Genomic DNA, 142,546 nt, shown 5'->3' on the forward strand with positions numbered 1-142,546 from the left:
AACCCCAACCCCAACCCCAACCCCAACCCCAACCCCAACCCCAACCCCAACCCCAACCCCAACCCCAACCCCAACCCCAACCCCAACCCCAACCCCAACCCCAACCCCAACCCCAACCCCAACCCCAACCCCAACCCCAACCCCAACCCCAACCCCAACCCCAACCCCAACCCCAACCCCAACCCCAACCCCAACCCCAACCCCAACCCCAACCCCAACCCCAACCCCAACCCCAACCCCAACCCCAACCCCAACCCCAACCCCAACCCCAACCCCAACCCCAACCCCAACCCCAACCCCAACCCCAACCCCTTATTATTTTTATTATTAAATTTTTTAGAGAATTATTTATGAAGAGCTAAGTTTTTTAAAAAATTTGTTTGTTGATCGGTATTTAATAGATAATAAATAAATTTTGACTTAAAATTTTTTTAAATATATAAATAAATAAAATAAGTGATAATAAATAAAATCGTTCAAATTAAAGCGCAAAATGTCAAAAAATTATAGAATTTCAACTAATTAAGTTCAAGTTAGGCATGACTTGCATAAAAAAATTATTAAGTATTTAGCACCTCTTCCAGACTAAAGAGCGTTCATTATATATACTAGTCAAGAGTAAAATGAAGATGATACATACATAATTTGCAATTTGCTTAATGGCCAAATAAAATATGGCCCTTTGTTTTCAAAAGCAGAAAAAATAGAAAACATTAATGATGATTTGATAGTATTTGTAGACTCAAAGAAGCAAAAACTATAAGTCTTTAGCATAAATAAATAGGATTTCATTAAATTTAATGACGTTGCCGTTCCATCCTTAGATGCACTCCCTTAAAATTAAAGAACTTAAGAACAAATTGGGGATGCTATTACTGATCTTACTATTATTCGCTTTTCTGAGTCTAAGTCTATCGTAGTAATAGAAAAGAAATAAGCAACAAATTAAAATTAGGTTGAATTCATAATGTCTGCATATTGCTTTGATGAAGATTTCTTAGAATCTAAAAATGGTATATGTTAAGTAACTAATCCAATTAAATTTAGCTAGTAAAATCTTTAAAAAGTTTATGGTTAGTTAAATAACACTGATACTGTGATAATATCATCTTAATAATTCTAAGAAGGCACTTAATCAAAGTTTTTGATGTGGAATTTCAAAGACAAAGTTTTATCAAATCAATTACAACACATATCACTTAATTCAACCCTAGAAGGTACTATAATAAATATAACTCCTTGGTAAAAACCAAGTGAAATAGCATTTTGGTTAAATGGAAAGCCTGGAAAACCTTAAATAATAGTATACGATTATATTTCAAAAACTGACTATGAATATACTCTTAAAGTGTATACTAATTTATTTTTGTTAGTGAATGTTTACGAAGTTAATTTTGAAAAAGAAAGAATTATATTGAACATAATTCCTGAAACACAAAATTCATGTATTGATATTATAAATCCTATCAAAAATAGAATTACTTACACATAAGACATTGATAATACACAGGATACAATATAGTTTTCATCAGATTGTCGCTATTTTATAACAAATGAAAATAATTATGATGTGATGGGTGAAGATTGCAGTGATTCTAGAGAAAGTCTTTTGACAATCCATTCGGTTATAGGAATAAAAACATCTCTCATGAACTTTTTGCTAATGAAAAATATTGTTAACATTTACGGAGAAGAAGCTTCCAAATCCATCATTGATTTACTTACAGATGAAGATAATGAAACAAGTAATAAATGAATGAGATGAAAACAAAAACAATTATATTTATCACTAAAGAAAGGGAAATTAATTGTCTAAGTGACCATAATAATATTATAATATGTAGATGATTTAATAATATCAGTATTGAATTTAAGTTAAAATTAAAATGATATCATATATATACATATTTTAGGTTAATAATGAATTTTAACATATTTATTACTTACTCTACACTTTTATACTTATTTATTAACAGATTCACAATATTTTTTATTCATTTTTTAAATAAGTTAATTGCTTTATTTTTAATCAATCTGTTTTGTTTTTCTTTTTTAATTCATCTCCATTATCCTAATGTTCTTATTAGATTTCTTCATTTTATCCTTCTTCAACTAGAAGTCTTTTTAATAGAACAATTCATAGTAAAATTAGTTAAAGCTCTTATAAGAAAGATATAAAAATTACTTTTGAGCAGGTCTCTTTCCTGGTCCCCAATTTTTCTCTGGATTAGGAAGCCATCTTGGTAGTTTATTTTCAACATTAATATCTAAATCGAAGTTGGGCTAGCATCTATTTTTTTTAATTATAAATAGTATTTTAATTATATGTAAAATTTAAGCAAATACATGTTTGGTTTAGAGACTATAGCATAATTAGAGCTTTCCTTATCAAATGCCCTGAAGAATTCTTCATCATTTGGCTATAGGGTTCTTTTCTGTTTTATAATATTTAATTAATTTTTTAGCTTTCTAAAACTTATAAATAAAATAAATGAATGAGTAAAAAAATATATTTTTACCCAGTTTCTGATAACATCAAAAACTATTTCAGAAGGAGCATTTGTTTTGTATATAGCAGGATTTAAGTATGTTTATTCAATAGAATAATTTAAACTTTTAATTGCTGAAAAAATTTTCTTTTTGCTTGGAACTGTAGTTTTCATCATCTTGGATAAGTGTTCAAAGTTAAATCCTAAAGGAATATTATCAACACCAGCTTTTTACTCCTATAAAATTATTAATAAAAATTATATAAATTGCAAAATTATTTAGTTTTTACAAGCTAAATTGAGTGCAACATTCCTTCAATTTTCTTTTTAGTAGCCAAAGGTAAATCGAATTTATCTGAATTAAGATAATCAATAGTTTTTTAGATGAATTCCTAATCATTCAATTTGTCTGTCCAAATAGGTCCGTCTTTATAATTAATATAAATAATTTAATTCTTTTTATATTTTAATAAATACAAAGCTAAATATTTACTGATGGTAAAGCTTTCTCCACATTAATTGCAAATATTGCTAGGAAGATTCAATTTTTAAGGAACGTGCTTTTGGGCATCACTTTGCTTAGCCTTAGATTACTTACCAAATGTTTGGAAGTATTAATTCTAACAGTTATCACAATGAAAAACATTACCAGTACGTACTAAAGATCTTCCACATTCAAGTTTACCAGGCTTGATTATAAGAAAGACTCTAACATAAAATTCACTCATGTAACAAAGTAAAGGTGTAATAAACTTTCCATATCTATTGGCGATGTTATTAGCTGTATATAAAATAATTCTAACTGCATTCTATATTAATTAATAATACATTTATTTAACTCAAAATTTCCTTAAAATATCTAAAAGTTACTTCTTCATAGGCAGCGATTTTAGCTCTTGATGATCCATATAAATAGTAGCACTTTTAGGTATCTGGTCCACAGAGGATTCTAGAATCAGTAGAAGTAATGCATAGTAATGTTTCTCCAACAGCGCCTTAAATGGCACAGTCAAGGAATGGAGCACAAGTTCCATATGGATCTAAATCAATTACATCAAAACGAGCATTTCTATCTCCAGATGAGCTCCTGAACTTTTATTCATACATTAACTAAACGGCATCCTTTAAAGTCACTTAAATATAATTTATAAAATAAGAATTTATCTACCTCAATTTTATTTAATATTATGAGTTAAAAAATATGTAAAAGATGTTTTTACTTTCAATTTTGCTAAGATCTAAATTGTTCAATATGAAATTATCCATCATTAACTTATGGGATGCTTCGGAAATATCATTTGCATAGACTTTCTTAATATCTTTAAGTTCTTTGCTAAATCTAATTGCTCTAAGACCACTAGCAGAAAGAGCATCTAAAATAGTTATTCCATCAAATTTTTCCTTTCCTAAATTTAATTTAAAATATTTTTATCTTAATATTTTAAGAATCTTTAATTCAATAATTCCAAAATTTAATTACTAGTTTCCTTTAAGTATTCCTTGAACATATGAATAACCAAAACAGTTAAGTCTCTATTGAAAACCTAATGATCATAATTAAAAATGTCTTTAGTAAGATGATAAAAAATTTATAAACAGCTAATAAAAATAAGCAAATTAGCTCAGCTCATTTTGAATTTAATGCTGCTGTGTTAATGTTATTAACTTAAACTGGGTTGTAGAACACTTCTGATAACAACTTTTTACCATCTTCTGAATTTTCAATGTAAGACTTTTAGATCTTAGCATATCCCTCCTAAATAAAGGTATTATCTACTGGTTAATTGGTAATTTACTACTAAATATTCTATTTAGATTCTTCTTGAATTATCTATTAAGGAACCTCCTCAACTTACATTTGGTTTGTAACTTCGCTATCCATTTTTCTAAAATATTTTGTAAAATCGAAAATAAAAGTTCTCCTTTTTGCTTGAATATTAGTTTGATTATGAAGTACTGTTTATTTATTTTTGTTTAATTAGTTTCCAATTATGCTAAAGATTTTTTTTAACATTCCTATATTCAAATAAAATTAATATCTTATAATTCTTTTTATTTTTCAGATTATAAAAAGTAGCTACTTTAATTGAACTTATTAAATCTATACGATGCTTTGTATATAAAAGTGTGTATGCATGCATATGGAATATATTAATAAATTAAGCACCAGTCATTCAGTCATCAATCAATTACATTTTAATATCTATTTTATCAAATTCTGTCTAAACAGTCTATCTAATTATTATTAATAGATGCTATAATTATTGAGAGAACAATTTCGCTAACAAAATAAAATAAAAAAATAATTTATTTAGATTTTAATCATGTTTTCTCAAAAAAATTTGTAATTGAACTATTCAATAAATAAATGATAAATATTTTACTGAAATGGAATTATTTTATTGATTTGTTAATTTATATATTTTACAAAACATTTACAAATAGTTTAAAATATATTTCCAAATTTATTTTTAAATATAAAATATTTATCTCATTTTCCTTTTTTTCCCTTTTTCTTATCATCTTTTTTAACTATTAAAGGTTCATCAATAGCACCCTCATCTTCTTCAACAGATCTTACACAAAAACCTTCAATTTCAAGAACTTAAACTTGCTCTTCTTCATCTATTGTTTAGTTATAAAGTTATTAAATATATTGCTATTTTTAATGTAATCTAATGTTAAAGTACTTTGTTGAGCAGGTAAGTAATAACCAACGACATAAGTATTTTTATCTGTCAAGAAAGTATTAGCTATTGTATCAGCTTTTGTCTTTACAAATTTTCTTTCTCCTTGCTTATCAAATAGCTCAACAATTAAGTTTTCATTTTTCTCAATATCTATTTATAAACAAACAAACAAACAAAATCAGATTTAAAACCATAACTTATAAAAATTTCAATAAAAAACAATTTAAATATTTATGAAAAATATTAAGCTATTTATTTAATATTTACCTGCTATTTTTTGTTTTGCTGCTTTTAATTTTTCAAGCTTTTCATCATATTTAACAATACTTTCTTTAGATTTTTCAATATCTTTTGTTAATTCAAATTTTTCAGCTTCTAAAGGGTTTGAGGGAACAACTTCTTTTCCCTTTTTACCTGGCTTAGGAGCTTCTTTTTTAGGTTCCTTTTTAATATTAAAGATAAAATAAAGCATAAAAAATGAATCAAGCTTATAAATTAAATATTAAACATACTTGTTTAGCAGCTGCTTTCTTCTTGTCTCCTGTAGTTTATGTTTCTGTAGCTAATTTTTCTTCTTCTTCTTTTAAAAGCTTGTCAAGTTCTATAATTCTTGCCTCATGTCTACTAATTTTTTTAGCTAATGCAACTTTTTCTTTATTATGTTAATCTTCTTTTGCTTTTAGATTGTTATTTATTTCCTTTAAACATGTTAACCATATTGTATCTATTAAGGTAGCAGTAAGGCAGTCTATACAAAATATTTTACTTTGTTTATATCCAAAAAGTACTAATATTAACATTCTCTAAACTCCTACTAAACTATTTACTTATATTATATTTTCAAAAACTATTTATAATTAATTATACAAAAGTAAAAATAATAATAAATTTTTGAATAAAGTTACTTAAATTAAATAAAAAAAGATACATCACAAATAATTAATTCGATTTAATATATTTTTTTATAAAAAAGTAGTTTTAATCAGTTTTAAATAATATTTTAATGTTAAATTTTGAGAAAATATTTCCTTTTTCAAAATTAATCATCAATTACATACAAAATAAAACATTTCTTTAGTCAAATTAAATTAAACATAAGTAATTAAGTAGTAGTTTTAATTATAATATTATTAACTCATGGGCCGAATATGTCACAGAATATAAGTTTAAAGATAGACTTATCACTATCTAAGGGTTCGTAAATATAAGCTTGTTCATGAATAAGCTTCTTAAAGCATGGACAAATGAAATGGAAGAAAACCCAACATCCTCCAGTAGCATAATTTAAAATTTATGAGTCATCATACATTTTCCCTACTTCACCTTTAAGAGAATAATAAATTGAAAATAATTAATTTTTTAAGACATTAAATGTTTTTATCACAAAATGTTGTTTTATTTGATATGAATAAAAAACAAATCTTTTAAAATAAATTCGATGATGAATACATAAATATAGTTCAAATTAATATTCTAATTGAAATTTTTATTTTTTAAAATAAATCATTTATTTTATTTGAAAAATTTTTCATTATTTCAATAAAACAATTTTTATCTTTTTAATGCTGCTTAAATTTGTGTATAAAATTGCATCTGTCAAAAAAAATATGACACTTTTTAAAGATATTAAATGATTATTTATTTACCTTATGGATGATCTAAAGAATAATGCACTGCCTTTGTGCAATCAGATGTACCAAATATAAAAATAAATTGAATTATAATAACTAAAGCTATGACCCAGTGTAAAAAATTTATCAATAGCTTCAAATTTCTAACATAAAGACCGCATGTTCCCAAGCAGCAACCCAATTTTCTAAATCTATCTGGATCCATAGCTTCGAATTTTCTAATGCAGAGCAACCCCATTAAAGTTAGAAAGATTATTATGCAATATAAAATAGTGATTACTATTGGGATTACTGCTAATTAAATGCTACTTGTTTTAGTAGTTGTCGTACTTGTTCCTCCAGACGTAGAAGGATCAGATATTTATTAGATTTAGCATTTATCAGCAGAGTATGTACTATAAAAAATAGCGTTATATATTGCTATGCAAGCAAAAAATAGGCACATAACAAGATAGTAGGTTACTACTGAAGCCATTTAAAATTTTAATGCTAACTACTAAGAAAAATTATAAATTTATTTTAAAAATCTGCTCTGCTCTGTTATAGTTTATAGCTTACTTTAATTGCTTAAAAACTTAAAAATATCTAAAATTTGTTAATTATTTATGTATTTTTTTTATATTTAAAAATTTTTATCAAAAAGGATTTCTAAAAATTAATTTTGAGAAGAATTGTAAAAACGAAAAAAAAAAAAAAGCAAAGGGTTAAAAAGCTTATTTATATTTTATTAAATCATATTTTTTTTGTGTTATAAATAATGAAAGATATTACAAAACTATTTATTACTGATTGAAATAAAAAGTAAATTATTTTTGTGATTGTAAATTTTTTTTAATAATTGATTATAGTATAATCTTACTTAAGATTCGTCTATGCTCATATTAAAATGAAAATTCTTTTCTAAAAATTTTAAGCTGCAATTTAAAGCTTGCAAACAAAATAGAGTAGTAAATTAAATTTAAAAATAACTAAGTATTCATAACACAACAAACATAGATTTAATTTCAAAGTATTTTAAGCCAGTAAAGTTGTAAAGTGAGTTTACTTAATTAACTGTAGCAAAACTACAAGCAAAACTATGAAAAAATAGTGAATTTGATAGACTAAAAAATAGATAATTCAAATATTTATAAAATACTACAAATATAATTTTTGTTTTATTATGAATGAATGTTTGAAAATTAATTATATTTAATATCAATTTTTAGTATTTCAATATAATTTAATTTTTCGAACTAATTAAAAAAGTAAAAAATACGCAAATAAATAGTGCATATAGGTTTCTTATTAAAAATAGCACAGTTTTTTGCAAATGAGAGCTCTAACTAAATAAAAATCAACCAAAAGTTTTGACAAATCAAAAACTAAAAATCTTAAAAATAAAAAGGATGAAAAGAAGCAACTTGAAAGATAATAGCTAAAATAGGAAATAAAAGAAAGGGAACAGCATCTTAAACATGCGTTGGCAAACTTTATGAACTAAGAGCAAGGTATCTATCAATCAATCAATTAATTACACTAATTTTAAAATAGGATATGCTAAATTTCGCAATTTAAATTCTAAATATACCTTTGAAATATATAAAATATTTTAATAAATAAAGCTTTAATAATTTTTATTTAAGATAAAAATGCTAATATTTTTTAAAGTTATTACAAGATAGTAGTTTTTATTTTAAAGATTTACTTCATTCTGCTAATTAATATTAATTAATCATTAGAATAATAAGAATTAATTGGCTATAAGTTGCTAATAAGTAAATTTGATAATATTTGTGTTCGATGCAATTAGATAGAGGAATAGCTTAATTTTAATGATTGATTTTTAATAATTAAAAATTAACGAATAATTCAAAATTTAATTTTACTTCTATATTTTACTAAATTCTACTAAATAAAAATTTAAAATTAAAATATTTTACTCATAATTTTATGGTTATTTTTATCGATCTAATAAAATGAAGGTTGAATTAGCGGCTAAAATATCAAATATGGTATTAAATTTCTATATTCAATTTTTAAAAATATAACATTAGTAGAAATTTGTTTCTCAAATTTTTAATAGAATGAACTTACTTTTGGATTAATTTAAATTAAAATTTGAAATATTTCGCAAAAAAGTATACTAGTATATATATACCCAAAAGAACAGGCAACTTTTTTAACTAAATTACTCTTATCAAAATTAATTTAATGAAAACTATAAGCCTTAATATAGAGACAAATTTTGTACAAAAGATATAGTTTTTGTTAGCTATCAAGTAACTAACCAAAAACCACCACCACTAATTTAAAGCTTTATTGTGGAGAACTGTATTTATGAACTCAAAAAATAACATTTATTTTAATATCCTTATGCTAATTAGAACTACAAATTAAAGAAAATTTTCATATTGATAGATAAATAAATAAATAAACAAACAAACAAATAGAAGTTTAGTAGTTAGTTGGTTTAAGAGCTAATTAATTAATTAGTGAACTAATACTACCTTAAAAATTTTAATAAAAAGCAAATAATTTATTTTTACTTCTTAAAATTCATAGAAGAAGAAAGGTTAAAGCTAGAAAAGTAGTAAGAACGAGAGAAAGAGCACAAAGAAGAAGAAAAATAAACGCGATATATCTTGAAGAACGTTAAATTGGTTTAAACAAAAAACTATACTACTGCTCTTTCTCTTTCTGCAGTAGAGAAGTTTGACCTTACATAAAAGCTTGCGAATTTATGGAATTTTATAAGCTATTGTGAAAGAGAAATTACAAGGCCTAAGATATTAAATATAATTTTTATATGCGTATACTTCTTTTAGCTTTTTAGTATCAGCGTTAGCTCTATTTCCCCAACTGTTAGTGAAATTTCTTTAAATACTATTTACTATATTGCTAGATCATCAAGAGTTATTCCATTATTAGCTACTCTTAACTATGCAGATATTGTTGGCCTTATTGTTATTTTAGTTATTTGTATAATAGATTCTATATTTTTTTATTGCGCTTGGGACCTCTCCAATAGTTCCACCAAGGAAGAAGAAAACAATTTTAAGCTCAAAAAAGGAAAGGCGTAGTTTGTTTTATATTATTTACAGCTTTATAGATGGTTTCTTATTGTTCCAAAAATTGATATCGCTTTAGGTGGATTTTTTTGTGGAGTACTGAACGATAGCAGCAAATCAGCAAATGTAGAACGGTGTAGTGATATGTTATCTTTCTCTAAATACTAAATAGTGATTGCATTTTTTAGTTTTCTTTAGATAATCTCAATTGTTATATCTACCTATTTATTCGTTATTGTATATAATACTGCTAGTTTTATGCCTGCTAATCCAATCAAATCTCGTTATTCAAACAAAAAGTTCATAGAAATATTTTTAGTGTTTATATTCATCCTATTCAGTTATCCCTAAGTAATTTCATAAAAAGTATTATTGCTTATTATGCAACACATTATCGGCGTGTACTATCAGCTTGAATATTTTATATAATTTCCTCTCCTTACTAGAGAATACACTACTATATACGCAAATATTATAAATACTTATGCTTTTGCTTGTGTTTTATAAACCATCCGCTATTCAGTCAGCAGTTTTTTAGATAAAAACTTTCTAATTTATCTCACAATTGTGAGTACATTCTTAATGGCCCTCTAGTAAAGTTATATGACATAGCAGCTCAGTCGCATTAGGGCATTTGATTTAAAAGATTAATTAAAGTATCCAAATTTGGCTTGTTTGTATTTTGAGGAGCTTTTGTTTCTGTCTAAAAATTCATTAAGAGAGAAGCGAATGTATTTAATTGTTCTAGGAATGCTTGAATTTCATCAATAAAAATGCAGGGATCAAAAGTGTCCTTGTTAAGTTGTAGAAAAGTTTGAAGATTATGGGTATGACATACCCCTTAACGAAGCAAAACTTCTAAATACTCCAATAGGCTTGTATTTGTATAATCTTTCCAAAGATCATGGCTGTATAATTATTAAATTGTTATAAATATTATTCTCATTTATTTATCAGAAAAGAGTTAAATTTGAATTTAAATTATACATAAAAATAAACACTTTTTTAAAGTTTTGTATTTATTATTAATATTATTTATTATGAAATAGAATTCGTTATTTGGGTCATGAAATTTGTTGATTATCACATTAGAGATCTAATACATCAGCTTGAAAAAACACACATAGAAAACAACCAAGTATAAATAAAATCATCATTAATTGTTATGAATTTGTTAATTTTGTTTATCAATTTAATTAAAAAAGCCAAATTACACAATTTATTTTATTTTTTGATAGAATAAAATTTAATTAATTACAAATAAATAGATTTATCAAGATGTGTCAATGAGATTTTGGTTTTTTTGCATTAGAACATAAAAAAATGTCATCAAAGCACTTTTTTCACTAAAGGCAAACAGCAAAAAATTTGTAAATAAATCAAGATTTTTCCAAATAATAGAACTGGCTACTGGAAGAATAATAGAAAATTCAATTAAAACAAAAGATAAATCAATGAAATATTCATACAGGTAGTTTATATTTAAAAAAAAAAATAGCTTACCTTTTTGTTTAGATAAAAAGATGCTGAGAAGGCAAGACAATTTGAACTTTTTGAAAACATGGTGGCAAGTGAGGCAATTAAAAAGAATCTTAAAAAATTTTTATAAGAAACACTCAATTAAAAATAAGATATGATGCAGAAACTAATTGATGGATATGAAAGCTTTGATGATTTATTTAAATCTGCCTTAGATTTACTAAAGAATATAGAAAAATTAGAAAATTTATTAAGAAATGAAATTTCATATAGAAAAGATAACATAGAATATCTACGTTTATTATCCATATTAAAAATAAGGCTTTTGAATGATCCTATTTCATGTAAAGAGCTAGATAAGAAAATTATTGAGATTAATGACAGAGATAAGTTTTAGGATGAAAACACTGTTAATTCTTTGAATATTTTAAAGGGTAAATAAATATTAAATATTTTAGAAATTAAGCTAAATTATATTATATTTTATTTTATAAAAGGTAATGTCGTTTCTATGATTAGCGGATTCAGCACAGCTATAGCTTCAATATTAGCTTTTTCAGAAAGTTCTCCAAGTTTTTTTGGATATAAAAAAAGTGAATTTGAAACATTATCTTCATTAAATGATTTGATCCCTGAGTGTATAGCAGTGTGGCATGATAATTATATGATTAGATTAGTAGAAACAGGTGTTTCAAAAATTATCAGAAGATATAGAGTAGCTATAGCCAAAAATAAAGGTAAATTTTAATTATTTTCTAAAACAAATCAAATGAATTCCTTTTCTAAAAAAGATAAAATTTCTAAAAAAAGTTAATTTACTAAAATTATTATAAAAATGATTATTTTTTTAAATAATATGATGTAAAAAGAATATAAATATTTTTTTTATTTAAAATGAATGATAAATATTTTTTTAATTATTCAAATATTTTTTAAAAATTAAATGATAAATTAAAAATAAATTCTTTTAATTTGGTTTCATTAAGAAATTAAATGAAGAAATTAGATTTAGAAATATTGCCTTATATATTTGTTTTTATGAAATATTTTAAAGAACAAAATAAAATAAATTAATCATGAGGTGTTTCTTCATCATTAAAATTTTATCTTTTATTTTATAAATAATATTCATACTGTATTCTAATATTAATATTTTTCTAAAATAGAGGGATTTATGTTTCCAATTAATATTTATGTAAACTATTTCTGGCATATAAATTATGACTTTTGCTTCTCTGCTTTGATGCTTAAACTGAAGACTAACAGCCAGTTTGTATTAGTGGATCCTAAGGGAATTATTAAAGATATGAGTGCAAACTTTTATAAGTTCTTCTCAGAGCTTTATCCTAGATAAATTGATATAAATGTACTTACTGGTTCAAATATAAGTCTAATAATACCAAAATTATAAGAAGTATTTGATTCCTATGAAACTAGTTAATCCTAAAATGCTAAATTCGAAGTTAATTTACCTAGAAGTAATTAATTTATTTCAAAATAAAAAATATTTCTTTTAATATTACTTATAAAAATTAGAATTAAACCAATTTCTGAAAGATTATAAATCTCTTTAAAAGAATAATTAAGCTTTTAATAATCCTACATAAGTATAATCTAATAGTAATAGAGAATCTGAAAATGAGAATTCCAAAGTTTCGATTACTGAATTCATTACTCAGTCGTCTAAAAACTATGGAATGCATTATTTGACTTTTGAAGCAATTTGTTCGATAAAATAAGAAAATATTCCATTTTATAATGGAGGAGCGCTTATACTTTATTTAATTGAAATACAAAGTTACACTCCTATTAATCCTTATGCAAGCACAGCTTCTTAACCAATGTCGAGTAAACCAAATTTAATGAACTAATAAACCTTAGGAGATTCTATGTCTTCAACTTAGTAGATATAGATTAGAGGATAAAAAGATAAAAATGGGAAAAAAATAGACAATGATAAAAAGAATGATATAAAATTTGAACTTGATGGATCAAACTTAAATGATGACTATATATTTTCAAATATCGGTGCTGGAGGATCTGCAACACCTTTTCAGTTTTAAAATGACGGCAGGGTATTAGAAGCTCCGTTTATAGGAGTTAGAAAATACGATTAGGAAATGTAGGTACAAGACATGGATTAGGATTTGAATAATTTAGATATTATGAAAATTAATAAAATACAATAAATAAACCACACTCACTTTTTGACTACTTCTTAAGATGATCTTTAAGATTTTTCTCCAGCTAATTATTCAATTCCTCAGATGAAATCAAACACAATCTAACTAACTGAAAACAACGAAGAATAAGCAAAAAGCAATTAAAATGGTTAGCATTTAACTATTCATTAAACTATTGAAAAAGATACGAAAACAAGTAGCAGTAGTGATCCTATTGCAGGGATTAATACTCCTTACAATTAATTATTATAAACTGGAAGTATGGATTAATTATAAGGAAATTCATTCTTAATTTATACATAAAATAATTTTGATTTGCTTAATGATACTCAACTGCATTTAAACTAAACACTTGAAACAAATTTAATGACTCCCAAAAATAATTAAATACCTCAAGCAAGTGAAATAAATGTGACTCAATCATACAATCAAAATATATCTATTCCTTCAGACTCTAAATAAAACAAAGAAAGTAAAAAAATTAATTCCTAAAATTTGCCTGCTAACTCAACTGACAAATACAAAGGAGCTACAGTTAACTTTAATTATAATGGCATTAAAAAAGAAGGCTAGATAAATTAAATTCCTGAAGAAATTCTACCATTTGAGGGCACTTCTCACCATACTGAGGAGCTTTCTTAAAGATTTAAGGAGCTTTCAAAAAAGAGTGGAACAATTATAACTTTCACAAATTAACTAACAAAATCTGACGGAGAGAAAGAGGATGACTTAAATGTATCATCTTCTGAAGAGGAAAATGTAAATAAAAAAGGATGGTAATAACTTTCAAAATTTATTCAATATATAACAATAATTTATTTTTAATTAAGGGAAGACGACATCCACTAGTAAAACAGTATTTCTTCTAAAGGAAACAGAAGCACATACAATATAGTAAAACAAATTCATGCAATGGCAAATGAAAAGAGAATGCCTGGGTTTTTGATGGCACTGTACTGTTCTTATACTACACAATGGGCGCTATTTATTTTGCTTAGCTTGATAACTTTCATAAATATTTACAATTAATTACAAAATTATAAAGTTGTAATTAATGATCTTTAGTTTAGTTCTTCTTTTATGATTCCACTTTCCTTTATTTCTCTAAGTGGAAACTATATAGGTCTCTCCAATTCTAATATTATAACAACTTCTAACTCCAATAATTAAAATTTCTTTTTCTCTAATCTTAATTAATCATTCAATATTACAAAGCAGCAAATGAACAACTTAACTTTCGATGAACTCATTTATAGTTACCAAAACTTTTTATTGGAATAGCAGATTTAACTAAAATTAATAACATCTAATATATAGTTTTAGAATAATATTATCATGTACGAAACTCTCTCAAGCATTGTTGAAATGTCTTTCGAGTTCATTTAAAATTAAAATGCAATATTTGAAAATTCTACTCTCCTTTACACCATATAATAAAATTATGATAATTTGAACAGCCAGTTTGATAATTTGGACAAACTCTATGCTGAGGAATTAGAAAATGTAAGATCAAACTTAGAAAGTATAAATTTATAAATTTTAATAATTTCTATCCTTATGCTTGTAATATTCTCAGCTTTGATTGTGCCACCATTTAAAAAGTACAGAGATCAAGTACTTAGAATCCTAAAAACTATTTCAAGAATAACAGAAGAAGAGGCTATAAATGAAATCCTACATATCAAACAAGCTAGTAAGCTTTTAGATAGTGAAAACGAAGGTATAAAAAAAAATCTTTTTATCTTAAAACTTATATTTTTATTAATACAAGAAAACACATGAAAGTTAATTTAATCAAAAATTTATTTAAATAAATAAAACAGAATATTTGATTACTAGATTCGGAGAACTTTAGTAGAAAGAAGACGAGTAAGATGAAATGGCTAGGTAGCTAGAAAGTAAGCACATCTCTACTACTAACATAAAGAGCATGAGGAAGAGTTAATAGAAAAAAGAAAAACCTAAAACTTATTCTAGCGTTTACCTTAACGATAGAGTAAAAAGCAACAAACTCAGCTTTTGGCTTGTATTTATCATAATTTTTGTTTTGTTTATGTGCTCTTGCGTATTTTTATCGGTAAATTTAAATTTTAAATTAAGTTATGTAGGAATTAATCATCCTTAATTAAAATTTAGGTATATTTTGTATTGAGAAATTTCCTTGATACTTTTAGTAAGCCTATTTAAGACTAACTCGGTTTCTCAAGATCCATTCGATATTATGGGTCAATGTCTTTCTCGAAGAACATGAATCTAATTTCATAATCTATCTAACAATACAAAACATTGAACTAAAACTATAATAACTTTTATGCTATGGATTAAAATATATTGAATAAGATGCAGGATGATGGCGTTTCAATAGCTAGTTCTTTTTTGCTAGGAGAATTCTTATAAATGGGAATAAACAGCTCATAAACTAATGAATTGAAAAATTTCCTTTAGTCAATTAACAATGGTAATACATGCTAGTTGTTTTCAAGCATTTTAAATCCAGTAGAGATGAATGTCTGTCTAACAGCATCTAATGGATTAATAAATATCGGTTTAAAAAATGCTATCACTTAGTCTATCAATTAAGTTAGCGATTTCACAAACTGGAGCAATAAGATTAGTTACTAATATCTCATGACTCAAACTTATGTGCAAGAAATCTAAGTACAAGAGTTAGTAATGAAGATGTTCATAAACATCATGGAGAGAATAGGCAAAGACAATTGTAAAATAATAGATAATTATGCGTATACTATCTTGCTCATTTATTTACTAGGAGGCATCTTAATTACAATTTTATTTTTAGCAATCTCTGTTTATAGTTTATTAAATACTTTAAAAAATTTCACTTATCTCAGAATGGCCATCTATTTAATACCCTTTAAAAGGCTCTCTGAAGACAGCAATACACGTTTCCTTTTAAAAAAATTCATGGAGTTTCAGTCTAATTGTCTTTGTTGAAAAATATCAAAAAAAATTTACCTTAAACTAAATCCTAAGAAAAATCTTACCTTAAATTTAATATTAAAAAATAAAAAAATCAAAATCTTTCACATATGTATGTATATATATATTAAATAAAGCTTATATAATTTATTAATTGTGATTTTTCCCAGATATAATTTAAATTTTTTTCATTGCTTTTTAAGAGTTTTCAGCATTGTTTTTTACTTAAAATATTTTTGTCATTTTTTATAAATGTTTATGAGCATTGGTTTTATATGCGAAGTTTTTGCTAATTAGTAATATTATTTCCTTTAAATTTATTATTAATTAAAATAGATTATGTTTTTTCGCCTGTTTTGAAAAAAGCAAAATTATATTTTAAACTAAATATTAAGATATATATTAAATTTAAGAATTAAAAAGAAATCAATTATTTAATTACACATTTATATGTTAACTTAAGTAATTTATTCATTTGTATTTTTTCCAGAAATAATTTAAATTTTTTTAATTACTTTTTTAGAGTTTTGAGTACTACTTTTATACTTAAGATATTGATTTATCTTCTTTTAAAAATATTTAAGAATAATTTAAATACTATCTTTATGTTAATATCTTTTTAATTAGCCATAATAATTTATATTTTAGACTTAATATTCATTAAAATTCATAAGAAATGAATGCCTGACCAGATAAAAAAGCTTTACTGATTAAGATTATAAATACAAATCTTTTATAGATTATTTGAATGAGATAATTAAACTTTGATAATACTTGTTTATCGATCTATATTTTTGCCTTTTTATAGTTATCAAATAGTTGTTCAAGAATTAATTTATCAAAGTATTAATTTTTATTAAAAAATATTGGTAATTAAACAAAAGAAATGAGAGTAATCAGAAACTTTTTGAAAATAATTTTGCTCGGCATATTCTGTTTTAATAAATTAACATAAGGTAAATAAACACGCCTCGCTTTTTAGAATAATTCAATTACTTTTTTAAACTTAAAGGTGCTTATTTAATACAAGATTTTATAAATTTTGATGAGAAGAATTGTTAGTAGTTTGAAGGATATTAAGGGAAAACTATAGGCTGTACAATGTAAGGATCAATTGGTAAACCTGCTTAAGGACAAGTTTTTCTATTCGTCTTGTACAATCCTGTATATTATTTAACTTTTAGACTCCAATAACAGTATATTATTATTATTTTAAATAGCTTTAATACTCTGTAGTAGATACTAATCTTGTTATAAATTCTTAATGCACAAGATTGAGTTAATGCCCTTATGCTGTAAATGCTCCAAGCTCAGGCAAAAACTTTTATAATTAAAAAAAATCTATTACTTATTAAGTAGAAGGAGGAGATTATGAATATGTATGTTTGATTTTAAATTCTATTATATATTTTTTAATTTCTTTTTATAATAAGATCGTTTATGACAGTCCTTATATGCAAGGAAAGTACTCTTCAGATATCATTAAACTTTCATCAAATAATGAGTTTATAAATATGAAATTTCTATCACTCAGCAACTTCGGATTAACTTTATATGTAATATAATTGTTTGATAAATAGAGTAATTTAAAATATAAATTATTTAATTGTTTATCTTATAAATAAAGATAGCTGATGGAGTAATTAATCTATCTAGAGGTAACTCAGATAATATATTTGTAGAAGGTTATAATCAATAGAAGCTAATTGTAATTTAAAAGATTAATTTGATAATAATTAGACTAATATTTTATAAATAATAAAAATCTAGAGTCCAAAATTCATGTTTGGAGTAAAGTCTGGCAGTTTTGGACTTATGTTTAACAGAGATTTTAATTTCGAAAGTTCACCATCTATTAAAACATATTCGAATGATTAATGGGTACATTCTTTCTGATTTATAATTAAATATTCACTCATATAATCTAAAAAAAATAGAATCTATAAGTTGCAGGAATTCGTTTTGGAGATGATGATGTGATAGCAGCCACTCACTTTTAAACCATTAGTTTGAATACACTTTAAAATATATATGTCCCATACAGTAATTAAATTAATTAAAAAAGATAAAATTAATTAATTTATATTTAAAAACAACAGGTCTTGCTCAATATATCTAAAGCAAATACCCTTAATATTACTCAAATAATGAATATTGGTCAATTAAAAACTGTTTTGCATGTAGCTGTTTAGTTGATTTCCCTGATATTGTTATATATACTTCTGAATATGCAATAACTTTTAAAATGGCAGACTTAACATATATAAGTGGTTTAGCCTGCAACATGTATATTTCAAGCACTAATTTTATATTTGGAATGTAATAATTAATCGATCTAGGAGTCCTTTTCAATCCATTAGAAGGCTCTGTTTAAATGATATACAAGTAAATTTTTTATTTTATGCAAAAAATTAGCTTTATTTTAAAAATATATCTAGCTCTAATACGATGATACATCCATCTATATCTAACCTTTATGTTATAATGACCTTAGCTTCTATTTCATTATTTTTGCTGATTTTAGTTTTATTATACTTTGAAATTAAGTTAATCACTATTAAGGACGAATTTGATTTTTTTAAAAAAATAATGTGAAAGCATTAATAACAAAAAAAATTTTAAATAAATAATTATTAATGTAACAAAGATTAAAAATAAAATATTTCAGGACTATAAAATAATTACTTAACTTAAAAATTAAAGAATGAAGTATTATTATTTTTAAGTTTTACAAAATAAAACTTCTAATTATTTAATAAATAATATTTAATTATGTTTTAAATATTCTAGTAGACTTTATTTATATTTATAAATGTATATCAATCAGACAGAGCTAATATTAAATAATAAATAAAATTAAAATTTACATAAAATTTGTTGATCTAAATAATAATTATTTTTTCAAATCTCTTTATTTTAAATTAATTTTTTTTTCAAAAATTATTTTTATAATTTTTAAAAATTTTAACACCTTAATTTTAATTGTAGTTAATGATTATTTTTTATTCAATAATCAAAAAGAGAAAATATTGTTTTCTTTAATAAAATTGAAAAATTAATGAAATTATTTGTATTAATTTTTGCTTAAATATAGTTAATCTTGAGTGTAAAATAATTTATTTTTTGCCATAAATTTATTATTTTCATAATTGAAAAAAAATGTTCTGAATTCTATTTGTTTCTTTTTTTCTCAATTTGAAAATCATTTGTAAATTTTTAAATTTAAAGTAAAAATATTTTTTGCATAAAAATTAATAGGCATTTGATTTATATCAGATCACAGTTAGCATAATAGTTCGGTATGATAAACTTAGATATATAAATACAAAAAAACATTAAAACTAATTGACTAATATTAATTTTTTTATATAATCTTATTGAAATTCTGCCATAATAATGTAGCCAATCTATCAGCAGAATATCATTAGGTAAGCTTCATTACAAATATTATGAAAATTTAATAGATTTTATTTTTATTTTGAAGAAATTGAAAAATTGGGAGTTTTTTAATTCATATTTAAGAAACTATACAAATTAAATAGGATTGCTGTCTAAAATATTTAGTTAAAAAATGGTTTTAATTTGTACATTTATTTTTTTGAATTTAATAGAATCCAAAAGATATCATTTAAAAAGCAGTACAAAGAAGATATTAAATTTTTGAGTTTTAAATACAATCACAAACAAAATATAATTCTGATAAATTTTGTTGGGTTACATAATGTAAATAATTAATATATTTTTGTTTAACCATTTATTTAAAACGAAAATCGAATAAATAAATCTGAGGCATCAAATTAGAGTCTAATAATTTATCAAATTTGAGATAATTTTAAATAATTTTAAATGCTATTTAATTAAGTCTACTACTAATTTATATTTATATTGCTTTAGACACATTAAATAAATTGAGTAAATTAATATCTTTAATTTTTGTGGAATCCTCATAGAATTTTAAAAGAACTTTTATTTCGAAATAGCTAGAAAGATTTATGAGGCATTTTTGTTTGTTTAAATACAATTGTATAAAGCATCTTAGTAATATATAATTTATGTAAAAATATATTATCTGACAAAATTAATTTTTGTAAAACAATTACTCTAAAATCTAAATTATTTATAAATGCAACCAAATAGCTTTGAATTACCTATTAGTCATGCTTTACACGGTGGATATAAGCATCCTGCTTGCAGAAATTGGGTAAAATAAACACTTTCTGCTAATAACCTCGTATATCCTGTCTTTGTTTTAGATGAACCTGATGCTGAATAAGAAATTAAAACTATGCCAGGAATTAAACGTTTTGGATATAAAAAAATTGTTGATCACTTAAAACCTTTAGTTAAAAAGGTAAAAATTATTTAAAACAAATTTTTAAGATTAGCATAAGCTATTTAAATACTATATTCAACTATTTTTCTTTCATTATAAAGGGTTTGTAATCAATTATTATTTTTGGTATTTTGAGTGATGATAATAAGAAAGACGAAAGAGGTTCTCATGCTGGTGGAAATGGAATCAAGGGACCTACAAACTTAGCTTTAGAAGAAATAAAAAAGGAAATTCCAGAACTTCTTTTGATAGTTGATGTTTGTCTTTGCGCATTCACTAGTCATGGTCACTGTGGTTTATTAAATTGTGAAGGATATATTGATAATGCTGCATGTAAATTAAATTAATTAAAAAATTAAAATAAAAAACAATTTATTTGAGGATCTTTTTATGATGAAATTTTTAATGCTTATTAAATTTATTTTATTATTTAAAAAAAAAAAAAATTTAATAAACTCTTATAATCAATTAAAAGCTCTTAAAAGATTGGTAGAAGTAAGTATTTCTTATGTATAAAGTGGAGCTTAAGTTATTGCTCCTTCTGATATGATGGATGGTAGAATTGGAGCTATTAAACAAGAATTAATAAGATAGAATCTTGAAATTCCTGTTATGTCATATGCTGCTAAATTTGCTTCTAGTTATTATGGTCCTTTTAGAGATGCATGCAAGTCTGCTCCAGGTAAATCTGATAGACAAGCTTATTAGCTACCTCTTGATTCTACTTAATTGGCTTTAAAAGCAGTTTAAAGAGACTTAGAGGTAAACATTTTATTTAAAGTGATATAAATTTTAAGGAAATATGAAAAAGTAGTTATTATAAGATATCAAAAATAATTCAAGCTATTTGAAAGCTAATCTAAATTAAAGCAATGATTTAAATTATATAATGAATAATTATATTACCTTTCAAGCGAAATTTACTTTAATTAATTATATCTATCTTATTAAAATAAATTAGGAAGGTGCAGATTATATCATGGTAAAGCCTATCACTACTTATTTAGATATAGTTAAAGAAATAAAGCAAAGATTTAATCCTATTATGGCTTGCTATCATGTCAGTGGTGAGTATGCTATGGTCTGTTTTGCCGCTTAGAATGGAGCTTGTGACAAGAAAAAGGTTGTATTAGAGACTATGAGATCATTCAGAAGAGCAGGAATTGATATAATTATTACTTACTTTACTCCAGAGCTTTTAGATTGGGTAAAAGAAGAATTTTGATAAGAATGATTAATTGTTGTTGACTAAATTATAACTTTTTAAAAATATAATCAATAAGTTGAAAGAAAACAAGCAAATTAACAAAAAAAAAGCAAAAAGGCATTTTATTTTTTATAATATACTAAAAAAATTTTTGTTTATTTTTTGTTTATTCATTTTGATTTTGTAAGTAATTTTATTCAAAAAGATAAACAATTTCAACGCTTAGATTTATTTATGTTCCTATTCAAGTACTTGAATTTATATCTAAATATTTTGTATGCTTACTTAGTTATGATGTAAAATTTTAACTTTATCTTACGTTTTCTTATTTATTATATAATTATTTAATGGTAAATCATTAGTGTTTAAATTAAATAATACATTATCATTTTAAATTCAGGATTTTAATAGTTAACTTACAAATTTATCTAAATTTTATGTTTTATTCATATTTGTGTGTTTCAAACAATATTATGCATTCAAAATGTAAAAATAATTCTATTACCTTTTTTAAAAAAATGATAATTTTATATAAATACTACATGTATCGTAATTTTATTAGTTTCAAAGTTTTAACTGAACTAAAATGAAATCAATTTTATTATTTATAATCTTAAAATTTTAAATTATTTGAAAAAATAATAGCTTTCTATGAAAGATTATGAAGTTACAATATATAAATAGAATTTAAATTTGTTAACAATATCACACTCAAAAAAACAAAGCATTTTTTTATACTTTTAATTAACTGTAATGTAATTCGTTGTAGGTAAAAAATGTTATGTTTTTCTTTTCTCTTTTTATATTAAGTATAAAATTTTTAGATTGTAATCAGATTAAACGATTTAAGCTGGATTATTTATTTTGATTTTTTAATTTAGGTCAAAATGAATTAGATTACACTGCACTTGAATTTATAATGAGAAGAAAAACCAATTATTTTAAGCCTGTTTATGGGAAAAAGAAAGAAATAGCATTTTGTAATTTTTTTTCAGATAAAATGATAGTGCTTATTCAAACTTCAAAAAATCAATCAAACAAACAAAGAAATAAATAAATAGATAGATAATAAATAAATAAGGTATTTTGTTATAGATATTGTATTTTATTAATTTTTATTTGAAAAGAAATCAACAATTAATTAATTGATTTTTTTTTATATAAATTTGTTTAGGTTTCCCTTTTTAAAAAATAGTAGTTTGTATTGTTAACTTTACATTATTTTTTCAGATATTTACATTTACTTATATTATAAAGCATAGAATCATTTAATAGATTGGATATTTATTACTAGTTTTTTAGAAGATGTTGCATCATCATTATCAAGATAGATTTTATTATTATGTAATATATGACACTGAATCATCTTATATATTTTCTTAATTACTCTCACTAGAAATATAACAGTATTTCAGAACCTTTTAGGTCATTTCATCTAAAACTATTTTTTTTTCTTTTTGCATGCTGAGACTAGTTTCTGATGCAAAACCTACTCTGAACCAGATTATATGGCTGAAGACAAAATTAAACTTTGAATTTAGTTTTTTCTTTTTATAATATTTATCTAATAGCATATTATAAGGTCTTATAAATTAGAAATATTTTTTTCGTTTGTTTACTCTTAGATATACTTGATATCCTCATCGAAAGTGGAGATTTCCTTAGGTTATAAATTTAAAACCTAAAACAAGCAAGTTCGAAGAATTTGAATTTCATTTTTAAAGCTCGTTATCTATTGAATTAAGGGATCGGCATCCATTGTTTGCTCCTTTTGTTTTTTTCGTAAGTTCTTACCATTTGCACAGCCCATTAGATGAATATTTTAATATATTATAAATAACTTTAATAATGTCTTTAGTAGCAGAAAATGGAAATGTATTTGTTTTGCTTTTTGTTTTTTTGAGCAAAATACTTTTAAATTATATAATTATTAATTATACTTTTCAATTATTTGAAAACAATTCACCTAAATAAATAAATAAAATTATGAATTTTTTTTGTTAATATTCTTACCTTCTTATCTAATTAATTATTTGAAAAACAAATAAAAAATTCTGATCATTTTTTAGGTGATTATTTCAATGATTTTGCTAATAAATTTTTTTATATATTGCTTGAGATGATCAAATATATTACTTTTTTAAAGACTGTTAATTAAATTTATCGCTGACTTCTTTATTTGATACATATTGATAACTTATTTTGATATATTTATTACCCATTTGAAAAATATGCTGTATTATTCTTTTAGTAACAAAAACAGTTTACTAAAAATAATTTAGTTAAGGATCAAATTACATTAATTTTTTTATGTAGTTACTTTTTTTGCCAAGTATTTTTTAATCTACGCATTTTTCAATTTAAAATGCATTTAGTTACAATCAAAATAAAAGGTAAAAGTTAATTTAAAATTAAATGGTTAATTATGATTGCTCAAAATTGAGTGATATTTTAATTGTTTTACATTGATTTTTAAAAAAAGCTGAAAGACAAAAATTAAATTCTTACATTTATTTTTTATATAATTTATTACATTTAATTTAATTAATCTGATGTTACTCTCATACAATTTTACATTCAATATTTTTTTTGGAAATTCATGGCAATATTAAATGCTTGAATCATATTAATTATTTTTAAGAGTATCAAAAAAGGAAATCAAAAAAATTTACTAAAAATCTAAAACTCTTGCATTAAATATATAATTCTAAATACAAATTAATAAGAACCAAAAGGTTAGAATCGCTTAACTTATGATTTCTCAATATTTAAATTTTTCTGATAAAATCATAATCAATTTTTTTTTCATTTTGAGAAGTTTTTGAAAGTTGGTAAAAATAATTTGATCATTTTCTTTGCAAAGGAATGATAGAATAAAAAATATGTTAATCTATAAGTGATGAAAATTAAATAAAAAATTCATGTTATATAGTTTAATGCATGCATGTTGAATTTAGAAATTAGAAACTTAATTAAGAAAGTATAAATTTAAAAATTTTACTAAAGAGGAAAAACAGTAATTAGATACAAAGTAAATTTATATGATTTATTAAATTTAAAAAATTTAATTAATGTAAATAATGATATTTTTGTAAATTTAATACTTTATTCAATGTAAATTTAAAATACTATCTCTATTCAATTTTAGAAATAAAAATTTTATCTTTTTTAATTTTTATTTACCCAATTTCTTTCTGTTTGCTGATTAATTTCATTATTAGAAGATAATTATGTATTTTCCATAAATAATAGTTTATTATAGAAGTTGAGATAAAATTCTGCTTTATGTAACAAATAAATAACTATATTTTAATGTTATTTCACACTTAAATGAAAAAAATTTAAATCTTAAGAGCGAGTATTAAGTTTAAAATGAGTTTTTTAGAAAATATTTTATTTTCAAGTATCTTATTTTTATATTTACATATTATATATCATATTTTTTTATACAAGAATCAATTAAAATTTGTCTTATTTTTAGAGTTAAAAATATTTAAATCATATGAATATAATAAAAAAAAAATAACTTAGCCAAAAAAAGGTGTCACTCATTTAATTTCTATTTTTAGAAACTGCTTTTATATAAATTTTTAGAGTAAAATATTTATATAAAATTGATTATTTATAATTACTTTTTAATTTTATTCTATAAATATTAATTAATTTTTAATATTTTTATTAATATAATTTTTTACAGATAATACTATTTAAGATCTTCATTTTTCAGCTGGTTTATTTATTAATTTTGATTTGATATTAGATTTGAATTAAGAATTATGCTTATATTTTAAATTTTCATTATTATTACCTAAAATTTATTTTCTACATAAAAATTTTGTTAATTTTATATTATTTTCAATGTTGCAATTAATTTTAGTTAATACAAAAGATTTATTTATTAATTAAATTAAAATTTTTTTCATAAATTATTATTAATAAATAGCATAAAATTTTAACTACTTAATGATTTATGTTCTGATAACAAAAATATCTTAATCTCTGTTGAATAATAAATATACTTTGATTATTAATTTCTAAACAATCAATATAATTAAATTTTCATTATGAAATATTTTAAAATTATTCAATAATATAAAATTAGTAAGATTTAAAGTATTATTATTATTTTTAGTTATTTATTTTTAAGATTTTATTGTTATAAACTACTATATAATTTTAGATATAGATTGATATAAATTATATATTAATTGAACAAAAATATTAGAAAAGTTATAAATATTAATATTAAGTATTAATTATTATAACTTAAGATTAAATTTCATAAAACTATTTTTGTAAATAAAATAAAAATTGAATTAGCGACTCTTTATGAATTTTTCTTAAAAATTACAATTTTGATGACTTTAGCTTATAAAAAATTAATAAATTTTATCCATTTTTGTAATTTTAAATCATAAATAGATTAAATAAATTGTTAAACTATTAAAATAATTAAATTTTCATTATCATGCATTTTAAAATTATATAAATTTATAAAATAATTTTTATTTAAATTATTCAAAGATCTTTAGATTGTTTTATTTATAAGCTTTATAGTTAATTAATTAATTATTAATTACTATGAAATTTTTTGGCGCAATTATATGTAAATTAGAAATTAATTGTAGCAAAAAGATTGAAAGAAAATTCAATTTTAATAATATATATCAATAATAATAATAATAAATTAAAAAAAAAAAATAAGTATTTTTTTATATAGAAATGAACGACGATAATAGTGACTATTCATAAGAGCCAGAAGACTTTGGAGATGAACTTATTGAGGATGATTTTGATGATGTAGAATTTAATGAGGAAGAAGATATTGCCTTGCTTTAAGCTAACGAAGATTAAGACTTATCAAATAAAAAATATTGTAGACCTCCAATTGATACTACAAAAATCAATGAATAAAATGACTTTTATTTTATGCAATTGGACGCAGATTATTATTTGGTCAGTAATAATAAGAAAGATGGAGATCAAGGAGATGATAAATAAAAGTAAGCTTAAGAAAGTAATAAAAAAGAAGATGAAAATTCAGAAAGAGAGCCCATTATTAGAATGTATGGTGTTACAAAAGACTAGCATTCGGTATTAGTAAGCATTCGTGGTGTAGTTCCTTATTTATTTGTGAGGTTACCTCCTTAAATATAACCTAACGCCTAAACTTTAAAATCTATTATGGATGACCTTAATAAACAAGGTAAAAAAATATACAAATTTATATAAGCTTATAAAGAATTCATTAAATATGTTTCATTAATTAATACATAGGTAAATTCTAGAGAAATGTAAAAACTACTAATTTTATAAGGAAGATAGAAGTAGTTAAGGGTGAATCAATAAAATATTACAAAGGAAAAGATTATGCTCAAGACACATATTTAAAGATATACACATTTATACCACCTTTCATTCCTGCTTTAAGAGGCATGATTGAAAAAGGTTATACAATAGATGGTATAAGATTCCCAGCTGTAACTTTTGAATCGAATATACCATTTGCATTGCGTTATATGATTGATGCAGATATCGTTGGTATGGGTTGGATCAAATTAGATAAAGAAAAATTTAAAATTCGTAGTCTTGATAAACATAAATCTAGATGCTAAATAGAAATTGATGTTGATTGTTAAAATGTACACGGTATGGATGCTTAAGACCCATAATGGGCTGATATTGCACCCTTAAGAATATTCAGTTTTGATATTGAATGCCTTGCTAAATCAGGAGGTTTCCCAAATGCTTCAAAGTATGTTAGTTCATAATGAAGATATAATTTTAACAAATTTATTAATTATTTTAAAAGGGATGATCCTATCATCTAAATAGCAACTGTGCTTAAAATACATGATTAGCAGGAAGATATAGTAAGAACTGTATTTACGATGGATACTTGTTCCAATATTCCTGGTTGTATAGTCAAATCTTTTAAAACAGAAACAGAATTATTATTAGAATGGGAAAAGTTTTTGCAGAATGTAGATCCTGATATCTTTCTTGGATATAACATTACAAATTTCGATTTTCCTTACATTCTTGAGAGAGGAAAGCAACTTAAAATTAATAATGGAAAGTAATTCGTTTTCAAACTATGAATATTTCTTAAAAATGTTTATATATTAGGTATGGTTTCATGGGCAGAATTAAAAATACTATAACAAGAATTAAAGATGGCAAATACTTATCAAAGGCCATGGGTATGAGAGATGTAAACAATTATTTATTTATTTTAAAACACCTTTATTTATTTGTTTATTTATTTATTTTATCTAATAATTTGCTTTCTAAAGACTAAAGAAATGAACTTTGAAGGAAGAATTCAATTAGATATGATGATGCATATGCATAGAGAAACAAAGTTAAGTAGTTATAGTCTTAATAGTGTTTCTTACCATTTCTTGAATGAGTAAAAAGAAGATGTCCATCATACATAAATATCAGGTTTATAAAAAGGTGATGCTGAAACTCGTAAAAGATTAGCTGTTTACTGCTTAAAAGATGCTCAATTACCCTTAAAGCTAATGCAAAAACTTATGTGTATTTACAATTATACAGAAATGGCTCGTGTCACAGGTATTTGATTTTTTTAAAAACGACTATAGTTATTTATTTTTATTAATAATATTAGGTGTTCCAATCAACTTTTTATTCACAAGAGGTTAATAAATTAAGGTTGCTAGTCAACTCTATAGGAGAACTAAACTTTTGAACTTATATATTCCTACTGAACGCTCTTAAGGTTAAGGAGATAAATTTGAAGGTGCTTTCGTTCTCTAACCTAAAAAGGGATTTTATGATAAGCCTATAGCAACTTTAGATTTTGCTTCTTTGTATCCTTCAATTATGATGGCCCACAACCTTTGTTATTCTACTCTTATTAGCAAAAGTACAATTATAAAATTTAGTTTAAAAAAAATATAAAATTCTTATTTATTAATTAGATGTGGCTATGAGTATGAACAAAGATGACTACACTTTAACTCCTCATGGAGATTACTTTGCTAAACCACATGTAAGATAGGGCATTCTACCTGATATCTTAAAGGATCTTTTAGCAGCAAGAAAAAAAGCCAAAAATGAACTTGCTAAAGAAACAGATCCTCTTAGAAAGGCCGTCTTAGATGGTAGATAGTTAGCTCTTAAAATATCTGCAAACTCTGTCTACGGTTTCACTGGTGCTCAAGTAGGTTAACTACCTTGTCTCGAAATTTCATCTTCAGTTACATCTTTTGGTCGTTAGATGATTGAAGCAACAAGAGATTTTGTTCTCAATCACTATAACAAAGCAAATGGATACAACTATGATTCTGATGTAAAAAAATAAATATATAAAAATAAAATTAAAAAAATAAATAATTATAGGTAATATATGGTGATACTGATTCAGTCATGGTTAAATTTGGTTGTGATTCTATTGAAGAAGCTATGAAGTATGGTAAAGAAGCAGCTGAAATGATTAGCAAAAAACTCTTTATTAATCCTATTAAACTTGAATTCGAAAAGGTCTATTATCCTTATCTCTTGATTTCAAAAAAGCGTTATGCTGGATGTTTTTACACAAAGCCAGATAAATATGATAAAATCGATACTAAGGGTATGGAAAATGTAAGAAGAGATAATTGCTAATTTATTAGAGAAATGATGAATACTTGCTTGAGGTATATTCTTGTCGAACACAAATAAGACGGTGTTCAGAGATCAATTTAATTCATAAAAGGTTGCATATCAGATTTGTATCAAAATAAAGTTGATATTTCTAAACTGGTGATTACTAAATCTTTAACGAAAAAATCAGCAGACGATGATGAAGGCGAAGAAGATGGTAAAAAAGGTAGTAGTCATAATAATAAGGCAAAAGAACCCTCTGCTAATTAGTACAAAGGTAAATAAGCACATGTTGAATTGGCTAAAAAAATGGCTAAAAGAGATCCAGGAAGTGCTCCTTGTGTAATTATTTTTAATTTAAAATAAAATGAAAAATAAATAATATTTTAAAATAAATAAATTAGATTGGAGATAGAATTCCTTATGTTATAGTAGCAGGAGCAAAATCAGCTAAAAATTATGAAAAAGTAGAAGATCCAATTTATGTGTTAGAAAACGATATCCCTTTAGATTACGATTATTACATTGAAAAGCAAATTAAAAATCCTATTACTCGTATTTATTCCCACATCATAGATAATGTTGATTCGTTATTCTATGGAGAGCATACTAAAAATAGATATCAACCTAAAGTTAATAGTGGACATGGTTTAGGAAAATTCATTGTAAAAAAAGAAAGTTGCTTACAATGTAAATGCTAAGTAAATGGTAAATAGCCTGTTTGTGATAATTGTCTTGAAAAAAATCCTCAGAGATTGATTGATATATACACTGAAAAAATTATTTAGCATCAATCTATCGAGTATTAATATAACTAACTTTGGACTTAGTGCCAAAGATGCCAAGGAAGTTTGCACGAATAAGTAATTTGCTCAAATAGAGACTGCCCTATTTATTACAAGAGAACTAAATTATAAACTGATTTATCTAGATCATAATAATTATTATCACGTTTTGATGAATGGTGAAAATAAATTAAAAAAAATATATACTAATAAACGACTAAATTTATTCATATTTACTAAGTAGTAAGCTAGCTACTATTAATTATATATTTATATGTTAAGTTTTAATATTTTATTTATTTATTTATATTTTTAGATATAAAAAATTATTTGTTGAAAAAATAAATCTTTCAAAAATATGATATATAGTTTAATTAATTACATAACTCTTTATTAGCTTATGTAAATCAACATTTTAAATTGTAAATAAAAAAAATTATAATTTTTTATATTAACCAAATATTTTCCATATGAAACTACATTTAAGTAATTAGCATTAATATGGGCATACATACATGCTAATAATTTCTTTTATTTATTTAATGAACTAAATAACTAAGTAAAAATTTATTTAAATATTTTCTACTGACAACACTTTAAATTAAATCTATATTAGAACTTAAAAAATTAATTTTATATTATAAAAACATACAATTTAAAACAAACTTGTGAGGTAGGTTTATTAAGTGAGAAAATATAAATTATTAATTTATTTAGATGATTAAAATTACAAAATAAAATAAATGAGTTGTTTTGAATACAAATATTTAAATTAAATAGGAAAATAATTTAACATAATATGATAAAAATGAATGATTGAAATTAATTAATTAATAAATCAATCATCTTACTTAAATTTATTTTTTCTTATTATTTTTTTTACAGTGAACTCTTCAGCTACTTTTTACTTCTCAATATTTTCACTTTACTAGATTTATTCATTATTTAATTTTTTTTTAATTGCTTTTTTTTCAATTATCTCAGAATGTATTTATTCATTTTAATCTTCTTCATGTTTACTTTCACTATCTTAACCTTTTATTTATTTTTATTTTATTTTCTATCTATTTTACTTAGGAGTATCATCATTAATTACTGATGATTGATTTTCCTAAATTTCTGTAAGATTTTTAATTTATTTGAGATTATTTCCATTTTTTTAAGTATTTAATATTTTATCATCTGCTGCTTAAGATATAACTATTTTAATCGAAGTTGTTAAACTTTAATCTTTTTACTATTCTACCAGATTTTGACTTTTGCTTTCACTTTAATGTTACCTAAATATTTTAATGAAATATATTTAAATAATTATCAGCTTATTTTAAAATTCTTTTTTTTATTACATTTCACTATTGCTTTAGATTTATTTTTGTTTACTCAAGTTTTTCTATTTTGGGGGTTATTCATCTTTGTTTTCACTTTATTTTTTTTCTAAATTACTTTCATCTTCTGAGTCTTTCTTACTACTTGATTGAGAACTATTCCTTTCATGTTCTCCATTTTTTTATAAATTTTTCTTTAATTAAACACTTTTTTCCTTTTATTGGCTTTATTTTTATTTTTTATCAAGTTAACTTTCATTTTTATAAATTTTCTTCATTTCTTCTGCTTTTTATAACTTTTTTATTTTTTTATTTGATTAATTGTTTTACTGTAAATCTATGACTTATCCATTACTATTTTTTTATGTTTTTGACTAATTTTCTCTTTTTTTGCTTGACTAAACTTCTAGATTACTATTTTTATTTGGAGATTTACTGACAGATTTTTCTTTTGTTTTTACAATCCTTTAATTATTAGACTCTATAGACTTTTCATTTTTAATATGTTTTATGTTTTTAAGCTATTCATTTGTTACTTTAACTTCCTTTTACGCTTTTTTTACTTAATTATCTGTTTATTCATTAGAATATTCTTATTTCTTCAAACCTTTAGTAAGCTTTTCTCTATTTAATAAAATATTTGATTCTTTTTTAATTTTATCTTGTGAATTTTCTAGTCTTTTTTCATCAACAATCTGTTTTTTTGAATTTTTAGGAATCTTTTAATCAATTTAGTTTGGATCACTTATTCCTTTTTTCTATTTAATCGTTTTTAGTTGGTTTTTTTAAATAAAACTTTCTTGTTTGCCATTTAAATTCTATTCACTTTAATATCTTTTAAAATTATTAACATTTATTTTTACTTTTTATGGTAAGTTTTGTTTATGATTAGGAGAGAATTAAATAAATTTATCTATATGTTGAGTAGTTTTTATATTTTTATCTTTGCTAAGACTACTTTTGTCTTATCTTTAATTTTCTGAGCTTTTAAATTTTTGCTTGTTTAATGGTTTCTCAGGATAGAAAACAGTTTATAGCTTTTCATTTGAGTTATTTTCTTAAAATTAAAATTTATTTATTTTATTTTCCGAATTATTTTCAAAATGCTTTTTTTACTTCTAAAATGTCTGATTCTTATTGCTTGAATAGCTAGAATCCATCCTTGGGGATGTACATTTTATTTATTCTTTATTTAATATATTTTTATTTTATAATTTAATTTCGGTAACTTTTTAATTGGGAATGTCTCGGTCTAAACTTCTTTATTTTTAAGAGCTGCTCTTTAGATTGTTTCTATCATTTTCAAAGTTATTAAGCTTTATTTATTTATTTGAATGAGAATAGAAGCTATTAGTTGTCTTTGATTTCTCGTTGATTGTGGAAGCACAGCCACTTTTATTGTTAATTATTGTAGTTAAATTTAATGATTTTTATGAGTCTGTTGCTTGTGTTTCAGCTTAAAATTTAGATGCTGAGTGTGGTCTTTGTGCCAACTAATTATCACTAAGATATTTATTATCTTTACTTTCCAAAGTATTTATTTTTAGAGATGACATATTTTTAGTAGAATTCTTTTATTATAAATTTCTTAATGAAGAACTTTAACTTTTAATATAAAATGTATTATTTTTTATGTCATCTTAACTTGATTAAACATATTTCTATTTATGAGTGGATGATGAATTATTATCAATCTAACTTAAAATTTAGTTCTTTATTTCTTACTCGTGGAGCCATTTATCGTGCTCAATTTAATACATGAATTTTATTAGTAGACTTTTTTTTAAACTTTCATCTCTTTTTTATTTATCAATAGGTGAAGTTCTTCTGATTTTAGATCCTTTCAAACCATAATTAATAACTCTTGATACTTCAGGAGTTTAATTTTCTTTAAAAAAAATTAGCTCTTTGTTTTAAGAGACAGAATTCAAAATTAAATTTCTAAAATATTCATTTTTTATGTTCTCTAAATTTTATTCCTTAAAATCATTTGTTTGAGTGTCCAGTTTTTAATTTTCATTAGTTTCATTTAATTTATTTGAAACCTTTTAAATTTATATTTCTCCTCTGTGCCTGCGTGCTGAATTACTACTTTGAATTTTCCTAGCAGGAATGAGTTAGTTTGAGTTATATTTCTCCTTTAAACTATATGATGACTAAGATTTTTCGTCTAGATCTTGGTTGTCATCTTGAATTTAATCAAGCTTTAATTTTACAGTTTTTACTTGCCTTTAATGAGCTATTTCTGTTTATTAGATATTCTGATTATCTTAATTAGAATCTGCAGTAAAATTATTTTTATCAAAGCTTTTTGAAAACTCAATGTCCATTTTCTTGTAAACTGCATGAATTGGTGGAAAATAATTCATCATTTACAGTTTTTCAGATTATTCTCTCTACTTAGCATTATATGATAAAGTACTTTAATCTAATTTCATAGCCTTCTTTACGAATTAATTCTTTCTAAAATTTTGAATAACAAGAGGTATAGGGGAATATGCGTTTTCACCTTTTTACTCATTGATGCTTTGAAAATTTTGTTTTTCTTCTTCACTGCTTTTAAATCTGATTCTTTAGTTAGTCTTACCTGTATTTGGACGTATTTTTTAATCAAATATAATCTAAGATTGATTTTCAAACATACTTTTATTTTTATTTAAATTATTTTAATTCAATGATTCAAGCAGAAATTCATTAACAACTATTTTTTTAACCATACTTTAGCTCTCTTGCTTAACCTCATTTTCGTTTGAGCTATTAAAACAGCTTTAATTAAGTTTTACATTGTTATTAAAATTATTACATTTCTAGCCTTAAAAAGCTACTTTTTTTTAATACTATTTTTCCACTTATTAATTGTATTTTGAAGTAATCGAGTCTTATAAATCATTTTCTTCATCATCATCGCTGTCTATTAATTCCAATTTCTTATTATATTATTATTGAATATATTTCAATATTATTTCTGGGATATGATTTTTATTTGTGAATTTAAATTCCAAGACTTCACTATAAGGTGTCTTTTTACAAACACTGAATTTATATTATTTTTTTGAACTAAAAACAATTTCCTCACCAAAAGTTTCTCCTTTTTATAGAATTGCCACAGTTTTAAATTCAGTAGCCTCCTTTTTGTTTTAAACTGTAATAATTTATTTTTAATTAATTTGATTACCTATAAAATTATATTAGTTTTAAACTTTTATATGCCTATTTTTGCTCTGCTGTACCTACAACTCAAAGAAACCTTCTTTTATTATATAGAATTTTAGCAATTCTTATTGCTAACTTGTATTTATCATTTTATCTCCCTGTTTAATATTTTCTTATAAAACATACAAGTCTTTAATTTTTTCAATATCTTGCTCACTAAAAACTATTTTTTCTTAAGAAAATAGATTTTCTAAAAATGTATCATATGTTTATAAGTATGAAAATCTTTCTAAAAGAAACTGCTGAAGACTTTCAATATCCAATGTTAAAAACGAAATATCTGTTAAAGCGTAATAACTTAAATCATCATAATCAATGTCTCTTATTTTAAAAAGATATTTATTTAATACAAAACCAGATTTACAATCAGTTGAAAAAGTTATAACATTAGGTTGCTCTAAATATGTCTCACCTTAGCCAAATGAGTTAAAAAATTATGGAGGTTAAAAATAAAATTCATCATCTTCATTAATAATTTTTTGTCTTAAAGTTTTAATACTATTCTGGAATGTTAATTAATTAACTCTCTTTCTATTTGAATACATCATATTAACATCTACATATTATAAGTCTTCTGCTGAGTAATGCTAAAATTTATATCCCTTATCATATAACAGCTCGCTTACCTCCTATTTTATTTCTTCTTTTACAGTTTTATAAGCTTTGTTACTTTAAGTGTTTTTCTTATTATTTTTCTATTTTTATCTCTGATCCTTTTCGCTATAATTTAAAGATTCTTCAGGATCATAATACTCTTATGGTTGATTTATTTGTTCATTATCTATCATATAATTTGGGTTTTAAGCTTCGTATTTAATTTCAATACTTCCTTAAACCAAGACTATAACATTTTTTTCTTATTAGCTTTGACTAACCTAAATAGGAGTATCCTGCTCAAATTCTACTAATTTAAATTTTTCAGCCAACAAATCAAGTAACTTGTCACTATTTTTAGTAATCTTTTCCCAAAACTCCCATTCACTATAAGATCTAAAAAACTCTCTGATCAGTTATTTATCTTTTGAGTTTCTGCTCTTCTTTTAAAAAACATCCTTTACTTAATCTAAAAACTTCTACTTATCAAATTCATTCATAATTTCATAAATATGCAATTTAATCTTACTAGAATTTAATTTTAAATAAAAACAAACAAAACATAAACTTTGTTTTATTTCAACCTGACCATAAAATAATAAGTTTTTATATATTTAAAAAATCCCAAAAAAAAAAAAGCTAGTGCATTTAAATGATAAGAATATCTATAACACAAAAATAAAAATTTTTTAGCTTTAATTACTGGATTTACTTGTTTAATTAAAGCTTTAAAAATATTTTTTTGCTATAAATTTAAATTTGTTTTTTGAATTAGGAAACTTAAAATCACACTCAATATAATAAAAAACCACCATTTGATAGGAATTGAAAAATAAAATAAATTTTGTTTAATTTAATAACAACAGGAAATAATTAATATTTTATCTTAATTATACAAAAAAGAGTATTAATAGATTATTTGAAAATTTTGATAGAAGATTAAATAAAAATGTTAATAAACTTAAATGATTCATTCAAAATCTTATTTGATAATTAGAACTATTAATGATGTCCAACCATTAAAAGGATATCCTCTTTGACCCTACCCTGTGTATGGATTGTAAGTTTCATATAAATATCCACTTTACTTCCAATTTTTATATACATTTTAAATTAGATTGTCTCTCAGCTCATGATAAATAATTTTAGCCTTTTCATTTTAAAAATAATAGAGTTTAAGAGATCTTAGAATTAGATAATTAAGGGGCATCCATATGGCTCCTCTCCAGTAGTCATCTCCTGTTCCTTGTAATGGATCTTTCAAAGAAAGAGACCTTATCCCGTAGTCAGTCCAGAGATGCTCTTTAGAGTATAATAAATCAAGTATCTGTTGAAGTTCATATGTGTTGTTTTTTATAGCATTAAAAATTAAAGGATAAGTAGTTATATATCCCAAGTGAGTTACAAACTGTTCATCTGTATTATTGAATACTTTTGCACCAAGATCTTTAAAGAGATATGATTTTCGGTCTAAAAATTCATTCATTAGTTATTATTTAAGCTATTCTTTAAATTTTTTGTAAGATGTTTATTTGGCCTTATAATTTAATCTTGCAGATAAAGTTTCTAAGCTCTCAGTAAAAAATATCATCCAACTTTATAGATCTAAATGCTGCTTTGAAATAACTAAGGGATCTTACCTTGGATAATCATCTAGACCAGATCCCATAAAATTACCGTCCTTGCAATAACCTTTACACTACCATCTGTAATGAGGAGGGAGTTATTCATTTAACATGATACGATTTATTTTATCCTTGTTATGAAAATCTAATCCTGATTGAGTTTTTGAGAACCATTTAAACCACTTTTCAAGCTTTCTGAAAGATTTCTATAAAAAAGAGATGTTCTTTCTGCCTTGTGTAATCTATAAAATAGGAAGTAAGAGAGTAGGAGGATTAGCCTCATAAGAATCTTAAGATCGAAAACCATCGGGAACCATTATAGATATTTCTGTTGTTCTGACTTACTCTCTAGGAATGTAACCAAAGACATCTTAAATTTAGAGCCAAGAATAAATAAATTATTTGCATAGAATCTCATTCCATACGCATATTATACTATCATGAAAGCCTTCATCCCACAAAAATGCTCTTGGGAATATTTTGCGAGAAGGTGATGCTGAAAATACTGTCTTATATTCATTGTTCTTCATTAATGAGTTTCGAACAACAATTTTACCGTGATAGAAAACAATTCCTCCTAACAAATTAGAAATAGTGGATTGAATCAAATCTTCTTTTTCATATCCAAATTTTTGTTTTAAATCAAGTTTAAACTTGTCCTTTTTAAGCTTTGTCAGCTGTTCAAACACATAAATGTTTTCAAAATAACTTGAATCTTAAAAACTTGAAATAATTTTTTATTTCTATTTGATGCTTTAATTGCTTAAAGTATCATTTTACTACGTATAATTCAATTACCTTTGAGTTATTGTAGAATTTTAAAAACGAATAAAGAAATTTAAATTGTTTCTTGAAGGATTTGTAATTTTTAAAATAGCAATGTTATGGTTTTGCTTGCTTCTTTTTAAGCTTTGCTTTCTCTTTTTGCTACACTCTCTAATGCTTTAATCAGAAACTCCAACACAATGATTTTACTCTTCTTCTTTACTTGGATCAGTTTGCATTTTTAAAGAGTTTTCCAAATTTCCATTAAAATCGATATTATTGTACAAGATTTTTTGCATATCCCAGGTTTCTTATAAATTTGCTGATAATAATTTTAACTCAAACAAAGAAGGCTAATCTTGTTTATTGACCTCTACAATTTCAATATAGTCTGAAAGGATAGATTTTTTAGTATGCTCAATTTCTAATTTAATAGGTTAATTGTCTTCAAAAGTATCAATTAAAATTTTTTATTTGATATTGTTATTGCTTTCGTATGTACTAGATGTTAAATATAAATAGACAATAACTCCATTTTATGAATCTCCTTAATTTTTTATTTGCAAATTAATACCCCATTATTATTCTTCATTTTTTACAAATACAGTCTGAATTTCCACATTCATTTTGCTATCAACTATTTTTTATTCTGCGAAATCAAGCCCATTATTAGAAATGTAATCAACAAACATATGATCATTTTTATTACCGAATTTCCATCTTAAATTATTTTTTACGTTTTAATGTATTCCATTAATCTGCTAATTTGCATAAATCAATCCAAAGTTTATAGGATTTAGTGATCGTTAAGTAACGCAAAACAAAAGATGAGGTTTGTATAATCCCCAAGAATTATCTACAACTTAAATATCATCAAAATTCTATTCCTGCTATGAGTTTGAGATAATAAAAAGAAGAGCTAAAACTATTAAAAACTTATACAATAATTTATGTTATTTTAGCATTTTTTCTACTAATATATTAAATTAAATAACTTTGTTTTTAATTAAAAAAAATTTGAGAATTCAAAGATATTTGATTAAATTAAAGATTACTTTAATTAATTAAAAACTGAATGCGAGTATACAAAAAAGCTAAATATCTACTTAAATTAATAAATAATTGACAAGTCAAATCAAATCAAAATAAATTAAATACAATACAATAAAAATAAGTAAATAATTTTAATTTAAATTGTATTAGGAAACTTATTTCAAACTAGATAAATTTTTAATCTTTTACAAATATAAAATAAAAAACTACAATAAAAAAACCAAGTTAATAATGGATGATGGATGGATGGATAGATAGATGAGTGACATTTGTTTTAAATATAAATTAAATCAAGTATTTATCTATTGATATCATTATACAAATTTAGAATTAGTTTTAATATTAGATTATTCATTCATTCATTACTATATTAAAATCTTAATTTTAAGTTAAAAATATATGAAAATAAAGTTTAAATGCTTTTACATAGATAGATTGTCCTTCTGATTAACCCTGAAAAATATTATCACTAACAATTCACTATATCTAAGAGTGCTTCTTTTATAATTTCTTTTTTATATTCTTTACTGCTTTCATCCCACTAATATTAAGTTAAAGCCTTTAGTATTTTACTTTGAGTATTAATATGTTATTTAAGTAATTCATCATATTCAGGGTTTTCATTCAAATAAACTGCTCTATATATTTCCTTTTCCTAACCTTTTTTTTCTTAAATTGTAAGTTATCTTTCCATTGCCTATACCATATTTGAAGTAAATACAATTTAGTTCTATAATAATAATGGAATTTTTTCAAACATTGCAATTATTAACTCATATTTTAATAAAACAATTTATTATCCTACCATACTTTAAACCTTATTCATTTAATTCATTCCATTTTTGTTTATTTCTTAACATTAAATATCAGATAAAGTAACAGAAAGGCTTTTTTATTTTGCTTTCTCTAGTAATTAGTCATATTCTCTCATTTTCACTTGTATTTTTTATTTTAAAACCAGTAATTATGCATAATCTTCTTCAATTTACTTACGAATAATTTCTTTATTTTTTTATTCTTCATCTTGTTGAATAGATTATTACTAATTTTATGATTGAAAATTATGTTAATCATATTATTCTGATGAATTTTGGCACTATTGATTCGATGAGGATTGGTTACTATCTTTATTAGAGGGTTAATAATTTATTCCCAAAATACTTGCAGCCTTTTATTTTCCATCATCATTTCTAAATTATTCTAATATATTTACAGCAGAGCTATCTTTAGTAGTAAATCTTTGTAAGAGTTATAAGCACTCTAACTTTTAAGATTCATCAGATATTGATTTTAAAACATCTTTCACTTTACTTGTTGAAATAGAGTATAAATGGTCATAATCTACAACATTTCTGATAAGTGACATTTTATTGTAACTGTAATTTACAAGTTCAGCAAATTAAGTTTGACTAAATTTAATGCAGCTAGGAAGCCTTCTGCATATTTCACTAGTGTTACAGTTCGAATGAATAGTTGAAGCTGATTCTTTAAATTCAAGGCCACCTGAACACCTTTCTAGAGGAATATAATTTATGAATATATTAATAAAGTTATTGGTATCTACCATATCCAATATCTCGATAAAGTCCCTGAATGAAAGTCGATTAACACATCTATTATCAACAAGAGCTCTCATAATACTATAGCTAGATCTGTGACCCAGCACTTTTTTGAGGTAATAAGAGTCAAAAGACTAATAACCCATAGAACCGATAATTTTTATAATATCACTTTCATTAGATTTCTTTCTAATTTCATCGTAAAACTAGGATCCCATTATAATTATATATATATATATATGTATACAGTATATATTTATTTATTTAATTAATATTAGTTTTATTTATTTCTTTTCAAATTTAAGGATTATAAAAATTATATATTTCTGATTTGAAATAAATAACTTTTTAAACCACAATTATTTGTCAAATTAATTGAGAAAATGTGTTTTATTATCTATCTATGAAAATATCATCATTATGATTTTCTTATTTAATCTCAATACCTACTAATTACTTCTTATCAGAAAAAAATTGTATTTTAAATTGACTCAAAAATAATTATTTAAAGAGATTTCATTTTTTTACGATTGAGATTTCTAGCATGAATAAGGAAAGAAATATCTATCCATATCTTTTTGAATGCTATCTACTTCACATAAATATTTCTATTTTAAAATAAAAAACTCCAAAAAATATTAATTTACTGAAAAAAGTAATTAAGATAATTTAAATTATTTCGTATTTCATAATATTGGTTTACTAATGTTATAATAATTTCAATCAAGATTTCGTCTTATCAGCAAAAAACTAGGTTTTAAATTTATTAAAGAAACAATATTTTGATTATTTCTTATTGAATTTTTTAGTTATTAGTTTTATTTAAATATCAAGATTTTCTGATAACTAATTTATAATGCTCAAATAATGAAATTTGAATAAGAGTACATCTAACAAACAAATTATTTTTTGAATCTTTGAATGTGAAAATCTATTTTTATTTGTTGCAGAGTAATTTAATTATTTTTACAGATTTTTTCGTTATTTTAACTATCAAATGAAAGAGATTTATAAGTTAAGTGAGTAATTAAAAATTTATTTATAAATAAAATTTCTATAAATTCTTATTAAAAGAAAATACATAATTTGAAAAATAAAAAATTATTAATACTCACTCATATTTATTCACTAAAAAAAATTTTTAGTAATATGTAAAAATTGTTCTAGAAACCATTTTGTGTTAATTTAGTTATTTTTTCTTTATTTCTATTTTACTCAAAGCACTATTATACGATTATGATTATAATACTTACCAAGCTAATATTATTCTTTAAATTTTAGAGGCTAAAGTGAGATATTTTAGTGTTATTTGAATCAAACGAAAAATAAGTTACTTTAAAAGATGGAGTTTTGCAACAAAGTTATAAGAAGTTAAGTTTCATTAGGTATTGAAAATTATTCAAATTTATTTTATTTAAAATAATTAATAAATTAATTAATTTATATTTCATTTAAAAAATAAAAAACAAAACTAAATTTTATAATTCTCAATGATTTTTAAATAACTATGGTATGGCTATTTAAAATATTAAAATATTTTAAATATTTTATTATTAAATTTTAATTAAATTATTTTTATTCATTTTAAAACCAAAAAAAAAATAAATTTAAAGATCAGATAAACTTATTTATTTTACAAAACTTTGGTTTGAATTTTCAATTCTATTTTTCTAAATTATTGGCAAATTATTTTATAAAATACACATAAATAATTAATTTTAATTAGAAAAATATTTAAATTTTACATTTTTTATAATTTAATTAAAAGTATTTTGATTTTTTTTGAAAAGGTTTTTGAATTTAAAATAAAACATTTCAAGTTTAGGAGTTTTATGTCAATTAGAGCATTATTTATTTATTTAGTTGGTTGGTTTTGATACTAAATCAATAAAACCAGTTTTTCATTATAACAAAAATAAAAAAAACATATTTGAGTGGCGGCTATTAGTTCTTAAATAGCTTTTATAAAAATTATTATTATTGAATTATTTTAATGAAGATAATGAATTAATTATGTTTGAATAATTTTAATTATTACTTTAGAAAATATTTTATTTATGAAATAGTATTTAACTTCTAAAAAAAATGATCTCTTCTTATTCAAGTTGTTTGAGATCCCCAAGAAATTAAATTAAATTTAAATTTTTAATGAATTCATAATTCTGAGGGGATTTATAAAATATTATAAGTATAAAATAGTTATAATTAGAAATTAAGAAAAATAAAAAATTAAATTAATTTTATTAATTATGTTTGTAAATACAAGCGAATTATTGTTAGGATTAATAAATTAAATTTGATGAAAGACGAGAGTATAAATTTAATATGTAAAAGCACAAGAAGAAGGAAAAAATAAAAGCTAAGAAGGCAAGCAAATAAATACAACATAAAGGCACTCTAAGAAGTAAAGTTGCTATTTAAATCAATTAAAAGTGTCGACAAATAATATTTTTTTTATAACCGATTTGTCTTTTACATTTCTCAATAAATTTTGACATATTGAATCTTAAAAGAATATATTTTACAGAGAAATTCTAATATATTCCTATTTGGTGAAAGGCGAGAATTATTATAAATTTTAATTATTAATTAAAATTCTTATACTTGATTATTTCGGTGGGAGATGAATTGCTTAGGATAATTAATAAATAAATAAAGAAGAGGGGAGAAAAGTGTTAAAAAAACCAAGTGATTAATGTTAGAATCTATATGTACAAACAAGAGAGAGTAAAAATTAATTAAAAAGGATAGTTTTGAGGGGATTGTTTAAAAATATAGAGAGAAGTGAGGGTAATTTAAAAGGATAGATTGTATCTAAAATAAATCAAAAATTAAGAAACAAAGAAAGGATAAAGAAATTTGACCTTAATAAAAATAATAAGAAGTAAGAAAAGAAAAAGTAAAAATGCCTCCTGCTAAAGTTGACAAGAAAGCTAAGAAGGACGCTTTCATCAGAAGATTCTACGAATTACTTTCCAAGTACGACTCCATCGCTCTCTGTACCTTGGAAAACGTTGGTTCTTTACAACTCCAATAAATCAGAAGATCTCTCGGTAGCAACAACATCATGGTTATCGGAAAGAATGTAAGAATTTATTTTTTTTTGTACTTATATTTTTGTATCATAAATCATCATGTTCATCTTCAACCCTTCAACCTTCAACACTTAATTAGCACAGGTTTAATCTAAAAATTCAAAATCTTCAAAGATGCGGACTTTCAAATTAGAAATCATAATCAAATTTATCTACTTAATAACCAGCCAATCTACCTTAAACTCCAATCAATCAATCAACCTACCTACCTATTAATCTATTCAAAATCATTAATTGATTAATAAAATACACTCTCGACATGAAAGCTTCACATAATCTTTCTCGAGCTAAAAAATTAGCATCAAACATAAATTTCTAGTTAATTTTAAAAAGCAATGCAACATCAAATAGATATGCTGAGTGAAAAAGCAGAATAATCGCTCTTCTCCTTCAATATGGATTGCTTACTAAGCAAAAAATATAGCTATTAAATAGTTTTGGTAAATAGCGAAGATTAAATTATTTGTTATTTTTCAGAGATATTATTAGTCAAAATTAAGAAAAATATCTTGTATTAGAAAGGAGGCTAAAAATTAAAAACAAAAGAAAGAAAGCGTGAATTATGTTGAAAAAGGAAAGATTTTTAAGATCATAAGGATCTTCATAGTAAATATTTATCAAAGCATGTGGTGGAAGGAATGGTAGGTAATAAGTTTGAAGATACAAAGGTAGAAACTTCAAAAGCGGAGTATATTTGATTAATCAATCTATTTGAAAGTTTCATAACAATTAAAGGATAGATGAAGCGTTTTGTAAAAAATAAGAACATTTTAAACTAAATTAGCAAGCAAGCAGCGCATAAACCAAATATTAGGTAGAAATAACCTATCATTGTTTGCTTGCAGCTTAATGCAAAAATGTCTGTTAGTCCTTCGAATTTAAATTTCATTTTTCATAGTGAAAATTATACTAAATTAATTTGTCTGACCTCATATTAAAAAACTACTTTTATCACCACATACATACATATAAGTAGAAGAATAAATCTGTCAACAAAATAAATAGTAAATAACGAGATTTTATTCTTTTGGTGAAGCCATCCATAATAATAACAAATCATTAGCTAATTAACTTTCGAAGGTGTTAATTATATCAAAAAATAAATAAATAAAGATAGTATGAAACAAACAAACAATAAATCAACCATTAATAATTAATTAGACTTAACTGTAATATCTATCTATCAATCCAAATCCAAAAATTTCTAAATAATACTTTAGAACCATAGAATCAAATATAAATTTTTAGAAAATGTGCTAATTTAAGCATAAAACGAAGTGGTAAACTTGGTGAAGAAAGAAGATGAGCATTTTAGAGTTTAATTTATGAACAAAATTTTAGCAAACTATTAAAACACTTAATATATTCTTAACCATATTTTATTTTTTTGAAAAAAAAATATTTCTACCAGCAAACAAAAATTTTAAATATTTATTTTAACTCAATTTCTAAATTAATTAAATAGACCGTCGTTAGAAAGGCTGTCTAACTTAAGTCTGCTGATTTACCCACTGACTCCAAGTACGACTGGTACAGACAATTCGGTGCTCCCAAGCCCTAACTTGCTTCCTTGATTCCTCACTTAAAGAACAAGATTGCTTACGTTTTCCACAACGACCCCATCTTCGCCTTAAAGCCCAAGATTGAATCCTTCGTTGTTCCCGCTCCTGCTAGAGTTGGTACTGTTGCCCAAAAGGACGTCATGATTCCTCCTGGCCCCACTGGTATGGATCCCTCATAAATTAACTTCTTCCACGCCTTGTCTATCTCCACCAAGATTCAAAAGGGTCAAATTGAAATTACCAAGGAAGTCTAGGTCTGTACTAAGGGTAAGAAGATCGGTAACTCCGAAGTTTCTCTCTTGGAAAAGATGAACATCCAACCCTTCTCTTATGGTATGAAGTGTTTCTCTGACTACGACAACGGTGAAATCTTAACTGAAGAAGTCTTGTCTATCAGTCCCAGCGTTATTTTGGATGCTTTCGCCCAAAACACCTTAAGAATCGCTGCCGTCTCCCTCGCCACCGGATACGTCACTGCTCCCTCCGTTCCTCACTTCATCCAAAATGCTTTCAAGGATCTTGCTGCCATCGGTATGGAAACTGGTTACAAGTTCAAGGAAATTGAAAATGCTGGTCAAGCTGTTGCTGTCTCTGCTCCCGCTGCTAAGACTGAAACCAAGGCTGCCGCTAAGCCCGTCGGTAAGAAAATTTTATTTATATTACATAAAAAATTGAAATTAATAAATATTTTTAATAAATTTTAGTTGAAGAAAAGCCTGCTGAACCCGAAGAAGATTTGGACATGGGTGATCTTTTCGGTTGATTATATAAATCCTTCAAAAGCTCTCATAAATAAAAAATATAAAATAATATAATTCACTTCTTTTTGTTTATGTATGGACTATACTATTTTTAATCTTATTTAAACTGGTTAAACTAATTTTAAGTATCCCAAAATCTAATATCTTCATCATCAACAAACCCATTATTTAACTAAATAGTAATAAACATACTTATCTATCCCTGTAAATCATTACTGTAATTTTGTAAATAAATCAAATTTATTTTTTTAAATAATAAACCTAAATAAATAAATAAATAAAAATACCAAATCAACAAAAATTAAAAAAAAAGTATTAAATCAATTAATAAAATAGCATATGTATTTAAAATTCATTTAATTAGCTTTTTTTGAATTAAATTTGAAATCATAAGTAACAATATGTAATTAATTCATTTTAAATTAAGTAATATTTTATTTATAAATGAAGTAAATTAATTTACTAAAAGGAAGATAAATTTAACACAACTATTTTTAATTAAAATTTAAAATCTAATTACAGTTTTTCTTTTTTGATTACTACTAATTAAAATTTAAATTTTGAAATGAAAAGATTCTCAATACACACATTTAAATTGCTCAGCTAATAAATAAATAAATAAAATATTAAATTTATTGATTGCTTATTTTAATTAATTCTAATAATTTAAATTAAATTTTTGACTTTAAAAAATCTAGGTATGAATAAAGTTTTTAAAAAAAGTTTTTATTTTTAAACTATTTTTTTATTGTTTTTTGTGAAATTTTTATTTTATTTATTGAATTTGTTGATTGTTCAAATGGAATACCTCCCCTTTTATGTGTTTGAGTAAATAAAATTTATTAGTAATATTTTAGAAAGCGTACCTATTCTTAGAAACATTTTCTATTTCTAAATTTTATCAATAAAGTAGACACGTTAGTAATAAAATTTCATTTTTATTCAATAAAAAAGCTTTTATTTGAAATATAGAGTATGTATGTATTTATTTATATGAGTATGCCTTCTTGTTATCTTTAATATTTTAGGATCTTTTAATAAAAACTTTAGAAAAAATTAGATATTAAATAGAAAAAGTAAAGTAAAAAGATTGAAAATAGTATAGATGACTTGGAGATACAAAAATCCTTGATTTATATAAATAAATAGACAAGCAAATAAACAACTATTGAATGAATGAATGAAAAATTAAATGAATCTTATATGTATGTGTGTGTGTATTTAGAATGGTTTGATAGTTTGCTTTTCTTTTATTAGTAAATTTGTATCTATAGGATATGTATGAATGATTGATTGATTTAAAATTTAGAGTAAAATTTTGAATGAGAGAGAGATAGTAAAATACATGGAAAGCAAAAATAAAAAATTAAAGTATTATCTATATAAATAGGAAAAGAAACATTGTAAATTTAAAAGGAGAAAAAATCAAAAAGAAAGACAAACAGTCAAAAAAAAAAAATCACTAGTTTTTTATCTTTATATATATATAACATCACTTATATATAAATTATAGTAGAGTAAAGTTTATAAAATTAGAACTTTAAGTATATAAAAGCATATCATTTTAATATTATATATATAGAATTACTTATAGATACATATAATAAAGAAAGACACGCAATGGCTCACTAGAATATTTATTCTCAATAACCCCAATCTTTTTAAGCTTCTAATTATGATATTGGTTAGTAGGTTTACATTTCCAATCAAAACAACTCCAACCAAAGCAGCAATAGTCAAACCGCTCGCACTCAAATAATGCATATTAACCCTTCCAATAGCGGTAAGTATAAAACCAGTATTTGCAGACATTTTAGAAACGGTAACTGTCAACTGGGAAATACTTGTCACTTCGCTCACGGTTAAGATGAAATGAGAAATGTCAATGATCCCCTCCCCAACAACATTCCTCAACAACCCAAAGTTGTCTGCAACAATTTTAAAACAGTCAAGTGCCGCTACTTCGAAAAGGGTTTCTGCAAGAACTAGCACGCTTGCTGCTTTGCTCATGGCGATCAGGATTTACAGTATAGCTAATTCGTTAATCCTATGCAATATTTGCCTCAACATAATAAATTTACTGATTCCATTCTCCTAATTTCAATTTTACAAAATTTAGAGCACGTTTTCCCCAACGATCCCTAGATCATTTAAAAGTTGCAATATGCTTAACAAATTGCTCGTAACTGTGATCAAAAGGGAGCCTTTAATATCATCTCTGACATTATGAAGGACCCAAAAAGAACTGAAGAAGAAAAGGGGTTATACAATACCATTTACACTAATGCTCAGATGTTCTACAGTTAATAGTAATAACTTAGTTAAGCTTACATGCCCTCATACTAACAAATGGGTATGTATTCTGGTAACGTACTTGATCCTACTTACTACATGCAACAATAGCTTGCCACCTAATAGCAATAAGCTTAGTTCAAGACTAATTGAGGAGAAAAAAATTTTATCCTCCTCTAATAAAGTATCTAGCTTGCTAGATTAATATCTACCACCTCCCAAAAATAAATGAAAAAGCATAAAAAATTAGGCAAAGCTGGATATCAAAATTCAGAAAATTCGAAAATAAAAAGCAAACAAACAATAATAATATTTAATTAAGCACTCTCTTCTCTACCTATAATTATAGTTATTTGAGCTATTTTCTTGGCAAAAAATGTTTAAAGTATATACCATTTCTCAATTCTAAAGCCCACCATTAATTAAGCAAAGCTTGATCATTCTTCTATGGTTTTAACATTTACTTTTCTCAAGTTCTCTACATCCTAACCCATCATCATTATCATCAATAATCTATCAAACAAACAAATAAATAAACAAACATTCATACATGCATGCATACAAAAAAATCGCCTAGAAAATAGATAAAATCTACTTCATCATCTATTTTTGAAATAATTACTGAATATTTCAATTTTTTTATTTTTTTTCATTAACTCCTCTTGCCTTTTATATAGTAGAAGTGTTCATTACATTTTGATTTTTCGAAGCAGAGGAAATCTATATATAGCAACAAAAGGAGGTATGTGTAAATGTATCAAAGAAAGAAATGAGGGAAGATTAATTTATCTTTTCCCAAAGGCGATCTTATTTGTTTGTGGTTTCTCTCATTTTTAAGATAAGTTAGTTAGTTTGTAATAAGAAAAGTATGATAACTCAACTGTTAAATCATTTTGAAGATGCTCGTATCAATAAATAAATCAATAATTTATAGTAAAAACATAATCGCTAGCTAGGTCATAAAAAAAAATGTTTATCAACTCTTTGTAAACTTCTTAAACAACCAATCACTCATTGATTACTAACCTTAATTCTTGTTTTTCAGGCTGTAAAGATCTTGAACCGCTTTTTAAAAAGTATGTACTTTCAAAAGTATTCTTTGATTTTCTTTAAGTAATATTTATTTATTCGCTCAATTGTTAACTCTTCTCTCTTTAAGAATAATTCAAAGAAGGTGCTAACTAAGCAGCTTAAGGAGCTCTAGTTTCTAACCACAAGCTGTTAACATCTGAGAAATTCTCCATGTTTATGCAACTTGAAGGTATGGAGCATCGAGCAGTAAAAGTGGATGAAGCATCTAGGAAGATTAAAGGTGATAATCAAAAATAGTTAGAAGAATTGGGAAACTATTTATAATTTCAAATTTATGAGGATGATAGCTCAAAAGACAAATAATTATAGAATTTCTTAAATAAGCTTATATAAATACATATATATAATATATACAAATAGAGTTTATATATATATTTTTATTCTCGAATTAGTATGTACTTCAATACTATTAAAATAACGGGAGAAAATCTATTTTTATCAAATTTATTTAACTATTTTTAAAATGTTTCTCTAAAATCTTCTTTTTTATCATTCCAATTTTGAGATAAATCTTATTTTTTTCTCAAACAAAATATATAATTGTGGCATTTGATCCTCTTTAGTGATTAAAAATATTTAATTAAATGCTTAAGTAATTGCTTATTTTAAATAAAAAATTATTTCTTTTTACTTTATTAAATACTATGGTTTAGCTAATAAAATACCAAATCGAGTTTTTTTTTCAAAATATGAACAAAGACATAATTAAATATTTATTTTATATCTTTGAATTTAAATAAATATATAATTAGAACAATAAAAAGATTAATTAATTCAGTTTATCTGATAAGAAATTTTGTTAATTTTCTTTTAAAAATTTAAATTGAATATTTAAAAATTAATTAAAGTTAAAATAAGCTTTATTTAAACCAGATAAACTACATCGCATCTTTTTAATATTGATGGAAAAATATATGTAAAAATCATAAAATAAAATTGTATTAAAAATTAAATTCTTATAAAGGAAAAATAGATTTAAGATGTAAATGCAACAATAATAAAAATAGCTCATATTGATAAAATTTCTAAAAAATGTAGTAATATTTTATGATATATTTATTTTCTTTTCGACAGAAAAGGATTTAATGTAATACTTTTTTTATATCTTTATTAAATTTGTGTTATTATATAATAATTTTGTTGTTGTTGTTGTTGTAATTGTTTGGTTATCATTCAATCAATATCAACTCAGAATTTATTTTTGCATCAAATCGAATCACTTCTCAGTTTCTAGGAACTTGAGTGGAGTATCTAACGATGCTTTAAGAAGAGCTAATTTAGATTTGAGAAATAGATTGATTGAGACGTTCTACTAATTGGTTGTAGCCTTGGATCTTAGAATAAGTAGAACTCCATTCCAAGAATAAGCTGCTTATTTCCTTGATTTTAAGAACTAATGTAGTGTTTTCTTATTCCAATCTATATTTTAAAATATTATTTTAATAAACAAAACAAAAAAAATTTATTAAATTATTACATTTTAACTCTAGCAATAAGTTATTCGTTCTATTGAGCGAGGTTGCTGAATTGGGCATATTGAGCAAGTTAGCTTTCCAATCTATTTTTATTAAAAAAATTCATTAAATATTTATATTATAATTTGCAAAATTAAGTTTTACTGTCTGATTCTAATGTTGAGTTGATCAATCTATTGATTGAGTTGGTTGTTTCTTTCTTATAATAAGTCGAATTATTTCAATTTGGCTTCATTTTCAGCAATAATTCTTTGTTTCTTAAGTCTGTCATCATTAATTTCAGTGACTTAGGTGATAAGTTCTTAGACTCTCTAGTTCAATTCAGCAATTGTTCTTTCGTATTGTTGTACCTTAAGTTCAAATGTCTTGTATGAAGCAAGAGTTTATTCAAGTTGAATAATGGTTTGACGAAGCTTTTCATTGTCCTTAGCAATGAGTTAGAGTTATTCGCTCAAACGAGTGTTTTCAAAAACGAGCTTTTGGTTGTTGTTTTGAGATTCAGCAAGCTTGGCTCTGAGTTCAGCTAATTCTTATTCAGATCTGTTATCTTTAGCAGACTTCTTAACCTTTTCGTCATTGACTTAGCCGAGTAAATCTTCGATTCTTCTACGGAGTTGAGCATTTTCGTTTTCAAGATCATTGATTCTTTATTCTCTCTACTTAAGTTATAAGATAACGATTTCCATTTCACGGATACGAGATCTGAGTTCTTCGTTTTCTCTGCTCAATCTGTTAACAGATTCTTGTAAACGATTAACTTCTTGTTAGAAGACTTGAGATTGACGAGTGCTAAGGGCAAGGTTTTGATTTTCAAGTCTGAGTTGATTGATTTCATTGTCCTTTTAAGCTAAGAGGGCTCTGAGCTTGCTAACTTCTTCAGAGAGAGCAGTGATCTTAATTTCATAAGTACCAGAAGATCTAGTAACATTTTCTAATTCAGAGTTTCTTAAACGTAACTTTTGTAATTCCTAATCTTGCAAGATTTGGTTTTTGCTTAAGTTTTCAATGGTGATTTTCAATTATGAGATTTAGCTTTCAAGGAGAGCCTTTTCACGTTAAGCTTATTCAGCAGAAGCATTAACACGAGATCTCTTAACGTTTTCATCATTGTATTGGTTGATTACCTATTCAATGCGGATACGTAATTCAGCATTATTCTTTTCGCATTCAATAAGCTTTTCTTAGTAAGGACGGAGTTGAATAATTATGGTTTCCTTTTCTTGGAGGAGTCTCTTTAATTCATCGATTTCACGACGGAGACGGAGAACTTCTTCTTGGTTAACACCAGATTGACGGATGTTGATTTGGAGTTGGCTGTTTTCTTAACGGATATTGTTGAGTTGTTAGTCCTTTTCAACAATGATTCTGTTAAGGTTTTCAATGGTTTGGGTGAGTTGACCGATTCTTCCTTCCAATGTAGTGATAGTGATACTGGCAGATTCTAATTAAGAGTTACGTTGACGGAGATTAGCGTTTTCTTATTCTAAGCCTTGGATCTTTCTGTTCATGAAGTCAACTTAAGTAGTCAAGTGTACCAACTTTTCTTCAAGAGACTTTCTATCACGGATGGCATCATCAAGATTGTTTTGTTGTCTTGATTTCTTGACCTTTTCATCATTGACTTAGTTTTGTAAGTCTTAAAGAGCTCTTTAGAGTACTTCAATTTGTTAACGAAGTTAAATGTTTACTTACTCTAATTCAGCATATCTGCTTTCAAAAGTACGTAAATTGATAAGTTGTTGTTCAAGCTCTCTGATTCTCTATTTAAGTTATTCAATTTCACGAATTCTTAAGTTAAGTTCTTCGCTGCTAGCACCGACTTAGGTGATACGGATATTTAATTGATTGACTTCAAGTCTTAATTTTTGGAGTTCAGCTTCCTTTTGATTGACGAGTTGGTTGAGACGTTCGTTAGATTCAATTAATGATTGAATACGAATTTGGAGTTCTTAAATAGTTCTGCTGGAGTTTTCTAATTCGTTAATTCTCAAACGAGCTTAATTTAATTCGTTTTCAAGTTAGCTATTTCTACGTTAGAGGGCTTCGATGGCTTGATTGGCAGCAAGAAGCTTTTCTTATAAGCTTCCACTTTCGCGAAGAGCTTATTCAAGTTCAGTGATTCTTTATGACTTCTTTACTCCTTCTTGGTAAAGGTCTTCAATTCTCTTTCTGAGTTGAGCATTGTTAATTTCACATTCTTAAAGCTTAATTTCATATTGAGAGAATTGAGTGTATTATACTCTAAGCTTGGAAATTTCTTCATCTCTAAGACGAATTTAATCAATTAAACGAGCATTTTCTTGAGTCAATTAGTTAATCTTGTCTTCTAATTATTAATTGTCATTCTTTGCAGATCTCTTTACTCTTTCGTTATTTTCAAGTTGACCTTGTAAATCTTGAATGGTTTTTTATAATTAAAGGATGAGACCTTCTTGTTCACGAATTCTATCTTCAAAAGCAGAAACCTTTTGGTTTAAGAATTGGATTTATTAGTTACGCTCTTAGACGAGGGCATTTAATCTGTTAATTTCTTCTTATTAGTTAACTCCAGATTATCTGATGTTGACAGTCAAGCTGTTGACTTCAAGTCTCAAACGTTGGAGTTCGCTTTCCTTTTGGTTGACTAAGTTATTTAATCTATCGATTTCAAACATGAGTTCTTCAATCTTTTTTCTGAGTTAGTTATTGACGTTTTCACATTCATAAAGCTTGCTTTCGTATTGCTTATAAATGGTCAATGCCTTTTCCATTTCAGCGAACTTGGATCTCCAATCATTGAGTTAGCCATCCTTTTGTTAGATGATAATTTCTAATTCTCTAATTCTGGTTTCCAATTAGTTAATTCTGACGTTGTCGCTTTGATTGTTTCTAAGTCTTTCTAACTCGGCATTAAGGAAGACAAATCTATTTTCGTATTCCGAAAGCTTGCTATTAAGACCGAGAATCTAAGCTTGCTTGGCTTACATATCTTCATCGTATTACTCACGGCTTAATCTATTAATTGATAATAAAAGCAAGTCAGTTAGTTTATTTATTTGTAATATACTTAATAAATTAAATATTCAAGCATTTATTTTTTTATTTGCTTTGTCAAATTTAATTAAACTTATTTTCTATCATCACTTTTTCTACTTTGGCTATTATTATTCTATAAAGAAGGAGAGTAGAAAATAGTGAGTGAGAGAGACAAGAAGTATAAGTTTGTTATAATATAGTTTGCTTAATAATTTACTTCATTTGCTTGGTGAGTCTTTCGATTTCTAAAGTAAGAGTGTTAATCTTTGACATGTAATCGTTAGAACGAGCATCGCTTTGACGAACTTCATTGTTTTGGATTTGGGTGATTCTGATGTTGAGGCTATTAATTTATTCTTACTTTTCGTTCAAGAGAGCGTGTAATTATTCAATTTGAGCTATGAGTTCTCTAATCTTTTCTTCACGGTCATTGTTAGCTTTTAACATTTCACTCTCATTCTATCTGCCAGCCTTCTTTCTTTTTTCGCCTTCTTCTTGTAAACGTTCGATTTCTCTTTCTAATAAAATAATTCTTTCGTTATTTTCTACTTGGATAACTTGAGGTTATTGTGGTGTTTGGTTTTTATAAAGTTCAAGTTCTTAAGCGAGTTACTAGTTAGTTTATTCTAATCTAATTTGCATTAATAAAGAAAATGATCAATTAAAGTTTATTAAAAGAAAATAAAATTATTGATGGATGGACTGACTCCTCTATATGCTATTTGTTATTAAGCAAGTTAAGTCATTAATACATACATACTTGCAGCTTAAAATAAATTTTTGATGGGATAACAATAAAGTGATTAATATTAGATTAATTCACCGTTTTTATTGCAAAAATAAAATTTAATCAATCTTGGATTGATGAACCAGTCACCTCTCATTTGTTAATTGATATAAAAGCAATAGAAAATATAAAAAACTAGAATAAATAAGAAATATTTACAATTGGATTCTTTCACTCAATTATTGGACTTAGAGGGTTTAGTCAGTAGCTATTTCGACTATCTTCTCAATATAGATAGGCTTTTCAACTTCAACAACTCTTTCTTGGATTTGAACTGGCTATCTTTGTTATTCGATGATATAGAGAGGAATCTATTCTTTGACGACGGCAGCAACAGGAATCTATCTATCTTGATAAGTGGTGGTACGACCAGGAGAAATGGATTCAGTGACATATCTAAGAGGGGATTCGCTATGACGAATGATGGTTCTAGAATGTCCAGGAGGAGTTGAGTGTCTGTTGCTAGCACGGACTCTGCTTTAAACTTGGAAGCTAGGACTAACTTGGGTGACTGCACCAGGAGCATTGGATGAAATCAATTTAACAATGGTGGAATCCTTAGGATATTCAGTGGTAGTAACCTAATGAATACCATGGGGAGTTTAACTAATTTAAGATTGAGTTAAAAATCCTTTTTGGTAAAACTCATTCTTGTTAAAGACTTATGAGTTACTGATTATTTGAGGAGTTTGTTGCATCTTTATATTTTTTTATTCTTCTCTGAAACTAAATTCAAGTTTTTTTTACTTTTTTTTCAGTAAAGATTTTTTTCTTATTTATTTTTATTTTATTTTAATGCTTGGGTTTCTAAGCCTTTTCTCCGCTCTTCCATTAAATAAAAAGAATCTAGTTAATTACTTAATAAAAGTGCCATTCATAAACATAAACATACACATACATACACACACACTCACTCACACACACATGAATAAATATTCATATTAGTCCAATTAAGTCAATATCAATGCCATTTTCATGCAAATAATAAGTCAGTCATTATTGTTTTTCCTCATTTTAAGTACAACTAAAGTCATATTTTCAATTTTTTTTCATAATAAAATTATCAATAATTTTTGTTTCAAAAACTACTGATTAAGATATTTTTTCCTCTCATAAGTGTTTGCTTATTAATTTATTAATCTTTCCATTCTCCTTTACGCACTGAAAAAAAAAAACAAATCATTAATCTTATTAAATATATGACAAAATTTCAAATTTGCACATTTTTCTTCTTGTTTTAATTCATCGGTAGCTTTTCCTTAATTTTCCTTAATATTTTTTTATGATAGTTTCAGTTAAACTACATCTGTATGAATTTTTTTTCATTTTTACTATGAAGCAAGCAACGAATATTTATTTTTTAAAGAGATACTGATATCTATCTAAAATATCTGCTTGACTATAAAGATAGAAATAAAATTTATTAATTCACTCTGAAATCTTGATTTATCATCACATAAAAAAGAAAAAGATTTGCAAAAGCTTCAAAATTTAATTAGTGTTTATATTCTTTCTTCAAAGCAATTTGAAATAAGTATTTAATACTAACAATCATAGTGCAATAAAAGTGTTATCATTCCATTTTTTTTGGAGAAATACCAAATATTTGCACAAAATCAACTTTTGAACAATTATCTTTCTGGAATCAAAACTGTTTTATGTAAGTTAATGCTTAATTCTTTTATATATATATAATAGTACAAGAGATATTATTCTATCTACTACGTCACAAAGGAAAACATTAGAAATTCAGCCAAAAACTTGAATTAGTTTTGATAGGATACACATTTATTAGTAATTAGAATAATAAACTAAAAAAATGATTTCAGTATAATAAAATATGGAGAAAAGATGTTTTGGATGTAATACATTTGGGTAAAACTACTATATTAGGTATTAGATCTAAAATTATTTATACTTATTTTTGATCAAGCAAATATCTTTAATTATATTGTGTTATCTACATACCTCATAGTTAAGAAAGATATAATAATCTATGTTTAATAATTTAATTGGCAGTTATCGTTTTTGGAGATTCTAGCTTTGAGAAAAAAAATATGTAAAATTCTACTGCTCAAAGTATTTTCTCTTTAAAGCTATTATAATTTTAAAATAAAATAAAGAATGCTTTGATACATATATAACTTAATTTGAAAGCAATTTCTTTCTTAAATTATAAGTTAATAAATTTTACTCTATAGTACAAATACTAATATAACTCAAATGATTTAAGACACGCTAAATTTATATTTATGCTTTTGTTTCTGAAAAAGATATTTAAAATTCATAAATAAGAAAACTCAAAAGTATTTTTGATTTTTTTCTAGAATTTTTTCTATCCATTTAAAAATGCTTAAGTTGAAATCAGTTTCTGATACTTCTTAGCTTGTATTTGAATTGTTCATTATACATTTGAGTTTTTATAAAAAATATTATATAAAAAATTCAAGCATAAATAAAATCAGCCAGATTATTTTTTGCAACACTATAAAGAACTTATTGATTGGAGCTCGCTGAATTAAATTTATAATTTGATTGATTATTTTATTTCTTTTGAAGCTATCTAAAGTTTTTCCTTACTGGATCAGAAATAGCTACAAATAATTTAGAATAATAAATTTTATTTTGATATTTGCCTGAGATTAATACTGGACTTATTATACATTTATAAACAAGCACCATACATACATTCATTTATTATTTATAGCTTTAGCAAATAAGTTCTTTATCATTAATTCCTACATAAACAATACATTTATAATTTGTAAATTTCTTAACTATTTTTTTATTATTAAAATTTTTTCATATGCAAAATAAATTTTATTGCTAAATACAATCTAAATATATCATTAAACTATAAGATACAAATTGACTAATTCATGTTTGTTAACTATCTACGATTTCTATGAAATATTTTTATATAGAAAAACATTATGTGGGTATTTTTGTAAATTTGAGTAAATTTAAACATTTTATATGAGTTTAACAAATTAAATATTTTAAGTGAATTAAAAGTGGGAAAAAAACAAATAAAACTACTGCAAAATTTAATAAAATTGCTACAATTTTTTGCTTAAATTTTATAAAGTATTTATTAAAATTAATAATTTCAATATATTTTTTCTATATCTCAAATTACAAATTTAAGAAAATTATTGAATGAATTTTAAATTGAAATATTTAAATTGTTTTATAAACTGATTCTATTTATTTTCTGATTCAGAGATAATTATTTAGATAAAAAATATCTATTATTTAAAGTATAAAAATATAAATAATCTTCATCAATTTCAATAAAAGTTTCTAAACATTAAATATAATTTTATTTTATTTCATAAATTTTGAATAAAAAATATTTTTAAAATCTTAAAAAAATAAAAACTAAATTTTTTGAAAATATTATTAAAAATACCTTCATTATATAAAGAAATGTTATTTTTGTATTAATTTTATGCAGAAAACTAAATATATATATATTTTTGTTTGTTTAGACTTAGTATATTTAATCATATTTTTAGTTAGAAAATATTTTTCTATCTAAAATCTCAAAAGAATCAATTACAGCCATACCCACAACCTTTTCTATAAAAGTAAAATGTTTAATAAAGTTAACAAATTTGATATTTTTAAAAACTCTTACACTCCTTTTTGATATCTGATCTCTGTCTATTGGATCCTTTTATTAAAATTTTTAATAAAAAGCATTTAATTTTATAAGAAATTTACTTAATTAATTGTTGCAATTATTGTAAATCGTCATTAAGCCTCTTATTTTCAATTCTGTACTTGTGGATTAGTTAATCTTTATCACTATTAAATAAAATTATTAAAATTTAATAGAAAAATATTTATTTTTTTTACGCTTAAGAACCAATTGATAAATCATCAGGAGCACCTGATAATTTTTTAGTCTTTAAAAATTCTACTTCTCCTTATAATTCTGCATTTTTTAAAGCATAGGCAGCGAGTCTTTTTTTGTGCTCTTCTAATTCTGAATCCCTTTGGCTTTTAATTATAAAATTAATTGAATGCCATTTAATTACATTTATTATTTTACCTCAATTGTAAAATAAGCTAATGATTATTATCAGGAGCTGATATTCTATCTGTTCTCTTTAGCATATTGATTTCTTCTTCTAAATTCCTGCATTTTAATTTAGTAAATTTAACTTATTTTTATTAGAAATAAAAATTATTTACTAAACTTGAATTCTTAGTCTTGAGTTTTCTCCTTCCAAAAAGGTTTATTAGTTAGCCTTGTTCCTAAATTTATTCAAAAAAACATTTTTATAATTGGTATCAAAAATATTTATTTCTACCTCCATTAAATCATTTCTTGATCTTTTTCATTTAAGAAACCTTTTAATCTTTCTACATTTTCAGCTACAATTAAGATATCATTTTTCGATTATTCATACTTGGCTTTCCATTCACTAACTTCTTGCTAGAGAGTGATCAATTAAATTGAGCTATTTAAAACATAAACTTAAATTTATCTATAAGAATAATTAATTATGAATACCTTGTTTAGTTTGTTTTTAAGACTAATATTTCAGAATCTTTTTCTCTGAGTTGGCGTTAAAGATCTGAATTTTAGTCAATTATGATCTTGTTACTCTTTTCAATTTCGTTAAATTTGAATAAAATTTATTAAGTTTCCAAATCTTTTGAATTAATTTAGTTTTGTAGAATCACGCACTTATTTGCAAGGTCAGTGTTATCTTAGCGGAGAATTTTCATTTCCATATCATTATTTTAGAGATAGTTAATGTCAAATGAAGGTTGTTTATTTCCTGACTAAGACTCTAAAGCAGAACATATAAGAACGAATTAAGTAAGTAACTCAAAATAATTTCCTTATAATTGATTATATTATGTTTCATAGAGGTAAATTTAGTTGATTTAAACATTGTATTAAGATAATTATGATTCTAGTTATTATACTTTATTGACCAAGTCATTATTTTGGCCAATAATAACCTTATTGTTATATTCGCTTTCTTAAAATTAAGCTGAGATATTTTAATATTTAGCCTCAGCTTCACTTAATTACCTAGTTAAATTATCACAGCGACTTCTTAAATCATTTGAATCCATATTTTATATCTTTAATTATTGAGAAAGATTATAAATTTAATTGTTCAATTCTTAAATATGGGCTTCCATCATGCCTGTGTTACCCTTTGCAGACTCCATAGCGCTAATTTATTGTTCATAATTTGCACATTTCTACATAAGTTCTTGGATTTTATCATCTCTATTTTTGATTTCGTTCTCCATCCATAGTTACTACTATTATAGCTTACTTTCTTTTTCTTTATTAGATCTCTTTAAACCTTCTACTTCATTTAAATTGGACAATTAGTTTTCAAGATTTCTGCATCTATCAATCAATACATTTATTTCTTATTATTTCTTTTGAAGTTCATCATTCATAATGATGAGCTGTTATTCCATTTCCTCAAGTCTTTACTTATTTCCACCTGACTATTTGATCTAAGTTTACAATACTTAAATTTAGGTTTCATAATCCTTTATTTTTAATTCTAAAGTATTAATTTTAAGCATAGAGCTTTGTAGTTCAATCGAGGACCCTTAAATCTATTGAATTTGAATGTTCAAAGAAGAAATCTAAGCATTTAAAGTTTAAATCTAAGACTGCAAACTCTTATTTTCAATCTCAAGTCTGATTTAATTCTCAGAATTATTTTGAATTTAAGCAAGTTGCTATTTTAGACGCTCGATTTCGTTGTTTCTATCCCTTTAAAATTAAAATTTTTAATTTTTGTTAGCTTTTATAATCAATTTACTTTAACTGCATATTTATAATTTCCACTTAATAGTTAACCTGATTGCTTTATGAAAGCCTCAACTATTACATTTCTGCCTCAAGTTATCCACATTTTTATTTCCATACTTCAGCTTCTGCAGAGAAGTTTGATTACAAAACGACTGTCTAAAATTTGCTTTAAAGCATTTTAAAAATAATTTTATTAACTTCTAAATTTGCTAATTATTATATTAATTAAATTAAAGTAATTTAAGTTACCCTGCTGATGATTAAGCCTCTAATTAAGCAGTCAAAAGGAAAATATTATTCAACAAATCATACTTTTCTTCTTCCTTGTGTCTTTTTATATTAAAATGTTTTCTTTTTCAAAAAAATTAATAAAATTTTATTATACTGAACAATTTAAGCAAGTTATCTATTGTCTTATTCAAACTCTTCACACTTTCTTAGTAAATCCTCAAACTAGGCTTGCAAAGCTAAGTATTGTTGAGAATTTTAACTAACCACGTTAACAGAATATCCGTTTTGTTGACGAATTTAATTAATTTCAATGCTCAATTATCTAATTTTAAAGGTATTTTATATAATTAAAATGATTTAAACTTTTAGTTTTTACTATATTTGTTAGTCTTTCAAGTCAGTTGCCTTGATAAGCTAAGAGATGTGAGCATCTTTAAGAGTTAGCTTGTTATTTAGGTCTTCTATTATCTTCTAAGCAAGCAAAATATAAGATTTTTTCCATACTTTCTGTTTTTTAAGTAAAGATTTGTTAAAAAATATTTGATTTAATAAAGTTAATTACTTTGCTGAATTTTAATTCAGTTACTTCCTTTTATTCATCATCAGAACTATCTGAATCTCCACCGTTTTTGTTGTTTGTTTTTTTAACTTTTTCTTCTTCTAATGGCTATTGAGCTACTTGTTAAACTAAGTTTTTAAATTAATAAAATGATTGAAGGATCATAAAAATTAAAATTAATAAATTTATTCATTAAATTTACCTGCATATTGGTATGGATTGTATTCAGGAATGCTACTCTTACTTTGCCTAATTAATATATTTTTTTATTATTTATCCTCAATAAGTATCAAATAATATAAAAAAGTGTTACTAAATAGAATTTTAGCTTGGTGTTCTTTTATGCTAAGTCACTGTTGTTGTAGTTACAGTTACTTGCTTATTAAGAGATGGATCAAAAGAGCTGTAAATATTTGTTTGAGGTAATATTGAATTTGATTCATTGAATTAAACTACTCCTCCATTACTTGTTCCAGAATATGTGTAAACTGTTGTAGGTTTCACTATATCAGTAGAAAGTTACCCTAAACCTGAATTAGGAGAAGAACTAATAATACCGAATTAAGTTTAAAGTTAAGATAAACTTTGATGTGTTTATGGAATGTAAGAGCTCTAAGATTATTGCATTTTTGGTAAAGCTATTTCTAATATTAATAGATAAGTTAATTTTATTTATTATTAATTATTTTCTACTTATTTATTATAAAATCTTAATTACTAATATCTAAAAATAATGAGGTGATTTGATTGAATATTATGCTTAAGGATATTTTTTATAATTTTTTATTTCCCAAACATTTAGGTAATTTACAAAACCAAAGATTTCTAATGACTAAATGAGTGAATCAATTATCAATTGGAAAATAAATTCCAGAGAGAATAGAAAATAAATACATAAAAATAAAAATAAACGTTTTTAGTTACCTTTAAATTAATTTAAAATAAAAGTCAGTGTATTTATTTAAATTATTATCATTAAGTAATCTAAAAATTTATCATGGAAATATATATTTTATTTTTAATTAGCGCTGTTATTTATATTATTTTCTATTACTTTTGAAAACCAACTTTCTCAAAAAATAACCCATATTACATTAAATAACCAATAAATATTATTAATTATTTAAATGCCAATTTTTAATAAAAAAAGGAATAAATTTCACTTAATTTAATTTGATGGTTTTTAATCTATGTAAATAAAAAAGGTTAACTTACTTTTACTTCAAATAATTTAGAATAACTTAAACTAATTTAATAATTATTTATAAAAATATATTTTTCTTTTCTTAATTTGAATTTATTCAAAGAATTATTTTAATTCTCTTAATAAAAAATTTATGTGATTGATTATTAAATTAATATCTAAATTTGTTTAAAATATTGTAAGCACCAAATATTTATGAAATAAATAAATCAAAAAAATGATTTAAACTTTTTAAAACCTAAATAGTCAAATTAATTTTAATTGATTTTTAATGAAATTCTTTTTTTAACTTTAATGAAATTTTAAAACAAATGAAATAATTAATTGTTTCATTCTTTCAAAAAACTAAACATTTATTAATTTTCTTATTATAATCAAAATATTTATCAAATTTAGTTTATTAAATGTTTTATCTTTGTTATTTCAAATTTTATCAAAAAATTAGTTTAAATATTGCAATCAATTTTAAGAAAAAATAAATTATGTTAGAATTTTATTAATTTTTAATCAAATAAAAATCTATTAAAACAAATTATATTTTAAATATTATTAAAATTATTTAAATTTATTAATGAATAATCCTTATTTTTTAAAAAGCTTAAAGTTCTAAAGATTCATATAAAAAATCTACTTTATTTATTATTCCATTAAAGTAAAATTTAGCTTAAAAATTTGTTGTTAATTTAAATAAAATTAAAATTTCTATTCATTCCTAAAATTTAAAATGTCTTTTTATTTATTTATTTATAAAAAATTGAACATTTATCTAAAAATAAAATCTAAAATGAAAGTAATTATTTAAAACTACATGTTTGTATATAAAATTTAAAATAAGAAATATGCAAGTTGATTGATATATTTATTGTAAGAAAGTATGTACATTATATAAGATTATTATAGATTTATTCAATTAGCTTATAGTTATTTTATAATTTATTTAAAAATAAAATAGAATTAATATATTTTGTATAATATCAAGTAATATCAAATATTATTATTTATTTTTGTTTTATTAAACTTTATTAGTTATAAATTTATCAATTAATTATTAACTATAAAACATTCATTTATTTTTTTATTGCCTTTGAGAATTTTAACAAGCCTTTTACAAATATAACCTCATTTTTTAAAAATTGTATGTTTCATAGCTAGTTGCAAAGTTTATTCAAAAATAGATATTTTTGCTTATGATCAAGAGTTTACAGGATTTAACTTAGAACGTACATAATCAAATTTATGAGCTACCAATTCTTATAAAGAATCAGGTTTATATTTTTTGATATTCTCAAAATATTTTTATTCTACATATTTTGAGTTGACATCAATGAAGTTTTCAAAGAATTCTTCTATCATAAATGAGTCCAGCATTTCATTAACATGAAGAAGTACTTAACGTGTTTCGTTTGTGAGTGCCATATATTAATGAGAAGTAGTAGACATCTACTGTAACTATAAATGGAGTTCTTTGGCTTTTGAAAAGATTTCATCCACATAATTGTAAATCGTTGTCTAAAAGAATGAGTTATCAACTGATTGTATATTATTGATTTCATTTTTTAGCAACTGATTGTCTTAGTAATGAGGTGATGTTTTTATCAGTCTTAGAATTTCAACTTTAAAGAGGTCAACTATGTTAGATATTAAATGGATCTCCCTTGTCAAGATTCCTTTGAATTTTTTAAACTCATTTGAGTTTTCGAAGGTCTCAATTTTTTCCATTCTTTTTGATAAATTTGTAGATTTTAATGTATTAACAGTTAATTTTAACTGATCTGTATAGATATTAATATATTTCATTATTAAGAAGGCTACTACTGGAGTTTTTATAGAGTAATTAAACTCTAAAAGAGTGCCAAGTACATTTGATAAAAAATTTATTTTGTTTCTTTCCCTTACTAGAATACGCATATTCATACTCATTTTAGTCTTCTCTTCCTGAGTAGATCCACTACCCAAAGTGTTACCAATAGTATTAACATTGCTGTTATTGCTAATATTGTTGCTTGGAATTAAGAAATTTTGGTTTAAATTACCATTTTGAACTGTGTTGTTCTATTAATTTTGGTTGTTTTAATACGGAGCATTATTTAAATAATTACCATTGTTATTTCCATTATTATTGCTGTTAGGTGGCAAAGAATTGATTGCGCTGCTGAAGTGGTTTAACATGTTATTTGTATTACTATTGTTAGAAGGGGAGAGAACATTTAATATGTCTTTGTTTGCAGAAAGTGGCGATATTCCGTTAACAAGACCTGTCCCAACACCACTTAGAGAAGAAGAAGGGTTAGTATTAAAATTATTTGAATAATTAAGGTAAGTTGTTCCTTAGCCTTAGTTATTATTGTTTTTAGAAGGTAAAAAGTTTAAGTTATTGCTAGAACCAAGGTTGTTGGTGGAACTAACATTGTTGTTATTATTAGTAACTCCTTAAATGTTATTATTATTATTAAACCCAAGAATATTATTATTATTATTGGTTGATAATCCAAGTCCTTATATTTATGCATTGCTCCCTAAAGAATTTCCTAAACCAAAGTTATTTGTATTATTTGTGCTAACTCCAAGATTATTATTTAAGCTTCCTAACATAATATTGCTACTGTTTTGTCCTATTCCTAATCCATTAAGAGAATTTAAATTTGGAGGTTATTATGAATTTGGTGAAGTGTTGACACCAAGATTAGAAGAGGAATGTTTTTTCATTAAGAGCGGTTGTTATTGTTACTGTTGTTAAAAGTGCTACTATTAGTTTTACTAGTTAGATTGTGTTGCGTTCTAAAGTTGAAGAGGCTAAGGTGATAAATTTGAATTCAAATAAGTGGTAGTCAAGAAAGTAGATCCTATTTAAATATGAAATTTTTCTTCAGTGAGGGCAAAGAGCTATGGCCAATCTACACGTTTACGAAAATCGACTACAAGCATTGCGCGAATTAAGTCTTCAGCCTTCTTGGAAATTTAATTTATATAACGAGGAATTTATAATTCTGTGTTATCAATTTGAGTGATTAGCTTAGCTATACTTTAGTCTTCATAAGGGCAGTACCCAAACAGACACTCAAAAAAAACCACACCCATAGACCAAACATCAGCCTTTGTATTGTATGGCATGCCTTTTAATACTTCTGGAGCCATGTAGATAGGAGAACCAACCATAGTAGAAGTCATATCCTAAGGATTCATCAAAGATTTACAGAATCCAAAATCCGCAATTTTAATTACATTATTGTGGAATAAAATATTAGATGGCTTTAAGTCTCTATGAAGTATATTTTCTTTAATCATAGCCTTAAATGCATTCAATAGTTAAGCGAAAATCTTAATAGTTTCGCCCTCAGAAAGAAATTTTTTGCGATGAATTGCTTGTTCAAGTGTTCCTCCATTGCAATATTCGTATATTAAATACATGTTATTTGAAGTTTTTAACATTTCCTAGAACTTAACACAATTAGGGTTATCAATCTTGGCTAGGGTACGAATTTCGTTCATAGTGAATTCATGCAGCTTTGGAATTTCTCTAAATTTGTCCATTTTTACTACTTTAATAGCTACTACTTAATCATTGTTCATATTCTTAGCCTTATAAACCTTACCATATTACCCACTGCCGATGACTTCATTTAAAACATAATTTTCTATTACTTTACTCATTAACTTAACTATCTAGATGCTTTTTCTTTTTGGTATTATGATCTTTTTTTATTTTCTAAATGTTTCCTTGTATCAATAAAAATGCTAACTAACTAAATTGTCTTAACCTGTTTCATAAATATAAGAATAAGTTAGATTTTCACAAATTGTCATTTTCTATTCATAAAAGCTATTTTTAAAATTTTCTACTATGATTTCAAAACTATGTAAAGATCAAGTAAATGTAAAATATATATAATTATTCTGAGATCTAACTTTTTTTCATTTGAGTGGTAGATAAAAACACTGAAGTGAAGGATTGTGATAAAAATTACCTTGATGATAAATACGCTATATGATATGATTAATTTTTAGTCTTTTGAATTGTTTTAATGAACTATTATCTTCTTACACTATTTTTGAATTAATTTTTAATATTGCAAAATATTAAACTAAATTCTTTTTAATTACTTGAATTATATACAAATATTATTAATTAGATTTTTTATCAAATTCAAAAAAAAAAAAATCAAATGAACTGTTTTGTTCATATAGTTAATTTTTGAAATTTAATAATGTCAAATCTTCTCTCCTAAATTAATCAAATTAATTAATTTAATTAGCTATTTGTTTAATGCATTATTTTATTAATGAATTAAGGAATGAATTGGTGATTGAATATATGAATGAATGATAAAATTGTAATTGTTTCTTGAATATTATTATCTATCTATCTATTTATCTACGATTTATGTTGACTATTTAGTATTTTAAAGTAAATTAAATGAAAATGCCAAACTCGTTTTTTTTACCTCACCTCATTCTAGCAAGATTATTTATTTAGTTAATTGAATTTTGAATGTGTGTCTAAATTAATATCGTTAGACTTAAATTCATTTGGATTACAAAATTTAAAATAACTAGGATTTGATTGGATGCAATTCAGCTTGATTATTTTATAAGGACAGGAACTTGAATGGATTTTAAATTTAGAAACATAAACTAAAAATTAAATTAATTTTTAATAAATTAAACAATTATTTTATGATTAAATTTTTTAATTTAGTGAGCATATTTATACAAATTTTTTTCAAATATAAATATAAATTTACAAATAAGATTAATAAAGAATATGCAAATGTATCCATCCTTTTTTAATTAGCTAATTCCAACATATGAGCCAAAATTTATTTTAAAATATAATTTAGAAATGTTAAGCCAAAAATTAATTTCTCTTACTTATTTGATTATTAGATGAATTATTTGATGATATAGGTTATATTAATTAGTATTATTATTATTATTAAATATATTAGATTTAGGGAGAATTGGAAGAAAAATTTCTTAGTTAACAATCATGTTTAACTCAATTAGTATTTAATGTATGTTTAATTCATGAAATATTAAGGAAAAATAAATGGCGCTGTTTGAAATATTTCATTTAGTTTATCATGCTTCAACAATTTCACTATGGTTTGGAGGTCTGAAGTATCTCCATAATGGGTCCATTTTTTTTGAGCTGTTTTGAGAATTAGATGAAGAAGAATTGCTTTCAGATTCTCCATAAAATTCTTATGATTCTGATTTATTCCTATTTTAAATTAAAAATAATTTTAAAAAAATTATTTATCACTGTTTTTAAAATGAAAAAATTTTTTATTAATGAAATCAAAATAGATTACATTTCTATTCCTACTAGCAAATCATTAAAACAAACTTCAACATAATAATCAAGAGTTTCGTCGTCTGTTTGATTATCATCGTCAAGAGTTAGCTCTTAAATTTTTTTCTAGAATTTTTGATCTATACGTAAATCTTTATCCTTAAAACAGTTAAATTCGTAGTGTCTTATCCTATTGCTGTTTTAACTAGTATATCTTAATTTTTCATAATCTATTGTAAATGCACTATCAACTCCAAAACACTAGTTATTTTGTTAAGAGTTTTTAATCCTTTTTTAGAACATTTAATTTAAATCTATTTATTCAGTTTCATTAACGTGATCCTGATTCCAAATATTTTAATTGTTTAGTTGTTTTATATTGAAAAAATCCAATTTATTATTATTTTGTTTATATTAATTTTTTTCTGAACTGTTATGGTTTAAACATGAGTTTTTATTCCAAATATTTTAATCATCTATGTTTAAGTGAGTTTCATCTTAGGACTTTAAGCTACTTAACTTATTTGAAAATCTCAAATCTTCATCTTCATCAAAAAAGAAAAATGGTGCTTTATCTAAACCCTTTTTTGTTCCATTCTAATGTTTTTCAAAGAGCTTAGATTACTAATTCCTCTCTAACTATTCTTTGCATTAAGTTACACTTGTTTAAGCAGAATCGGCTTTTCTAGTTCCTTAATTAATGTATGAGCTATCTTTTGTCTCATTTTTAAGACATGCTTTATCGTTGAAAATATTATTTGATTTTTTTACTATTTTGAAAGATGGTTTTGAATTTTCATCAAACATCTTTTAATTCTGAAGATTTTTGTAATCCTTTTCATCAGCAAATACAAATCTATTCTCATTAGCTTTTCTATTATCATATGCTTTAGCTGTTTACCTTAGATAATATAATTCATCATCTTCTTCATCATCATCAAGTTCATTTTCTTAAGAATAATTTTTTTCATTTTTACGTTACTTAGGCTGAGTTGTGCTTGCTGCCCCAACTAAAAAGTTAGTTTTAGAAGCTTCAACACTACTTTCTTAGGAATTATTATAGCCTTTCTTCTTATATTTAGTCTTTTCTATTTAGCATATATCGCTATCAGTAATTGTACTACAGTTCAATATACTATTCTAACTTTTATTCAAGTTCTACACTCCGACTGCCTTTGTAATATTTTTTTTTGCCATCCTTGAGGAAGTGTTACTGGAAATATTTTATTGAATCATTTTGTCTTTAATATGTTGCATGCCACTAAAAATATTATTGAAGATAATTTAATTCTAATTTTAAGAAGCAGATCTAGTTAAACGCTTATTAGAGGAATCAATACTATCAACAGATGACTAAAACTTGTTTCTATTAGGTTCAAATTTTATTGAGTTTGAAAAAGATATGGAAGAAATGGAGGCGCTTTTATCCTACTGTTCACTAAGGGGATCAACAATAGACTTAAGAGAAGTACACTTTTTAAGATTATTATTTTTTTTGTTTTCCTATTTACCTTTGTTTTTATTGGGTTTAGGCTAATTATTGGAAGAAGAAACTTTTATGCTTACTGAGGACTAAAAACTATTTTAGTATCCTTTTAATTAAAGATTGTTGTCTAAGCTGTTTTCAACTGAAATTGAAACAGACTATGTAGAGAAATGCTTAGCTTGCTTTTTATTCTAAGATTAGCAAAACGTGTAAATAGAGTCATCATCATATAAGGTCTAAGGTTAACTATAAGAAGACTAAGAGAGGTCCACCACAATTTATTGTTGAATTGAAGATATATCTTTATTCTAGTAAGTGTACACTCTTGGTCCTTACTTCCTACTTTTAGATTTTTCTTCTTTATAATATCGATTGCTGTTCATTTTATGCACGAATGAATATAAAATTTAGCAGATACAATTTAATTATTTATATATAGCTAAACAATTGAAAAAAAAATTTTTATTTTTTTTCTTAGCTTAAATTAATCAATTTTTAGTGGTATACTAACTTTTAGAAATCTTGAAATCTTTCAAATTTAAAAAGAAATATCCGCGAAAACTGATTTTATTTGATTATATATTATTAAAATAAATCAAGCTAACTAAATCTTTGGAAAGAAAGCTAATAAACAAATAAATACAAACATATTTATAAATAAATAATCAAAGAAAAAAATAAACAAGCAAACAAATAAACAAAGAAACACACTTTTTTATTAAATTTTATGAAATCAAAATAAAAAAAACACTACATTTTAGAAAATTCGAATCATTGGCTTACTTCATAATTAAAAAATTAAAATAAAGTTTTTTTAATTTTAAAATATATTTTTATTGTAAAGAAGTGCTTTGAATTTAATCATAAAATTTATCTCAAGGCGAAAATAATTATTTGAGTTGGTGTAAATCTTTTCTCTCAATCAATATTAGATAAAATTCAAATTGGATTAGTTTACAAAATTAAATTTAAAATATAAAAATTAAAAATATCAAAAATTAAGCAGAACAAAGAAAAACTGATTTATTGATATTGATGTGTTTATTAGATTAGTTTATTTTATAAATTTAAAAACTATTTAAATTGGCAATTAGTAATCTTTCTAGTTTATAAGTCTATATAAACTTAGAGTAATAAATTGCCTATATAAAAATGAACTTATTTAGATTGACACCAACTACAAAAATTTGAAATAGATATTTATATATCTAGATTAGATCTTTAACTAAGTTAATAGGGTGTGAATAAAGGCAAGTTCAAACAATTTAATATTTAGAGTTATTTAAAAAACATAAATTAATTATTACTCAGATATATAATCAATTAAAATAATTTATTTTTTCAATTTATATAAATAAGAATTTGCGCATTCAAGTAGATTTAAATGAATATTATTAAAAATCAACTGAAATTTAAAAATAAGAAGATACTCTTTATCATCAAATATTATTTTGATCAACTTGAATATATTTCAAGACAGATAAAAAAAATTAATTTTGGTTATTAAAACCATCATATTATAAAATTAACATTTTTTTCAAATACAATTTATTACAATATTTAATTTTATTTAAATAATTAGAAAATTGATTTTTCTGCTTGCTTTAAATAAATAATTAATAATTTTTTAAAATAAAAAATTCACTTATAAAAATAAAATAATATAATTAATATAGAAAGGTTTAAATATTCCAAAAAATTTATAAAATGTTAAAAATGATGATAGTTAATAATAAAAAATAATAATTTTCTATTTTGAGCTTTTTTTAATTTAATGAAGAAATAAATAGAAAAATAAAATTTAACTTTTAAAAATTACATATATAAATTTTAATTTAGAAATAATTTTTTTTTGTTATCTGCATTAATAAATAAGTGAAATTTAAGTAATGATTTTATAAAAATATCAAATATCATTTTTATTGTTTTACTTAATTCATCTAAAAACCAATTTTATAACTAATCTTGATGAGTATTGCTTTGATAATTTATTATTTAAGCGAATTTTAATAAAAAAATTTTATACTTAACTATAATAAAATAATATTTTATTAATAGTTATATTTATCAAAATTATATTATTAGTTTATGTTCATTTAATAAATCAGACATATTACATAGATAGAAGAGAAGCTATTTAACAAGTATTAGTATATTTTTTTTCAAAACTAGAAAAATAAAAACTTTTTTATATGCTTAGCTAAAAGCCATAAACTAGCTTATCTTATCTTTTTATATATTCAAATTATAAACTTTAAAAATTTCGAAATTTCACTATTTCTAAATAGCCATTTAAAAGGAAATAAAACTATATTTTAACTTTATTTCCTATTTTAAAATAAAAATAAATTTAATTTTTAAATAGATAAGTTTAGTAGTTTAAAAATGTGAAATAAATTTATACAGGAATTCTTAATTATAAAAATATTATTTATTTATTTAAATCAAAATATTATTAAGGTTAAATTAAAAATAATAAGTAGATGTATTTTTTATAAAGAGTAAATAAATAAAAGAAAATAGTTTATCTTCATTATTAATAGAGTTATTTATTTTAATCTTTTATATCTAATAGAACAAATGTTTTTTTGTTAATTATTTTATAAACTATTTTTTTTTTATAAATTACTTAAATAAATCTTTTATACAAATATGAGTATTTAATTTGATGCTTGTGGTTACTTTTCTTCAATGAATTAAAATCTCAAGAAAAAAGTGATAATTCATTGATTATTGCCTTGAATAATATAGGATAGCAAGATTAATTAAGTAATTGATTACTCTGTATATTTAAAAATAGTATTATTCTAAGCTAAATTTCGATAAATCATAAATACTCAAAATAATTATTGGGCAATGAAACTTTAAATCTTGATTGCTACTTTGCTAATCTCAACTCTAACAGGAGTTTTGATAAGCAAAAAACAGTACTTTATTGGAAACCAAGGAGAAAGCAATATCCCAGATGATAGCACTCTCTCTAACATTTTAGATGTGCAGACAAAACATTTTCATTTAGAAATAGAAATTGATTTTGAATCAAAAAGTATATTTGGTAATTAAACACTTTCAATGGTTGCTTAAAAAAGCGGGGTTAAGTAGATAAATTTGGATGTTAGCAACTTATAAATCTATAAAGTAGTTGATCAAGAAGGAAATATCTTAAATTTCAACTACTTCAATCCTATCCCTAATATTTTCGGTGAATAATTACAAATATTTTTGAAAAATCCTACTATTGAAGGCAGAGTCTATAATTACACAATTACTTATAAGTCAGAAAACGCTTCTGCTTCATCATGGTTAACTCCTAAATAAACATCTTCTTAAGTTCTTCCGTAAAATATTACCTAAAGATTAAATATAGACTATCATATAACACAAATTTAACAAAAATAATTAAAATTACTTTACAATTTTGACAATATATAAAAGTTTTATTATTCGATCTAATTAATTTGATATTTTAATATAGATATCTTTATACTTAGTGCTAATCAGTTTACTGTAGAAGTTTGGCACCATTTTAGGATACTCCTTTTATTAAGGCAACTTATACTGCTAATGTAACAGTTGTTGATCCTATTGTTGTTTATTTAAGCGCTAATGTGACATAATCAACATAAGTACAAAAAGATAATCAAAATTATACAATATACTCATTTAGAAGTGATATCCCAATTGCATCTTATGTCTTCACTATTGTTGCAGGAAATGTAGTAGAGAGAAAGATTGGAAGAAGAACTTCAGTTATTAGTGAACCAACTAATATTGATTTTTATGCTTAGGAGCTCTCTGATCTTGAGCTTTATTTAGACACAGTTGAAAATTACACAATTCCTTATATTTGGGGATCTTACAAGATTGTAATATAGCCTCCTAGTTTCCCTATGGGCGGTATGGAAAACCCTCTTCTAACATTTGCTTCTCCTTCTATTATAGTAGGTGATAAAAGTGGAGTCTCTGTAGCAGTTCATGAAATAGCACATTCATGGACAGGTAACTAAGTCACTTGCAAGAATTGGAGAAATTTATGGATCAATGAAGGTTTTACTATGTACTTAGAAAGATAATCTGATTCAATAATGTTTGGTAAAGATTATGCTGTTGTAGATGCTATAGTTGGTAATGACACCATGGTTGATGATATGAATAACTTTGGAATGTAAAGCAATTACACTTCATTAAATCCAATGATATAAGGTTCAAACCCTGATGATGCTTTCTCTAACATTCCTTACGAGAAAGGTTATTAATTCCTCAAATATATTGAGAGTGTTATTGGATAAGACTTACTTTAACAATTTTTAAGATCTTACATCAGTGAATATTCATTAAAAAGCATCGATTATGAAGAATTGCAAGCATTTTTCAATAAATTTATCAAAATTAATCGCCAAAGAGATGCAAAGAAGTTACTTTCTTAAATTGATTGGGATACATGGATAAATTAACCTGGTATGCCTCCTGTCAATTTAAAATTTTAAACTGATACCATTCCTCTCATAAAATCATTAGCATAAAGCTATATTGAGTAAAATCATTTTAGTATAAATCTAAAAATATTAATTTTTTTTAATAAAAAAGCTTATAAGGTAAAGGATCTCCTGCCAATTACAAAGAATTCCTTGATTTTTCATTAAATGAAAAATGCATTTTCTTATAGTATTTGTTTGATCACACTAGTGAATATGATTCATAAGTTTTGATAAAAATTGATTAAGATTATAACTTAACAAATAGCTCAAATCAAGAAATTTCATGGAGATGGTTTAGAACAACTATCATGGTTGGCTATAATTCTGTCTAAGACAAAATAGAATAATTTTTAGGATTAACTGGGAGAATAAAAATGATTAAACCTGTATACTAGGCTTTTGTTTAAACTGGCTAAAAGTAGATAGCTCAAAATTATTTGGTATAGTATTAAGATTTCTATCATCCTTTGGCTGTATAGGCAATAAATAGAGTAATCAATGGAAATTGAACTTTAATAAAGCTTAAATTATAAAATCTATATAAATTTCTAAATACTAACATTTTATATAAAATAGTATGTCAATGTCAATGTAAATGATCAATTTATAAAAATTAAACAAAAATATTATTTTTATTTAAATTAAATATTAAATTACATTTATTAAAGTATAAAAGACAGACAAATGATAAATGATAATTAGTTAAAATTTATTTGAAATATTGATTGAAATGTTTAAAAAGTTAATTTTGGGATAGGGTTAGTAGAGTATTTTTAAATATTTTTGTTTGAAATCAATAAAGATTTTAGAGTTTTTTTTCTGAATCACTTGAATTAGATGTTAAAAAAGAAGAATCAATACTACTTTAGAGGCTTTAAGATTTATTTTCATTAATACTTCCTATTTCACTAAGTTAAATAGAGAAGATTTAATTATTTTGTAATTTTGGTATTTTATTTTTATTAATTGAGAAAATGTTGTGATTGGAATTAGAGTTGTATTCCTCTTTTAGCTCGTTTATTTATATAATTTATTATTTTTACTCACTTTCTTTGTTTTATGTTGGATCAATTAGTAAAATTGAATTTTTTTATTTTGATTAGTCAAAAACTGTAAAATTGGTATTACTGCTTTAGTTATTATTCATATTACTGTTTCCGTTTAAGTTAGTATCATTCAGGGCGTTAAGAATAAATTGGCTGTTTAAAGGCTCAGAACCTCTCGATTTGCTTTACTAGCTTTGCTTATAAGGACTAATTACTGGTGAAGGATTTAGTGATGAAACAGATATTCTAGGTATTCCAGCAATTGAACCTAATGAAAATCTAGAGTTGGCTCTATATTTTTTATAGCTTTACAGGAATTTTAATTCATTTAACTTTTCTTCCCTAATCTTAAACATCGAAGGGTTTTATCTTTCAAATCCGAATGGGCTAATTTGTAGTTATCTCAATGGATCTATTTGTTTAATCAATGGTATATTTGAATCACATATTTTGCGTTTATTTAATATTTTAACTATTGGAGCTAATTATATGTTGAATAATACTAAAAGGCACAGGATTACTAAAGTAATTTCAATACATTTTATTGTTTGTATTATTTATGATGATGAATATGTAATAGAATCGTTTGAAAATTTAATTTGGTCAATTTAAATTAAACAACATAATTTTAAAATATAGATAATCAACCAGATTATACTATTAATTATGTTAATAATATTATCTGAAGATTCCTTAAAAGGTCTTAAATATGCTAATACTATCAAATATATTGATTCTACCAGAAAAATACTGCAGAGCTAAGCAAGATACATACTCTGGAGAGATACAACAAGCAAAGGTATAACAATTACCTCTTTAAAAATAATAGAGAGATTATAATTTTTCTGTATCCATGTAGCGCTGTAACATCCGCTTTAGATCAAATTTTGATTTATATCTTAAATTGAAATAGTTTCTTAATAATCTAAAATTATCTATTAGTTATTATTTTATTTGTATAAAAAGATTAAAATTGAAACAACTATGAGAGAATTCACTATTACTAATACGATTTTCAAAGCAAAAAGACTATCGTTACTTAAACTTTGAGAGCTAATACAAGAATACACAATTTGTAGTATAACTCCTATCAGCATCACCTAAGTAGATATTATTAAAAGCTATATGAACACTCCACAAATATATTTTTTATAAGCTTCCAATATGCTATTTTATTTTTTAACCACCAATTAAATAATTTTGTATGTTAAAAATAAGTAAATAATTGCAAGCATAGCTCCTGAAGATGATAGTATGATATTTCCTTCAGCACTATTTTCATTGAATGAATAATTAATTTGTGATTAGCTTTCACTTGATTTGAAAGGTATGTTTACCCAACTGGTGGATTTTAATATCTTGAATGGATTAATATCTATTAATAAATATAAATTATTTAAAATTTTGGTAATTATGTGTTAATAGATGTAAGAAATAATTAAACAAGTATGTATTATAATCAAATAATAAATTAAAGTTAGTTAGTTGGTTTTACATTTGAATATTTCGAACAATCTTGACGTCTTTATGTTGGAGGAAGTGACTGATATTAAATTTAAAAAAAATATTTTTGATAATCCAAATAAAGTGTTTAGCAGGATTAAGTTCTTAGCTTTTAAGCAAGATAAGGCAATGCTTAGAGTGAATGAAGAAAGTAGTAAAAAATTTGCTAAACAAACAATAGTGGTAACAGCTGATTCACTATAATTTATGAGTTAGATATCAGTTATGCATTTGCCGTCATAATTATAATATTACTGCTTGCATATTTTGCATTAATCTTAAATTTCGCACACTAAGCAATTAGAATTCTAATTTTAACACGCAGTTTGGAATGTTAGAATCCTTTCTTATTTTTTAACATTTTTAATGTCTTCCTAATTATGATTGATTATATTTAATTTATAATTATCATAAGATAAGCTATTTTATTATTTCTATTTTTATTAAGACTGCTTAAATGAAAATTTCTAGAATAAAATATTCTGCATGTCAGATTTTATTTGTGAAATATCTTGTTGATTTATTTTTGATTATATTATGCAGTGCACATAAATAAATTATTAACCATCAAAAATGCAATTAATTTAATATTCTTAATTAATTTCAAAAGATAATTTTGTGGCAGATATTTTTTGCAATAACTAATCTGATCTATTTGTCTTATTATTAAATGCAATAGAATGCATCTATTCCATTAATTTTTATAGCTGAAACATATTTTAGATATCTAATCTGTTTTCTAATTTATTAAAAAAAACTATTAAAATATTTGAAAAGGAAAATATCTCTTACCATCAAATTCATTATTAACTGCGTTTATGCTAAAGATCCTTTGAATATTTTGAAAATTTTCATTTTAATCGGAAACAGTTATTAATTGTTAGAAATTAATTTAATTTATTTTTATGTTAAGATAGTTGAAAAAAGCATTTATTTCCTCTTATTTTTTTTCATCAACTAGCAGCGAGTTTTACTATTTTTTCTCTAACTATTCATATGCTATAATATTACAAATTGCTAACGTCTAGTTATTTAGCCCCTATTTATACCTGCAAGAGTATGCCATTTATTTAAAAGGCGAAAATTAATTTTTTTATAAGCTCTTCATAGAAAGTGAATTAATTTCTTTTTTTAAAATAAGTTGATGAATAAATTTATTTTGATAAGATTTAAATGAAATTATTTATTACTCGAAAATAATAAAAAAAGAGACAGTAGTATGTACATTAAGTATTAATATTGATTGAATTATTATTAAAATATAAGAAATATCATTTAAATTTCTATTTCTTTATTTATTTTTTTTCCTTTATTAATTTTTGAGAAAAAAATTTTTTATTAAAACAAAAGAATTCAATCAATATTAATTAATGTTTTACTTAATTTAAACTTAATTACAAGATAATCATTTATTAATTTTATTAAGATAAGTTATTATTTAATTTAATTTTAATCTTTGGAGTAAATAACTTAGATAATTTCACTAATATTTTACTAATCTTATTAATTAATACCACCAACAAATTAGTAATTTTGTAGATAATTTATTTTTATTTACTACAAAGACAAAAATAATATATTTAAAGGGAGAAAAAATATTCAAGAAAGAACTATCATCAAATATTACTATTGCTAGAATTTAATTTTTAGGAGAATTTATTTCTTCTATTTCAACTAATATTATCTTTGTAAGATTACATCTTTCCTTAATAAATTCCAAAATAATTGTATTTATTTTTGCTATTTTAGCCAATCAATTTATGATTATTATTTTTTTATTGAAATCTTTAGCCACTCTTTTTATTCACAGTTACTTTGTGTCATATTAAAAATTCTTTCTTAGTTTTTCTTAGTTTAGATTATGAGATGCTATCAGCTTTTATTGTTTGTAATTTGATTCATTCATAGTAAGTTTTCGTTTTGAATTTATTTTATAATCTATATTACTCCCCACTTCATTCCTATTTAGTGAGTTTAAATTTTTTTGGATTACATTAAGCAATATGCGATAATATGCTTTCAAATATTTCGAATGATGCTCATTTTTTAAATTTGATTTTCTTAGCAAATAAATTTAGCTAAAAGATTTTTGAAAATATAATTTTATATTTAATCAATCATTCATCCTAAAAATACATTTTCAAAATTTTTAACATTATTTTAATAGTACTAAAAAATGTAATCTAAAAAACATACAGAATTTCACTTTAATCTCTAAAAAAAAAATTTAGTATATTTTATTATTATATTTAAAGATATTTATTAATAGCGATACTCTTTTTGTTTCATTATTATTATCTTACTCTAAATTTTATGTTAAACAAAATTTTTTTTAAATTATCATGAATTTATGAGAAATTAATTAATGTAAATAATATATAAGTAATATTTAATTTAATTAAATATTATTATTAAAATTAAATTAAATATTATTATTAAAATTAAATTAAATATTATTATTAAAATTATAAAATTAAATTAAATACAGATAGATAGTGATGTTCCTGATTTTTTTAACAAGTAATTAAATTGAAACAATCTTTATACTGTTAATTTAAAATCTTACTGCTTTTCACTTTTATAAAATCATATACTAATAAAATTTATTCATTAACTTTAAATAACTTTCAATATTTCTCTTATAGCTAATTTTGAAATATTATATTCTAAAATATCACTAAGAATTCTGAATTAATATTATTACATAAAATGTTAAATTAATTATTTTATTTGATGTATAAAATTTCAAGATTTATTTTGTAAGTTTAATATTTTTAAAACAATTATTACCAAATCAATTTAAGCTTATTTATTTAATTAGCAAATATTAGTTTTTTTTTATTAAATTTAATAATTTTTTTTAAGTTAGATGAAGAAATCTATTAAAAAATAGTATTCACATCAACTGTTTTTCTCATTTTAAATAATAATAAATAAATTATTTCTATTTTAATTTCTTTTATAAAAATAAATGAATAAACAAATATCCACAGAATCATCTATGATATTTAACTATTCAATATTAAAAAATACTAAGTACAGGTACAAAATATTTTTAAACTAACATGTTACTATATAAAAAGAATAACATTGTTATAATTAAAATTAGATGAAGATAAATGTTTTAGGAAAACGACCAATTGTAAAATAAAATATCAGAATTAAATTAATTAATTATTTGTAAAAATATTAAAATGTCATTCAAATCTAACTCTTTACAAATTTATATTAAACTATACATATCATATCATATCCAAAGTACTTCAACATATTAACAGACAATTATTTTTTTTAGTACCCTCTATAATCGTATGAATTCACATCAGTAATTATGTATGTCTATCTATCTAATAGACTTGAATATTTTAATTAACTTTATATTTTTTTAAATTTTAACATTAAATAAGGATAATATGTTAATGAAAATAATTAAATAAATTATTATTAAAAAAAGAAAGAATGAATGAATTTTAAACATAAATTTAAATAAGCTATTTATTTTTAGTGATTTATGAATTAATTACAATTTATTTTAACATAATTTATATTAATTTTATTACATAAAATATCTCAAAATATTGAATTATTTATTCTAATATATTCTATTCAAATTGAAAAACCATGTTTATTTAATGGTATTTTATAAAAGAAATTATTTACTCTATATTTTCCTCTTTAAAAAGAATTATAAAAAAAGATAAATTGATTTATAAATAGAAAGATATAATTTAACAAAATCTGAAAATAATTAAAAAAATTATTTTTAAAAAAAGAAAGAATGAATGAATTTTAAACATAAATTTAAATAAGCTATTTAATTTTAGTGATTTGTGAATTAATTACAATTTATTTTAACATAATTTATATTAATTTTATTACATAAAATATCTCAAAATATTGAATTATTTATTCTAATATATTCTATTCAAATTGAAAAACCATGTTTATTTAATGATATTTTATAAAAGAAATTATTTACTCTATATTTTACTCTTTAAACAGAATTCTAAAAAAAGATAAATTGATTTATAAATAGATAGATATAATTTAACAAAATCATATGAACCTAAAATATAAAGCAATTATTCTTTTATTAGCAGGTTTAGCTGCTAGCTTTGTGCTTATAAATAGCATACATAAAAAAGAGTATGACGATTCACTGGGAGTCAGAGTTCCTTATGTTGATCAGACTAGTTACTCCAACTTACTAGAAATTAAAACCACTCACTTCCATTTAGACATTTAACTTGATTTTTCATTAAATTAAATTAATGGAACATAAACACTATTCATGACAGCAACTAGAAGTGGCGCTAGTCATCTTGATTTAGATATTGATGGAATATAGGTATAATAAGTCAGAGAAGAAAGTTAAGGTGAGCTAAAATTTGTAGTTAACTATCCTAAAGAAGTAGTAACTGGTGAACAGTTGTCCATTTCTCTAAAAGAACCTCTAATTAAAGGAAAATAATATATTTTCTACATAGATTATTCGGTTTAGAATTCTTCAGCATCATCATGGTTGACTCCATAATAAACAGCTTCCAAAATTTTACCGTAATTATTAATCTAATTGAAACCAAATAATATTTTATTTCAATACCAATTGCATATTTTAATTAACTAACAACTTACATTTTGATAGATAATTTCTATTAGAAAGTTTAGTAAGTGGGTTTAATACAAAGTAAAAGTTAAAGATTAATGATAATAAATAACTTTTTAAAAATAATAGTTACTTATTTACTTAGTGTGAATCAACATATTGCAGAAGTTTAGCACCATTCTAGGACTCTCCCTATATCAAATCTACTTATTCTGCTAATGTAACTGTTTAGGATCCAATAAACATATTTTTAAGTGCTAATTTAACCTCAAAAATACCTCACCCAACTTTAAAAGACTACTCTATTTACTCTTTTAGAATGGATATTCCTATACCTTCTTATCTTTTCACTATTGTAGCTGGTAATGTAGTCCTTTAAATGATAGGTGAAAGAACTGGTGTTATTAGTGAACCTACTCACATTTAGGCATATGCAAACGAATTGAGTGATTTAGAACTGTATTTGTAAACTTTAGAAAATTACACTATTCCTTACACATGGGGTAACTATCAAATTGTTATACTACCTCCTAGTTTCCCATTCGGAGGTATGGAAAATCCACTAGTTACATTTGCTTCTCCTTCAATAATTGTAGGTGATAAAAGTGGTGTTTAAGTTGCCATCCACGAAATTGCTCATAGTTGGTTTGGAAATTTAGTTACTTTGCTTAATTGGAGAAATGTGTGGATTAATGAAGGTTTAACTGTTTATCTTGAACGTTAAGCAAATTTAATTTTAGGAGGAGAAGATAATTATCTTATTGATTCTTATGTTGGAAATAATACTTTGATGGATGACATGAATGGATATGGACTTAATAGTAACTATACTTCTTTGCATCCTTTCGTTAAAGGAACAAATCCAGATGATTCCTTTTCTAACGTTCCTTATGAAAAAGGTTTTTAATTTGTAGCCTACCTAGAGACTGTTGTTGGTAAAGAATTCTTGCAAGGCTTTTTGCGCTCTTATTTGCAAAAATTCAAATATCAAAGTATTGATCATGTCACATTCCGTGAATTTTTCACTGAATACTTGATTCTCAATAACCCTAGAAAGGCATCCAAGATCTTAACTCAAATAAATTGGGATGCTTGGATTAATGGAGTTGGCTTACCTCCTGTCATTCTGAACTTCACAACCCCAATAGTCCCTGAAACATAATAATTAGCAAAAGATTATATAAGGTATTCTGATTTTGTTTAAATGTTTTTTTAATAAAATTTAAATAATATATTAAAATAGTTTAAATGGAACTGCATCTCCTAGCAATTACGATTTCTTCAACTAAATCACCTTAAATGCAAAGACTATATTTTTGTAATATCTATTTGATAATTTAAGTTCAGTGAACACAGCTATCATTTAAAGAATCGATTAAGACTACTAACTCTCCAACAGCACTAACATGGAACTCTAATGGAGATGGTATAGAGTAACAATCAAGGTCGGTTATAATGCTAATATTGAATAAATTCATTCCTTCCTTGGAAGTATTGGAAGATTAAAAATGATATCACCAGTTTACTAAGCTTTAGTTGAGACAAATTAAAAAGCTTTAGCATAGCAATATTTCAATGAATACTAAAACTTTTATCATCCTATCGCTGTAATTGCTATCAAAAAGATTGTCTAATGAGTACTCACTTGAACGAAAAATAATAAATAAAGCATTAATAAAAGTATTAAATTTTATTTTAGCTTTATTTAAGTTCTTATAAAAGAATTTTAAATATTTTGTATCAATTTTACACAACAGACTAAAATTATTAATTTAAAAAAACAAAGGTTTATTTATAATTTATGAATAGCTAAAACCATACTTATAATTTTTGTAACAAAAAAAGATTTATTTGCTAATTATCTTTAAATAAAGTTTATGAATATTTTACAGTCTTTTCTAAACTATAAATGTATTTTTGTACTTCTTATCCTTTTAAAAAAATTCTTATTACTGTTGTTTCTTTGTTAATACCTGTTTTAAAATTTAGATTCTAAAATGATTCCTAACACTCTTGTCAAAATAATTTTTTGGAATAAAAAATACAAAAAACTATTACATTAATCTTTGTTGATTAGCATTTTAAATTTAATAAAAATTGAAATAAAATAATATATGTTAAAATTTGAGTTCAAGAGATTTGGACTTAGACTTAATTAATTTGATATTGAGAAGATTTTGATTAAAACTTCTATCTGGAATATTTAGTACTTAAGTGTGTGGTGAATTAGTTTTTAAGTAAAATAGACTATTTAAAAAATTAAATTCAACTGATAACTATTTATTTAATGTGATAAATCTATTTCAACAACAAGGTTTTTTTAGGGTTTTAGGCAAAGCTCAATTTAATTATTTACTTGATTATGGAAAACCTTTTTCTTTTACATTTAGTTTTTTATTTTTACTCATAAAGATAATTCTCAATAATCTGAAATGTGTTAGCTACGAGCAAGCAAGTTTTTCATTCTTACTCATTCATTATACAACTCTAGTTTCTATGGATTCATTTAGTTTTTGAAATAAATATATAAAAAATTTATTTTAAGATAAAACTTTATTGATAGTATTGTAAAACTTTTTCAAAAAATGGAAGAAGTCAATTTTTTTACAACTTTCATCTATTTTTTTACAATCATTCATTCGTTAGATAAGCTTAATTGTAGGTTTAAAGGAAAACAAGAAAGAATTTAGACTAATTTATTTTTTAATAAAAGAAAAATTAAATTAAAAATACAGATTAGATCTACCTTATCAGAATTAATTAACGTTTAAGTAACATTCAAAAATCCCAATTTAAATAGTAGTGTGGTCTACGAGTATTTATTAAAATTATAATAATTAAAAATTTTAGAAAACAAAAGATTTTTAGAATGGTAACAAAAGTTTTTGCAACTACTTTGATTTCCTTGCTTTTGATCACTGGAGCCGTATATTACTTCAGCTAAAGTAAAAGTATGCTCAATGACTTCCATGGAAATTTGACTCCTACTGAACACATGCTTTGCAAGGCTCAACAATTTTAACAGAATGACTACACTTGTATTGATAGTTTTCGTGATATGGAATGCTAACAACATTACTACAGTTTTCTCAGTCAATACAGATAAAATGAAACTAAATTTTACGAAATTTACAAAAGATAGCCTGAAGATGTAAAGTATGTAGTAGACGGATGGAATAAATCTTGCAACACTTTCGAGCACTACAGAAGATGTGGAGATGCAGAATACCTATTTACTCACTGCGTCTTTTCAGGACAAGTCTCTGACTGCTCTATTGAAAACAGAGAATATATCGAAGCTGCTTGGGAATGCTCAAATGTTCCAGATGGTATTCCTTTCTGGAATGTAGATCTCTACTCTGCTAATTGCATGACTGGAATCGTTCATTTGGCTAAAGGTTCTTTGGCTGAAGCTTTAGCTTGTAAATGAGCTAGCTGAATAACAGACATTTTATATATTAAAATAAGATACAGTCAATATTTGATTTATTATTATATAATTATAAAATAATATATATTAATTTTGTGCTTAAAAATAGTATTTTCTTTTATAAATTGTCATTTTTTAATTTTAAACTTATTTTTAAAGCAATGAATTGTAACCTCAAGTTTTTTTTAATAATTACCATAAAATACATACATGATTTTTTATGAAGAAATATTTTTACTCATTAACACGAAAAGTATAATAGTTATATTTTTAAATTCCTATTAACTGAAAAATAAATAATATTAACTAAAACTGAAAAAATTAATAATAAAAAATAATTTATTATCATCAAAGACAAGCTTAATAGAAAATATAATAAAAATGATTTATTTTATATACATGCTTTTATGCTTGACTTCATAACATCAGTCATAAAAATCTCACTAAAAATAGGCCAAAAAAGTGAAAACCTATTTAAAATAACAGAAGAAATATTTAAATAGAGTCTTGAGAAATAAGTAATTGCATAAAATGTTTGTTTTATGAAATTAAACAGTTATAAATTGAAATATAACTACTCCAATCAAATAGAAAATGTTAAACATTAGCATCATGTTGCAATTAACTTTATTTTCTCTTTTAGAGATTAATCTGATTCACTTCCATCACTAGTTATATTTTATAAATTAATTTACTATTGCTGAGCTGACTTCTTTTCATTAGCAAGATACCCTATTCTAATCTACTCACTTTTTATCCAATATTATCATTTACTTCATTTATATTTGGATTTTGGTGATTCTGCATTTTTTGTTTTATTTTTACTTTTTTAGATAATTTTTTGAAATTAATTATTAAAACATTAAAAAAAATAAAATTATTACTTTGATGTAAGAAATATTTCTCTTTTTTATTTTCTTTTTGAAAATCTATTAGAAAATATAAATTATAAATTGAAAAACACGAAAATTAATTAGAAGAAAAAAATGATACTGCTCAGCTTATCTAAGTAAATAACAAAAGAAATAAGTTAGGTATTCATTAAAATCCTTTCTTATTTTGCAAATATTGTTAGTTTTTTCTAAATTATTATAAACTAAAGTTAAAAATCTAAAATAAACTATTAAATATTAATTGCTTGATTAAAATATTTTGAGATAATTTTTAGAAATTCCATAAAATTTTTTATACCAAAAATTTATTTTATTATTAAAATTAATTTAAAAATGATGAGTTCTAAAAATAAAATTTAAAAAAACACTAGAACATTAAAACATATTTTTAGGTTTATAATTAAATCTTAAATTTTATTAGATAAAAAAACTTTTTTGGTCATATTTTAGTGTCATGTCATATTCGCTATAAAATAAATTCCTTTTCCATTAAAATTACCATTTTAGAACTATCCTTCATAATTATGACCTTTTCTTGATTCTAAAATTCCAAAACCATAAAATATATCATTTATCCATTCACATTCATATTTCTTTGAGATATTTATTTAACTTTTATAAAGTATTCACTTACCACTTATTTCATCATTTTTAAAGTTTCCTTCATATTTATCTCCATTCCAGTATTCTAAAGTACCTTTGCCTTCTTTCTTACCTTTAACCCAATAGCCTTCATATTTTTTTCTAATGTCATTTTCACTATAAAAATAAATACCTTTTCCATTAAAACTACCATTTTAGAATTATCCTTCATACATATCACCTTTTCTATACTCTAAAATTCCAAAACCTTCAAATTTATCATTTACCCATTCACCTTCGTATTTCTTTAAGATACTTGTTTCACTGTAATAAAGTATTCCTTTGCCAATTTTTTAACCATTTTTGAAATTTCCTTCATATTTATCTCCATTCAAATATTCTATTCCTTTTCCATTAAAACTACCATTTTAGAACTATCCTTCATACTTATTACCATTTCTAAATTCTAAAATTCCAAAACCTTCAAATTTATCATTTGCCCATTCACCTTCGTATTTCTTTGAGATATTTGCTTCATTATAATAAAGTATTCCTTAACCACTTCTTTAATCATTTTTGAAATTTCCTTTATATTTATCTCCATTCCAGTATTCTAAAGTACCTTGGCCTTCTTTCTTGTCATTAACCCAATAACCTTCATATTTTTTTCTAATGTCATTTTCACTATAAAAATAAATTCCTTTTCCATTAAAAATATAGTTTTAGAACTACCCTTCATACATGTCACCGTTCCTAAATTCTAAAATTCCAAAACCTTCAAATTTATCATTTGCCCATTCACCTTCGTATTTCTTTAAGGTATTTGCTTCACTATAATAAAGTATTCCGTTACCACTTTTTTAACCATTTTTGAAATTTCCTTCATATTTATCTCCATTCAAATATTATTTTCCTTTTCCATTAAAACTACCATTTTAGAACTATCCTTCATACTTATCACCATTTCTAAATTCTAAAATTCCAAAACCTTCAAATTTATCATTTACCCATTCACCTTCATATTTTTTTCTAAAGGCATTATCACTATAAAAATAAATTCCTTTTCCATTAAAAATATAGTTTGAGAACTATCCTTCATATATATCACCGTTTCTAAATTCTAAAATTCCAAAACCTTCAAATTTATCATTTACCCATTCACCTTTGTATTTCTTTAAGATACTTGTTTCACTATAATAAAGTATTCCTTTGCCGCTTCTTTAACCATTTTTGAAATTTCCTTCATATTTATCTCCATTCAAATACTCTATTCCTTCTCCATTAAAACTACCATTTTAGAACTATCCTTTATACATGTTACCATCTCTAAATTCTAAAATTCCAAAACCTTCAAATTTATCATTTACCCATTCACCTTCGTATTTCTTTGAGATATTTACTTCACTAAAATAAAGTATTCCTTTACCACTTCTTTAATCATTTTTAAAATTTCCTTCATATTGATCTCCATTCCAGTATTCTAAAGTACCATTACCTTCTTTCTAATCATTAACCCAATCACCTTCATATTTTTTTATAATCTTTTATTCGCTATAAAAGTAAATTCCTTTTCCATTCATCTTTCCCTCTTTCATTTCACCTTAGTACCTATCACCATTTTAAAACTATTTTACAACAATTTATCCTTTTTGATTGTCTGAGTTACTCTTCTCAAACTATTTCAATTCATCTAAACAAAATTGAAGATGAATTCTATTTTTAGGTTCTACGCTCATCATTTGAAAAGCTAAATTAACTAACTCTTTACACGGGTTTTCTTAAATAGAAGGAAATATCCCTTTCTTTATATTAATCATATTCAAACCAAATATGTTTATATTACAAAGAAAGCAAATAATACATCCTACTGAGTAAATATCAGATTATTTACTAAGTTTACCTTCAATTTATTCTGGGGACATATAATCCAAACTTCCACCTTTTGAAATAGTGTGAGATTTAGATCCTAAGAGTTATTTAGACATTCCTAAATCACATATTTTTATTTTATCATCATCATTGATAAGAATATTTTAAGGCTTTAAGTCGCTGTGTATAATATTTTTATCATGAATAGCTAAAACACCTTCAATAATTTAAGTACAAATTTCAACGATTTCTTCTTTTTTAATATCGTTTTGTTTAAAAAAGTTAAACAGATTACCTTTTTAACAAAACTCTGAAATGATAAAAAAGCATTCATTGTCTTCATCGTAAAGCTGCTAATAACTTTTGATGACGTTGGGATGATTAATTAAAAGGCATTTCTAATATTCTTAAATATTTTCTTTTAAAATATCAGCATTTGTTACAATGATAATCTTTATAGCTACATATCTTTTGCTATTCGAAGAATCAATAGCTTTCATAACAACACCGAAACTTCCAGAATCTATCAATTAAACTACAAGGTAGCCATATTATGATAGAAAGTTTATAGATTGCTAAATTTAGTTAGAAGTTATATAACTTTATTTACTTTGCAAAAAATCTTTGATTTCCTCTTTGCTTAGCTTTTAAACTTCTTTGTTTTACATTTTAAAATCCAATATTTAAATTAATTAATTAATCAATTAATAAATAAATATTCTAATTAATCTATAAATAAATAAGTTAATCAAAAAAAATAATAAATCTTTAATTTTAAATGATAACCACAATCTTTTAATTAGATGATTATAACAAATAATAATTTTTTATATTTAGTAATAAAGCCTTTTTTTATTATTTTTAAAATTATATTTTTATTTTAAATTAAATAAATATTTTTATAACAGTTTTATGAATTATAATATTATACTTTTAATTTTTTTTATTGAAGTTAAATGAAATAAAAATATTAAAACTCACTTAAATTTTTTTAGCTTTTAAAAACCTCTATTTTCACTTTAAGATTGAAATAATTTTTCAATAATTTAAATAAAATTCTAACTAAATTTACTTTAAAATTTTCATTATAATAATTAAGCATATTATTTTTTTAAATAATAATCAATTATAAATTTAAAATTTAATACATCATTTTAGTTAAGTAACTCTTATTACAAATTTATAATATTTTATACAATATTTAATTTATTTTAATATAAAAAATTATTAAATTGATCAATTTATTAAATATTTAAATCATAATTTATAAGATTTAATTATTTAAAACTAGTGTTGAGCAAAATTATTTGATATAATTTGTTACAATTCGTGTATGTAGCATTGAAAAAGACAGTACCTTAGGGTACTATATGTATATATATTTAAAATTATTATTTTTATGTTTTTAAATGCTATTAGTTAAATAAATTCTATAAGGGAAAAATGAAAATTAAAGAAAGCAATTTAAATATTAAAATGAATTAATGAGATAAAAATCAAACCTTTTATTAGTATTACAAATAAATCTGAATTTTTATTAGATAACTCCGTTTTTATAGTCAAAAACAAAAAAAAATAACTATTATATAAAATAGCTCAAAACTATTAATATTTATTTATTTTTATAATATTTTCAATTAGTTTAAAATTTATCATCAATCCACTCACCATTAAGTTTTTAACCATTTTAATCTAATTAGATTCCTTTTCCATTCTTTTTCCCATTCTTGAAGTTTCCTTCATATTTAGTACCATTTTTATACTCTAAAATTCCAAAGCCTTCCTATTTATCATTAACCCATAATCCATCATAGCTCTTTTTAATATCATCTTCTTTATAGTAGAAGATTCCCTTTCCATTAAATTCACCATTTTTAAACTACCCTTCATACCTATTCCCATTTTTATATTCCATAATTCCAAAGCCATCTTTTTAATTACTAGCCCACTATCCTTCATACTTCTTTATATTGTCGCCTTGTTTATAGTAGTAGATTCCCTTTCCATTAAAATCATCATTTTTGAATTATCCTTCATACTTATTCCCACTTTTATATTCCAAAATACCAAAGCCATCTTTTTGATTATTAACCCACTATCCTTCATACTTCATTTTATTATCACCTTCTTTATAATAGTAGTAAATTCCCTTTCCATTAAAACAATCGTTTTTGAAGTATCCTTCATACTTATTCCCACTTTTATATTCCAAAATACCAAAGCCATCCTTTTTATCATTAACCCACTATCCTTCATACTTCTTTCTTATATTATCTTCTTTATAGTAGTAGATCCCTTTTCCATTCATCTTTCCATCTTTCACTTCACCTTCGTATCTATCACCATTTTAAAACTATTTTACAACAATTTCTCCTTTTTGATTGTGTGAGTTAATCTTCTAAAACTATTTCAACTAATCTAAAGAATCTTGAAGCTAAATTCTATTTTTAGGCTCTACACTCATCATTTTAAAAGCTAAATTAACTAACTCTTTAAAGCAATTTTCCTATATAGGAGGAAATATCCCTTTCTTTATATTAACCATATTCAAACCAAATATGTTAACATTACAAAGAAAGCAAATAATACATCCAACTGAATATATGTCAGATTATTTACTAATCTTACCTTCAATTTATTCTGGTGACATATAATCCAAACTTCCACCTTTGGAAATGGTGTGAGATTTTGATCCTAAAAGTTATTTAGACATTCCTAAATCACATATTTTTATTTTATCATCATCATTGATAAGAATATTTTAAGGCTTTAAGTCGCTGTGTATAATATTTTTATCATGAATAGCTAAAACACCTTCAATAATTTAAGCACAAATTTCAACAATTTCTTCTTTTTTAATATTGTTTTGTTTAAAAAAGTTAAACAGATTACCTTTTTAACAAAACTCTGTAATGATAAAAAAGCATTCATTCTCTTCATCATAAAGCTACTAATAATTTTTGATGACGTTGGGATGATTAATTAAAAGGCATTTCTAATATTCTTAAATGTTTTCTTTTAAAATTTCAGTATTTGTTACTATGATAAGCTTTATTGCTACATATCTTTTGCTATTCGAAGAATCAATAGCTTTCATAACAATACCAAAACTTCCAGAATCTATCAATTAAACTACATGGTAGCCATATTATGATAGAAAGTTTATAGATTGCTAAATTTAGTTAGAAGTTATTTAACTTTATTTACTTTGCAAAAAATCTTTGATTTCCTCTTTGCTTAGCTTCTAAACTTCTTTGTTTTACATTATAAAAACCAATATTCTAATAAATCTATTAAAAAATATATTTTTTTAATAAATATTAAACTAAATATAGTTAATCAACAAATATACAATTAATCATTAGTTTTAAATGAGGATCACAATAAAGAAAATATAAATTTTTATTTCAACTAATATGGTCAAATAAATAAAAAATAAAATGTACCATAAGTTCTGTTTATTTAAATGTGACCTTAAGGGAAATTTAATAAAAATATTTTATATTTTTAAAAATCTAAAATTTTAAAAAAGCTGTTAATTAAAATAATTACCTAGAATCAATCATTCGCAATAATCTGCAAATCTTCTTATAAATAATATTCTCAATATAAATTTAATATTTTTATTAAACTAATTAGAAAATTTATTACTAAACTTATCAATAATTCAAATTTAAATATATCAAAATTGACCCAAAAATTATGATTTCTAAAAACAAAAATAGTAATAATTTACAAATTTTTAGGAAAAATTCTTATTTTTAAGTTTTTAAATGCTGGTAATTTAATAAATTCGATAAGGGATAAATGAAAATTAAGGAAAGCAAACAAAATCTTAATATTAGTGAATGAGGTAAAAATAAAATAATTTTTAAGGATTACACTGAAGTTTTATAAGATAACTCAACTTTTATTGTCAAAAAAAAAATAATAACTATTATATCAAATAGTTCAAAACTATTAATATTTACTTATTTTATAATATATTTAATTATTTTAAAATTTATCATCAATCCACTCACCATTAAGTTTTTAACCATTTTAATCTAATTAGATTCCTTTTCCATTCTTTTTCCCATTCTTGAAGTTTCCTTCATATTTAGTACCATTTTTATACTCTAAAATTCCATAGCCTTCCTATTTATCATTAACCCATTATCCTTCATATCTCTTTCTAGTATCATCTTCATTATAGTAGTAGAAGATTCCCTTTCCATTAAAATGATTATTTTTAAACTACCCTTCATACATTGAGCCATTCTTCCATTCAAAAATTCCAAAACCTTCAAACTAATCATTTACCCATTCACCTTCATATTTCTTTGAATCATATCTTTCACTGTAATATATTACTCCTTTGCCATTTCTTGAGCCATATTTGAAATTACCTTCATATCTACTCCCATTTTTATATTCCATAATTCCAAAACCTTCTTATTTATCAGAGACCCACTCTCCTTCATACTTTTTTTCTTAATCTTAATCACTATAATAGTAAATTCCTTTTCCATTAAAATCACCATTTTTAAAATACCCTTCATACCTCTAGCCACTCCTCCATTCCAAAATTCCAAAGCCTTCAAACTAATCATTTAACCATCCACCTTCGTATTTCTTTGAATTATTTGTTTTACTGTAATATAATACTCCTTAGCCATTTCTTGAGCCATTTTTGAAATTACCTTCATACCTATTTCCATTTTTATATTCCATAATCCCAAAACCTTCTTATTTATCCGAGACCCACTCTCCTTCATACTTTTTTTCTGAATCTTAATCTCTATAATAGTAAATTCCTTTTCCATTAAAATCACCATTTTTAAATTACCCTTCATACCTCGAGCCGCTCCTCCATTCAAAAATTCCAAAACCTTCAAACTAATCATTTACCCATTCACCTTCATACTTCTTTGAATCATATGTTTCACTGTAATATATTACTCCTTTGCCATATCTTGAGCCACTTTTGAAATTACCTTCATACATATTCCCATTTTTATACTCCATAATTCCAAAACCTTCTTATTTATCAGAGACTCACTCACCTTCATATTTTTTTTTTGAATCTTGCTCTCTATAATAGTAAATTCCTTTTCCATTCATCTTTCCATTTTTCATTTCACCTTCGTATCTATCACCATTTTAAAATTACTTTACAATAATTTCTTGTTTTCGTTTTTGATTATCTGAGTTACTCTTCTTAATTAATTTCAACTAATCTAAGCAATCTTGAAGCTAAATTCTATTTTTAGGCTCTACACTCATCATTTGAAAAGCTAAATTAACTAATTCTTTATAGGAGGTTTCTTATATAGAAGGAAATATCCCTTTCTTTATATTAACCAAATTCAAACCAAATATGTTAATATTACAAAGGAAGCAAATAATACATCCAACTGAGTAAATGTCAGATTATTTACTAATCTTACCTTCAATTTATTCTGGGGACATATAATCTAAACTTCCACCTTTTGAAATGGTCTGAGATTAGGATCCTAATAGTTATTTAGACATTCCTAAATCGCATATTTTTATTTTATCATCATTATTAATAAGAATATTTTAAGGCTTTAAGTCGCTGTGTACAATATTTTTATCATGAATAGCTATAAGACCTTCAATTATTTAAGAGCAAATTTCAATAATTTCTTCTTTTTTAATATTATTTTGCTTAAAAAAGTTAAACAGATTACCTTTTTAACAAAACTCTGTAATGATAAATTAGCATTCATTCTCTTAGTCATAAAGCTGCTAATAATTTTTGACGACGTTCGGGTGATTAATTAAAAGGCATTTCTAATATTCTTAAATATTATCTTTTAAAATGTCAATATTTGTTACTATGATTAGCTTTATTGCTACAAATTTTTTGTTATTCTAAGAATCAAAAGCTTTCATAATAACACCGAAACTCCCAGAATCTATCAATTAAACTACATGGTAGCCATATTATGATAGAAAGTTTATAGACTGCAAAATTTAGCTAGAAGTTATTTAACTTTTTTTGCTTTGCAAAAAATCTTTGATTTCCTATTCGCTTATCTTCTAATCTTTTTTGCTTTACATTTTAAAATCCAATATTCTAATCTCTTAATAAATATTCTAATTAATCTAAAAATAAATATTTTTACAATAAATATTAAACTAAGTATTTAATGAAAGAAACAATAAATCTTTAGTTTTATATGAGAACCATAAAAAAATAAAAATAAATTTTTATTTCAATAGAATATTGTCAAATATAGCATATGAATAAGCTATAAATTAGATTAATAAAATAAGTAATAATTTTTTTATTTAGACATTAAGATTTTTTTATCAATTTTAAAATAAAATTATTTATTCTAATATTTTATGAATTACAATATTATAATGTTAATTTATTTTTATTGAAGTAAAAATTTATAAAAATAGTAAAATTTTATTATTTTTTTAGTTGGGTTGAAAGAATTTTTAAATAAAATAAAACCTAAATTTATTTTAATTTATTTTACAGTTAATTAATTTAAATAATTTATTTATCTCATAAATTTATTAAAATAAAAATGAAAAATAATTCTTAAATTTTATGAGCTATTAACAAATATAATAACCAAGTTTTAAATATACTTAATTCAAAAATTATATTTTAACAGAAGCATATTTTAATAAAATAAACTGAATAACTCCTACTAAATGTATATTTTATTTTTTATAATATGTTTTTATTGTAAACTCTTTGTAGAATAATATTTCTTTTTCTTATCCTCTTTCATCTTTTTCTCTTCTAATATATAAGTAAGGCTCCTATAAATATTCTATTACTTTAAATGGCTTGATTATAGTTTGTTTTCTATCTAAATTTTGGTGTCATGCAAATATTTTAATGGATTTAAAGCTAAATAATCATCATTTTATATAATAAAATCTTATGTATGAGATTATACTTTAATCTAATTGGTTTTTTCTCCAACATTATCATTTAACTAGTTTGTATTTGGATTTTAATGATTCAGTATGTCCTGTTCATTTTGGTTTTTTAGATAATTTATTTAAATTAATTATTCATACATTAAAAAAAAAATTACTACATCAAAGTAATAATATTTCTCTTTTTTATTTTATTTTTTTGAACAAAATTGACCCAAAAAATTATGGATTGTAAAAACAAAATTAAAAAAAATACTATACTATTTCATTAAAATATATTTATCAGTTAGAGTGCTTGTGCTTAACAACTTGAGCTTGCTAAAATAGCAATAATTTACAATTTTTTAGGGAAAATTATTATTTTTTTTTTATAAATGTTATTAGTTTAATAAATTTGATAAGGGATAAATGAAAATTAAAGAAAGCAATCAAAATCTTAAAATGAGTTAATGAGGTAAAAATTAAACCTTTTATAAGGATTAAAATTAAATCTGAAATTTTATTAAAAAACTCCGCTTTATAGTTAAAAATAAAAAATAACTATAATATCAAATAGTTCAAAACTATTAATATTTATTTATTTCTGTAATATTTTCAATTATTTTTAAATTTATCATCAATCCACTCACCATTAACTTTTTAATCAATATAATCTAATTAGATACTTTTCCAATCTTTTTCCCATTCTTGAAGTATCCTTCATATTTAGTACCATTTTTATACTCTAAAATTCCAAAACCTTCCTATTTATCATTAGCCCATTATCCTTCATACTTCTTTCTTTTGTCACCTTCATTAAAGTAGTAGATTCCCTTTCCATTAAAATTATCATTTTTGAATGATCCTTCATACTTACCCCCATTTTTATATTCCAAAATACCAAAGCCTTCTTTTTTATCTTTAGCCCACTATCCTTCATACTTCTTTCTATTGTCACCTTCATTATAGTAGTAGATTCCCTTTCCATTAAAATCGCCATTTTTGAATGATCCTTCATACTTATCCCCATTTTTAAATTCTAAAATACCAAAGCCATTCCTTTTACCATTAGCCCACTATCCCTCATACTTCTTTCTATAGTCACCTTCATTAAAGTAGTAGATTCCCTTTCCATTAAAAAGATTATTGTCGAATTATCCTTCATACTTATCCCCATTTTTAAATTCCAAAATACCAAAGCCATTCCTTTTACAATTAGCCCACTATCCCTCATACTTCTTTTCACAGTCATCTTTATTAAAGTAGTAGATTCCCTTTCCATTAAAAAGATCATTGTCGAATGATCCTTCATACTTATCCCCATTTTTAAATTCCAAAATACCAAAGCCATTCCTTTTACCATTAACCCACTATCCCTCATACTTCTTTCTATTGTCACCTTCATTATAGTAGTAGATTCCCTTTCCATTACTAAGATCATCTTTGAACTACCCTTCATACTTATCCCCATTTTTATATTCTAAAATACCAAAGCCTTCTTTTTTACTATTAGTCCACTATCCTTCATACTTCTTTCTTATGTTATCTTCTTTATAATAGTAAATTCCCTCTCCATTAAAAAGATCATTGTCGAATGATCCTTCATACTTATTCCCATTTTTCAATTCTAAAATGCCAAAGCCTTCTTTTTTACAATTAACCCACTATCCCTCATACTTCTTTCCACAGTTACCTTCATTAAAGTAGTAGATTCCCTTTCCATTAAAAAGATTATTGTCGAATGATCCTTCATACTTATCCCCATTTTTAAATTCCTAAATACCAAAGCCATTCCTTTTACCATTAACCCACTATCCCTCATATTTCTTTCCACAGCCACCTTCATTATAGTAGTAGATTCCCTTTCCATTAAAAAGATTATTGTCGAATGATCCTTCATACTTATCCCCATTTTTAAATTCTAAAATACCAAAGCCATTCATATTATTATTAGCCCACTATCCCTCATACTTCTTTCTATAGTCACCTTCATTATAGTAGTAGATTCCCTTTCCATTAAAAAGATTATTGTCGAATGATCCTTCATACTTATCCCCATTTTTAAATTCCAAAATACCAAAGCCATTCTTTTTACAATTAGCCCACTATCCCTCATACTTCTTTTCACAGTCATCTTTATTAAAGTAGTAGATTCCCTTTCCATTACTAAGATCATCTTTGAATTATCCTTCATACTTATCTCCATTTTTCAATTCTAAAATGCCAAAGCCTTCTTTTTTACTATTAACCCAATATCCCTCATATTTCTTTCTACAGTCACTTTCATTATAGTAGTAGTAGATTCCCTTTCCATTTAAAAGATTATTGTCGAATGATCCTTCATACTTATTCCCATTTTTAAATTCCAAAATACCAAAGCCATTCCTTTTACCATTAGCCCACTATCCTTCATACTTCATTCCACAGTCACCTTCATTATAGTAGTAGATTCCCTTTCCATTACTAAGATCATCTTTGAACTACCCTTCATACTTATCCCCATTTTTATATTCTAAAATACCAAAGCCTTCTTTTTTACTATTAACCCAATATCCCTCATATTGCTTTCTACAGTCACTTTCATTATAGTAGTAGTAGATTCCCTTTCCATTTAAAAGATTATTGTCGAATGATCCTTCATACTTATTCCCATTTTTAAATTCCAAAATACCAAAGCCATTCCTTTTACCATTAACCCGCTATCCCTCATACTTCTTTCTATTGTCACCTTCATTATAGTAGTAGATTCCCTTTCCATTTAAAAGATTATTGTCGAATGATCCTTCATACTTATCCCCATTTTTAAATTCCAAAATACCAAAGCCATTCCTTTTACCATTAGCCCACTATCCTTCATACTTCATTCCACAGTCACCTTCATTATAGTAGTAGATTCCCTTTCCATTAAAAAGATCATCTTTGAACTATCCTTCATACTTATCCCCATTTTTATATTCTAAAATACCAAAGCTTTCTTTTTTACTATTAGCCCACTATCCTTCATACTTCATTCTTATATTATCTTCTTTATAATAGTAGATTCCCTTTCCATTCATCTTCCCATCTTTCATTTCACCTTCGTATCTATCACCATTTTAAAACTAAATTACAAAAATTTTTCCTTTTTGATTGTGTGAGTTAATCTTCTAAAACTATTTCAACTAATCTAAAGAATCTTGAAGCTAAATTCTATTTTAAGGTTCTACACTCATCATTTTAAAAGCTAAATTAACTAACTCTTTAAAGGAATTTTCCTATATAGGAGGAAATATCCCGTTCTTTATATTAACCATATTCAAACCAAATATGCTAACATTACAAAGAAAGCAAATAATACATCCAACTGAATATATGTCAGATTATTTACTAATATTACCTTCAATTTATTCTGGGGACATATAATCCAAACTTCCACCTTTTGAAATGGTGTGAGATTTAGATCCTAAAAGTTATTTAGACATTCCTAAATCACATATTTTTATCTTATCATCATCATTGATAAGAATATTTTAAGGCTTTAAGTCGCCATGTACAATATTTTTATCATGAATAGCTAAAACACCTTCAAAAATTTAAAGGCAAATTTCAACAATTTCTTCTTTTTTAATATTGTTTTGTTTAAAAAAGTTAAACAGATTACCTTTTTAACAAAACTCTGTAATGATAAAAAAGCATTCATCCTCTTCATCATAAAGCTGCTAATAATTTTTGATGACGTTGGGATGATTAATTAAAAGGCATTTCTAATATTCTTAAATGTTTTCTTTTAAAATTTCATTATTTGTTACTATGATAAGCTTTATTGCTACATATCTTTTGCTATTTGAAGAATCAATAGCTTTCATAACAATACCGAAACTTCCAGAATCTATCAATTAAACTACATGGTAGCCATATTATGATAGAAAGTTTATAGATTGCTAAATTTAGTTAGAAGTTATTTAACTTTATTTACTTTACAAAAACCCTTTGATTTCCTCTTTGCTTAGTTTCTAAATTTCTTTATTTTACATGATAAAAACCAATATTCTAATAAATCTATTAAAAAATATATTTTTTCAATAACTATTAAATTAAATGTAGTTAATCAAGAAAGATACAAATAATTATTAGTTTTAAATGAGGACCACAATAAAGAAAATTTAAATTTTTATTTCAATTAATATTGCCAAATAAATCAAATTAATTTTATCATAAGTCATTTATTTAAATGTGACCTTAAGAATAAAAATATTTTATATTTTTAATAAAAAAATCTTCTTAATGCTTAAATAATTTAATAAAATATATTAATTTTATAACTTTTTGATAGATCTAACCATTTATGTTTAGTTATACATAAAAGGGTGGGAAGTGACAAAATATTTAGTCATATAATTTTTTAATTATGTTTGATAATCCACTATTGCTTTTAATTTACCAATTCTTTGTTGCCAAAAAAACCCCCCATAAAATAAAATTTAATACTATAAAAAAGAATAGTATTCTTTTTTTATAATTTCAGCATCATTTATTTAGATTGTTTAATTTTATTAATGAATATATTATGTGTAAGAACATATCTTTATTGATTGAGATTACAAAAATTTCAGAAGTGCTCTGAATTAAAAAGATTTTTTATAAATTCTCTTAATAATATTAAATTTTCAAAATTGAAATCATTAAATTAATGTTTTAATATGTTTCTTCTTAATTCAAAGTAATAAGATGAGTAGTTTAATTATTTAATTAATAGAAAATATATATTATTCTTATACTCAAAAGAAATTAGTTTTTAATTTTTAGTTATGCAAAGCTAGATGATTTACTAAAGTGGAAAAGAAGGAAAAGCTAACATATTTTGATTAGATTTATGCAGGTATAATTAATGATGGCTTTTAATAAAAATTTTTAAAAATGATATATTTTTGAGAATTTATTTAGTTATTAAAGAAGTTAAAATATCTGATTATAAATTAAAAATTATTCTTAAATTAAGAAATACATCAATTCATTTAAAATTTTTCGTGTTTTTTACTGTACTTATTTTATTTATAAAATGCCAGCTTGAAATTTCATTTATGGCTATTATTTACATAATTAAATTATATCATATTAATATTATCAGACTTGTCAGCTTAATTTTGATTAGAGATATTAAGTTTACTATAAATTAAGATTATTTGTTTACATTTTTCGCATTATAATTAAAGATTTCTAAAATAAAAGAAATTAGGAATATTACATTTGTAAAGGCTAAAGTCGATTTAATAGCAATTTTCGAGTTTCAAATATTTTATATAGATGTCTCGTTTAAATGCCTTTTTTCAGCTCGTAGATGATCCCTAAACCCCTCCTTGGAAGAAGTAGGCTCATAGCTAAATCAAAGAGCTTAGCAAACATTCTAAAAAACAAACTGAATTAGATGCTTAAGAAAAGAAAAGATTAAATCTAATTTAGCAAAAATTCGCAGGATTTTTGTAATTCGATTATGTAAAAGAAACAAATTAAGATAAAGATGGCGATTCATCATATTAATCATCAGAAGATTATCCAGATGATGATGAGTATAATGCTTTTTAAATGTAAGATGAAGAGAATACTTAGTTTAACAAAATAGGCATTGATTCTATTATGAAAGCTTTATCGAAGAAGAAAAAGTCAGCCTTCGAAGTTAAGCTTTTGTCTCATGCTTTAATGCACAACCCTTTTTTTAAAAAGATGAGAAAGTAAATAACTGAGACATTGTATGAAGAGCTATTTAAGGAAATTTATCTGGAAAGCTACAATTCATTAGATACTGTATTTGAGTTTGGAGATACTGGTGACAAGTTTTATATAATTTTATAAGGCGAGGTTTATATACTATCTCCTACTTAGCTTGGTATAGCACTTTAGTAAATAGAAAAATAAAAAGAAGAATAAGCAATAGATAAACTAAAGTAAGAATCTACCCTTCAATCTTAAAAAATGAGCGCTAATTTCAACTAAAGCTAAATGCCAAATGATAAAATCAATGAATTATAAAGAAACTCTTCAAGGCACAAAATGAGTTATAGTAAAAATATAGCTACAGGAGAAGATGACTAAACTCCTAATTCTTTCTCTTCTCAATCTCCTGTATAGCAAATTAAAAGGTAGCAAGAGAGTCTAAGAAAATAAGCTATTAACAGAAATCATAACTAATAAAAATTAAATGACTCCTTTTCAAGTTTTATTTCCTCTGAATAGACACCATTAAATTAAGAGAGCGAAAATTATAGTAAATTTTTGGAAAAAGATTAATAATTAGATTAAGACGGGGCAAGTGAAAGAGTTCGATCTCGAAATTCTTCGTTTAGTTCATCTAAATCCCAAAGCATTAGGCCTAAGCAATTATCTTTAAACGAGCGTTAAAAAGAAGAAAAGAAGTGTGTAATTGAGTAAAAGATTTACCAAAAATATCCGAACTTTTACATAGTAAAAAAACTCTAAACAGGAGATAATTTTGGAGAAATAGCTTTACGTATGGATAAAGAAAGGACAGCAACAATTGTATGCAAGAGCAATTGTAAGTTTGCAGTTATTTCTAAAAAAGGATTTCAACGTATTTTAGGAGGTAATTGAATAATATTTTTAATGATAAACTTAAAATATTTTAAAATTAAATTATCAATAGATTTCTTTAGACTTTAGTTAGAGGAAAAGGAATAATTCTTGTAAAACATTGAATTATTTAAAGGCTATAATTTTGCATTTTTAGCAAATATTTTGATGAACATAAAAAAAAAAATTTATAACTTTGATGATATTATTTATGAAGAGGGTTAGGACTCAAATAAAAAATTATATTTTATAAAATCTGGAGAAGTTGAGCTTAGCAAAAGAGTGGTTATTCCTGATGACCCTGCTGATACACCTCAATCGAAATAATTTAAAAAAAATGATAGAGTAGTAATTGCTTAGAAATAATCAAAGGAGTGGTTCGGCGAAGTTGAAATTATGTAAAATATGAAAAGATTCACAAGAGCTAGATGTGTTTCTGCTAAGTTAGAAGTTTTTTACATTACAGCTTTGAAGTTTTTTGCAAATATAAATATCGAGCAAATGATAACTGATATGAAAAAAAGCTCATAAATGATAGATGAGTGGAGATAGAAACATTATGAATAAATGGTTAGTCGCATTTATAACAGCAAAAGGGATCCTCTTAGAAAAACGTTTTCGAATATGCAGGTAGCTCATGATTTAATAAATTAAAAATTTAAATAAGAATTCATGAAGGTCAAGCCATAATAAATTATACTAAGTAAGCCTGAAGAAACATCATTAGCAGCAAAAATTGTATATTTTAATTCAGTAAAGTCCTATGTGAATAAGATAAGTGATGTGATTGGAACAATCTCAAAATAGAAATACCAAAGCATTATTGAATAAAAAAAAGATGCTAGTCAAAAAGAAAATGATTTAAATAAAAGAAAAGAGCAAGCTTTGCAATTAAGGTCTCTATCTTTACCAAGAAATAGCCAAGTAAATCTAAATTTTTTATTTGAATTTTATATATCTACTAGCTTATTAATTAACTAATGTGTAATTTTTAAATAATTAATTTAGATTCTAAATACTTCTCAAAACTCTATATAATCTCATGCAAGGAATCTTTCTTAAAGTTCACAGCATCAAAACACACCCTGCAAGTTACCTCTAATATTGTCTGCTGAGTAATTTGATGAAATTAGTGCTAAAAAATCCATTTCTACAGCTAAGAATTCAACTAATACTAATTTGGCTAGCAAGTCTGTAATTATTAATGCTGAACATGAGAAACTGCCTCAATTAAATTAGCATTAAATTAACAAGTTTTAAACTGAGAAATCATAAAATTTTTAAACTGAAATTTCATAAACAACAGATAGAGAAAGAAAGGTTTAGTCATCATTTTCTACACCGATGAATAAGAAAATTAAGTTGAACTTGAATAAAAAAATTTTATCACATTTATGCTCTCAGAATGAATTGGAGGATTCATCAGCAAGAAATAATCTTAGTTAAAATTTTCCTTTAACTACCCCTCACACAAGCTGCACATTAAATTATATATAACACCCTTCTAAGCCTCTTATTTCTGATAGATTGAATACAGATAATGAAATTTTAGAAAATCTCTACTAAGAAATTGTAGGTAATAAACAGAAATAAAGTAAACTTATTTTTAATAAAGAAATGAACTAAAAAATGGTTGAAGAGGGAATGAGAAAAAAAAATCTATAGTTGCACTAATCAAAATAACATGGATGTGATTTTACCAACTTATAAAGTAGCATGGCTTCATTAGTAGGTATTCCTAATGAAAGTCTTGGATAAGACCAACTCAAAAAATTGAAGCTGTATAGAAAGTTAAAATTAGATAATATCCTAGATTATAAGTATTAAAACAAATTGAAAATAGAATTAGCATAGAAACAGCTTCAAAAAGAAGCTTATTAGAATTAAATATAAATTAATAAGACCAAAGATGGAATAGAAAGTATTTAAAATAATCTAAAATTCACAAAAAACTAAACTTCTTTGATTCCTAAAACATTTTCTAGCAAAATTATTCAAAGCAAACAAAAATTCCCAAATGCTTTTTCCTAAATTTCTCTGAAGCTTCCTCTTCCATAAACAAATTAACTTGTAAATAAAAGTTTGAATCATCATGATATTTTTAATAAAAATACAATTAAAAAAAAGTAATTTGAATGATTTAAATAAAAAAAATAAGTTATTTGCACTTAATATTTGGAAAAAAATAATTATTTATATAGTCTTAAATTAATTTAGTGATTTAAATATTAATAACATTTTATTAATCAATATTAGTATTTACTTTTATATACTAAATAGTATTGATGTTTTTAAATTTATCTAACAATCTTTCAAATAAAATAAAAATTGTATAAGATAAAGTCGATATTTATATTTAGATGCATTAGATAAGTTATTTTTAATGATTAACTTAAATCCAAAAAATATTTTTTAAAAACTTAATAATTAATTTATTAGAAAAAGTAAAAAAAAATAATTTTATAAATTAAAAAATTATTCAAATTATTTAAACTTTTTTTAATAAATTATTTCTCAAAATTAATTTATTAACTGCAATATCTCAATCAAAATATGGTTTATAAATGTTGTAAGTAAAAACCCACAAATTGAATTTTAGAAAAATTAATAAAATTTAATTAAGGAATTATTTGTTTGATATTTTGAAGAATTATGTTAAAAAAATTTTTTATTAAGATTTTATGAAAGTATTTTTAATAAAAATATTAGGATAAAATAATAATTTCATTTAAAATAATTAGCATGTAGAATTTTATACATATTATTTTAAATTAAAATAGAAAGATCAAACATCATCATAAATATATCTTACTTTGCTTGTTAGATACAATAAGTTGATAAGTTTTATAAGACTCTTTTTACATATGGCATTCGTAGAATTTATTATAAATTTAAAAGCTTGAATGAGAAATGTAGATAAGAAAAGTATATGACAAAAAAAAAAATCAGTGTTAAATATTAATGTTTAATACATAATATTAGCTGTCTTTTTATTTATTAGATTTATCATCCAAAAAACACATAAAAATAATAATAAACTGAACTTATACACTTGATTTATAAAATTTGATAAAAAGTAAATTTAGTAATTAAAAAATTAGCAATGATGCAAAATCTCTAAAATAATAAGAGGACTCATGAGTAGTCAATAAAAGAAGAATATAAGGGCGAAATAATAAGTTAGAACTAGTTTTAGAATATCCCTCAAAATTTATCAGAGGAATTTGAAAATCAAAACCCTGATCATGTTATTGATAAGAATTCCAACATTTGGTGGTGCATGGATTGCGATAAAAAATATAAATCCTATCCCGCCTTCTACACACATAATAAGATAAAGCATAATGGAAATCCTCCATAAAAGTACAGAATTCCTAGAGCTTTAGACGCTATTTCAAAAGATAGAGGTCGTCCTAGAGTAATATCTTTAGTTTATAACCTTTAGAAATATATAAAAAAGTTATTATAATTAGGCAGACAATAACCCAAAAATGAAATTTACTACTGAAGATAAAGCCCAACATAATTTAGAGGATAATTTATTTGACTTTTTAGGAAATTTAGGTTCAAAAGTAATAATTGTATTTTTCAATTCTAAACATATTATTAATGTCTTAATAACTTAATATAGGAAAGTAGCAATACAATTATTAGAGAATACCTTAAAAAGCCTCTTGATGCATCTGATGTGCTTGATAAGATTAAAAATACTTTAATTTAAAGAAAAAATATATTATAAATCTACAATATCATAGAATTTGAATTTAGGTAAATAATTTTTTAATATTGAAATAATCTTTAAGAACAAATACAGCAATAATTTTTGGACTGCATTTAATTTTAAAAAAGTTCGCATTATTTGTTATTTGGTGTTACTTTAAAATTTAAAGTAAATCATACAAAGCAAAAGCAAAAATAATAAAATTTTATCTATAATATCAAAGGAAGTTAAACTAAATTCTAAAAGATCACGAAAATGATGAGTTTATTGATCCTCTTGACATAGATCCTGATGCTCAAGATGATATATCTTTATATAATATCAAAGGACTTTTTAATTATATGAGAGACCAAAAATAATTAACTAGGTTTTCAATTTTAGTCATATTTTTAGCATGGCTTGGTAAAGAATTAACTGAGGCAGCATTAAAGGAAGTTTTAATTATATGCATTGAGTATTTTTCCTATTTTTCTGCATTTTTGGATCAGAAAGGAAGTATTCAATCAAAACAAATAGAAAGCAGAGATGCTGCTACAAATTAAGTTAGGTAGTTATATGAGACTAATTAATCTACTTTTAGTTTATTAAAAAAATTTGATGATGCCAAAAAGTTAGTTGAATTTTTCCATTAATGGTATTGCAATTATGAAAAGATGATTTCTAGCAGTATTCAATAGACAAATATGCAATAAGGACCTCCTCCTCAATTTCCTTAGTAGCAATAATAATAAATAAGAATACCTTAATAAATATCCCAACCTAACCCAATGTAATATCAGCCATTTTAAATGATGTAAATGCAAAATATGCAAAGTAATTAAAATGATTATTAATTTCAACAAAAATTTTGATAAATTTAAATATTTATAAATAGACCCATTAAGAATGGTTATGGATCCAAATTAAATGTTAAACAATTAATGAATAGTTCAAGAAAAATAAATTGAAAATTAAATATAAACATTATGACTAAATTTCTATTAAAAAATTAGAATTAAATCTCTATTTTAATAAAATATTTTACTAACGAAAATAAATTGTTGTAAATATATATGTTTGTTAGCTTTAAGCTGTTATATATTATTAATAGTTTTATCAATTTCATTTATTTCTTTGTATAAATATTATGTGCAAAATTATCTTTAAAATTTATTCTTCGTAAACAAATATTTTAATTTATAAGAATCAAAAATAAAATAACATTTTTAATTTAAATGTGAATAAGTATTGTTACTATAAATAATAATAAATTATATTTGATTTTAAAATTAAAAAGAAAAGAATGAAAAGTATTTTTAGAATTGTTTTTTATCTTTAAAAGATATAAATTAAGCGCTCTATAATTTTTGTTTAGTAATATCAATTTATTTAGCTTGTAATTGGTTATCTGATTTTTTGAAAATTCAAATTCTATCGTATAATATTTATAATTAATTAATCAGCATTTTATTTTGATTTAATTCAAAAAGATTTTTAAAGATCTATTTGACTGAAAAATTAATAATTATTTATTTAATTATTTCATATAAGTGGTTTTAAAAATAAAATTTGATTGATTGATTAATAATCTAGTCTTTATATATTTGAAAACTTAAATACAATTCTAATTAATTATACATAAGAAGAATTAATATCCATTTTATAAAGCTATACTGTAAAAATATGTCTTACAAGCTTAATAACTCTAACACATTCTCTCCTTTAAGAGCAAATAAATCAATACCAAGTTTAGGAGGAGGTATAAATATTAGAGATACAGATGCATATTCCACAATGATAGTTGAAGATTTACTTCAGGTCTACTAAAAAATATATAAAATTTATAAATTAGCATTTCGTACTAAATATATCAAATAGAATCCTAATAAATAGCAAATATTTGTGAAATGAAATATTTATTTCAATTTGAATGAGTTAAATCTTAAATTTTTAAATTATAGGGAGCTAATGAGTGGAGAAATATTTAAGATATTATTAGATTAACTCTAAGAGCATTAACAGATGTAGTAAAAGCATAATCTGATACAATAAGAGAAATAGAAAGGTAACTCCCTACAAAGGTAATGAAATGAATTAAAATAAGTTTAGTGAATAAGCATTTTTTAAAAATGATAGATTTGCATAATAATATCTTTTAATTCTCTTAATTTATTTTAAAATCAATATTATAAAATATATATAATATAGGCTAGTAAAAGTGAAATGAACACCTAATTAGCATAAAAGGCGAATATTACTGAAGTCAGTAGAACAATAGCAGAAATAGCATAAGGAATAGACAACAAAATTTGTTATGATGATCTCTAGCTTATGTTAAAAGATTTTGTTTCAAAGAATGATTTGTAATACTAGCTTTCTAGTAAAGTTAATATTGAAGAAGTTAGATCACTTCTTTAAACTAAAGCATCGAATATGGATTTAAAGCAAGAATTATAATTGTTAAATGTAAAATTCGAAGAACTTTAACGCGAATTTGCAAAGAAAGCTGCTACAAATGTTTAGCATAAAGATATTGAATATGTTATCAGTTAATTAGAATTAAAGGCAAATGTTCAAGATGTAAATGAAGCCCTTGAGACAAAAGCAAACAAAGCAAGTGTCTCTAATGCTCTTCATCGTAAAGCTAACAAAGTTGATATTGAAAATTAGTATGCTAAAAAGTAAGATATTGCAAATATTGGAAATCTTTTAAATAATATGGATGAAAAAGCTGAATACTCTAGCATTGAAAAAATTATGTAGATTTTAAATAATAAAGTTGATAAGTCTGACTTTGCTTAACTTTGTAATACTTTAGATCAATAAGGGGGAGATCCAAAAGAAGTTTAACTTTTAAAAAATGAGTTTTCTTCATTCAAGAGTAACTTTTCTTAGATTGATCGCTAACTTGGTTTAGATAAAATTCGTGCTGATATTAATGGCTTAGACCAGACTATTCAAGCTCTTATTTAGAACAATTTAGGAGGTGTTTAGAGTGATAAAGTTTTGCTTAGCTTAGAAAAAAAATGTGATGTGTCTTAGGCATTTGATTTAGTAAACAAAGCCAAAAACGACTTTTAAGATTCTTTGATAAAAATATAAGATGAACAGTCGAAATCATAACAAATTTTCACAGATAAATATTTTAAAATCTTAGAATCTGTTAAAGATGAGATCATAAATGTAAAACTAATTTAATATTTTCAAAATAAGTTTAATGAATTAAATTTAAAGTTAAAAGATTAATTAAATCATTCAAATGAGGAGAGATATTAAACAGAATAATAACTAACTGATTATATTAAACAATAAAGTGAGTTGGTTTAAAGTGATTTAATGTAGGAAATAGATAAAGTCTATAATGAATTAGACGAAGTTCGTAAGTAAATAGATGATGTTTCTTCTCTCAAAATTGACAAAAAAGAGCATGGCGAATTTAAATCTAAAGTTATGGGTATCTTAGAAGATAAAGTTGATCTTTCAGAAGTTTAATAAGCCTTAAATGTTTGCTAAGCAGATATCTCGGCTAGATTTGTGGAATATAAAGAAGAAATGAAATTAAAGTTAAAGAACGTTGAAGGAGATATCCTCAATGCTGTATCGAAGAAAGCTAACCTGCAAGATATTCAAGACATCTTAAATTCTAAAGTAGATGCTAGTATGGTCCAATAGATCATAAGTAAAAGAGCTAACTCTAAAGAAGTAGAAGCACTTAGAGTAATAGTTGACAAGATATCAGTAGATATAGAGGAAAAGTTAACTGTAAATGACTTTGAAAACCATGTACTATAAACTAAAAATGCTCTCGATGCTATTTAAAAAGATATGATACTAAAGGCAAATATAAAAGATGTCTGTGCTCTCTTAGACACTAAAGCGAGTATATTTTATTTGATTTTAATTATATATTTTTATTTACCTATTTAAATTTAATCAGATATTGACGACATGAATAAAGCTTTGACTGAAATCTATAAGGATTTAGACTCTAAATCTAGCTAAGAAGATTTAAATATTATAATTAATGACCAAGCTATCATAAATGAATCTCTTTGTACTGAAAATATTGTCGGCAGATGGACATGGAAAAGTTAAAATTTGAAATAAGGAAATTTAGTTCCTTGGGAGTCTTAGGTCGTCAATACATTACCTGATAACTTCTAATGGGAGAAAGATAAATCTTATATTATGTGTGTTACTCCTGGTTTATACTAGGTATATTTTTTATTTTATTTTTTTAATTTTATGATTTCAATAATTAAATTTTAGGTCAGTTTTGGATTCTTTTGTTCAAAGAAACCCTCCATTTAATTACTGGTTAATGGAGAGCTTGCTATTTCTACACTTGGTAATGAGGGCCACACGTAAATTAATTTATTTGACAGATTTTATGAATATTTTATTTATTTTTTAAAAAGTGTAAACTAGAAGTTTATTAATTATGGCAATCATCCTAGTGGAAACATAACAGGTAAACAAATATAAATTCACTTGAAATTATTAAAGATTAATAAATTTTACTAAATTAGGTATGACTCTTAATGAATTCTTAGTATTACCTGAAAGAGCTAGAATTAGCATTATATATGAAGGTGATTTTGGTGCTGAAGGTTTCTTAGGATTAAAGAGATTGTGAGAAAAATTTTGAAAATTTATAATTAACTAATGAGTAATAAATAAATAATGAAATAAATATCAAAAAATAACTAAAATAATTAAAAAGGTAATATAAATAAGTAATCAAAATAAATTGATTTAAAGATATTAAATATAAATATATATTAAAAATATCATGTTAAGATAGACACACAGATAATTAATTGTTGAAAGTATGTATATAAAGAAATCAATAAATTAATAATAATCAAGCAAACATACATACAGACAAACAAACAAACATATTACACAGGAATTTTAGATGCAACTTTGTCCAATCAAACTCATCAATTTATATTTATATATATTAGTATTTCATCTCTAATTTTATTATTAAAAGATTAATTTAATATTGTTCCTTTGTGTCTATTTTTTAATTTTGAAGAAATTATATAATTATTAAAAAAATATATCTATAATTTGATCAGTACGTCTACTAAGTTAATCAATCATTTAGGATATGGATTCTTTGAAAAATATTTTAGCAAAAAAAAAGGAAACGGTTTAAAAGCAAGGATAGGTTGTTAAAAAAGCTGACTTAGAAAAGGAAAGAGAAGAGAATTACTGGAAATAATAGGCTGAAATACAAAAATAGGAAGAATTAAGAAAATAATAATATTTGGAAGATTTGCAAAAATATTAAGCTAATCCTTACAAAAAATTAAAGAAAGATGAAAAAAAGGATGAAGGTTAGTAAAATGAAAACAAAGAAGAAGAATAGCCTCCTATACCTAAAGCAGAAGTCATTAAAAAATTGAGATAATTTGGAGTTCCTGTAACTTTTTTTGGTGAAACTGATTAACAAAGATACAAAAGATTAAAAAAACTAGAACTTGATGCTACTGAAAATAAAAATTAGGGTGGTAACGTCTATGATAAAATTTTAAAAATGAATGAGGAAGACTTCAAAAAGAAATAAAGAGAGGAAGCTGATTATATTGATGAAGAAAAAATTTAAAAACTTTTTGCAAGGTTAAACTAACCAGAATAAAATATTAGTACTGAAAAGGTAACTAATAAAAAGCAGTAAGAATTAGAAATAGAAAAACTTAAGCAAGTGTCTAACGATACTAAAAATGAAGATATTTTAATATGGAGTTAAAAAACACTTCGTGATTGGGAGTAGAAATTAGAATAGAGATTCACAACTGATGAATAGAAAAAATCTGTTTTAGCAAGAAAATTAATTGGTAATTTCCGTCAAACATCAGAGTACTTGAAACCTTTGTTTAAGCTTTTAAAAGAAAAGAAATGTAGTTAAGATATTCTAGATGGATTATACATAGTCGTAAATTATGCATTATAAAGGGAGTATGTAAAAGCAAATGACAAATATTTAGCCTTAGCTATTGGTAATGCTGCTTGGCCTATGGGTGTCACAATGGTTGGTATCCACGAAAGAGCTGGTCGTTCCAAAATTTTTAGTTCTTAAGTTGCACGTAAAATTCTATTAAAATAAATTAAAATTTCTTTAAATGAAAATAATTAATAAAAAAGATATATTAAATGATGAAACAACCAGAAAGTATTTGTAATCAATGAAGAGACTTGTTACAGTTTAATAGCTTATGTATCCTTCTGAAGATAAAGCTAAGATGATAAATTATGACAGTAAATATTTTTTTAATTTAAATAAAATAATATTAATCTATATTTTAAATAATTAGCAACAATGGAGGAGTTATTTTGAATTATTTTGAATTTTTGGCTTTATTTTAAAGATTTTATAATAGCAAGGAGTTGATATTTCTTTCAATAAAATATATTAAATTATCTTAAATGTAATATTTGTTGATCTATATTTTTATATTTATTTATTGTATTAACTTAAAAATTTACAACTAAATAAGCAAATAAAAACATCAAATACTTTTACAAAAAATTAACAAATTTTTAAATTGAATACAATTATTTATTCCATGTTAACTAATATGCTAAGGAAGGTTATTTTATTTTCTTAAAAAAATAGCTCTTTAGTGGAAATCTCTGCGTAAGTAAGTAAGATTATATTTCATTGATTTGTTTTTAAATTGTTAACAAATTCATTTAGTTAAATTTCCTCTTATGCTTTATCGATTTTTTCTTCGTTTTTCTTAAATATTCTTTTTGGGGTATTCATATGATCATTAATTTCAAATATGTCTTCATCATCACTTTGATTATTAGCTTCTTCAGCTGGTAAAACTTCTCCTTTTTGCTAATATTCTTTGATTTTATCTTCAATATCTAAAAATTCATAAACTGGATAGTAGAAACCTCTTAAAGTGAATAAAAGAATTATTTTCGATTTTTCTGATTGTGAAAATATTTTGATAAAGCAAAAGCTTATAAGGATGATAATATCAAGAATGTTATCAATAACGAAGGAAGCAAATACAGAGGTAAAGAAAAATTAATTTTGTTAGCTGTTAAAGGAGAGAATAAGGATAATTATTGGTATTCCCATTCCAGCTTGCAACATAAATACCAAACCATAGTTCATTAAATGGAAAATTTTAAGACTTTTAGTGACTTACTCTACTATTTCTGTAGTTATTTTGTCCTGCTTAAAATCTAACCATTTTTACTTGATATACCATTTCATTTTGAAAAGATTTACCATGCAAATAGTCAAATAATATGTTACGATAGAACAAGCAACTGAAGTTGAGCTTATCTAAATGCTAATTATTTATCTTTTACCTACATTTTACTATAGCTCTTATTCACTTGGAAGACTATAAACTAGCACAAAAATAGCATTATATAGAAATAGATTTATAATTAGTTAGGCATAATTAATACTACGCTGTAAACGAGGAAAGAAACTTGAGTAGGGTCCAAAAATCAGAGAATAAATTGGATGTACCAACCAATAAGAGTCTGACTCCTTAATATATGTTTCTTAGTCTTTCCTATCTCTAATGATACTTATTACTATAAAAATAGTAATAAAGATGATATATATTAATAAGGCATATAACAGAGATAAATTTGGATTAAAACTAGATTGACTCACTTAAGGGTTTTCATTTGTTCCATTATTATTATTTGAATTTATTAGTTGATTTATGAAGTTTATAAATTATTAGTCATTAGCATAAATCTATTAAGTAGCATTCCAAATCACAGTTAAAGAAAGATTTGGATCAATATACTCTTAATTAACAATAACTCCATAATTTCCTGATATCTACTCACTTCCACATATTACATGAGTAGAATTTTCTCTTAAATATTACACTCCGTCTTATTTATAAACCTAAGAAACCTTTTAAAAGTTGTAAAATAAATTTAACATTAATTAATTATTTTTAATTTAAATTCAAAATTTTTACTGAATCGAAGTATATGCAAGTGTATGGCTAGTAGAAAGGTCTTATAACTGAAAGAATAGGAGTAGGTAGTATTTTAGGGATAGCTATTTCAACTATCTAACTAACAGTTGAGATTTGTATTTCTGTTTATTATGAATAAATAACTAACTCAGTTATACAACTTATAAATGGTGCTTAATATTAGCTTTATGAAAGAAATGGGTTTGAATTCCATTTGATAACTGCTGTTGACAGTGATGATTTGGGTGAAAATTAAGTAATATCGAAAGTATATGATATTTAATCTCCATAAAACACAATCGGTGTTTGTTATTGACCATCTGAAGCACCATTATTTGACATGAAAGCATCTAATAAATCATTTTAATAAATTAAATTCAAATTTATATTGGAAATATCTGTTTAAAATGATGTTTAAACTTATTCCTAACTTTTCAAATCATCAAATGATTTTGCAAAATTTTATAAATATAAATTAATTTGAGAATCAAAATCGTTCATTGTTTTCATGAGCAAAGATTGCTAGTCATTATAAGATAGTGTTTAGTCTTCATTTATGAGATTTATTAATTAAGAAGTTAATTTAGAAATCTTAAAGAGGATTTTTTCATCAGATATATTTGATTACACTCTCTAAAGCTGATTAAATACTTGGAAGTAAACATTTATCAGTGTGTTAAGTGTAAACTCATCAAAAATGCTGTAAAAATATGTAAGTTCTAAAAGAACTTCTATTGTAAAAAACAAATCGCTTGATTTATTTAATGGAATATTGCTAATTAGATCAGTTAGGGCTATTAAATGCTACCTTGCAATGTCAAGCTGATAGCTATTTTATTTAAAATAAAATTTAATTTAAAGTTTTTTTTGTAAATAAAATTATTACGATTAAAATTCGCAGTATCTACCAGCATAATTAATATTACAAATACATAAAATTTCATTATAGTTATCTTAGCTCCAAAGGCATTTTCCGTTTCCTGAGCAGTTGATATTCGAATCACATGGTATCTGTACACCCTTTAAGGAAGAATAAACCTAATTTAATTTTAATTATTTTTTATTTTATCTAATATTTTATCAATAAATACATACCTGATAAAACAAATGCCTATTAAAGATAGTCTAGCTAGTTGTTTATGATGACATCAAATTTTGCATTTAACTGTAAAATTAATAAGATAAGCTTTGTATTTGTTGCAAAGTTGTGATTTTAGAGTAAACTGAATCTAAAAATTCATCAATAGATATAGTTGTTTGTTGAAGATTTAAATTCAGGGCGATTAATAACTGCTATATTTAAACATCGAAGTCGTTATAAATGACTAAAAAGAATTATGCTTTGTTGTCTTAAAGATCATAACTTAAGTTTGGTATTAAGTAGGTAAATCTGCCATCTTAATAATTTTAACCTTTATCGAAAAAGAAATAATCGTTTCCAGTTAATTTTACATATAAATCAAAGCTAATGTTGTCAGGAACTGAGTTAAATAACCATCCGCTAATGATTAAAGTCAACTATAAATAAGCACTATTTATCTCAATGTTGAAGTTTCCTTTTGTTATAGCATTCATTGTTTAAAATGTTTATTACACCATACAATCATTTTCATTCTAGCAGTTGTTCGCTAAATCAAGAATAGAAGCTTATATAGTGTACTAAGTGTTGCTTTATAAACTTTTTGGAGGAAAAACTATGTAGTCAAAACGATTTTAAATATAACTCTGGATAGGGCCATTGCTTATATCAGTATTTCCAGTAAATAGTCTCCATTTAATAGAAAACAGATTTTTAGAGTAGACAAGTAATTACAAACTAATAGTCTAGCTATTATTATTTACACTATTTCCTAAATTTTATGCAAATTAGATACTAGGTTTAGAATTAAAGCTGCAATTCTCCTTCTAGGCTGTAGTTCCAAAAGGACACTATGTGAAGCAAAGCCCTAATAAAAACTAATATCCAGAACTACATCCATTAATACAATTGTAAAGACAAGGAGAACACTGAGGAATTGAAGGATCTTGCTAATAATAACCATCAAGGCATGTGCTACTACAAGTTGTAATATCTAGATGTAATAAATACCCGCTTGAACATTTTGTGCACTGTGAACTGCTCTTTCCAAAACATTAAATGCAATTCTAGTGGCAAGAATAGCATTATTTATTAACGGAATCATAATAGAAACCTTTAAGATGAAAAATTTTTTATCTTATTTAAAAAAATTTACATTTATAAATATTTTTTACCTATATCGCATTGAGTATCAGTTTAGCTTACTTTTTTCTTACAAACATCAAACAACAAAGTGTAATCTGTTGTTGTTTGACAGCTTATACATGAATCATATGTGGTTCCTGAGCATGTAGAACAATACGGGAAACAAGTTAAACATTGTCCATCATATAAATATTAACCAGGTTTACAAATCGGTTAATTCAAACAATCAGTTATATTTGGTCCTAAGCATTCGTTATTTGAGCTACATTAGCTACATTATTAGCAAGTTCCATCAGTTTTCAAATACGATCCTTTAGGACAAGATATGCATTAATTATTTGCTCCACCATAGCACTCTAAGCATGAAGCATCACATGGAATACAAGCCTATTATGTAGTATCTACATAAAATCCAATTAAAGGGCATTGCTAAACACATGAGTTAGTTTAACTATATAAGAAATACCCCTAATTACAAGATTGACAAGTATTCATATCAGTGCAAGAAGCACATTATTAAGGACAAGGATAGCATACATTGTAATTCTATTAAAGATAATAACCATTTAAGCACGATATGCATGAGTTAAATGTACCGTTAGTGCAACTAGAACATCCAAACCCACAAAGAGAGCATTAATTTGTTGACGAATTCATATAAGTACCATCAGAAGCACAAAAACTTTTGCATTCTGGCTTTAGATACTCTAAGAAATATCCATTCATACAGGAATAGCATGATTTATTATTTCCATTAAAGCAAGAGGAGCATTCTTAAGAGCAAGGCAAACATGCTTAAGTCGTTTTATCTCCATACATCGGATTATCTAAAATTATTAAAGTTAATATATAAATTATAAAATGAAAAGTATATTATATTTGTATTTACTTTAGCTTGATGGACAAGTATAGTAGCACTAATTATTGTATTTAAATAACATATTATTTGAGTCGTATATTTGACATGTTATGCAATCTATGTTATATTTATTTATTTTTAAATATTTTAAACATGAAATATTTATTTTACCAGTTTATGCGGGGCCTTAACATGTTTAGCATTATTAATTACATACCTAACAAGAATTATTTTTGCTATTTTAATAAAAACCTTTAGGACAAGCAGGAACACAGTTTTATTAAAAAACTGTTCCTTGAGGCCCATTGTAAGTAATTTGAGCAAATATGTAAGTTTATCCTTAGACCTATCCATTAGGAGTATAGGTAGCACATGTTAAACAAACTGAAGCACTTAAGCAAGTTTGACAAGGGAATACACAAGGAAGACACGATCTAGTTGCTTCATCTTAATAATAAGTCTAATCAGGGCATGTTTTAACACATGTACCGTTATAAAGATAATATCCTCTTTTGCACAAAATAGGTTTTATCAAATCGAAATTACTTTTATCTTGTTCGCATTACTCCATTTCATTAGGGCAATAGTCACAAATTGGTTGTTTCAAAGGATCTATTTTTTATTTATTTATTTTTACAGAAATTCTAAGGAAAAAATGTTTTCTCAATAATATTTTAATTACCTGCATACTATCTAGCAAATGTGTAAAAGCCAACAGGACAAATAACCAAACATTAAGTTTTATATAAATAATATCCAGTTTTGCATGCTGTACATTATTAATTATCTGCTCCAAAGCATTCTGAGCATGCTGTATTACAAGAAAGACATAAAGAGCTATTTTAATAGTTTCCATTAGGGCAATTATTCTAGCAGGAGGAAGGAGACCCAGATGTTAATGAGTATCCGTTCTGACATTGTAAACATCCTTAATTAGTTTAATCAGAGCAATTTTTGCAAGTAGCATTACATGGAAGACACCTTTAAGTAGCAGCATCTACCACATATCCAGATACACAATTTTTAACACATAATTAGTTTTCAATATCTAAAAAGTAACCTGACACACAACTTAAACAAGATTCGACTGTAGAAGGATTCGATGGATTTGTATTATAACAAGTTTGGCAACCAGTAGGGCAAATTTTACAAATTCCATTTATTTTATATTGAAGCTATGGACAAGTGCTAACACATTAATTTGTTGCTGTATTTAAGTACATATTATCTTTACAAGTTAAACATTATTATGCATTAGTTTAACTACATGTTCTACAATTATTATCACAAGGTATACATAAAAGCTATTAGCTTGCTCCTATATTTACAATTTACTAGGTATATCCATCTTCACACTACTTTAAACAACTTGAATTAATCTAATTATAGTAAAATCCAACACTGCAAGCTAAACACTATGTATTTTTGTTCCCAAAACATTAAGTACATGAACTGTCACATGCTTAGCAAATACAACTACTTCCAGAACAACTTACATATGTTTAAGCCTAAGGACATTAAGTCAAACATTAATTTTAGTATAGATAGAAACCTAAATTATTAAATACAAATTTTAATATTTTTTAAGTAAATATTATTTAAGATTAGCTTAAAGATTTAATTTCATTGAATTAATTTCTTTTTTTAAGTTAAAAGTATTCACAATTTTTAAATTTCTACTATATGTGATTTAAAAGAAAAATGGATAAAACTCTTTTTGTTTATATAAGCATGTTAATTTAATAAATTTTTATGGATGCCCTAGGCCTTTAATAATAAATATCTAAATTTAATAATTACCATTTTAGCATTAAGTACAATAAGTTGGATAATAATTACAAGCACTACAAGCCTAATCACAATTTGCGCATAGGCCTAAATTACTATCATAATATTATCCATTTGGACACTATATTGCAGTACAGCTTCCTTAGGTCATTTAATATCCAGTTGGGCAAATAGATTATGCAAATATATTTTTCTTTAAAACAAATATCAAAGCTAATATGTTAATTAGCTCCTTTTTGAATTTCATTTTTTTGTATTTTATAGTTCCAATTTAAAAAATCTAATAAGATCTGATTTATTTTTTACAAAATATATTTGAAAACGAAAAAAATATTTGACTAAAAGGATAATAACAAGATTTTATTGCTTGATGAAAAAGTATATACCAACTAATTAATTAATTGATTTACAGATTATTACAATTTTTATAACTAGCTTTAAATAAAGGAAATATTTGCATTTTGTAAAATTAATATGATTTTTTTTTTTAAATAGAAATTTTATATTTTAACTAATTATTTAATTTTATTTTATTTATTCTTAAAATTATTTTTAAAATATAATTAATTATTTTTTATTTAGTTAAATAAGTTATTTAAAGAAGTATCATAATATTATTAGTCAGTCTACAAAACATAATATTTACTCATTATATAATGGATATTAAGAATAAAACTTCAAAAAGATACTCAAATTACTCAAAGTCTAATTCAATTATTACTAAATTATATAAATCGAACTATATATAAAAGCATGCAATATTGATGCAAGGATGCAATTATCCATTGTATATCTCAACCTGAAATTAATATATTGAATAATCAAATAAATTATTTCGTAATAAAAAAAAAATTATTTGCAATAGATTTAACATTTTTAGTAAGTAAGATGCTAAATGATTCGTTGGGTAATAATTAACAGATAAATTGATATGATTTATAAATGAATGAATGAAAGAAATTAAGACAGAAATTTAATCTAAGCTGATCAAAATCAAGTAATTAAATTAAGAAAATAATATAATTAAAATTTTTCTTTTTTAACTATCCAATCAAAGAAAAATATTTAGTTACTAAATTAAACTATAAAGTTAGTTTCTAAGTTTGATAATCAACAATAAATATTAATCTTTTTTATAAACTTAAATGATACCTTTGAGGTCAGTAAATGCCCACAGTTTGGAAAATGGAAGCAAATTGAGTTTCACTGGTAAAAAGTAGAAGTTAAAACAATCTAAAAATATAAATATTTCTAATCTCCTTGACTATGATGACGATACAATGATTGAGAGAATATCCTTAAATTCAGCATTATATTCTACTCAACGCAACTCTAAAACTAGTAAAGGGACAAGCAGAAAAAAAGCATTTTCGAAAGGAGATAGATTTAAAATTTTGAATTAGAAACTTTATACTGATTAGGATTTTAGTGTCTCTAATTAAAACAACGAATAAGATGATATAGTCCAGTTGTATTAGTTTGATGTAAATGAAAGATGCAATACTTCAGAAGCTAGGCAATCAAAATATAATAGTCGCCCAATATCTTCAGAAGCTCATCGTTTTAAAATAAAAAATGATAATGATATTAACTTATAAAGATAATTATATAATAAGAATTTAAACAATACAAATTCTATAATATAAAAAGATGCTAATAACAGTTATTACTAGAAATAAAGTACTATGGACTTTTAAGATAAAGAAAATTAGGGATGTGAATAAAAGTTGCAATTATTTATAAGACCTTAATATCTAAAGTAAAGAGATTATTTAAGTATTGATGTTAGATCTAGAAAACAATCTATAGGTGTTGATTAAAGGAAAATGTTAACTAATAAAGGGGATACAAGTTTGACTTTAAATGCATCAAATTAACAACATGATTAAAATTATGATAATTATCCAAATAGAAGGACAAGCAATAGTTGTATGGGTAAATACACTATTGACATACCCTAAACTTAATCAATAGCGAATTCATAAACAATTAATTTTCAGGAAAAAGGAATAAGGTGCAAAACACCATCTATTTTATCTAGTTCTATAAATACCACAACTTTAACTCTAAATAAGTCTTTTACTAAGGGTAAAAAATCATTAACTTCAAGCAATAATGGGTCTCTATTGAGCTAAGTGCCAAATAAAAAAAAATTAAGTATTAAATATTTCGGTCAATAATAGTTATTAATAAATTTTATTTTATAAATAAATTTAAGAAATATTCCAAAAAAAGGAGAGTAAAAGTCCTCAACCTCATGAAGTTGTGCCTTTTAGTGTTTCTAGCCAATATTCTCGTAATGCTCCACTAAGACTATCAAAAACACCTGATTTAAAAATAATATCTATTCTTGGTGCTTATGTAAGTTTGTTTATTCATTAAATTTATGAATTTTAAAGATATTTTATAAAATAATTTTAAAATAGGATTAAATAAATTTAGGAAACTTTGTCTTTAACAAAAAATAATTTAAATAATACCTTAAAACACTAAACTTTAAAACACCTTAGGAAGAATAATAAATGATTAAATATATGTTTATTTATTTCAAGCAATGGTAAAAGAAAATTAACAGAAATTTAGATACAATAAAGCTTTAGCTTTTTTCGATTAAAGTAGAAGATCTAGAGGAAGAGAGTAAAGACATATAAAGATATATAAGAAAGAAAGCAAATTAAGCTAAAAGGATTAAGAAATGCATAAGTGTTTTACTCAATTATACCAAAAGTAAAAGAGATACCAGAAAGCTCAAATAAATAAATTAAAAGTGCAGTGAGTATGATTCTCTTTTAAAGACAATAAATGTTATTCATACTTTAAAAATGAGAGTTGAGGGGTATTTGATAAATAAAATATAAAAAACCTCACCTTTAAAAACAAAAATTCCTACTTAATAAGAATTAAATCATGTTAGTTATTAAAATAATTATATAAATCCTGATGATCAATATCAAGATGAAGAAAATAACAATTAACAATATGCTTCAAAAGTATTAGATAAAAATGAATTTGATCAATTTAAAGGAATACATGCTTAGTAAAAAAGAAATTCAAGTATATCTACACATATTTTTACTGCTAATTTAGATTAAGATCCATCCAGAGCTTAATCTAGAAGAATTAATATGGATCTGAGTGATGATGACTTTTAAATTAGCTAATCAAGAGTTAATTCAGAGGGAGTTAACTTATATGATAAACGAAGATCTTAAGAAAACCCAAATTTAATCTTATAGCAATAATAATAAATTCTTAATAATTAACATTAAGTTACTCCATTAACAAGTTAGACTCCCACTATGAAATCTTAATAAAATAAAACAGATCAATAAGTTAATTTTTATGACGTTTCTATGAACCAGAATTTTAATGAAGATATTAGATCCAAAGATTTCGGAAATGCATTAAATATTGATTTTTAAAAAGATGTCATCAATATTAAAAGTATCAAGCCTATTTCAATAAATAATGAAGAAGAGGAGCAATAAAAAAATACAATAAATTAAGCTTCAGTTGATAACATGATTAAAAACAATGGATCACTTAACACAAATTATTAAGAGAGTTTTATAAATGGTAATTCTTAAGAAAAACAGTCACCCAAATTTATTTTAAATAAGCAGTCAATAAATTCTTAAATAAATGAAGAGAAAGAGGAGCACGATACTCCTAGAAGGAAGTAGTTAAATAAGAAAAAGCAGACAAATCAGAATCAGGTTAATCCTAAATTAAAATTTGAATCTCTAGAGAGAGTAATTAAGGAAACAATAGCTGAATAGTCATTAAGTATAAAGCATAAAAATATTTTTTAAAATTACTTGGATTCTATTAAAATACCATTAGAAGATCTGCAAAAATAAGGCGAAGATGCCTAACACATTTTTGAGATTTTTAATAATCTTATGGCTTCTTTTGAAGTAAAAATTTAAGACCATTCTAGAAACTGCACTGATTTGAATAAAGTAAATTTATAAATTGATATAAACTAATAATTAATGTTTTAATTGTAAAAATATATAATTAAATAAATAAAAGTGGGATATATTGCTTTAGTACTTAAAAGATTTTGCATAATTAATTGATGAAACAGTTAAACTTGGAAGCGAATTAATGAAATTATCACAGAGTAGGGCGCTTCCATTAAATGTGACTAATAGAGCGGTTGTTTACTTACAGGAGGCTTAGGAAAAATACAGAGAAGTTTAAGGTCGAGTCAAAGATTCTCTTAAAGAGCTAGTAAATCATATGTGGGAATTAATTGAAGAAGGTATACATTTAAATTCTTGTGATGTTCAATATGAGTAGATATTCAAATTTATGGCAAGTATAAGAGATAGTGTAAGATAAAGCCAAGTTAATGATTATTAAAATAAAGAGAAACTTTAAATGATAGATGAAATAGCTCTTTCACTTAATGAACTATACAAAATTTCATACAGCATATAAAGCATAGTAACAACTAAAAAGCTTGAATTTGTTGATTCACCCTCTTTCTCTCAAATAAAAGAAGTTAAGAATTTATGCCATTAATTCAAAGCTATTTATCATAATTTAATGGACCGTTTGGTCTCACAAGGTGATATTCCAATATATTAGAACCAAAATTCATACAACTAAAATAAAGCTACTTCTCTCAATAGAGGAAATCAAATAGCTTCAAAATAAGACACTCAATAGAATAAAGGAGTGAAGGGAAATTTGAGAATAGAAAGAACTAATAAAAATGGAGATTTAATAGGAATTTCTTTAATTGAAAGATAATGTGAAGAAATAGAAGATTTATTTGAAATAAATAGATGGTTCATTTCAAATAGTTAAGATATTGACAATTTAATAATATTTTAAGACCCTTAAAACATCCCAGAAATATATCCGCCAAATGAAGAAGGTAAAAGAAGATTCTTTAGCGAAATTAGCATTGGTGTTGGTGTAATTTTATAGTTAAGAGAGAATGCAGAAGATATCGTAGATATATCAGGTAGTTAAAATCTTTCTAATGTAATTAAAAATGTAAAGCTAGCTCAATAAAAATATTAAAATATTGCAAATATCTCAGTTGCTGCTGCTGAGTTGAGCAATTTATAAAATTTTATTTACCCAAAATAACCCATTTCTGATGTTGATTAATAGAATGATAAAAATGAAGGACAGTATGATTCTATCACACACATATATGACTGCTTGAATAGAATTTAATTATAGTTTAATCATATCATATAAAACAATGAATGGTTTGATAAATTTTTTAAAAGATTAATTAATGGAACACTTTATTTTGATTTTGTGGCTGGTGATTATCCATTTTTGTGTGAAAGTATGCACAGTATACTCAGTGAGTATAGTAGTAGAAACAAATATTCGATCCCTTCAACAGAATAATTCTATAATAAAAAGAATATTGCTGAGTAGAAATTAGAAAAGGTTCGTAAAAACAATCACCTTTGTGAGAACGGGATTGCCCAAGCAATAATGAACAAAATATCATTTTTAGATCAAAGAATCACTTTCGCTGTAAATTTATTTGGTTCTAATAATTTTGTTCTTCCTAATGGTTCACTGCTTTGTAAAATTTTGGAAGCTTTCTTTGAAAGAATCGTTCATCAAAAATCTTTTTAAAAACTTTGTGAATAATTTGAAAAGCTAAGGAATTTTATGCTAAAGGGAATAGAAATAATTTGTAAAGAAAAAGAAGTTTTATGCAGCAAAAAAATGAAGGAGAATTCTAATTCTCTAAATACTTTTTCTAATGAATAGGAAGAAAGTTAGCTTTAAGTTTTATTAAATAAAAAAAAACCTAAATCGCAAACTTTATATTGTCATCAAATAAAGAATAACAATGAAATAGAGCCTAGTTTAAAGTCTTCACATACTACAGCTACTGCTTAAGGAAATAATAATTTAAATACAAGCTAAACTATTTCTCTTTCTTCAGCAATAAAGTCCTAATTAAAAACTGAACCATATGCATCTTCAGGAATTAAAAAGTGTTAAGTTATCAGAGAAATTAGATTTGAACAAGAACAAGGATCAGTTTCAACAAATGGTAAAAGTAGTAGTGTTGATTACAATGAAAAATTTACTGGAAAACTAAACTACTACGATAACATTTTAGAAGAGGCAGAAAATCTTTGTAAGCATTGCTCTTTATTTATTCCTTCAAGAGAAGAAGAAAATGATTTAAATAATTAAGAAGGCGAGTTGATAAAAAGTTTTTCTATTTATCAATATGATGAATTTCAGTAATTTGTTTCAAGATATTTGCTTGCAAAAAGGGATAAAGTTAATATTTACTCTAATACTCAACTAAGAGTAAAATGGATTGCACCTTATAACGAAGATTTTAGCATATTTTAGTAAAAGTATGCCTTTATTTAGAAATACTTATTACCTCCTGATTCTAATAGTTCATAGGAAACAATTATTGAATATACTAAGCATATAAACCAAGTTTTTCATAAAAACGGACCTATTTTTTATAAGTATGAGTTTCAAACATTTTAATCCTACCTTCAAATATATATTGATACACCAAATAGCAATTTTCATATTATGATTACTTTGTTATAAGATCCAAGTTGCATCCTGTATTCAGGTAATTTAGAAAACTAAAAATTCATAACAACCTTAGCAATAAATGATATATATGCAAATGTTAAAATGACAATTACCAGCAGAGATATATGTTAAGGAAGTGATTAAATGATGATTTCTCAATATTCTTCTAGATTTAACTAAAATTAAGAAAGAAATAATGATGATTAAGAAGAATAAATTTAAGAATATTAAAATAAATAAAACAATAGCTCAAATCGCAAATAGTCAAAAGATAAAGTCTCAAAAATAGATTCAATAAATTCAAATATAAAAGTATCTTAGATAAATAAAGATTAAAAAACATTTGTTAGACACAGAAGTATCCATGAATTTTTGATGAGGGCATAAAAAATAACCCAGCTTAGAATCTGCAACCTCAATTATAACTTAAAGGATGATGAACTATTTAAAATATTTTATCGCCAAATTGAGAATAGCTAACAAAATAAATCTTAGACAATTTTTCATAAAAAACCTTAAATTGAAGTTTATGCTATTATCAATGAAAAGGAGGTTATTTGTAGAAGAAAAAGTATATCTTTAGATAAAAATATTTTCTTCACTTAAAATAATCAAAATACTTAAGAATGGACGATTCTCTAAAGTTATTTCAAACAAAACCTAGAATAAAACACAAATTTTATTGACTTTTATGTAAAAATAAACAATGTAGAAGAGGGTTCCTTTTATGTATATGATAAAAATAATTACTATTCAATCAAAAGTTCTCTACTATTAAAATGTAAATATATTATTATTTTTCTTTCCAAATTGTAACTATTTTTTAAATATAGAATAAGACGTCCTTAAAGAAGCAGGTATTTCTAGTAATGAAGAAGACAAAGATTTAATAATTAAAAATGTAAATAATCTTTTAAATTAAAAATATTGGTATGCCTTTACTATTGCAGGTAATAATTCATTTATTGAAAGATCAAGGCTAACATCCTAACCATCAGTTTTAAATGATCTTTGAACCAAAAGAAAATTTAATTGTGGGTGTAGAAAAAATTTGAATGTTAAAAACTAATAAATAAAATAAATTTAAAATAAAAAAATATAAATCAATTTAGAATAAAACAAGCATCATTTTTGTTAGTATATTCTAAATATAGCTTAAATACAATTTAATGCTTGCCAATTAGCAGTGTTTATTAAATGAAATTAACAAAATAGAGTTCAAAATTTTATATTTAGAATAATTAATTATTCAATAATTCCTTATAATGTATTAAATAATTTTTTGATTTGTAAATAAAATATTATGTATAGATTTGTTTAAAAAAACTTAAATAATTATAAAATAAATATTTAAAATATTTAGTTTTTATTTTATCATTTAAGGACTTTGTTTTTTTTTGTGTTTATAATAAATTTATCTGAATTTTTAAATGTTCGTTCTTACGGAAATGTATGAAATACTCTTTTTAAATATCTTATTTATTTGTAGTAAGATTGTATTTTAAAGAGTATTTTGAAAAATTGTAAAAAATTTGCCCTATATTTATTTAAAAGTAATTTTAATTAGCGAAACTTGAACTTCCTTAAATACTCATAAATCAATCTTTGAGAGTAAATTGTACTAATTTACCTTCTAGTAGAAATAAGATGAGTCATTAGAATCAAAAAGTTTAAAAACACTGACTTAACATAAAGAATGAATTTGTTTGAGTGACTCATTGATAAAAACCAATTTTAAAAATTAATCTTAAATTTTATATATCTCCAATAAAATAATCAGTTGAAATTAAGAGTTGAAAAGATACCCACCTTATTAAACAAGAAAGAATAAGAAAAACAATAATTATAGATATTATAAATCAAATTAAAGAGAAACAATTATATTTATAACAACACAAAGAGTTAGCTAATATAGATAATCGATAGAGGCAATAAGTATCTTTAGTATTTAAGATCATACAGAAAATATACAAAAAGTTAGTAATATATCATCCATAATCATTATGGGAAGTAGAACACCTAAAAAAGAATTTGCATTTGAAGATGATGATGTTATCGAAAATAATAGCTATTCAATCAAATCTAAGCAGAATTATAAAAAGAAGTAGATAACACAGAAGACAACTAAATCCACTAATAGGGAATACAAAAATTGTGCTAAACTGAGTAAAATACCAGAGTAGTATGGAGAGGATTAAAGTTAAAGTAGTGCTGCAGAAAAATAAAGGGCAGCTAAAATGAAAGAATACATTTCTTCACTTATTGATTAACCCTAATAATTGAGGTACGATAGCTTAAACACAATTTAAGAATGGGCATATTCTGTAGGGCATTTTATGAACGATTTAACTGCAGCATGCTGGTTTAAGTAATACATTTTTAAAATAAATAAAATTCAAGTTTTGTCTTTTGTCTTTCATTTAAATTTGGAGCGTTTTTTTTAACGAATATATTTTTTTCTAAATAAGCAAATTTGATAATTAAAGAAAGTATTTTTTATTTGATTATTTAGTTTGCTTATTTATTAATTTGTTTATTTTAGATCTACTCTCAAATTATTAAAAATTTCTGTAAAAAATAGTTATTTGCTCTACTGGCTCAAGTAAGTACTTTAATTTTAGTATGCTTCCTGGTCTATGCTTTCTGGATAAATTTTTGATGCAATATCTACTCCACTTGTTGGATATTTGTCAGATAAAACAAATACAAGATTTGGAAAAAGAATGCCATGGTACATTATTGGAACTGTACTTGTTTTAATAGGATTTCTCCCAGTCTTTCATTGCTTTATTCCAGGAAAAATTTGGTTATCTTTAGATGATAATAACTCATTAAAAGCATTTTACTATATTTTTTTCCCCTCACTTTTTAATGTTGGATGGGCTGCAGTGTAAATATCCCATATGTCTCTTGTTCCAAGCTTGACAGTATCAAGAAAAAGAAGAGACTCTCTTAATAATAAAAGGAATACTTTTACATTTATAGCTAATTTGATAGTTCTTATAAGTGCTCTTATATTATTCTAAACTGTACCAGATTCACTGATAGACTTTGAACTATTAGGATGCATAGTGATTGCTATAGGTTGCTTGACTCAGTTATTCTTTATAGTGTGCATCAATGAAAAGAAGTTAACTTAAGAATGTGATAAATGCACAAATAACATCAAAAAAATATTATCATCAGCTTCCTTGGCACTTCCATAAAGAGAAACTCAAATATTTGATAGAGAACGTGGAAAAGTCATATCAGTTAATGAGTGCTTATCTTATGATGAAGATAATCCAGATCATGAAGAATAACACAAATCATGGAAGTAAGATTATATTTAAAAAGACCACAATTAATTAATTTTATTGTTTTGTATTAAATAGATAATGGCTTAAGGAAAGAGAATTTTACCACTACGCATTCGTTTATATGGGATGCAGATTATATTGTAACATCATCTCTACTATGATTAATTTTTATCTTGTTTACGTTCTAAGAATTGCCACAGAAGAAGAAATATCTGACAGTACTCCTATGGAAATAGCACTTATTCCTCTCCTTTTATTTATTTCCTCTGTTTTAATGTCTTCGACTCTAGACTAGTTGTATTAAAAAATCGGAAAAAGAAAAGTATTCTCTATTGGAGCCGTACTTATGATTGTTTCTAGCACATTTTTAACCTTTGTAGATGTAGAAACAGGTTATTTAATGTATCCAATTGCTATTTTGATAGGTTGCTCATAAGTTATGCTTCTAAACACAGGTATTACCCTAATATCTGATGTTATAGGGCTTAAAGGCAAAAGTGGTGCATTTGTTTTTGGTGCATATTCCTTCATGGATAAAATTTCAACAGGTATCGCTTTATTTTTCATAAGCGAAAGCCCTTACTTTAAGTCTGAATCCTTTATTAGGTGGGTTACTGTATTGGTTCCTCTTATTTCTGGACTTTTTGCCTGGTTATTAGTAATGACTGGAAGCATTAAAGATAATTTGTCAGAGACCTAAGAAAGCGAGGAATCTGATTCAGAAGATAGTCAATATATTATACCAAAAAAGAATCCACGCATATCCAGTTTGAGTGCAGATAACGAAGATGAAGAAAATGAAGATAGCTTTGAAAAAAATAAGAACTTCTAATAATTCATAGAAAATATAAAAAAAGAATTTGCAAATTGAAGTTATATGAAACTCAAAATCATAAAAACTGACCATAATTAAATATAAATAAACCTAATTAAAAATCTCAAAACAAATTTCAAATAAAATTAAATTATTTTTAAATCAATAGTACTATTTATTTATGTGTATTACAATTAAAATTGTTGATTTGTTTATCATTTTACTAAAAAAATAGCTTAATTAATTCTGAAACAAAACAAACTACAACTTAACTAACTGAATAATTATTTCAGTTTTCCATGCAAAAAGCTAATGTATTAAAAATAAATTTCTAAAATAATTTTAAATTAACTCATAATTATTTTCACTTTTATTATTATGATAATTCAACCATTAAGCAGCCTCTTTAATTTTTTTTGATGTAGTAATTATAATATGATATTGGTTACTCCTTATAAAATAAAATAGTTTATTATCTTTTTCAAATTATAACAGTATTAAAAAAAGCACCAAAAATTGTTTTTTCACTTTGTAATTAATAAATCATTTAAATTTATGATAATTTATCATAAAAAAACTTATTTCTAACATAATTTTAAATCCATTCTTATTTTAATTTTTTTCTAACTGTGAAAATTTCATCATCAGTCTTTTTAATCTTTCTACTATTTATTTTCTCAATAAAGTAATATATTAATCAATAAAGTAATATCAAACATTTGCTATTTAAATTATGTAATTGAGCCATAAATTTTTATTATTTTACTCATAAATTTATTTTGTATTATGAAAGTGTCTTGTAAAATTAAATTCAAAGAAAATATTTTTTCTCTTAATACTTTATTTTATAGTTTGATTACTATATAGCTGGTAAAATATATAATAAATATAAGAAATTTAAAGTGAGATCAATCATTATTACTAATTACATATTTAAAATTATCAATTAAAAGTTGTTAAATAAAACATACAAAGCTCAACAAAATCTTTAAACTGAAAGTAGAAGAAATAATTCAGTCGAAGGTAAAAAATTATGAAAAATAAAAAATACAATAGCTAGTTTGATGAAAAAGAAAATTTTCACTCAGATGATAAGATAAGCAAAAATTATTTTAGGAATTTCATCCAATAGCTCAAGACAAATCTAATGGAAGCAAATTTTTATTTGGTTGAATAGCAGTCTGATGGTATGTATTCTTATGTTATTGGAGTAATTATTGAGATATGTTAGCTATATAACTTTGTTTTTGCTCCTTAACTCAAAGGCAGTTGGAAAAAATAATCTACTATAGATAGTGTAGCCAGTATCTTTTCTGCCTTTATGTTTACTCATTATTTCTCCAGCTAAAGCTTCTAACTATATATCATCATCTAATATGTAGCAATATTTGTCATTCTCATAGTTATTCTGAGCATGTCTTTAGTAATATTTGAAATTTAAAAAAGGAAATAAATTAATGGATGGAGCTTAAAATTTTTTAAATATGGATCTAAATTTTGCAGTTTATTTTATATTTCTATATAAGACTTATTTATCAGCATCTTTAGATGTTATTATCCACTTAACCAAACTGATAAATTTAACGTTTTGTTTCCTAATCAAATGTGCTATGATGGTATTTATTACCTTTACATTACAATGAATACGATTATATCTATTATATTTTTCCTTTTTGTAAGCTACATTACTCTTATACAGTTTGAGTGCAAGATTTTTTCTAACGATTCTGGTTCAAAAGTAGCAAATAATTTTTTTTAAAAATGATTATTCATATTATTTATATTATTTAAAATTTAAGGTTTCAGGTAGAAGTAGTTTTTACTATTTATCATTCAAAACAGTACTCATAATTCTATTTAACACTCTGCAACAGTAAAACTATTAAATTATCTTGATTGGAACAATGCTAATTGGATACTTTCTTCTTTTTTTCACTAATCCTCTCTGTATACAAGTTTACAGTCTAAATGTAAGTTGTTTAGAAATATACCATATTGTAAATTCTTAATTTTAATTAGGTAAGTAAATTAATTATTTCAGAGTATTCATTGCTATTTTGGGGGACAGCTATGAGTTCACTTGCTATGGTTACTGAATCTTATTCGTTTGATGGAACACTTTAAATATGGATTATCGGCATACCTTTAATGTTAGGACTATCAATATATAAAAGTGACATAAAATACAACTATATTTTATTAGACACAAATAATTATGAATACCTTAATTAGGCGTTTGATCAAATTTGCTACTTAATAAAACTTATTGGTAAAAATTCAAATTAAGAATGTTTTAATTTTTTTAAATTATTTTTTAACAGGGTTGTACAAGTAAGATAAAAATATATTAATTCAGTTACACGGCTTTATAGAATATCACAAAAAAATCTGCAAATTTAATGATTGCCCTATTAAAAAAAAATCCAAAATAATTAAAAAAAAGCATATGAACAAGACAATAAAATCATAAACATCAGAACTCGAATAGCTGACTTAAGTCATTGAATTAATTCAACATCTTTTCTATATCAGCTTACAAAAATTTCCAAATTCGCCGAAGCTTAGAATACTATTTGCCATATTTTTAATGGACATTGCTTAAAACAAATAACAATCTATGCAAGAATTAGTAAATTCAGAGTTAGAAAAACCATCCTTAGATGAATAGTTTACAATTTAGAGGCTTCAAATGTACCTAGAGAACCAAGCATAGAGTATCTCAAATAATCAAAACTCGCACTTCAGCATGAATCAAACTGATTTTATGATGGATATTTCATATTAAAATTAAATGAAAATTTTTAAAGATTTGATAGAAGCTTCAGCTAATAACTATACTGAGTTATGGTTTTAACTTTTGGAAGATTAACCTGACTTATTAAAGGTAAAATTCAATCAATTATTGAGCAAAATTTCAACCAAATCAAATCATATTTCATACTCTTGTAGAAAAAATACAAAATTTAATTATTTTTGTTAACAATTATTTATAATTCATTTACAACCTGCATCTTTTTTCAACTTGATAATTATTTAAAATATTACATAATTTAAAGAACCAATAAACACTATCAACTGCTAAAGTTTATTTTATTGAAGATTATTGATAAAAATATAATTATTTCATATAATTCTCTTTTTAACTTAGAGTATGTATGAATGATACTCTAAAATTTATTTTTTAAAGATAAAGTAAATTGGGTTTAAAATAAATGACTTAAACATCATAATTGAAGAATAGTTTTAGAAAATGACTAAGGTTCCTTCTTTTAATTTTACTACACCATCTCTGCTCTTCGGTAAATATTTAATAGAATTAGTTGATGATAATTAAAGAGGAAAGTAAGTACTTTAGTAGGTGATGGGGTACTAATAAAAAGAATAAACTAATTTAAATGCTGCTGACCCATCATTAGAATAATCACCAACTATTATTATATCTGTAAAAAATAATTAAATAAATTATCTTTTTCTAATTTAATATATTTTTAAAAAGGCTGATGAGGATAATTTTGGAATAATAACAAATGTTAATACTAGCTGCTGTTGTTTTTTTGGATATCAAAAAGTAGAAATGATGAATAGAAATATCAAAAATTTTATGCCTCAGGTTTATTCTGATAGACACGATTAATTTATAAGAAATTTCTTATAAACTCTTGAATCCCGAATTCTCAATGTAGAAAGGTAATTAATTAATTAATCAATTAAATAAATTTTTATGAGTCAAAAAACAAACAAAATTTTGAGCAATCTTTATAAAAAAAAGAGAAGTTATGATTAAGCAAAAGAATAATTATATAAAGAGTGCTAACATAATGGTGAAATATATTCCTTCCTTATCTACTGGTATTTAATTTATTGGATAATATAATGTCAACAAAGTAATTTGCCATACTGCTTACATGATATTAGACACCGAATTCTATATTGAAAATATTACAAGCTCATGTATTAATATGATTCATCTGGACTAGAATAAACTGAAAAAAAGAAAGCATATTGATGAAATTATCCCTTGTTTTTAATCAGAATTTAAAAAATATTTTTATAAAGGAGGCTGTGAGCAAAAAATTTCAATTTAAAATAGCTCAGATTAAGTTTTATTAAATATTTAGATTTAAGACATCAATTTAAAAAACTTAGGAAATTCTGGTTACATTGTAAAACTTCAAAACAAAAAGTAATTTAATATAAAATAATTACAAATTAATTGTTATTTATTTTCTTGTTAAATAAAATAAATTTTTAGCAAAGCTTTAGAAGTTGAGTATAATACAAGTGAAGACTAAAAAGTTGATCAAAATATTAAGTCTTTTTTGAATCAATCAATTTTACATAACTCAGAATAAACTAAAAGTTAAAAGCAAGAATATTTTGTTCTCAAATATGATCCTACTTAAAAGCGTTTCATAGGTCAATTTTATGATTTAAATGCTTAAAAAAGTGGGAAATCACTTTTAAGTCCTTAAATAAGTAAATAAAAAGATTAAGCATCTAGGTTTTCTTTTTTTTCAGTATTGGCATAAGATGCATAGGAAAATGCATAATCTGATGCTTTTAATATGGGTAAATCTCAGTTTTCCAAACAACAAAGCACCCCACAAGTAAATATTTTGTTATCTAGTTTATTGATTTACAAAAAAAAAAATTTATCAAAGAAAATTTTATAAATATATTAAATTTTTTATATTTTATTTATAGGTTTAAGACCAAAAGTAATATGGAGAGGGTATTAAAACTCTTAGGCTTTGTGGGAAAAATATAGTAGATATTAATATTTTGAAAGAAGGAGAAGGAGATGAGTAAGAAGAAGAAGATAAAGAAATTTAGGGTATGAATGAAGAAGAAAATTAAAAAGAAGATGAGTTGAATTTTGAAAAAGGTGTAAAGCATTCTAATATATTCAAAAGCAGGGATATTTTTGTTAAGTTTATCAACAATTCTGATTTTTTGAATGTAAATTTATTTCCAATAATATATTTTTAGTTAATTCATATTTTTGTATTTTAATCACCAAAAAAAGCCTTCACTCATTTAAAGATCGAATCTAACTATCTTACTCTTTTGTGCAATCTTTCTCTTGATTTTTATAATTAACTTTGTCATTAGTGGCTCAAGCATTTAACAATCAGAAAACTAGTATACCGTTTTAGATAATATGAATAAATTCATAAGTGAAAGTCAGTATATTTTGAATTGCATGTTTGATCTTCAATTGTTGAACAGCAAAGTATATGATAGTAAAATAGTAAATTTTACTTAAACAACATAAAATCTGTAAGACTCTTTGAATAGACTGAATTATTATCACTAAAACTTTGATCTATCTTCATTGTAACTTGATGCTTAATCATTAAACTATTTAAATAATCCTACAGTTCCTATTTTTAATCCCATTGGTATTAAAACTGATTTTTTCGATTTTTATTAAGCTTCTTCGCAGGTAAATATTATTAGAAAAATATCAAATATAATTTAATAATTAAAAAAATAAATAGTTTATATCAAAAATCAACCAGATCAACAGTTATTCCCTAGACTAGTTTAGCATTAATGACTTAAATATTTATTATATTCAGTATAATTTTTTGAACTCCTATTATATAATTTCTGACTAGATAAGTAAGAGCATTTCATCATAGATATCTTCTTACTCGTAGCAATTAGGAGGTACACTTTTTTAAATGATAATAGTTGCTGGTGTTTTGCTATTTGTAAATTTAGCTTTTAATTTATAATAAAAAATAGAAAGAAATTTGTTATAATAATTTATTAGATTGAAATAATTGCAGTTATCTTTATCTATTTTAGCCTCTTACTCTTAATTAAGCAAATCCTTATCTTATTTTTAGAAATTCCTTTAGAAAAAATCTAATAGTTGCTTTTTAAAAGTAAAAAATTTGGTAATCAAATTTAATCTGGAGATGAAGAAAATATCTCATCTAATGACTCTCTTTCTGCATTCAAAAAAGAGGATGACAAATCTTTTAGTATCACAAGAATTAGTAAAACTGGAAAAAAGTTAAGAAAGTTTAGATTAGAATCAAAGCAATTTAAAGTTTTCTTTATTCCTTTCATCATCACAATTCTGATACTCATCACTTACTTCACAGCAACTTTTGCAATATATTAACCAACGATTAATTAATTATAGAATTTCTCAAATGTAAAAATTAATTAACTTAAAATTCTCATAAATATTTTAAATCACTAATTAATTTTATTTTTATAATATTTTTTTTTTAATTTATTTTTATTAAATTTAAATTTAGAATAATTTTTATAATTAATTAAATGCTTTTATGATTGTTTTATTAAATTTAAATAAAGTTTTTTAGTATTTTTTAGGAATAAAAATGATTTTATCATTTTAAATATTAAATTTTTTAATAAATTAAAGGAGTTCAACAGTACTTCGACTTTAGATCAAATATTTGGAATATCAGCTAATGTAGCTTAAATAATGATAATGAACATAACTTTTTAGACTGTCAATTAAACATCTATAAAATTTTAAGAACAACAGATGTATGAATTATATTAATAAATAGGTGATATTTAGAGGTATCATATAGAAAATATGAATTTGCATAATTCTGCATATAATACTTACTTTTAAACAACTATGATGAGTGATAATGTAATTTTATTTATCTATTTATAAATCATTTAAAATCTATTATTTTTTTAATAGAGTTCAAATCCTTGTTTGCTTCTATCAACCACATTTTAGTCTAGCAATTGTGATTCAATTGCAAATTCTACTATCACAAAAGGAATGATTTTATTACTTACCAGATAAATTGAAAGTATAAGAAATCTTTACTTATCTACTGAGTATATATACGCAAGTATAACTGATACTTCAGAATAATAAATTCAACTAAATAATTTACTTAACTCAGATCAAGCAATTGAAGTTAAAACATTATAGTTCTAATATATTAATTAAATTTTCTAATAATTAAGTGGATAAATGATAACTGAAATCAACAACAGTATATCATCCACAAATGCTTCTAACTTATTTGTAGTTATTTTATGCATTATTTTCCTACTAATAAGTTTAATTATCATATGGATGCCATTAATGAGCAATATCTAAAGAGATATATCAAGAACTAGAAATTTAGTAATATTGATACCTTTAAACGTTTCGAAAAAATGTAAATTTCTAAGGAATCTATTATCTTAATATGATGAAAAGTTAGGTAAAGTAACTTCGTAAAAAATTAAGAAATGAAGTGAACAGAAAGTTGTCTTATCAACAAAAAATACTAATCAATAAATATTTTAGTTGTTAAAAAGTTAAAATAAGTATTAAAAAAATTTTATTTATTTATTTTTTTAATAAGTAAATTTAGAAATATAAACAAATTTTAATTTAATTTAAATATTTTTTTATTTGTATTTTATTGTAAGCTATTGAATGATATAAATAATATTAAATAAATAAACTCACCCTCTCCTCTCTTTTTACATTTATTTAAATTAATTATTAAATTCAATATCAAAAACTCTTTTAATTTAATGATTAAATTAAAATTAATAATATTTTTTAAATTTAAAAATGAAGAAATAATAATTAAAAAAAAGATTTATTTATTGAAAGATTGCAATTTTTTACTAAATACTTTAAGTAAAACAAATACTTAAAGCATATAAATAAATAATAAGTACATAGATTAATTTTTATATTGCTTCTATTTTATTTTATGTCTGTTTTTATTAAGTTTGTTTGGTATTTTAAAAAGATTAATTAGTTTTTAAATATTTTTTTAATAATTTTTGTAAGCTGTTTATTTATTTATTAATCGGATAATTCAATGAAAATTTTATCAGATAGCATCACTATTTTCTATATCATACGATGCATTTTATTAGTATTTCTTTGTCTGGCTGTTGTTATCCTCAAAACTACATTATGTATTTCTAAATTAATTCTAAACTTAATTTAGCTCTACTAAACCATCTAAATCTTCAGGGGCAAACATTTCAACCATTAAAAACTCTTTGTCAGTTTAAGAGAATTCGTGCTTTTTCAAAAAATTATCTTAAACCCAAAACTATTATTTATTTATTAATACAATTTAGTTAAAATTTAGCTCAATATAAATTAACGTTTTACTTATAATCCATTCATAACTACAGGAATAATTGCCATGACTATTATTAACTCCAAGTATATATTTGTGATACTAATTTTTAAAATTGATAATGCATTAAAACTATTATTCGATCAGAATAATTAATTATAATTTGTTAAATAAATACCCTTAGAAAAGAAATCCAGCTATTTATAGCAAGACATTTTATAATCCCATTTAGATGAAATAGAGGACTGATTTTGACTATTTAAAAAAAAATAATTATCTTTTTATTTACTTTCTAAAATAATGTGATACCATAATAACTATAACATTCCAAATTAATAACTGCATTAGCCAAATTCCAATATTAACTTAAATTATAGGTCTTAGGAGATTTGTATTTAATTTTTCTTTATCAACATTTTTTCCAGCTTTTTGATGTTATTCTTAAATGCTAATTGCTTGATCTGGTGTTATGATATTAAAATAGTTGCCACTCTTAAATTTCTATTAAAACAAATAAGAATTAGTTTTCGTTCTATAAAATAGCTTGTCTAATTCAAAATTAATATAATTGTTAAACATATTTTTGTTAATTACCTCATATTTTGTTGATGTAAGTAATTTCTCAAATTAATGAAGAATTAAATAACACAAAAACACTCCTACAGTTGTATCAAAAATTACTGTTATAAAATACCTAATTTTCATTATAATTCAATATTTTTAAATCGTATTCCTTTTAAATAATTAACTACCAGTGACAAGGATCTACATCATCATTTCCACTGCTTAGAATTATTGATAAAAATAAATTCAGCAAATGAGCTACGAATGCTGATGCTAGTTATTTGCTAGTATCCTATTTTATAGTTATTTTATAATTAAATTAATAAGTAAGATTCAATATTATCTTTACCAAAATCCAAATTTTCCATTATCTTTTTGGCTTTTCTTTGTATCTTTTAACTTAATTTTGTTGTTAAAAAACAAACATGTGATTTACTGATTTTGAATAAGAGCAATTAAATTACCTATTAATACTAAAAATGAGAGAAATCCTAGAAGAGCTTGTACAAAAAAGCTAAAAGGCCCAACTAAGTCGCAACTTTCTTATGGCATATTTCTTTCTTATAATTTTACTATGATATTTCTTTTATATTGTTGAAATTTAAAAAATATGCGAAATAATTGATATTAAATTATCAAAAAAATTGTTTGATGAACTAAAACTTGTAAATTATTTATTCGATATTTTTTCTATTTTTTTAATTTTTCTGAATATCTATAACAATTTAAAAACCCCAGTTATTCGGTAATCACCAAAATTCGTTTAGTCTAATTTCTTTTAAGTCAATTTTAAAAGTTGTTTAAATTTTTTAATGTTTCTAGCTCAATAATCTGATAATATAATCTGATAATTATTTTATTTTTTTCATGAATTTACTAAAGCACGTCACTTTTTTCTATTCATTAAATAACCAATTTTTAGTTTTTTTTTATTTTTAGATAAATCCTACTACCAAAATTTAAAGAAATTTCTTTTTTCTATAAAAAATGTTTAAAAAATATTTAAAAAATAAATTTTGTCAGTTTTTTCAATTATTAGACTGGATTTAAAAACATAAAAATTATATTAACATGTAAAAAAAGATAATAAAATATTTTTGATAATTTAGTTATAAATATAAATAACAATTAAATATATATTAACATATCATATATCACTTGAAGAATTTAGAAAGTTATAATGTATGTCCTGGCGTTGACATACAACAACTTCCTAAAAATAAAATATCCTATTTTTCAATAATATCTAAATCAATTAGTTACTAATAAAATATTGGGAGTTCTTCTGGTTAAATTTAGTAATTAAAATCATTACAAGTGTAATCTTCTCCTCCACAATTAATATAAAAACCATATTTGATGTTTTCACTATTAATATTTTTACTAGATTTTTATTGAAAGATTTTTTTAGATTGTAAGAATAAATTTAGTAAATCTTTTTTTTAAACACAATTAAAAGATAAACATATTGGCTTGAATTTATATTTATTCAGTAATGTATCTACACAATCATCAACACTCTCTCCTGAAAGAATCTTAAGATTATTATCAAAGTAGATACTAATTATGTAAGGGATATTCATATCTTAACAAATTTGACAAACAATAATTAGTTCATCTAATTAGCTCATAGTTTCGTTGAATATGCAATCAACCTAGCAATCATACAAAAACTAAATATGATTCTTGTGGTTATAAATTAATTCATCTTTAGTTAGAGTTCTTTCTTTTTAATAACAATCTTCTGCAGGGCTATTTGATCCAAATATTTATATGTCTTTGTATATTTCTTTTAATTTTTAACATTCTTTTACAGCAATTTACACTAACTTTTTACTTTCTTCAAGTGATTAGCATGCTATAGGATTAGTTTTAAAAGTAAACGATGTAATAATGTCCGCACCCTGTTTACAGTATTCTAGATGTAAATCGTATAATTTTTCAGGTTTTTCCTTAAGAATTCTATTCATCCAGGTTCTTTATTCATAAAATTCTGGATATTTTTATTATAATAAAGAGCCAACAGCTCCATCTAATATTTTTATTTTATGTTAATTTTTCATTTCAATAATAAATTAAAAAAGAAATTAATTCAATGATATTTTGATGTTTTTATTAGCAATCTATTAAAAATTGATACTTTTAAAATTTTAATATTTTAATCTTTATAAAAACTAAATGTTTAGTTAAGTTTTTTTTAAAAAATTTTAATTAATTTACCTTTAAAAATTTTTGTAGAAATCATTTTATTTTAAAGATTCTAAATATAGAAAATGTAGGATTATTGAAAGTTTGTTATTAAATTAAATTTTTTATTAGGTTATTTTCTTATTCAATAATTCATTAAATCTAATTAAATTTGTTGATAAAAATAATATTTGGTTATAAATTGATAGAAATTCAATATTAATATTATGTAGCCTTCTTAGCTAAAGGAAATAGAAGAAGAAAAAATTGCGCTAATTTGTTATGATAAATCGTATGTTTTCTTTTTTATTTGTTAAAATAATTACTAACTGAAAACACAAAAATAGAGGGTATAATCTAAATGATTAGTAATTATCTTATTTAGCTTAAGAAATAAGAAGATCATAGCAAATTAATCAGCTGAAACTTAATCTTAAGTATGTTTTGAGTATTGATTAACATATTTTTACATTTATTTTGATCTATTTAAAGCAATAATAAGTTCTCTGATAAAGGAATTTAGGGATTATTTGAAGAAATAGGCTTTTTAAGAAACCTTGAAACTCTTGAATTTTTATTATCGTAAATAAAAATTAAATATTTATTGCTTCATTTTCCATTTATAATTAGAGATAATTTGATTACTGGACTGTCATTGAAATGGGTAGGAGAAAATATAGGATTGTTAAATTCTCTATAAAAATTAGTTTTGAGTTTTTAGTAAATAAAATATTTATTTAAATTATTCAGATGATTATAAAATATTTTAATATTAGGAGAAACAAGATAGATAGCTATTATTTTAGTTATTTAATCAATGGGATTTTGAAGTGTAAAAAACTAGAGATTTTGATTCTTTATTTGAAGTAATTAAATTAGAGTTTTGTCATTAATTTGAATGCAAATATTATTTATAGTGATATACCTATACATGAAGAAGGAATGAATATCTTTGGAGATGGGATAGGCAAGCTCCAAATGGTGTATTCAATGTCATTAAACTTTTGGTAAAATTTTATCTAATTGAAGCAGACCCAATAAAATTTTATAAGGAACTGTTTAATAGGAAGCTAAGGCATTAAATAATTAGCTATAGGATTAAGTAAATGTCCTTAATTGACAGATCTTACCTTATATTTAGAGTAAGATATATCTTAATGTGATGATGATAAAAAAATTTGATTGTATTTGAATAGCAACAATATGATATTAGATGAAGGAGCTGTCAATCTTGGATAATATATTTAAAATTGTTAACTAATAGTTAAGTTATCTATATACTTAGAGTATTGCACTAAAAAAATAAATATTACTAATTCATTTTAAAAAGAAAAAATAGTATTGGAGATTAAGGAGTTCAAGCGCTCATGAATGGAATAAGCAAACTTAGCTAGCTAGAAAATTTAAACTTGAGTCTAAGGTAAATAAATAAGCTTTTCTAGTGATTAAAATAACTTCAAAAATATATTTAGTTTGAATAAGCTTACTAAAGATTCAGGAATAAATATTGGAATAAGTCTATAGAAAACAAAGCTACTAAAAACTTTAAATTTAAATTTATGGTAAAATTAAATGAATTAAAAACATCTTTAATTTTACAATTATGACAAGGGGAAATTATTTACAGAAAGATGGAATAGTTGATTTAGCTTAGTATTTGGGAACATGTAAAGAAATGACACATCTAAATATAAATTTAGCGTAATTATTTTGGTATAAATCATTGTAATTTATTTAAATTTTAAATGAAAAAAGAGATAATGGAGTGAAAGAAAATATTATTATTCTAGCTTTGGATATAACAAAATTAAAAAATTAGAAATTAGTGGTTAATGGAAAGAACTGAAATATAAATTGAGAAATGTATTATTTATTATCCTTTAACATTTTTACAAATAAACTATTAATAAATGTTTTATTTTTAATATCTTTATTTTAAATAAAATAACTTTGTAATAAATATTTTATTGTTAGTGAGCATTAGGAATTTTTATTTGTTCGTTTGCCTGTTTATTTATTTATATTTTTGTTTATTTGTTCATTATTAATGTTAGAAAGATAGTTAGTTAGTTTATCATTGATAGTAGTAATAAAATATCATATAAGGAATATCTGATGATTATGGGAGTTCTTTCATAAAATTTTCATCCATGTTAATATTTTCGTTGATTGCTTCTTTATTGAATAAAAGTAGATTTGATTTCTCAAGTTTGTATTAGATTAATTGTTTACTAAACTCTATCTGATTTATTAGTTATATGTAAATCTCGTTAAATGATTAATTAGTAGGATAAACCCAACCAACTTAATATTTTAGATGAGTTTCATCTAACTTTTATAATTAACTTATACTCTAGTATATGGGCTATACATCTGCAAATTATTGAATAATATTATTATCAGATTGATAATAATTTGTCTTAGGAATAAAAAAATTTAGCTCTTATTATTATTCAATGGGTAAGTGTAAAATCTATTTTAATTATTATGGTGATTCATCTTATGAATTAGTTATATTTTTATCAGCTTATTCAGATTAATTTTATTAGATAGTTTATTATGTCTCTTCTTCTATTAAAGTATTCATACTATCTTGTTAATTATTTGGTACCTCGTTGTTGTCTTGCATAGTTTACTTTCTTTATGGCTATTCTAATTCACTGATATCATGATCTGGTCTACGTTTTTAATTTAACTCAGTGGTTTCAATATTTTAATTCTCATCAACAACTAAATTTGTTTAAGTGAGGCTTATATTGCAAGGTTGACTTTAAATTTATTTTAAAATACTCTCATAATTATCATTGATTCTTTATAGTAAATCGTCTTTTTCTTAAAGAGAGTTCCTAAGCTCCTTAGTTTTTTTTTCATTATCATTTAGTTTGGTTTCAAGTAACGATATTCTTTTTAACTATTTTTCCATTATGGTTGAAACATTTTCAAATTTCTTAGACAGTACTTCATGATCTTCAGACAACTTTTTATATTGATCCATAATTTAAATTATTTGGTCAGACTATTAATTCAAATTGATTTAATTTGTGGAAGGTTATTTATCTTAATTAGAAATAAAGTTGTTGTTAAAATTGTTTTGTTATTATTATTGCATATTCATATTTCTTTCATGATTCGGAAATTAGAAATAATTGTTATTAAAAGTGTTATCTTATGCTTTTAATAAAAGTTAATCAAGTGGGATGCTATTTGTGATTCGAATGTCTTATGTAACTGTAGGTAGAGTTTATGATTGAGGGTTTTTAGCGTTTAAGTTGCAATTTTAAAAAGAATAGATATCATTCTATTTAGCCTAAAAATTATTTGGTTATTGATATTGATTATTTTAAGCATTCTACACATTTTCAGATTGTTCTGAGTAAAATGTGTGAACTATGTAATAACCCTTGATCTTACTAACTCTATTTTTCATCAAATAGTCAGCAT

At 23.7% G+C, this 142,546-nt stretch overlaps 42 protein-coding genes across 42 annotated transcripts; 20 read left to right on the forward strand and 22 right to left on the reverse strand. All coding sequences in view use genetic code 6, as the record gives it.

Moving 5' to 3' along the window:
- Positions 1-493: 493 nt before the first annotated feature.
- On the forward strand, positions 494-1,756 carry TTHERM_00636850 (hypothetical protein; the record flags this gene model as incomplete). The annotated part of the gene is made up of 1 exon (XM_001032346.1): positions 494-1,756. One exon carries the CDS (start codon positions 494-496, stop codon positions 1,754-1,756), a length of 1,263 nt encoding a protein of 420 aa, XP_001032346.1.
- A 273-nt stretch (positions 1,757-2,029) lies between these two features.
- Positions 2,030-4,503, reverse strand: TTHERM_00636860 (N2,N2-dimethylguanosine tRNA methyltransferase; the record flags this gene model as incomplete). Its single annotated transcript, XM_001032347.2, has 10 exons — positions 2,030-2,120; positions 2,186-2,290; positions 2,347-2,435; positions 2,520-2,726; positions 2,780-2,916; positions 2,983-3,298; positions 3,360-3,622; positions 3,710-3,895; positions 3,970-4,033; positions 4,156-4,503. The coding sequence occupies 10 exons, from the start codon at positions 4,501-4,503 to the stop codon at positions 2,030-2,032; spliced, it is 1,806 nt and encodes a 601-aa protein (XP_001032347.2).
- Positions 4,504-4,980: 477 nt separating this feature from the next.
- On the reverse strand, positions 4,981-5,979 carry TTHERM_00636870 (hypothetical protein; the record flags this gene model as incomplete). Its single annotated transcript, XM_001032348.3, has 4 exons — positions 4,981-5,114; positions 5,180-5,329; positions 5,447-5,621; positions 5,692-5,979. The coding sequence occupies 4 exons, from the start codon at positions 5,977-5,979 to the stop codon at positions 4,981-4,983; spliced, it is 747 nt and encodes a 248-aa protein (XP_001032348.2).
- A 335-nt stretch (positions 5,980-6,314) lies between these two features.
- TTHERM_00636872 (transmembrane protein, putative) lies at positions 6,315-7,285 on the reverse strand (the record flags this gene model as incomplete). Its single annotated transcript, XM_001471449.2, has 2 exons — positions 6,315-6,502; positions 6,826-7,285. The coding sequence occupies 2 exons, from the start codon at positions 7,283-7,285 to the stop codon at positions 6,315-6,317; spliced, it is 648 nt and encodes a 215-aa protein (XP_001471499.2).
- A 700-nt stretch (positions 7,286-7,985) lies between these two features.
- On the forward strand, positions 7,986-16,644 carry TTHERM_00636880 (transmembrane protein, putative). The gene is made up of 11 exons (XM_001032349.2): positions 7,986-8,300; positions 9,355-10,770; positions 10,910-10,998; positions 11,129-11,331; positions 11,376-11,773; positions 11,837-12,076; positions 12,506-12,817; positions 12,876-14,298; positions 14,353-15,242; positions 15,346-15,599; positions 15,659-16,644. Exons 1-11 carry the CDS (start codon positions 8,123-8,125, stop codon positions 16,475-16,477), a joined length of 6,222 nt encoding a protein of 2,073 aa, XP_001032349.2. The 5' UTR covers positions 7,986-8,122; the 3' UTR covers positions 16,478-16,644.
- A 566-nt stretch (positions 16,645-17,210) lies between these two features.
- On the forward strand, positions 17,211-19,057 carry TTHERM_00636890 (transmembrane protein, putative; the record flags this gene model as incomplete). Its single annotated transcript, XM_001032350.3, has 9 exons — positions 17,211-17,418; positions 17,475-17,626; positions 17,683-17,841; positions 17,896-18,018; positions 18,090-18,170; positions 18,233-18,343; positions 18,400-18,505; positions 18,562-18,847; positions 18,901-19,057. The coding sequence occupies 9 exons, from the start codon at positions 17,211-17,213 to the stop codon at positions 19,055-19,057; spliced, it is 1,383 nt and encodes a 460-aa protein (XP_001032350.2).
- A 1,528-nt stretch (positions 19,058-20,585) lies between these two features.
- Positions 20,586-22,020, forward strand: TTHERM_00636900 (delta-aminolevulinic acid dehydratase; the record flags this gene model as incomplete). Its single annotated transcript, XM_001032351.3, has 4 exons — positions 20,586-20,813; positions 20,897-21,128; positions 21,271-21,557; positions 21,757-22,020. The coding sequence occupies 4 exons, from the start codon at positions 20,586-20,588 to the stop codon at positions 22,018-22,020; spliced, it is 1,011 nt and encodes a 336-aa protein (XP_001032351.1).
- Positions 22,021-23,428: 1,408 nt separating this feature from the next.
- On the reverse strand, positions 23,429-23,959 carry TTHERM_00636910 (hypothetical protein; the record flags this gene model as incomplete). Its single annotated transcript, XM_001032352.3, has 1 exon — positions 23,429-23,959. The coding sequence occupies exon 1, from the start codon at positions 23,810-23,812 to the stop codon at positions 23,429-23,431; it is 384 nt and encodes a 127-aa protein (XP_001032352.2). The 5' UTR covers positions 23,813-23,959.
- Positions 23,960-26,724: 2,765 nt separating this feature from the next.
- Positions 26,725-30,581, forward strand: TTHERM_00636920 (DNA polymerase type-B family protein; the record flags this gene model as incomplete). The annotated part of the gene is made up of 9 exons (XM_001032353.1): positions 26,725-27,208; positions 27,280-27,757; positions 27,815-28,081; positions 28,132-28,216; positions 28,299-28,581; positions 28,637-28,894; positions 28,950-29,320; positions 29,371-29,955; positions 30,018-30,581. The coding sequence occupies 9 exons, from the start codon at positions 26,725-26,727 to the stop codon at positions 30,579-30,581; spliced, it is 3,375 nt and encodes a 1,124-aa protein (XP_001032353.1).
- A 655-nt stretch (positions 30,582-31,236) lies between these two features.
- Positions 31,237-36,030, reverse strand: TTHERM_00636930 (mannosyl oligosaccharide glucosidase; the record flags this gene model as incomplete). The annotated part of the gene is made up of 2 exons (XM_001032354.2): positions 31,237-31,678; positions 31,745-36,030. The coding sequence occupies 2 exons, from the start codon at positions 36,028-36,030 to the stop codon at positions 31,237-31,239; spliced, it is 4,728 nt and encodes a 1,575-aa protein (XP_001032354.2).
- A 470-nt stretch (positions 36,031-36,500) lies between these two features.
- Positions 36,501-38,885, reverse strand: TTHERM_000636933 (mannosyl-oligosaccharide glucosidase; the record flags this gene model as incomplete). The annotated part of the gene is made up of 1 exon (XM_012799038.1): positions 36,501-38,885. One exon carries the CDS (start codon positions 38,883-38,885, stop codon positions 36,501-36,503), a length of 2,385 nt encoding a protein of 794 aa, XP_012654492.1.
- Positions 38,886-39,714: 829 nt separating this feature from the next.
- Positions 39,715-40,329, forward strand: TTHERM_000636937 (transmembrane protein, putative; the record flags this gene model as incomplete). Its single annotated transcript, XM_012799039.1, has 1 exon — positions 39,715-40,329. The coding sequence occupies one exon, from the start codon at positions 39,715-39,717 to the stop codon at positions 40,327-40,329; it is 615 nt and encodes a 204-aa protein (XP_012654493.1).
- A 3,108-nt stretch (positions 40,330-43,437) lies between these two features.
- TTHERM_00636970 (60S acidic ribosomal protein P0) lies at positions 43,438-45,952 on the forward strand (the record flags this gene model as incomplete). Its single annotated transcript, XM_001032358.3, has 3 exons — positions 43,438-43,617; positions 45,093-45,828; positions 45,894-45,952. The coding sequence occupies 3 exons, from the start codon at positions 43,438-43,440 to the stop codon at positions 45,950-45,952; spliced, it is 975 nt and encodes a 324-aa protein (XP_001032358.2).
- Positions 45,953-46,938: 986 nt separating this feature from the next.
- TTHERM_00636980 (zinc finger protein) lies at positions 46,939-49,771 on the forward strand. The gene is made up of 2 exons (XM_001032359.4): positions 46,939-47,467; positions 47,533-49,771. Exons 1-2 carry the CDS (start codon positions 47,296-47,298, stop codon positions 48,393-48,395), a joined length of 1,035 nt encoding a protein of 344 aa, XP_001032359.4. The 5' UTR covers positions 46,939-47,295; the 3' UTR covers positions 48,396-49,771.
- Positions 49,250-49,486, reverse strand: TTHERM_00637000 (hypothetical protein; the record flags this gene model as incomplete). Its single annotated transcript, XM_001032361.1, has 1 exon — positions 49,250-49,486. One exon carries the CDS (start codon positions 49,484-49,486, stop codon positions 49,250-49,252), a length of 237 nt encoding a protein of 78 aa, XP_001032361.1.
- A 786-nt stretch (positions 49,772-50,557) lies between the features above and the next one.
- Positions 50,558-55,507, reverse strand: TTHERM_00637010 (hypothetical protein; the record flags this gene model as incomplete). Its single annotated transcript, XM_001032362.2, has 5 exons — positions 50,558-50,753; positions 50,812-50,892; positions 50,954-53,803; positions 54,042-54,455; positions 54,771-55,507. The coding sequence occupies 5 exons, from the start codon at positions 55,505-55,507 to the stop codon at positions 50,558-50,560; spliced, it is 4,278 nt and encodes a 1,425-aa protein (XP_001032362.2).
- A 2,658-nt stretch (positions 55,508-58,165) lies between these two features.
- Positions 58,166-61,957, reverse strand: TTHERM_00637030 (hypothetical protein; the record flags this gene model as incomplete). Its single annotated transcript, XM_001032364.3, has 15 exons — positions 61,515-61,957; positions 61,404-61,450; positions 61,205-61,329; positions 61,019-61,149; positions 60,797-60,964; positions 60,661-60,741; positions 60,422-60,577; positions 59,134-60,372; positions 58,931-59,080; positions 58,812-58,874; positions 58,669-58,755; positions 58,473-58,616; positions 58,338-58,421; positions 58,252-58,287; positions 58,166-58,193 (listed from the first exon to the last, which is right to left on the reverse strand). Exons 1-15 carry the CDS (start codon positions 61,826-61,828, stop codon positions 58,166-58,168), a joined length of 2,853 nt encoding a protein of 950 aa, XP_001032364.2. The 5' UTR covers positions 61,829-61,957.
- A 1,639-nt stretch (positions 61,958-63,596) lies between these two features.
- Positions 63,597-66,056, reverse strand: TTHERM_00637040 (Serine/Threonine kinase domain protein; the record flags this gene model as incomplete). Its single annotated transcript, XM_001032365.1, has 1 exon — positions 63,597-66,056. The coding sequence occupies one exon, from the start codon at positions 66,054-66,056 to the stop codon at positions 63,597-63,599; it is 2,460 nt and encodes an 819-aa protein (XP_001032365.1).
- Positions 66,057-67,484: 1,428 nt separating this feature from the next.
- On the reverse strand, positions 67,485-69,567 carry TTHERM_00637050 (hypothetical protein; the record flags this gene model as incomplete). The annotated part of the gene is made up of 2 exons (XM_001032366.3): positions 67,485-67,626; positions 67,718-69,567. 2 exons carry the CDS (start codon positions 69,565-69,567, stop codon positions 67,485-67,487), a joined length of 1,992 nt encoding a protein of 663 aa, XP_001032366.1.
- Positions 69,568-72,040: 2,473 nt separating this feature from the next.
- On the forward strand, positions 72,041-74,171 carry TTHERM_00637060 (peptidase M1 family aminopeptidase; the record flags this gene model as incomplete). The annotated part of the gene is made up of 3 exons (XM_001032367.2): positions 72,041-72,522; positions 72,660-73,718; positions 73,772-74,171. The coding sequence occupies 3 exons, from the start codon at positions 72,041-72,043 to the stop codon at positions 74,169-74,171; spliced, it is 1,941 nt and encodes a 646-aa protein (XP_001032367.2).
- A 284-nt stretch (positions 74,172-74,455) lies between these two features.
- On the reverse strand, positions 74,456-77,486 carry TTHERM_00637070 (transmembrane protein, putative; the record flags this gene model as incomplete). The annotated part of the gene is made up of 4 exons (XM_001032368.2): positions 74,456-76,083; positions 76,204-76,950; positions 77,004-77,336; positions 77,402-77,486. 4 exons carry the CDS (start codon positions 77,484-77,486, stop codon positions 74,456-74,458), a joined length of 2,793 nt encoding a protein of 930 aa, XP_001032368.2.
- A 2,785-nt stretch (positions 77,487-80,271) lies between these two features.
- TTHERM_00637080 (peptidase M1 family aminopeptidase) lies at positions 80,272-82,454 on the forward strand (the record flags this gene model as incomplete). Its single annotated transcript, XM_001032369.2, has 3 exons — positions 80,272-80,768; positions 80,947-82,002; positions 82,061-82,454. The coding sequence occupies 3 exons, from the start codon at positions 80,272-80,274 to the stop codon at positions 82,452-82,454; spliced, it is 1,947 nt and encodes a 648-aa protein (XP_001032369.2).
- Positions 82,455-83,686: 1,232 nt separating this feature from the next.
- On the forward strand, positions 83,687-84,247 carry TTHERM_00637090 (transmembrane protein, putative; the record flags this gene model as incomplete). Its single annotated transcript, XM_001032370.1, has 1 exon — positions 83,687-84,247. One exon carries the CDS (start codon positions 83,687-83,689, stop codon positions 84,245-84,247), a length of 561 nt encoding a protein of 186 aa, XP_001032370.1.
- Positions 84,248-85,766: 1,519 nt separating this feature from the next.
- On the reverse strand, positions 85,767-88,259 carry TTHERM_00637100 (protein kinase; the record flags this gene model as incomplete). The annotated part of the gene is made up of 1 exon (XM_001032371.1): positions 85,767-88,259. One exon carries the CDS (start codon positions 88,257-88,259, stop codon positions 85,767-85,769), a length of 2,493 nt encoding a protein of 830 aa, XP_001032371.1.
- A 965-nt stretch (positions 88,260-89,224) lies between these two features.
- TTHERM_00637110 (protein kinase) lies at positions 89,225-90,856 on the reverse strand (the record flags this gene model as incomplete). Its single annotated transcript, XM_001032372.1, has 1 exon — positions 89,225-90,856. One exon carries the CDS (start codon positions 90,854-90,856, stop codon positions 89,225-89,227), a length of 1,632 nt encoding a protein of 543 aa, XP_001032372.1.
- Positions 90,857-91,542: 686 nt separating this feature from the next.
- Positions 91,543-92,598, reverse strand: TTHERM_00637120 (phosphatidylinositol 4-phosphate 5-kinase; the record flags this gene model as incomplete). Its single annotated transcript, XM_001032373.1, has 1 exon — positions 91,543-92,598. The coding sequence occupies one exon, from the start codon at positions 92,596-92,598 to the stop codon at positions 91,543-91,545; it is 1,056 nt and encodes a 351-aa protein (XP_001032373.1).
- A 30-nt stretch (positions 92,599-92,628) lies between these two features.
- Positions 92,629-93,657, reverse strand: TTHERM_00637130 (tyrosine kinase domain protein; the record flags this gene model as incomplete). The annotated part of the gene is made up of 1 exon (XM_001032374.1): positions 92,629-93,657. The coding sequence occupies one exon, from the start codon at positions 93,655-93,657 to the stop codon at positions 92,629-92,631; it is 1,029 nt and encodes a 342-aa protein (XP_001032374.1).
- Positions 93,658-94,782: 1,125 nt separating this feature from the next.
- TTHERM_00637140 (hypothetical protein) lies at positions 94,783-98,852 on the reverse strand (the record flags this gene model as incomplete). Its single annotated transcript, XM_001032375.1, has 3 exons — positions 94,783-94,818; positions 95,166-98,508; positions 98,782-98,852. The coding sequence occupies 3 exons, from the start codon at positions 98,850-98,852 to the stop codon at positions 94,783-94,785; spliced, it is 3,450 nt and encodes a 1,149-aa protein (XP_001032375.1).
- A 910-nt stretch (positions 98,853-99,762) lies between these two features.
- TTHERM_00637150 (cyclic nucleotide-binding domain protein) lies at positions 99,763-103,182 on the forward strand (the record flags this gene model as incomplete). Its single annotated transcript, XM_001032376.2, has 3 exons — positions 99,763-101,056; positions 101,117-101,967; positions 102,052-103,182. 3 exons carry the CDS (start codon positions 99,763-99,765, stop codon positions 103,180-103,182), a joined length of 3,276 nt encoding a protein of 1,091 aa, XP_001032376.2.
- A 964-nt stretch (positions 103,183-104,146) lies between these two features.
- Positions 104,147-105,688, forward strand: TTHERM_000637159 (cyclic nucleotide-binding domain protein; the record flags this gene model as incomplete). The annotated part of the gene is made up of 5 exons (XM_012799040.1): positions 104,147-104,461; positions 104,517-104,615; positions 104,675-104,811; positions 104,988-105,577; positions 105,639-105,688. The coding sequence occupies 5 exons, from the start codon at positions 104,147-104,149 to the stop codon at positions 105,686-105,688; spliced, it is 1,191 nt and encodes a 396-aa protein (XP_012654494.1).
- Positions 105,689-106,426: 738 nt separating this feature from the next.
- TTHERM_00637160 (hypothetical protein) lies at positions 106,427-109,379 on the forward strand (the record flags this gene model as incomplete). Its single annotated transcript, XM_001032377.1, has 8 exons — positions 106,427-106,561; positions 106,705-106,824; positions 106,952-107,926; positions 107,978-108,623; positions 108,681-108,958; positions 109,013-109,107; positions 109,162-109,214; positions 109,273-109,379. 8 exons carry the CDS (start codon positions 106,427-106,429, stop codon positions 109,377-109,379), a joined length of 2,409 nt encoding a protein of 802 aa, XP_001032377.1.
- Positions 109,380-109,859: 480 nt separating this feature from the next.
- TTHERM_00637170 (PRP18 Pre-mRNA processing factor-like protein, putative) lies at positions 109,860-111,089 on the forward strand (the record flags this gene model as incomplete). Its single annotated transcript, XM_001032378.3, has 3 exons — positions 109,860-110,838; positions 110,897-111,010; positions 111,067-111,089. The coding sequence occupies 3 exons, from the start codon at positions 109,860-109,862 to the stop codon at positions 111,087-111,089; spliced, it is 1,116 nt and encodes a 371-aa protein (XP_001032378.2).
- Positions 111,090-111,410: 321 nt separating this feature from the next.
- TTHERM_00637180 (EGF-like domain protein) lies at positions 111,411-117,891 on the reverse strand (the record flags this gene model as incomplete). The annotated part of the gene is made up of 9 exons (XM_001032379.2): positions 117,600-117,891; positions 116,482-117,351; positions 115,971-116,411; positions 115,830-115,916; positions 114,970-115,767; positions 113,812-114,908; positions 113,603-113,754; positions 112,717-113,545; positions 111,411-112,649 (listed from the first exon to the last, which is right to left on the reverse strand). The coding sequence occupies exons 1-9, from the start codon at positions 117,832-117,834 to the stop codon at positions 111,411-111,413; spliced, it is 5,748 nt and encodes a 1,915-aa protein (XP_001032379.2). The 5' UTR covers positions 117,835-117,891.
- An 841-nt stretch (positions 117,892-118,732) lies between these two features.
- TTHERM_00637190 (hypothetical protein) lies at positions 118,733-125,157 on the forward strand (the record flags this gene model as incomplete). Its single annotated transcript, XM_001032380.2, has 5 exons — positions 118,733-119,744; positions 119,806-119,948; positions 120,014-121,549; positions 121,623-124,923; positions 124,976-125,157. 5 exons carry the CDS (start codon positions 118,733-118,735, stop codon positions 125,155-125,157), a joined length of 6,174 nt encoding a protein of 2,057 aa, XP_001032380.2.
- Positions 125,158-126,145: 988 nt separating this feature from the next.
- TTHERM_00637200 (MFS transporter) lies at positions 126,146-128,312 on the forward strand (the record flags this gene model as incomplete). The annotated part of the gene is made up of 3 exons (XM_001032381.2): positions 126,146-126,510; positions 126,724-127,458; positions 127,517-128,312. The coding sequence occupies 3 exons, from the start codon at positions 126,146-126,148 to the stop codon at positions 128,310-128,312; spliced, it is 1,896 nt and encodes a 631-aa protein (XP_001032381.2).
- Positions 128,313-129,339: 1,027 nt separating this feature from the next.
- TTHERM_000637208 (hypothetical protein) lies at positions 129,340-129,890 on the reverse strand (the record flags this gene model as incomplete). Its single annotated transcript, XM_012799041.1, has 2 exons — positions 129,340-129,673; positions 129,883-129,890. The coding sequence occupies 2 exons, from the start codon at positions 129,888-129,890 to the stop codon at positions 129,340-129,342; spliced, it is 342 nt and encodes a 113-aa protein (XP_012654495.1).
- Positions 129,891-130,084: 194 nt separating this feature from the next.
- Positions 130,085-130,435, reverse strand: TTHERM_000637209 (hypothetical protein; the record flags this gene model as incomplete). The annotated part of the gene is made up of 1 exon (XM_012799042.1): positions 130,085-130,435. The coding sequence occupies one exon, from the start codon at positions 130,433-130,435 to the stop codon at positions 130,085-130,087; it is 351 nt and encodes a 116-aa protein (XP_012654496.1).
- Positions 130,436-130,701: 266 nt separating this feature from the next.
- TTHERM_00637210 (PAS domain S-box protein) lies at positions 130,702-135,501 on the forward strand (the record flags this gene model as incomplete). The annotated part of the gene is made up of 11 exons (XM_001032382.2): positions 130,702-131,139; positions 131,443-131,697; positions 131,752-131,942; positions 132,025-132,438; positions 132,508-132,862; positions 132,960-133,214; positions 133,282-133,701; positions 133,757-133,972; positions 134,035-134,424; positions 134,659-134,898; positions 134,953-135,501. 11 exons carry the CDS (start codon positions 130,702-130,704, stop codon positions 135,499-135,501), a joined length of 3,723 nt encoding a protein of 1,240 aa, XP_001032382.2.
- Positions 135,502-136,096: 595 nt separating this feature from the next.
- TTHERM_000637219 (homocysteine S-methyltransferase family protein) lies at positions 136,097-137,470 on the reverse strand (the record flags this gene model as incomplete). Its single annotated transcript, XM_012799043.1, has 8 exons — positions 136,097-136,324; positions 136,387-136,456; positions 136,533-136,609; positions 136,664-136,855; positions 136,949-137,048; positions 137,107-137,210; positions 137,268-137,317; positions 137,383-137,470. 8 exons carry the CDS (start codon positions 137,468-137,470, stop codon positions 136,097-136,099), a joined length of 909 nt encoding a protein of 302 aa, XP_012654497.1.
- A 602-nt stretch (positions 137,471-138,072) lies between these two features.
- Positions 138,073-138,981, reverse strand: TTHERM_00637220 (homocysteine S-methyltransferase; the record flags this gene model as incomplete). The annotated part of the gene is made up of 1 exon (XM_001032383.2): positions 138,073-138,981. One exon carries the CDS (start codon positions 138,979-138,981, stop codon positions 138,073-138,075), a length of 909 nt encoding a protein of 302 aa, XP_001032383.2.
- A 351-nt stretch (positions 138,982-139,332) lies between these two features.
- TTHERM_00637230 (kinase domain protein) lies at positions 139,333-140,951 on the forward strand (the record flags this gene model as incomplete). Its single annotated transcript, XM_001032384.3, has 12 exons — positions 139,333-139,397; positions 139,453-139,542; positions 139,598-139,687; positions 139,736-139,825; positions 139,882-139,971; positions 140,023-140,112; positions 140,158-140,247; positions 140,302-140,391; positions 140,436-140,525; positions 140,578-140,667; positions 140,717-140,806; positions 140,861-140,951. 12 exons carry the CDS (start codon positions 139,333-139,335, stop codon positions 140,949-140,951), a joined length of 1,056 nt encoding a protein of 351 aa, XP_001032384.3.
- A 428-nt stretch (positions 140,952-141,379) lies between these two features.
- TTHERM_000637249 (transmembrane protein, putative) lies at positions 141,380-141,769 on the forward strand (the record flags this gene model as incomplete). Its single annotated transcript, XM_012799044.1, has 1 exon — positions 141,380-141,769. The coding sequence occupies one exon, from the start codon at positions 141,380-141,382 to the stop codon at positions 141,767-141,769; it is 390 nt and encodes a 129-aa protein (XP_012654498.1).
- Positions 141,770-142,546: the final 777 nt, after the last annotated feature.

The sequence above is a fragment of the Tetrahymena thermophila genome (assembly GCF_000189635.1).
Source record: "Tetrahymena thermophila SB210 genomic scaffold scf_8254528, whole genome shotgun sequence".
Classification (NCBI taxonomy): domain Eukaryota; phylum Ciliophora; class Oligohymenophorea; order Hymenostomatida; family Tetrahymenidae; genus Tetrahymena; species Tetrahymena thermophila.